The sequence below is a fragment of the Elaeis guineensis genome, chromosome 8 (assembly GCF_000442705.2).
Source record: "Elaeis guineensis isolate ETL-2024a chromosome 8, EG11, whole genome shotgun sequence".
Classification (NCBI taxonomy): domain Eukaryota; kingdom Viridiplantae; phylum Streptophyta; class Magnoliopsida; order Arecales; family Arecaceae; genus Elaeis; species Elaeis guineensis.
In genome coordinates, this window is record NC_026000.2 from 9827134 (window position 1) to 9971312 (window position 144179).

Consider the following 144179-nt stretch of genomic DNA (forward strand, 5'->3'; position numbering starts at 1 on the left):
TGTAAGGTGGGCTCAAACTAGATTCACCCGATCTAACCAACTTGTGTGGGTGAACCTCCTTTAAATAAATCATGATAATGATGCTTTCAAGGTCGTCAGGACCCATTTTGCTTGAAAGGAAAGCTTTATAAGATCTTAATTTAATGCTTGGATATATTGCAAATATGAGTGCATTCATTTCATTCCAAACACATTATGCAATCAACTTGGCATCCTCTTGCCGATAAAATATAGATTTAAGATTTGATCCTAACTTCATCGGCAATAAGTGGCCCATTTGCATGAGATGAGATTTGCCAAAATTACAAAGTTAGTTGGATGTGCTGGAAATTAGATCAGACATGTCAGAAAGAACAAAGATTAGGAGCTCATCTTTCTCCAACTAATTGGTTGGAGATGATTTATAGACCACACGAAGAACCTTGCAACATGATTTGGATAGGACCAATTTTTAGGATGGAGACAACCGGATGAAAAGAATGTTTGAACAGAAAGTAATTAAATTGCTAGAAAAAGTATCAAGAGCCACAATAACTTTGGATGGAATCATCAAGCTAGCAAGAAAATGATGGAAACCAGCAATGGGCTAGCTTCCACAGTTTTTTTTTTTTTTTTTAACTATTAATGTACTACATGACGTATTTAATGGATGCCTCCATATTGTATATATTATACATAACTAAAGAATTTTCTGATGCATATTGATCGCATAATACAGGCAATGTAGAGTGTCATTTTAAATTGTTAGAAGATCACTCAGTCATCTACACCAGATTATCTTTTCTTCTTCACCAATACTGAATGTTGGGTCCCGCCGACCATAACTGGATCAGGATCTAGTGGGAGTATGAATTGGGCTGGGACAGCTCCACCCCAACCTGACCATAACTTTAGTCCATGTACATTTTTCTTTTTCTGGTCATCCTAAACCATGTCAAATGCCTCTTCCTATCTATCATAGGAGATTCTCTGAGCCTATGCCTACCGGAAATGGTGGAAGACAGGTTTTTCTTAATAATGCAGCTTTCTGTAATGTAGCCCAATAAAATTTGAGGCCCTGGAGCCTTGTCGGACCCTGATCCACAGGGATTGGTCACGGCTTGGATCCTTGATACCCATGTGTGGTTGTAAAAAAGGAAATTAAATACCAAGCAATGTACGAAATAATAAATATATAGTTTCCTATCAATTAATGACATGTTGTCTGAGGTACTTAGAGAAATTCCTCGTGCGCAGTGCAGAAAATCTAACGTGAGGTCCGTCCGTCAGATTTTTTTTAATACATATTTAATATTTATAAATTTATAATAAAAAATATTTTTATTTTAAAAAAAATTATAATATTTTATGATGTAATATAGTCCAAAATTAAAGATGACAATCAGATCAGATTAGATCATAAACGAATCGAATTAGAAAGTCATCAACTCAAATCCGATCGGTTTATTAAACCAACCAAAAATTCAAACTTGAATCCGATCTGTTTATTAAACAGGTAATTCGATCCGATCCGTTTAATCTATTTATTAAATAGATTAAATTAGGTTAAACGAATTAAACAGATTAAATAAGTCGAATTAGATGAGTCAGAAACAAGTTAAATAGATTTTAAACAGGTTAAACGGGTCTTAAATGGGTTAAACAGATTAAACAGATCAGATTAAATTGATCAGAAATAAGTTAGATATGTTAAATGGGTTATTTGACTCAACAAGATCTGGATATTAAAAAAGTTAAACGGATCAGATATCTAAAACTTAAATCCAACCTAATTATTAAGTAGATTAAATGGGTTGATCCGTTTATGATCCAAATTCATTTAGCTTAAATCTGAACCGGTTTATGATGGGTCGAATATGAGTCGGATTGACGGGTCGGATCATATTTTGTCAGTTGTATCTAGAATATCATAAAATGACCTAAGATATCATAATATGAGAGGGATATTTTTATCCAATCACTTTTCAATGCATATTTAATGTCTGGAGGTCGATTTTTTTATTTAAAAATTTTAAATAACGAAAATGCTCCTATTCTTTGAAAAAAATTATGACAGTGCAAATTATGAATGCAGGATGTTATAATATAAATATAGAATATCATAATTTTTTAAAAGATCAAAATATTTTTATTATATATAATTTTTAAATAAAAAATTGATTTATAAATATTAAATATATATTAAAAAATAATAATTATATAAATCAATCGGATGAGATGATGGATCTCATGTTAGATTTTTATACCGCTCGTGGTGCACAAAAAAATTTCGCCGGTAGTAAACATGCAACGGTAGTAAATAGCTTTGTTGTTTAGCAGGCGGTATTCTCGGAGCACGATCTTAATTTCATTTGGAGTCAGTGCAGTTCGTGGAAAGAAGTTGCCATGCATGAGAACTTTTATTTATACGTGGGTTTTCTAAAAAGCCTGTGTGACATATTTTGGGTTGGTATGGGCTTAGACGGTAAAGGTAGCAAAATGCTTGTGTTGGTCTACTAGACCTGAGGCCCATATCCAACTTGGTTCCATCAGCCCAGCTCTGGCGGGCACAACCACACAAGGCTTAGTTCAATTTACATTTCGGCTAGTTTAGATTGGACGCATTTGGGTACCTTAATCATCCCACCACCGTTTCCAGCACGTTTTAAGGAATCGGATTAGGGTTTGACCGAATCTGATCAGATATATGGCTTTACGTTTTAGGCTTGGATTTGGTTCATAGGCTACCAATCCAAATTTAAATATAGTCTACTTAGGACACCTACCCTCTATTTATGAAGAGAATATAGGCACGAATTAGGCCTCGGCCAGCAAAAAATTCTTTGTAGATCTAATTAGGCCGGCTTAAGCTTGGTATAGTAGATACTATAATGAGTTGTGTTGTTACTTATTTTTATTGAGGTCGGAAGATAGACAACGGGATCTTGCATAGTAGTGTTGGAGTGACATGCAAAATGAGTCTGGATTTGAGGTTTTCGCTCCAACGAGGATCCTCCGACACTCAAATCAGAGATCAAAAAATAATGGGAGCAGCAACTGATTCTCTGAGAGGGATTACTTACCTGGATCTTCGGAGCTTTAATTATTTGTAGAGGATGTGGTTAACCATGAGAACTTGCAGTTCCGAAGTTGTCGAGTTGCTGCACGTGCTGTTAGTGGGCGAGATATTCTAGTCCTTATTCGCTCCTGTGAGATATGGAGAGTTGATTGTGACTGAACTTATCCACTCGGGGTGGACGGCCGCTACATGTGTCAAAAAACCAACTGGTTGAGGCAACGGAGGAAACTCACATGTTAGATGGGCCACACAACAGACTGTATACAAATGGGTCTGCTCCACATACCTCTGCTCGGTGTTTGGATCGGCAATAACGGCGATAGCTCAGTGATCGGAGGCACCAATGATAGCACAATAGATCACTAATGATAGCACAATAGATTCGAGGTATTCACGATACCACTGTAACACTATCCCCCTACTCTTGAGTCTAAGAATTAGGTAAAAACAATACTCTGAAAGTTGTACCTCGAATCTAGGAATGCACGTTCTCACACCTTCACATGTGTCCCAGCATTTAAAGTTGATGACATCAGCTTAGCACGATTGTCGCAAATGATCATGATTGATGGGACCATACAGCCAGTGGTTTTTTCAAGGATTTAATTTCTCCAGCGGTGGCTTTTTATCTTCACCTTTGTTCTCTTTTAAATCTAATTTTCGAGTGCACGGAGAAGACGATCGCAAAGACTTTCCACTCCAGACTTTCGCTCCAACTCTTGGAGACAAGATGAATCCAGAGCTCGTGAAGAAATTCAAATTGGTGTCGGCCCAAAAAAAGCAGGCCAAAGTTCCGTCTGCTAGTCCTCCAACTCCAGTGAGTGGCAATACCAAGACTTCGATCATTGAATCGACTATCGTGGCCATGAGAGATGAAAATTCCCCTTTAATCATCAAATCCATAGCTCCACCATTGAAGGCCGCGATAGGAGATTTGACAGAGGAGGTCTTGACGAAGGAGACTCCGATGGAGGGCACACAGGCGATGGAGATGGTCGATCATCCGAAAGAGATTCCGATGATGGTGATTGAAGCTGGGGATCCTTTGGAGCAAGTGATGCTTATCCCGTGTCTTTCTCTGACCATTTCCCAAGCAGGTCCTTCACGATCGGTGCCTTTTGCTCCATCCACGGTGGAGAATCTTGAATCTGCAGCGAAGTTTTTGAAAAACTTCCTCTCTCCTACTGAGAAGCAGCTCCTAGGTGAGCAAGGTGCTCAATAGCGGATGATGGGTGCCCTTAAGTCTCTTGCTCAGATGAAGAGTCTTAGTCTTTGGATCTTTCTTTTATCTGTTGTGACTTACGATATTTAATAGTTGTGTGAATTTTGTGCAGGTTGGGCATTATCTGGTAAGCTTTGTTGGCTCCACTTCTGAAGCTTCAGCATTGAAGCTTATTGATGTGTCTTAAATTTACAGCAAGCGCATAGTATGCAATGTAGCATGTCCGACGAGTACGGATCGATCCCACGAGGAATTGGGTTTAAATATGTATTCAAATACTTGCTCAGACGAGCTTAAAAAAAAAAAGAGGAGAGATTGTTTATTGAATTATGAACTATCAAAACAGTAAATTAATCAAATATAAAGATAAATTATTTAAAAGATCTAGAGCTTTTGAATCTACTAGATCAATAAATTAAAGAGCCTTCCTATGGTTTCTCTTATAATGTCCCTTGATTAAGGTGTAAAATATGAGCAAGCATGGATAATGAAAAGATTTAACTCAACTATGATCCATCAAGTATTTCATTTTCATCCTAATTAAAATTTTTTTTTCCTTTTTCTACCAATCATCCCCTCTTGCACCGAATCAAGCATGGACTATGAAAGGATTCTTACCCAACGATAGCCCATCAAGTCTCTTGACTAGAGAGATAAAGGGAGAAGGACTTTAAAAATTAAAAACTCGAAAAGAAAAATTTAAAAAAAAAGGCTTCTATTCATGGTCTAGTTTCATCGTAAATTCCAAAATGATTGCTTAGCCAGACATAGTTGATTTGAAGCCTTAAAAAAATAAAATAAAATTTTATTCTACTCGTTGGAATTTAACTTGCGAAAATTAAAAATTATATAACTAAAAGATGCAGAAATTTAAACTACTCTATTGCAGAAATTAAAATTATAGAAATAGAAAAAAAATTAATTTATTATTGAATAAAAATTCTAATATAAAATTTTTAACTCCTAAGCCATTAATAAGGTTTGAAATTAGAACAAAAAATAAAATAAACCTCTTAAGCCCTTTAGCTAACTCTCCTTCTTACGTATTAGAATGGTGGAAGAAAGTAGGAACAAGATGACTAAAAAAATTTAAAAGATGAGTATGTCTGTCTGTCATAAAGATCTCCTTCAAGAATTATGGTGTCGAGAGAGATGTTCAACAGTAAAGGTATTAGATTTTATTTATAGGTGTTAGAAGAGAGGAAGATTTTATGATTTTTAAATGTAAGATTAAAAAGAAAAGATAGATGAATGGTTAAGATTTTATTTGTGAAAGATGGGTGGATGGATAAATAGTTGGTTAAATTGAAAAGATAGAGAGAAAAAGATCTCGCAGCTTGCTATTTTTACTCCTGCGCTGCACGAAGATTGTCAAAATCCGTGTGCTCGCTTGTTATCTGATCCCGTGCCAAACCTCTCGAAGACCCGCTTGGGCCCACATTAGGTCTCAGCCGCATGCCACTTTAAATCAGTGGACCCCATTTGTTGGTTTGTTTGCATTTGATTTGCTTGACATCACGCGCTCGCATCACTTAAACTGAGCCACTGTTTGCTCTTTTAAATCACAAAGCTGTTTTTACAAAAAAAACCTGTGTACCCAACGTTAAATGCTCCTGTGAGCCACTTAGCTCCTTTTAAATTCTTATTTGCTGTGGGCATCTCACGTGGGCCGGGCCAAGCTTCCTTGCCGGCCTTTATTTGGATCATCATTCAATAGCTATTTTGAGTATGGTTTATTCTCAATTTGAGTTCTTTTAATCTATAAATTGGATTTTTTATATTGACGATCATTTTTTCTATAAAATATAAGTAAAAATATTAATTTTTAAAAAATAAAAATCAATTAGTATATATTTTGATGTTTTTATTATGAAATATATTATACTTATCGTACCTCCCAACTTATTCATTGCTAGTCCTTAGTAATGTAATATATAAGTTTTTTTTTTAAGATTTTTTCTAACAACATTTCATTAAGATCATCATTTACAAAAGTATATCTAGGATTAAAAATCAAAGAGTTTAGAAGCATTACTAACTAAATATTGAGTTTTAAAAGTAAATTTCATAGTTAGTACAATCAGAAACTTTTTTAGGATACATCAAAAGATCTACAGCACTTATGTTTGTGATGACCAACTTAGCATTTGAGTGTTATCTTGTAAAAGATAAATATATTTTCTCTTATCATCTTATTTTAGTTAATTATCTATGCATCTTCAATTTAAATATCATGAACTAAGGTAGTCTTCACACTATTTTTTTTTTTTAGTGCTGAGTATCCTGACCTTCCCTTCATCGTTTAATGCGAACTTCCATATTTGACTTAGGTGCAAAAATTTGATTACTAAGCTTAGGGCAATCCACACATACTCTGTATTTTGCATTTTTATTTTAGATAGGTAGCTCTTTCCTCAAATTCAAATTTTCAATCATTAATTTTAAGTGATAATTTAATCCTTAGTTGGCCTTACAATCAGTATCTATTTTATCTTGTCAGTGTACATATACAGTTAGAAGTGCTAATAGTCTTTAGGTAATCTGAGTAAGCTGCTAACAGTCTGTCCAACTAATCTACTCCTTAACTCACTACAGTCATTAGCAAATATTTTCTAATTCTTATTATTTTTTTCCTAGTCTATTTTGCCGAAGATAAGGTTTATTCAAAGTTTTCTTTTAAAAGATTTTTTTTTTTAATTTCAAAGACTTTTGTGGGATATATTTTAAAAATATTTTTAGAAGATTTTTCCTATCTCCCAACTTAAATATCATTATCTCTAATAAAGGAGGAAAGACAATGCAATATAAAAAAGAAAAAGAAAGATGCATGTCACCTGGTGAATATGTGTTCTTATTTTGAAGATGATCTGGTGTGATGTTGGTTTGAAAGTCCGAAGTCTAAAGAATGAAATTTCTATTTATTCAATAGAAAAGATATTAGTTTAAAAAAATTGGATTACCTCCCAGAAGTGCTAAGTTTAATATCGTCAGCCAGATAAAATATTACAAGCAAATTAATCAAGATAAGTTGGTTCATAGAGAACTATAGCTTCGTCAAAAGAGCCTTGGATTTTTCATTTTTACAGCTCCATGTGGGAAGACTTTTTTAACTAAGAATGGTCCTGTCTATCTAGACCTAAGCTTTTCAGAAAATAAGTGTAATCTAGAATTGTACAAGAGAACTTTTTGTCTAAGAGTAAAAAATTTTCTTATAATTGCTTGATCATGAAATACTTTGGTTCGTTCCTTGTACATCCTAGCATTCTCATAAGCTTCATTCTAAGTTCCTCTAATTCATTAATTTGAAGCTCCTGTGGTTTCCGGCTACATCCAAGTCCATATTCAAATTTTTAATGGCCCACATGGCTTTGTGTTCTAGCTCAACAAGCAAGTGGCAAGGTTTTCCAAATACAATCCTATAGGAAGACATTCCTAGGTTGGTCTTGAAGACGGTTCGATATGCCCATAGTGCATCAATTAGTTTTAAAGACTAGTCCTTTCTATTGGCATTAACAGTTTTCTTCAAGATTTATTTGATCTGTCTGTTGGACACTTCTACTTACCACTAGTTTGAGGGTGATAAAGTATAGACAACTTGTGGGTGGCATTATATTTTTCATTAATGTGGCAAAGGGTCGGTTGCAAAAATGTGTCCTCCGATCACTAATGATTGCTCTAGGAGTGTCAAAATGAGAGAGAATATTTTCTTTCAAAAATTTTATAACTACTTTACTATCAGTAGATCTACAGAAAATAATTTATATTCACTTTGAAACATAATCGACAGCTACTAAAATATATTCATTTTCAAATGAGTTTGAAAATAGATCCATAAAATCGATCCCCCACACATAAAAAATTTCAACCATCAAGATTGGGTAAAGAGGCATCATATTTCTCTTGGTGATTTGTCCTATTTGTTGACATCGAGTATAACTTCTATAGTATCCGTATGTATTCTTAAATAAATTAGACCAATAGAATCCACATTAGAGGACTTTGGCAGCTATTTTTTTGGACGTAGAGTGACCACCACATGCTTGGTCATGATAGAAAGATAAAATACTTCTAATCTTATTGTCCGAGGCACACCTCCTAATGATTTGGTCAGGACACTGCTTAAAGAGGTATGGATCATCTCAAATGAAATACTTCACTTAGGCAAAGAATTTGTGTCTGTCTTGAGTGGTCTAGTCAGAAGAGATTTTACCAATGACTAAATAGTTGACAATATCGGCATACCACAGTTTAGTGGATACGGACACGAGCTGTTCATCAGAAAAAAGTTTATTGATAGGTGCTTCACTAGATGGTGTGACTATAATTCGGGATAAGTAATCAGCTACTGCATTCTCTGTTCTTTTTTTATCTTTGATTTCTAGATCAATTTCTTGAATGAGTAAGATCCATCGTATCAAGCGTGTCTTGTCATCCTTCTTTGCTAGGAGATGTCTAATAGCTGAGTGATCAGTATGCACAATGGTGTGTGACCCAACCAAATAAGACCTAATTTTTTCTAAGGCAAAGATAATAGCCACGAATTCCTTTTCAATAGTAGTATAATTAAGTTACGCATTATTTAAGATTTTGCTCACATAGTAAATAACTCTAGACAATTTATTAATTTTTTAATCTAAAATTACATCCACAGACTGATCGAATGCATCACACATAAGTTCAAAAAGTTCAGACTAGACAGGAGGATAAATGATGGAATCTGAAATGAGTGCCTTTTTAAAAAATTCAAAAGACTCTAGGTACTTAGGAGTGAACTCAAACTTGATTTTTTTTGCTAACAGATTTGCTAATAGGTAAGCCACTTTGCTGAAATTGACAATGAATCTTTCATAGAATCCAGCATGTCCTAAAAATGAATGAATTTCTTTCATAGACTTGGGTGGTGGAAGACTTGCAATCAGGTCTACTTTAGCTTTGTCCACTTCAATTTTTTTTTTGAAACTATATGACCAAGAATTATTCTTTCTCTAACCATGAATTGGTATTTTTTCTAGTTCAGAACTAAGTGCTTCTCCTGATATCTTTCAAAGACTAATCTCAGATGATTTAAGTATTCAGAGAAAGTAGGACCAAAGAAAAAAAGTCATCTATAAAAATTTTCAAAAATTATTCAATCATATCAGAAAAGATACTGATTATATATCTCTGAAAGATTGTTAGTCACTATAAGAAAATAAGTTATGAGCTATAAAAAATTTTTGTCGCTAATAAGTCAATTTCATCGTTCATAATAATTAGCGACAAAAATTTTGTTGCTAAAATTTCATCATAAAAAATACCATCGTTGATAATATTTTACGACAAAAACTTTTTTCGTTGCCAATAAAAGTAATTTACGACAAAATATTTTCATCATAAAAATTAAAAATAAAAAAAATTATTTGTAAAAAAATAATTTGTGATGAAAATAAGTCGCTAATAAATAACACGAAAACATATTCATCACTATTATTTCGAACTTTTTAGCGACGAAAATTTTCTATCGTTAACTAATTTATTTAATTAAAAAATAAAAATTAAAAAACTTTAGTGACTAATATTTATGTCATAAATAAATATTTTTTTGATAGAATTTTACGTCGCTAATAATTATTTGTGATGAAAAATTTTTCATCGATGTTAATTATATATTTTTTGAAAAATTAAATCATTTTTATATTTTTTTAAGACAAATATTTTGTTGGTAATAATTTTATTGCTAATTATTTTTTTTAATTTAGATATATTTTTTTAAGTTATATGTATAATATTTTTTATAAATAAAAAAATTTGAATAAAAAATTTGTACAATAAAATGATAAATAATTTTTTTTATTTTATTATATCAAATTAAAATTACAAGAGTTTTTAAAAAAATACATCAAAGAGCCTATCAGCATGTGGAGAACGAGGTGGGGATAGAGAATGCTCGACGGAGCTTGGACCGGCTTGCTGCTGGCTCAGCATCTAGATCATTTGCTCCATGTGCGCCATTCACTCCATCATCTAGATCTGAAGCTGCTGATACTGGTCGACACATACAGCCAGCTCCTGAGCTCGCTGCTCAGCCTGCTGTCGATCATCGGCAGCCTGCATCTACACCTCCATCAACCGAGTCTAGCACATAGAATGGATCTCAGCCCTAGATGATCATGGAAATGAAAGAGTAGTGATCCCATATCCTAGACCCCTAATATAACAGGATCTCGTATCGAGCACCCGATCACAGATCTCATCATCTGTGGGTGCGGTCGAGCTCTCAGGAGTAAGTTGGGATCTCATGTCGGTCATACGATCCTGAAAATAAAAATTAGAGTTATTTTAATTTTTTAATAAAGATCAAATTATGAATAAAAAATTAATTAAAAAAACTTACAAAGAGCTCCTGGCTCTCCATCATCCACTCTTCCGACCGTAGCTGGTGGGTCTGCTGGTAGATATCGATCCTACCAAGAAGCTCGCTACTCTCAGCATCTCTCTATAATTTAAAAATTATTTAAAAAAAATTTAAATAATTAAAAACATATATCATAATTAAAATTTTAAAAAATACATACCATGTGCTCCATGTGGTAAGCAAATGATCTCGAACCCCCATAATGCGGCACGATCTGTCTCGTTCGGTTCGTCGCATTCTGGGCACATCGTCTCTGTAAAATTAGTAGTAAAATTGGTAGATAACAAATATAATTTAAGAATAAATGATTAAGTCATTAAAATCTAAAAAAAAAGTTTAGATGTATAACCTGATATGTCGGATCTTCGTAATGCCGACATTTGGTAGTCCAATCGTCGATGGTGATGTTGTCGTAGGGCTGCAGCCATGCTGCCTCCTGTCCATGAGCCTGCACCACCCGGTACCAATGCTGATGCATGTAATGGCGATAATCCTTGAAGCGTAAGGATAGATGGGTATCGATCGCTCGTCTCACACGATCATCCTCGAAATCGACGATGTCAAATACACCCTGCCAATAACAAACATTCGAAGAATACTTTATAAATTAAATATTCATAATATAATTTATTTTACCTGTAAGTGGGTGTAGAAAATCTATCTCTGAGCCGGAATAACATGACGCCAATCGAAGAGCGTCATCGAGGCATAGCTGCGGCATATGATTCCCAGCTTGATCTGCCATGGCTCACACCATCCTTTAATGGGTCTGGTGCAGCCGGCCGATATCTCTATCTGGAGATGTTATCCCGAGTGCTCACGTCTCCAATGCTCTAAAGCGAGGTTCTTCGATAGACCTCACACTCACCTGACTACCAATGTAGACTGACCTGAAACAACAATAAATAAATCATTAGTATGATCTAAATAAAAAAATCAAATTTGATTATATATAAAGTATATAAAGTGTAATGATTAATACCACTGGGACCAGCCTCACTAGGACCCGCCTTACAAGAACCCAGCTCACTCGTAGTCGGCTCACTGGGACCTGCCAGTGCAGGACCCTCAGACACTGGAGTCGGTGAGGCAATGGAGATCGATGAAAGTACCTCAACCTCCGAGCTGTCTGCAGATAACTGTGAATACGACCGTCGTCGTCTATCTCCTGATGCCATATCTGTAAGAATTAAGATGTAAATAAATATAATATTATATAATAATAATAATAATCAAATAATATTCTAATGAATATAATTATATCGCATACCATTATTGCAACACAAAATTGAACAAAGAATAAAGATCTACTCATCAATATTCGTATCTTTCTCAATATGTAGATCCTCATCCGAATTACAGTAATCGATATATATATCGTCTTCTATCTCATCATCATTTATGAACTGATCGTCGCCCTCCAACTCATCCAGATTAGATACCAAATCAGCTTCAACTTCATTGGACGGGAGATCAGTCCGATTCAAAGATGCTGTTACAAATTCTTCATCAACCAAAAACTCAGTTGATGTTTGTTCTTCTTACTGAAAAGCTTTCTCTTCATGTAAATTCAAAATTTCATTCATCTCTAATCGAGTTGGTATGTCATATACGCCTCTAGATATTATTTTTTGTACGATATGCCAATTACCTTGATACTTTAGGTCCTTCAAATATATTACTTATTTCGCTTGAGTTGCTAATATGTACGGCTCATTTTGGTACCATATTCGTGCAAGATTTACACTGATAAATTATGAATCGATATGAATCCTGATCTTTTTATTACTGATATCCTATCATTCATACTGAAACAAAAATACAAAATTACTGGACCCATACTTCAGTTCTATAATATCTACCAGTATATCATAATAATCAATCTCTTCTTCTTCTTCATATTCTGTTATAGCAATTTTACTATTCTGGATCCATCATTGCATCTCAAACTCCTTTGTGTGAAATCTCATTCTTCCAATAATACAGGATGTATAGTGATTAACCCTTCGATCGGGACCACAAGCTAAATCATGCAACTTATTGGTTGCACCCACTTCTTTATTGAAATACTTATATTTTCTCTGTATCATAAAATAAAAAATTATGTTGATTGAAATAATATTATTTATAAGTAAATAAATAACGTATCACTAATGTAACTTACAAGATCACTAAACTATTTTATAAATTTTCTCCTATGTCGATCATCGGTATCCGTATTATTCTCTCTACATAGTATACTCTTGTGCTCACTACAAGAAATTATAATTTTTAATTTTACATCGACATGAAAAATTTTTTTGATCATTAAACAGTATCATAAGATGATATTTACTCAATCAAATCTTCAATTTCTTCACAATTATTTAGAACATAAAAGTGTGTCTTGGATAGCTTGTTCATATCTATAAATTTAAATTTTCTTACACCAATAGGTCGAACCATTTGTTTAAATACAGACAACGTCGGCTCATTGTCACCCCATTCACAGTCTGCATTACGATCTACACGATTGAATCTTGTTTCGATATCATCATGATACATTGAGCAGAATGTGACAGATTCGGTAGCTACATATGCTTCCGCTATAGAGCCTTCAGGCCTTGCTTTATTGCGTACATGATTTTTTAAGGTGTACAAAAATCTATAAATAAAAATAAATTTTAATTTTAAAAATATATTTATATTTTATAACTGATATGATAAAATACGTATAACTTTTTTACCTTTCAATAGGATACATCTATCGATAATGTATCACTCCGACTAAAAGAGCTTCTTTTAGAAGATGGACAGTCAGATGCACCATAACATCAAAAAATGATGGTGAAAAAATTTTTTCTAACTTACAAGGAATGAGTACGATATCTTTCTCTGATCTTTCAAGTAAGTTAATCTTCAATTTTCGACAACATAGTTCTCAAAAAAATACTCCCAGCTCAATCAATGCAGTTTGAACATCACCACCCAAATAGCCATATATGACCACAGGAAGCAAACATTGCATCATCACATAGAGTCATGACTTTTCATGCCAGAGATATTGCCGTCATTATTTTCAACACACCGCGATACATTTGAAGCATATGCATCAGAAAACATTACGATTTTGAACCAACCACAGAAATTTTTTTTTTTCTCTCTAAACAGTAAATAACATGCGGGTGGCATAAAAAATCTCTCATCTCGATAAACTAAATGCAACTCCAGTCGGATTTTCATTTTCTGTAGATCAAGATAAGCTTTTGTATCATCTTTTATTTTTTTTTAAAATATTCAAGACAGTACCGATGATATTATCATAAATATTTTTTTTAATATGCATTACATCTAGATTATGATGAAGTAATAGCTGCTTCCAATACGGTAGTTTGAAAAAGATGCTTCGTTTCATCCAATTCAGTTCAGCTTCAGTACGCTTCCGCTTGCGAGTACTCGATATTTTTTCAAATCGAATATTTTCAATGACTTTAAGTTATTCTAAAATTTTTGATCCACTTAACTCTTTGGGTGGCAGACGTCGATCGAACTTACCATCAAAGAATTGATTATAACGGGTCCTCCAAGAATGATTAGCAGGAAGAAACTATCGATGCTCAATGAAATATTTTTTTCATCCATACTTTAAATATAAGGATGATGCATCTCTATTGCATATTGAACATACCAGATATCCTTTGATGCTCCATCCAGATAAGTTTTCATATATCGAAAAATCATTTATAGTCTATAATATCGAAGCATGCAACTTAAAATTATTTTGACTCACAGAATCATATATCTGAACCCCGTTTTCTCATAACTCCTTCAAATCATCAATCAAAGGTCATAGATATACATCAATTTTATTATCTGGTGCTTTCAGATCCGAAATCAACAGAGATATAAAAATAAATGATTCTTTCATGTACTTTCAAGGTGACACATTGTATACAACTAGCATCACAGGCCACATGCTATAAGAGGTACTCATATTGCCAAAGAGATTAAATCCATCTGTCGCTAGACCAAGCCTGATATTGCGTGGGTCACTCGCAAAGTGCGGATACCTTACATCCAAGCCTTTCCACACTAAAGAGTCGGTCGGGTGGCTAAGTATATCCTCCTCCAAAATTTGCTGCTCATAATGCCATCTTATTTCTTCAGCTGTCTTTGTGGACATATACAATCTTTGAAGTCTTGGAATCAATGAAAAATATTTTAAAATCTTTTGAGGTATCTTCTTTTCGTTCCTATTATTGATTTTGTATCTAGGCTCACCGCAATTCAGACATTCAGTTGCTTGTTCGTTATCCTTATAAAATAATATGCAGCCATTTTTGCAGGCATGTATAGGAGTATAGCCAAGTCTAATTTTTTGCATGTATATTTTTGCTTCAGAATATAATTTTGGCAGTCTCTCTCCATCGGGCAGAGCTGCTTTAATCAATGTTAAAATTTAATAAAATGACTTCTGACTCCATCGGTTCACGATTTTGATATGAAGTAATTTTATCAAAAATTCTAACTTTGAAAGTGGCTCTTGTGCATCCCTTACAAACTTTGCAAACTGTTCAGAGGTCCCTTCTACCTCAAGCTGGATATTATGTTCATGATCAGAATTGCTTTCAGATGCAGCAGTATTCATCCATACATTCGAACAAGCATCTTGTTGTAAATCATGTAACAATTCTCCTATATCTGTATGTTCGACAGGTCCATCAGCATCACTATCATCTTCAGTATCATCATCGTCGTGCACCACTTCATTCGGATCATCCTCTCCATGCCATGTCCAACAAGTATACTTCTTATCCATACCATAGTGTAGCAAATGCTCCTCAACAAGTGTTATGTGATGATATACCATATTGACACATCTCTTACATGGACACTTTATTCGACTAGCACTGTCAGCCTTATACCGTGCAAAATCAATGAAATCTCGAACTCCTTTTCAATATTTAGGTAAAAAAATTCTTCTAGTATTCATCCAACTTTTGTTAATATTCATCTAACAATAAACACAAAATCATTAACAATCAAAAAATATTTCATGATATTTAGGATCCCGATCTGAATTTCGAACTGAATCGCATTCTGAATTCCAGCCAAAATTCAGACTCGGATCTAGAACCGGATCACTTCATACAAAATAACACATATTAAAAAAGACAAGCATATTGAACATTAACACAAAATGTATGGCCCTATCCCTTTATGAAATAAAAATGCATGATCCTATCCTTTTCAAATTATTACTAACAGGTGTAGTCCTATCCCTTTCAGAAAAGTAATAATCTCATTATTATTATTAGTAGATATTTCGTCTCATTTTTGTGAAAATTTTGACAGCATCTCTCCATAGTTCTCCAAGTATATGATGTGGATATGGTGCCCACGCACCCTATCCACCACATACCCAGAGAATAATGGATAGATAACTATTGAATACCACATAATGAAATGAAATATCAACTATTAATAATAATAATATTATTATTTTTTTAAAAAATCTGAATACGGGACATCCAAGTTTCGATCTTGATGAAGATCGAAACTTGAATGAGAATCTACGGCTCAATATAATTTAAATACCATCTCTGAACGTGCATTCAAAGATGCATTTCTAATTTATCAAGAAGAAATAACTTCGTATTAAAATTTTTTGATTAGAAATTTTAATAAAGTTTTCTCTAAAATAAAAATATCTTTTTTATTTATCATTTCAGCAGCATACAAAACAGCACATAAAATAATTTAATTATAACAAGTAACAGCAATATGCATTGTGTTAGTGAAAAACTAATCAGTCAAATAATTAACTAACTTCAGCAGTAACATTAAAAAATAATATGTAACAATCATAATAATTTGGGTGCCCTAACCAGGCCTGGCACGGACCGGACCGGACCCGCCCCTGCTCCACCCGACCCGCCCCAGCCCAACCCAACCCGGCTCCACCCGACTTGCCCTAGCCTTTCGGACCCGGCCCAACCTGTCCCATCCCAGCCCGACCCGCCCCACCCCAGCTCCACCGTCACCGGCCCCAGCCCGACCCACCCTGACATAACCCGACCTGGCTCCACCTGACTCGCCGCAGCCCGACCCGACCTGACCCGCGCCAGCTCGACCGGACCCGGCCCGACCAGCCCCACATAGGCCCGACCCACCCCAACTCAGGCCCAACCGGCCCCATCCAAGCCTGACACGCAGGCCCATAGTCCCCACACGGTTGCTTCAAATTTACCATCCCCGACACACAGCCCGCAGGCCCCACGCGGTCGTTCCGACATGCCGGTCGTGGCACGCAAGCCCCACGCAGCCCGGGCCACCGTCCCGACCCAGGCGACCGTCCCGGCACGCCGACTACGGTATGCGCCGGTCCGCAGGCCCCATGCGACCGCGGGCCACCATCCCGGCCAGGCGGCCGTCCCAAAAAATCGATCGCGGCATGTGGCAGCCCGCAGGCCCCACCCAGTCGCGAGTCACCGTCTTGGCCCAGGTTGCCGATCGCGGCACACGGCGGCCTGCAGGCCCCATGTGGTCGCGGGCCACTGTCTCGGCGAGGCAACAGTCCTGGCACGTCGATTGCGGCACACGGCGGCCTTTGATCGCGGCACACCGGCCGCGGCACACCCCAAACAAAAAAAAAGAGACTTACCAACGATGGCGGCAGAGGAGGTCGGGACAAGGACAGGGGACGTCGGAGGGGATGTTGGAGGGGAAGGATCTCGGGACACGCGTGTGAAGAGAAAATGCCTGGGAGAGAAAAGGAAGAAAAATGGGTTTCTGGTGGGACTTGACGGGACACAAAATATTAGCGATGAAAATTTTCATCACTAATAATTTTTTTCATCGCCAATAATTTGAATGAATAATTATTTATGATGAAAACTAAGTTCTATCACTAATAGTTCCCGCCATAAAAAAAATTCCCGCTGAAAAAATTCACGCCCCAAAAATTATTATTTTCGACGAAAATAAAATTTTCATCGTTATTTAGCTTATTAGCGACGATAATTAAAAGATTTCTGTCGCTGATAGTTTCTGCCATAAAAAAAAATTCTCGCTGAAAAATTAACGTCTCAAAAAATTATTATTTATGACGAAAAACATCATTCCATCGCGAATTACATATTAGCGATAAAAATTATTTTTCATTGCTAATAATCAATAAAAAAAAATTCTCATTCAAAAAAAAAAGAATTTAAATGAGAAATTTAAAATATGTCTTGTTCTCCGTATTATTTTCTTCCATTCATTTTTCATTCATCTCTTAATTTGGATAATACAATAATAATATGTATATGTGTGTGTGTATATATATATATATATATATATATATATATATATATATATATATATATATATGTATGTATGTATGTATGTATGTGTGTGTATATATATGTGTATACATTCTTGGTATGAACCAACAATCCCAATCTCACACTCAATGCCTACTCCTGGAATAAGACCAAACCATGTCCACTCCCTAGGGTTTGTCTGCCACTCCACCACTGCTGCCGCCCCTACCTCCCTTCCCCCCAAGCTCCGGCTGCTGGGTTTGGCGAAGATGGAACCGGTGATCGTTGAGTCAGTGAAAACTGGAGCTTCGTGATAGTTTAGGTCATCGAGTTCACTATTGTCGGTGATGTGATCATTTTTTCTATTTTCCTTCGAAAATCTACAAGTATCCGCAGATGAGAGCATTGCGTGGGGATTGGTGAGTTGTTCTTTGATTGCATATATCTTAGATCTGCTCAAAAGTCCAAAACACTTCTAATTTAATCTTATTATGGTTTAGGGTTGTTCTAAATTTGATCCGATTTTGTGATTATTCTTTTAGTTGGGAATCTAAATTAATCCTACCCGTTTGATCAATCATATGGTATCGAAATCAAATCATGTAAATACCTATTATCATTGAAATCAAATCATGTAATTTACTTGGACACTATGTTCCCCAGCTTGCAGAGCTCATATACGAAGAAAATCAAGCAAAAATTCCTATATAAATTTCAAGAGTTTAATGGTAAGATATTTACATAACTGGATGCATGAACATTTCTCGGTTGAAGTTACATTATATATGACTTTTCGTGTGCCCCACCATTTGCACCAAGATTATTTTATTTTGAACATATTATTTTTTAAAATTATCTTATAATTTTTTATAAATATAAAAAAAATTATTATAATATATATCCTTCAATATGAAAACTTAATGAAAGTTTGAAAATTTTTTAAACATTAGCGATAAAATTTTATGTCGCTAAAACTGCTTCTAACGATGGAAACTCCTTCTAAGTCGCTAATATTTTAGTTTTTTCAAAATTAAAATTTTATATTTTTTAACTATTAGTGATGAAAAATTTTCATCATAAATAATCAATAATTTATGATGATATTATGATTTATCATCGTAAATAATTCATTATTCACGATAAATAGTTTCCGTCATAAATTATCTTTATTTTTTATTTTTTTAAAATCAACTATTGATGACGAAAATATAATTTTGCATCGCTAATACTGAAACTATTAGCGACAAAAGTATTTTCGTCACAAATATTTGGTAATTTATTTTAGTTTTTCATCTTTTAATTATTTGTGACTAAAAAATTTATCGTTAAAAATTGATTATTAGCGACAAAACTTGTTCTTAAGTCATAAATATCTAACTTTTTAAAATTTTATATTTTTTAATTTCTTAATTATTAGCAACATAAAAATTCATCGTAATTTCTTAATATTTTTTGATAAAAAATTAGTATTCTATCGTAAATATTCTGATGATCTACGACGTTAATATTTTCATGTTAAATAATTTTTATGTTTTAAAATTTTAATTTATCTAACTTTTTAATGTATTAACGATGAAATTTTCATCGATAATAACTTTTATTTATGACATAAAATCAAATTTCATTGCAAATAGTTGAATTATTTACGACACAAATTTTCATCACAAATATCTAAAAATATGAAAATTTTAATTTTATTGTAGTGTTAGTGATGAAATTTTTTGTTGTAAATAATTGATTATTTGCAACAAAATATGACTTTTCATCATAAATACTCATTATTTGTAATATAATATTTTCATCATAAATAATCAATAATTTTTAAAATTTTTTATTTTTTCTCATGTATTATAGATAAAAAATTATCATCGTAAATAATTTAGTTTTTATCGTCAATACTTCATAATTTATGATGCATAATTTTTATCGTAAATAATTTTTAATTTCTAAATTTTTTTAATTTTTTAATTTTTTATATATTAGAGATAAAAATTTTTTATCATAAATAATTGATATTTGAGATAAAAATTAATTTTCATCGCCAATACTTTATTATTTACGATGTATATATTTCATCATAAATAATCTTTAATTATTGAATTTTTAAAATTTTTTATTTTTTTCAAATATTAATGATAAAAAATTTTCATCTTAAATAACTAGTATTTATGATGAAAATTTAATTTTTATTGTAAATACTTCTATTATTTACGATGAAACTATTTTCATCACTAATATTTAAAAAATTAAAATTAAAATAAATATTTTATTATTTACAATGATTAGTTTTATCGTAAATAATTTGTAATTATGATAATTTTTTTTTTCATCGCAAATATGCATCTATGTACGATGAAAAATAGTTTTTATCATAAATAAATAGTTATTAATGATGAATTTCTATTTTTATCATAAATATCCTTATTTGCGATGAAATATATTTTCATCGCAAATAAATTCATCATAAAAAGTGATATTTCTTGTAGTGGGTGCATTACATAATCCAAAGGATATACATCTATAAGCGAAGATTCCAAATAGACAAGTAAATATAGTCTTTTTCTGATCTTCGAGAGCTATAGATATCGATTATAGTCAGAGTATCCATCAAGAAAATAATAAAATTTTTGTCTGACTAATTTTTTTAATATTTGGTCAATAAACAGCAATGAAAAATGATCTTTTCTTGTTGCAGTTTTTAATTTTCTATAGTATATACAAATCCTCCACCCCATTTGGGTCTTAATTGGGATAAGTTTGTTTGCTTCATTCTGGACCACTGCTATCCCAGACTTTTTAGGTACCACTTGTACAGGACTTACCTATGAGCTATCAGAGATGGAGTAGATAATTTCATTATTAAGTAATTTTAAGATTTTTCTTTTGACTACATCCTTCATGTCTGGGTTAAGTCTTCTCTGAGCATCTCTTGTTGCTTTGGCCTTTTCCTCTAGGTATATCCTGTGTTGAACTATGGAAGGGCTTATTTTCTTAATATCAGCCATGGTCTAGCCTATTGCTTCATGATTTTTTTTAGGATTACTAACAACTCTCTTGTTTAGGATTTAGGTCAGAGGTGATAATTGCAGACAAAGTTTCTGCTGGACCCAAATATGCATACTTAAGATACTCGGAGAGAAATTTCAATTCTAATTTAAGTGCCTCCTCTATTGATGGCTTAGGTGATGGTTTAACCATTTTCATGATTGGTTCAGTAGGAGATTCTTGTCTCTGGCTATTCCTATTGTCTATAAAAATTTCATTGATTTTTTCAGGTTCATTGATTGGCCAGAAACTAGACTCGAGGTTGACTTCCTCATCGTTAATGTCAATGGGTTCATAAATTTCTTCTTAAATTATATTTACATTAGTATACTGGGTAGATTCCTATTCTAGATTGAATATATTCAGTTCTATAGTCATGTTCCCAAAAGATAGCTTCATAAGTCCATTCTGACAGTTGATTTCAGTATTTGCAGTAGCTAAGAATGGTCTTCCTAAAATAACTAGGATATGACCCTTGGAATTCACAACTGGTTCAATTTCTAAAATGATGAAATCAATAGGAAAGATAAAATTATCAATCTTGATTAAAATATCCTCCATCATTCCCCTAGGGATCCTAAGAGATCTATCTACTAATTGTAACGTGATCTTTATTGGTAGAAATTCTCTTAATCCTAGTTACTTATAAACTGAAAATGAAAGAATATTTACACTAGCCCCTAAATCTAGCAATGCCTTCTCAATGTGGGTTTCTCCAGTATCACATAAAATTATCAGAGATTCTGTATCCTTATATTTTATTAGCAAATGACTAGATAAGTATGAGCTTACATTTGCTACTAAAAATACTCTCTTGGGTATATTGGTGGTTCCTTTCTTGGTATAAAGGTCTTTTAAAAATTTAGCATATATCGAAATTTGTTTAATCATGTCTAGAAGAGGGATGTTCACCTGAACTTGCTTAAACACTTCTAATATTTTATCTAAATATTTTAATTTTTTATTGGACCTTAGTCGATTTGAAAAAGGAGCTCTAGAAATTATAGGTTCTGTGCTTGGTACACTATCAGTTTCAGGAACTTGAGTTTGTAAGATGGGTTGTTCATAAGGTGACTCAGCAAATGAGTTCTCTCTATCATCAGATGTACCTACCTTATTGTCCAATTATTTTTTAGATCTTAAGGTATGAATTGCATTCACATGGTTGACATGGTTTTCTTATTAGGATCGTTGATTATTTTGGTTTCTTGAGTATGGTTCAAGTTGGCTAGGTAGCCTACCTCGTTTTTACTCACTCATAGTAGAGGCTAGCTGATCCACTTACATTTCTAAATAGGCAATGGTCTGGGTGTTAGTATTTATGAGTTGGTTCGTGATTTGCATGAAATTGCTCAGTGTGGCATTGGTGTCAGCATTGAATTTGGCCAGAACTTCTAGAATTTTCTCTAAAGAACTAAGTTTCTTCTCATTATTATTGAAGCCTGGTGGGTTGTTTATCATAGAGTTAGACCTTGAATTTTGCTGGTTGAAGCTAGGACTGCCTAAATTTGGATTCTGTGATCATGAGAAGTTTGGATGATTCCTCCATTCTGGATTATATATGGGTGCATAGGGGTTGTTTACTGATCTCTGGTATGTGGCATTTACCTGTGCACATCCATTCTCTATTGGGTTCATCAAGAAAGGATATTTCACAAGGACATGATCTGGTGAACTACATGCATTGCATATAGATACAGAAACTTGGTTCACACTGGCTGGTCTCTGTAGCTCTAGGACCTCTAACCTATGTGCTAAGGTTGCAATTTTGGCCTTTACAGCTAGAGAGGTCTGAATTTGGTGTATTCCTCCTCTTGAAGGTATTGGTCTTTCAAATTTTTTAGTTATTTTTTATTGTAAATTTTTCTCAGCTAGGTCTTTTAAAAATTGCCAAGCTTCCGTTGGTTCCTTATACATGAATTGATCCTAGCACATGGACTCTAGCATGGTTCTAAAATTTGAATCTAGCCCTTCATAAATTATCGGATATAGCCTCCAGATCTCTATTCCATAGTATGGGCATTAGGTCAAAAGGTTCTTAACGTGGTCGAAGTATTTTCAGAATGATTCGCCAGCTAGTTGGTAAAATTAGTTTATCTCATTCCTAATTCTAGTTGTTTTGTGATGAGGAAAGAACTTCTTTAGAAACACTCTTACAAAATCTTTCCAGATCATGACAGATTTATTTGGAAGGCTATAGAGCCACTTTTTAGCATTGTCCTTAAGGATAAAATTGATTAGTCTTAGCTTAACCTCATCCTCTGACAGTTGTTGCAGCCTCATGGTTGCACAAACCTCTTCAAACTCTCTAATGAAGATGTATGCATCCTCTATTCTCGTGAATTTTGAAAATATATTGATAATTTGTGGTTTAATTTCAAAATTATTTGTGGTAGGTTGGGGCAATCTGATGCAAGAAGGTTGGATGAAACTGACTGGATCACATAAATTCTTAAGGATTTGGGGCTGATTGAGTTCTTCCATTGTAGAAGTTGTTGGGTTTGAAACAAGAATCGAATCAATTCTTACTAGTCGATCCGACACTCTTCTCCACGAAGAAAATGAAGAAATCACTTTATCTTCTATTTTTATTGAATTTTTTATTTTTATTTTATATTATTTTCAATCAAATTTTCAATTAAAAGAAGTGAAGAAAAAAGAAGAGGAATCCTAACTAAAGTTCTCCTAACTCTAGACGGCTCTTAACTGCCAAGGCTGCCTTTGAGCACTCCAAGTTTAAAATTGGCTAATCGAATCAGCTAAGTGCAAGATTGGTGGGAGGTTCCCCATGCTTTCACAACAGATCTAATTAGATAACCATTTTTCTTCGAAACGTAGTTCCTAAACTATTTTTCTAGACACCGACAGGCTAACCAACTTGAATCCGATCTAACTCTTGAGTTTTCTTATCCTAATGATCTCGGTTGTCCCTAGGGCTGGCATCTAATCAATTTTATTTAAGGATTAGGTTATGTAAATGCAAGAAGGTGATTTGTGGGCTAAGGAAGGGTGATCAAATTTTTATCTTATCTGATTAATGGGTGATGTCTTTAAGATATATTATGAAAATGCAATGCAAAGAAAGGAATGTGACCAAATAAAGTGAAAAATTTTTAAAGTTTAGGTATTTTTTTATATTAGTTAAATCTTATGTGATTAGTATTTTTTTTCTTTTTATGTTAATCTAATTACAAAAACTAAAGTAAATATTAAGTTTTGAATACATTAGTGAGTTATGAAAGAAATGAAGAGATCCAACTAAAAAAGAATTAAATCAGCTAATAAGAAAAAAAAACTTATGCAATCTAAATATAATGTGAGAATTCTAATCTATATTACAGGCAGAAAATTAACTAAGCAAATAAAGTAGCAATTAAAGGAGAAATCTAAGAATTAAAGGTAACTAATTTTTTTTTGACGCAAATTAAAATCTATCCTAGGATAATCATACAATGTAACTTCTTGTTACGCCAGGACAACCTTATGTCAGGACAGATTTTGATTTGACTAAAATAACTAAAAGAAGATAGAAAAAAATTACTAAAACTAAAATTAAAAGCATGAAGAACAAGAATTTGAAACATAATTTAAATACACTAAATCTCCGATAACGACGTTAAAAACTTAATGTGTCTTAAATTTACAGCAAGCGCACGGTATACAATATAGCACGTCTGATGAGTACAGATCGATTCCATGAAGAATTGAGTTTAAAAGTGTATTCAAATACTTACTCAGATGAGTTTTAAAGAAAAAAGAGGAGAGATTGTTTGTTGAATTATAAATTATCAAAGCAGTAAATTAATCAAATGTAAAGATAAATTATCTAAAAAATCTAAGACTTTTGAATCTACTAGACCAATAAATTAGAGAGTCTTCCTATGGTTTCTCTTATAATATCCCTTGATTAAGGTGTAAAATATGAGCAAGTATGGATAATGAAGAGATTTAACTCAACTATAATCCATCAAGTATTTTATTTTTATCCTAATTAAATTTTTTTTTTCTCTTTTTTCTCTTATGTTACCCAAGTATGGGCTATGAAGAGATCTGACCCAACTATAATCCATCAAGGTTTTCACACGGAAAGAGAAAAATCTGTAGGAGAGAGATCTTGTAGGAGAGGGATCTGCCACCCAATTGGCTTTCACAAATTCTTTCGTGGACCTTCCACAGCACATAATTAGCCTCAGATGGGTGTAAGCAATTTAGTAGAGGTAGGAAGAATGATGCTTATAAAACTTGTTGTCATATAGGACATAGCGAGTGGCCTGCTTTCTTATCTTTCGAGCTTCTTGACAATCAGGTGGCAACTCATCCGATCTTAAATACTTCAGTAGGAGATCAATCCAACAAGGTTCTTCATCAACCTACTGGACAACAAGAGGTTGCTCAAGGCTCGAGGTCTTTAATACCTCGAAGTAGGTCTCTTTTTTCAAGTCAGCGGGCAACAAAGCTGCTCATTTTGATGATACATCTACCTTGATGTTTTCCACTCTAGGGACCTATTGAATGTCAAAACTCAAAAAGGTTAAGGTTAACTCCTTTATCTTTTGAAGATATCTCTTCATATTTTTCCCTCGGGCCTCGTATCCTCCCTTAATCTATCCAACGACTAATTGGAAGTCACTGAAGATCTTCAGGTATTGAGCTCCTACCTCTCTCGCAACCCTAAGACTAGCAATCAGAGCTTCATATTATGCCTCATTATTGGTAGTCGAAAACTCAAAGCACAGAGCATATCCTACCACATCTCCTTCAGGACCGGTTAAGATGAGCTCGGCCCCTGCTCCTGATGTATTTGATGAACCGTCGACATACAGTGTCTATATCTCCTCAGGGTTAGATATTGCATCTGCATCCTTACTTCTCAAACTTTCCCTAGCTTTTGAGCTCTCGCCAGCTTTTAAGCCTTCTCCATCCTGTGAGCTCCGTCCATTCGAAATGATGCATTTCAGGATAAAATCCGTCGGTACTTGGGCTTTGATGGAAGGCCTCGTATGGTACTACACATCCAACTCGACTAGTTCAAGAGCCCACTTTGCAATCCATCTTGAAGTATCTAGATGGTGGAGAACGGCCTTAATCGATCGATTAGTTAGTAGTACTATGGTGTGAGCTTAGAAATAGGACCTAAGTTTCCTCACCGTGATGATCAGTGCAAAAATTAATTTTTCAACTTTGAATATCTAGTCTCAGCATCATGAAGGACTTTGCTGGTATAGTATATGGACTTTTGAATTTATCCTTCTTCACGAATAGAACTGAGCTAATCATCGCTGGAGAAATGATGAGATACAGTAGTAGCTCCTCATCAGGTTTAGGCTTCATGAGCAATGGTGGAGAGCTGAGATATTGCTTTAACTCTTTAAATACCTTTTGACATTCAATAGTCCATTGGAAGTCTTTCGGCTACTTAAGGATTTGAAAAAATAGGAGATACCTCTCGATCGATCTGAAGATGAAGCAGTTGAGTGAAGCAATCCTATCGATGAGATGCTGCACCTCTTCGATAGTTTTTGATGGAGTCATCTTAAGGATTGCTCTGATCTTCTCAGAATTTGTCTTAATGCCTCTTCACGAGATCATGAATCCGAAAAATTTATCAGTGATAACTCCAAAAGTATACTTCGCTGGATTTAGCCTCATCTGGAATCGACGAAGGTTGTTGAAAGTCTCCTAGAGGTCAATAATGTGGTCTGAAACAGCTCGGCTCTTGACTAGCATGTTATCTACATATGCCTCCATATTGCGGTCGAGTTGATCTTTAAAGATCTTGTCTACCAACTGTTGATAGGTAGCCCCTATATTTTTCAGGCCAAAGGACATCACCTTGTAGCAAAAGATTCCATGATCAGTTATAAAGGCTGTTTTCTCTTTATTTTCAAATGCCATCCGAATCTTATTATAACCGGAGAATGCATCCATGAAGCTCAGGAGCTCATGCCTTGCAGTTGCATCCACCAACTGGTTGATTTGAGGCAATGAGTAGCTATCATCGGGACAAACCTTGTTTAGATCGATGAAGTCAATATACATACGCCACTTCTCGTTCACCTTCTTGACTAGGACAACATTCATCAATCAATCTCGATACATTACTTTTCTGATGAAGTCAGCCTAGACTAGCTTGTCCACCTCCTAGGCTATAGTCTTCTGATGGTCTGGGGTGAAACTTCACTTCTTTTGCTTCATTAGGTGGTGAGTTAGATCCACCTTCAAGTGGTGGAACACCACCTCGAAATCTATGCCAGGCATATCCACAGTCGATCAGACAAAGAGATCCACAATGTCCTATAAAAGAGCAATTAGTCAACATTTTATTACCTCATCTAGGTGTGAGCCAATCTTTACTGTCTGCTTGGGATTTTTTTTCCTCAGCGGGATATAGAGGAGGACTTCAGTTGGCTGGGTGCGCTCCTCGAGCAGGTCATCTCGGGCATCCAACCCAATTGAAAGTTTAGGTTGAGCCTCTGTTTGGGATGGTTCGTCTTCTACTTTGAGCTTAGCAGTAAAACACTGTTGAACCATGGCCTGGTTGCCTCTGATTTGTCCTACTCCCTTCTTGGTTGGAAACTTCACCATCAAATGGTAGCTTGACACTACGGCCTTTAAAGTCCACAAGCTTGGACGGCCAAGGATTGCATTGTAGGCTAAAGAGAGTTTAACTACCAAAAAATCAATTTGGATCGTCATTTGTTGCGGTGGAGTACCCACTAGATGGGCAACCTAATCACTCCCTTCAAAATTACTTAGCCTCCAGAGAAACCCTAAATTGGGGTATCGAATCTAGTTAGCTGATCTGAGATAAATTTTATTTGGGAGAAGACAGAGTAACACAAAATGTCAACTGAGTTTTCATTATCAATAAACACATAGTGTACATTGAAATCAGCGATATTCACCGTTACAACCACCACATCATTGTGCGAGGCTAGCACACCCTCTGCATCCTGCTAGGTGAAGACAATAGCATCTTCAAGCCTATCCTCAAGCTTCGGCCTCTGCATTTCCAGAGGCTCTACTGACCCAAACGACCCTCCAGTTATTATATGGATTTCTTCACGTATGGGTTGGTCTTCTACTATTATCTATCCCCCTGCTTCCTGTCTCACATGCTACATCGGTGCTGATTGTGGCTGAGGTAAGGGGAACAATTACTGAGATAAAAGAGACGGCTGTTGAGCTCTCGAAGGTTGATGTTGAAGTGCTCTCCTCCGGATAAAGTGATTCAACCTTTCCTGCCTGATGAGCTTTTCAATTTTATCTTGAAGCTGTATGCAATCTTCAGTGTCGCGATCGTGATCACGATGGTAGAAGCAGTATTTATTCAGATCATGATGGTCATGATCGTGGTCATGATGGTAGATGCAATCTTCAGTGAGCTCTGGCTTCATCCGCATCCTCGAAGGTTGAGGTAGCTCAGCTCGAACCTCCATCAGCACCTCCCTCCTGAAAATATTTAAAGATGTGTAGTTAATATAATGCCTTGGAGGTGAGGGTTGTCGATCCCTTCTCTAAGAACTGTGAGATCAATAATTTCGATCTCTATTTTTTTGCCTCTAGAATAAAAATTGAAAGTGCTGGCGAATTCTCCCCTCCCGCTTTGAAAAGTACTTATTTTGACCTGCCGCAACAGAACTGGCAGGAGAGTCTTTTGTAAAAACCTCCTTTGTGCGAACGTACTTCTCCGCACAGACAGGCATATCTGAAAAGTCTCGGGGATAAGTCTTTATTAATGACTTTTTAAGATCATTCTTCAGTAGGCTGTCCATCATTGTGGCCATTATGGTTGACTAGTCCAGGTCGAGGACTTTCAAGGTCACCGCAATAAAATGATTAACGAAGGTGCGGATCAATTCACCCTCCTGTTTGATGGTGTGAGGTAGTCAGATCGCTTCTGCTATCGCCAACTACTAACAAAGTGACCGATGAAGGACTGGCACAGCTTTTCGAAAGAGTGGATGGAGGTCGGCTTCAAGCTCGAATACCACTGTCGAGCGGGCCCCTTGAGAGTAGTGGAAAAGACTCGATAGAGGATGACATTTGTCGCTCTTTGAAGGAGCATCGTCGCCTCGAAAGTCTTCAAATGATCGACAGGGTCGACAGTACCATCGTAAGTCTTAAATTGGGGCACTTTGAAGTACCGAAGGAGTGGCTCCTGCATTATCCTCGATGCGAAGGGTGGCTCGCTGTTGAACCCTTCAAAGGGCTGCATCAAGAAATTATTATCGAGAGCATTGTCGATCTTTTTGTCGAGCACCTCGAACTGCCTCTCTATGGCTAGATCTCGGATGGTGCAAGCCTCTAAGTGCTGAGGAGAACGACGATCAGGGGTTGAGTCATGCCCCGATCGTGAATTGAAAGATCGTTGTCTTGCTGGTTTTCGGATCCTGAGGCAGCTTTGGTGGGTTTGGCTCCTCTATGGGCTCTGAGGAAGCACCCATGATTGCTCTGACAGTGGTGACAGTTGGAAAAAGCTGGATTTGGTAGGGGCACCACCGCAGGAGGTGCAGATGGTGCTGCTAAGAGTACTAGTTGCATCGTTGGAGGGAATGCAAGAGCAATCTGATCAGGCTGTGGAGCCATTGGTAAAGATGCAAGAATAGTTCGGATAGTCTGGATGGCTGCTATCGGAGTCTGAATCTGCTGGAAGAGCATATTGAACTGATCTATTGTAACTAGCGCTGACTGGATTGGTGGAAGAGTCTTCGTCTCCGACGACCACACCTGGCCATCAGTCTAGCTCTTTGCCTGATAGGAGGTGGCGGCTTTGGAGAGATGAGATGAGACTCACTTTGATGGCATAATATGAAGATTACACCCTTTCTCTATCTGTTGCTACTTGTTTTTATTGAGATCGAAAGATGGATGACTGGATCTTACGCGATGGTGCTGGAGTGACCTACAAAATAAGTCCGAACTAAAGGTTTTCGCTCCAGCAAGGATCTTACGACATTCAAATCAGAAATCAGAGAACAATGAGAGTGGCAACTGGTTCTTTGAGAGGGATTATTTATCTGAATCCTCAGGGCTTTAATTATTTGTAGAGGATGTGGTTAATCGTGGGAACTTGCAGTTTTGAGGTTGTCAAATTGTTGGACGTGCTATTAGTGGACGAGATATTCTAGTCCTTATCTATTCTCGCGAGATATAGAGAGTTTGTTGCGACTGAACTTATCCATTCAGGGTGGACAGTTGCTGCACGTGTCAAAGAATCGGCTACTCGAGGCAACAGAGGAAACTCACATGCCAAATGGGCCGCACAACTGATTGGGTACAAATGGATCTACTCCATATATCTTAGCTTAATGTTTGGATCGGCAATAACATCGATAGCTCAGTGATCGAAGGCACCAATGATAGCACAATAGATCACCAAGGATAGCACAATAAATCCGAGGTATTCATGATACCATTGTAACAGGTTGATTTCTGATTTGCATATTTGATTGAACCACTTGACATCCCTAATCTTGTTGCTCTTTCCTTATTAGAAGGATTTAAATGATCATCTTGGTAAGAGCCAAATAATTGTAGTTTGCAACCTTTTATGACCATTTCATTCCTGGATTTTTGCCCATCATGTTTACTAGAGTTCATTTTCTTAATTATATTTTTGTTCTGCTTGCCTAGCTTTGTCATGTGTCGGGCATTTAAATAGTGATGTTGAAGGATATAGGAAGGAAGATTCTTAAGGAGCTCAGAAAGGTCCATTTGTTTGTTTAAAATGAGTGGTGCATTCATTTTTCTTGAAATGAGTGGATGATCTGAACCCAGCTTCAAAATCCAAAGCCAATTGTTCTCCAACACATGGTGTTCATATTGATGCAAATGATTGGAGCATTCAACTCTCAGGATTTCTCATTGCAAAGCTCTCTTGAAAAGCAAAGCAATGAATGTACAATTTGTTGGACATGTATCACAATAAATTTTTGTTTGATAAGTATTGTAGATCCATACTTCGGTCTCAGCCCAAACAACCTCATCACCACTGATCTAGTCACAGTCAAGCTATTGAAAATGACATTTGCTGAGCTAAAATGCAGATGTGGGATCACCTAATATAATCTATCGAGTCAGCATCAGTTTTTATTTCTCAGTCTAATCCCATTTCACCTCAAAGGATGACTTACTTCATTTCGCCGACCTACTTCGAAAAGCAAGAGGGCAAGTATCTACTCCACAGACTCCGATTTCTCAGCGTAGATGACCTACTAGATCTTTTATGGCCGATCTATTCCTTCTACCAATAGATCCATCCTTCCTCCTAATTGAAAAAATCCAGATAAAGTAGAATTCCTTCAGGATTAAATCTTTCATAAAAGAAAAGTCCTCCTTCGAATCTATCCATACGATAAATTCAGAAACCGCCAGCACTCTGAGACAGATATGTCTCAAACTTCTCTCCTATAAATTAAAGATTCTAGAACCCTCCAAGGTACGCAATCGACTCCTCGCTCTCTCCTCTCCTTGTTCTCCAATCTTCTGACTTGAGCGTCGGAGGGTCTATGCCGAAGAACACCACCCCGATGTAGACTTGTTTTATACATGTTCAGATGAAGGTCCAACGATGGTTCTACCTCGACGTCTAACCTCAAGTAGGGAGATCAGCAGCAACATTTGGCACTAGAGGAAGGGTCCTCTTCGACTAGTTTCGAAGTGCTATTTCAAGGCTAGTCCTGAGATCCTACTTCGAGAGGAGAGGGATTTCAACACCTATCATCATGAGGACACACAGAGGAGCATCAAATGCATCACAATTTTCCAATGGTCGGTGGGTCAATAATATCCAGTTGACCAATGCATCATCACCACCAGCACAGGAGAACCTTCTACTAGTCACACCGACGATACCAGCAGCATCGACAATCTTCCATGATCAATATAACAACCTTGTCCAGCAAGTGCAAGCACTTTCGGCTCCAGTGAGAGAGATACAACAAAATACGAAGCCACCATCCGCTCTAGAAGGTCCACAGCTGGCAAGAGAAAGATCGGCAAATCGGCTCCCTCATAGCCTAAGGACAAGGGCTAGTCGTCATAGCCAACCTCCAAGTCCTCCCTGTTACCGTCCTAAAAGATCTCCTACCTCTATTTCTAAAAAGGATTCAACTCCGGATCATGCTTCTCATCGTCGTTGACAAACCAGGGATAACAAGATGGAAGAAAAGCTCCAAGAAATGCAACAATAGCTAGATGCACTTCGAATGCTGAAGCAGCCAGAGAACGATCTAGGATTCAACGTCGACCGGCCCTTCACTTAGAGGATAATGAATGAGCCCCTTCTACCTCGACTCAAGATGCCTCGATGGACCCTTATGATAGAATTGCCGACCTAATGGACCATTTAGAGAATTTTTGAACTTTGATCTTTTGCAAAGAGCCAGTGATGCAACTCTCTATCGAGCTTTTCCTTCAACTCTGAGGAAGGTAGCTCGTCACTGGTACTCTAATCTACAATCAAGCTCTGTGGATTCATTCTATCAATTGAGTCGGCTCTTCATCACATACTTCATTAGCAGCCAACAACAGCGGCATAATTCAGACTTCCTCGTCAGCATGAAGCAGAGGGAGAACAAATCTTTTAGACTACATAAGCCAATTTAATGCTATGACTTTGGAGGTACGAAATTTGGATCAGTCTGTGGTGATGACTGCGTTTAAGGCAAGGCTTCAGCGGAATGATCTCTTTTACTCGCTCAACTTGAATTATCCAAAAGTCTTCCTTGAAATGTTGGAGCGGACTAAGAATTATGCCCAGGCCGACGAAGCTTGGGACCAATAAGGGGAGAACTTTGGCCAGACGTCACATCAAAGCTCTGGTCAAGAGAAAAAGAAGGACTCCCGATGAGTGCAGCACCGATGTCCAGAACCTAAGCCTTGTCATTCTTGGACCCGACCTCAGAGTGGCCGACCTAGATCTCCTGCATCGCCTCGTCGATTTAAGTCTCCCCTACGGAGCTTTCATTACTTCACTCTACTCAACACTCTTCGAGCTCAAATTCTCATGGAGATAGAGCGGCAAGAAGAGCTACCCCATCCAAAGAAGATGGTCACCTGGCATGCAAGAGAGATTCGAGGAAGTACTGTAGATACCACTATGATCACAAGCATAACATAGAAGAATGCTGGCAGCTCAGAGAGAAAATTGAGGGATTGATCCGATGTGGACGTCTTCATCGATACATTGACAAACGTCAGATCTCGAGGAATCAACGTGATGAGCCTCCTCGATAGAAAAATCCTCATAGAAATCAATCAATAGCAGGGGAGATCCATACGATCTCTGAGGCGCAGCTTGATCGGCGCACCTCAGAACCAAGCTGAGCTAAGAATAAGGAGGCGAAAAAGATAAAGATTGATGATAAGGTCACTTTCTCTGAAGCCAACTTAGATGGAATAAAGTGTCTCCATGATGATCCTGTAGTTGTCTCTTAAATATTGCTAATTATGATGTACATCGAGTCTTGATTGATAATGGAAACTCAGTTGATGCCTTATTTTATGATGTCTTTGTTTGTATGAACTTAGACTCTGAGTTGTTGATGAAGAAGATTATCCCTCTGATTGGATTCTCAGGTACTACGATCCTAGTGGAAGGAACCATCTCTCTGACTACTATAGCTGGACGAGCTCCAAAATAGGTAGTTTTACAAATAAATTACTTCATGGTAAAAAGCCCGTCTGTATACAATGTTATTCTAAGTCAGCCTGGACTCAATACACTTCGAGCTATAATATTGACCTATCATTTGATGGTGATGTTTCCTACCCCACATGGACTCGGCGAGCTCCGAAGAAACCAGCAGCTCGCAAAAGAATGCTATATGATGACTCCGTGAGGAGCAATACCTGTGGAACAGTTAACAGGTGAGCTAGATATGCGGGATGAGAAAACTGAGCAAAGGGAACATTCTGTGGAAGACCTAATATTTGTATCCATTGGCGAAGACCCGAATAAAGTTGTGCAGATTGGCTCAAATTTATGTGAAGATGATCGTTAGCACCTCGTCTCCTTCTTATGGGCCAATACTGATGTATTCGCTTGGACGGCCTCAAATATGCCTAACATAGACCAGAGATAGTGGTGCATCGGCTCAATATGGATCCAAAGCATTATCCGATCAGACAAAACAAACATAGTTTTGCCCCTAATCAGTAGAAGGCTATACAAGAAGAGGTGGACAAACTCTTGAAAGCAGAGTTCGTGCGAGAAGTGTATTATCCAAAATGGTTGGCCAACGTCGTCTTCATTCCTAAAACCAATGAGAAGTGGCGCGTATGCATTGACTACATTGACCTCAACAAGACATGCTCAAAGGACAATTACCCCTTGCCCCGGAAGCATCTCTATATTTCTTTTATTACGAAAAAACCCCTTTCCCTTTGTTGCGTACTAAGGCACGTAGGCTTTTTTCATTGATCAACTGGTGGATGGACTTCAGGACATCAACTCCTATCATTTATGGATGCATTCATCGGATATAATCAAATCTGAATGGCCCCTGAGGATGAAAAGAAAACCTCTTTTGTTACTGACCGAGGTCTTTTTTGCTACAGGATCATGTCATTCGGCCTTAAGAATGTGAGGGCGACTTATCAATGGCTCGTTAACAAGATCTTCAAAGAGCAGATTGTTGCCCAGCTATGCAACCCAAGAGGGGGGGGTGAATTGGATTTCTAAAAATTTTTAAGCCCAACAGATTACTTATGAAGATCAAAACAAAGACTTTAATTCAATATTAATTACCTAAAGCAGGAATGCAAGAATATAATAAAGAAATAAAGTGAAGCGATAAAGCACACCACAAACACAAAGATTTATAGTGGTTCGGTGCTAACCTTGCACCTACATCCACTCCCCAAGATCCTACTTGGAAATTTCAATCCACTATCCTTTGTATTCAACCCGAATACAAAATGTCGGAAACTCCGACACTAGCTATCCCAAGCTAGATCACTTGTTTCCCGGGTACAAGTAAACCCAAAACACTCTGATTTCAGGTTCGGATCAACCTTTCCTTGTTTTGGAAATCCTCCAAAAACAAGAACAAAAACTCACAAAGAGTTAGAAAATTTAGAGCACAAATACAATAACAGCTCCTTAAATGAGCGAATATAACAATAAAAGCTTTACTCAAATGAAGAACCCCTTTTTCAGATTTTCTCAAAGTGGATGAACGCTTGAATGCTTGAGAAGAGGTTGATTGTTGATTGAAGATCTCTTGAAAGCTTTGAATGATCTCTAGATCAAGGTTGAAACAATAGGCGTGAAGAATTCTCTCCTTGAAAGATCTTGCTTTTCTCTTTCACACTCTCTCTGGTATATTGTGGATCTTCTCTCTTTTTCTTTTTGGATTTTTCGTTGATCTCAGACTTTTTCTTGCAAATTTCGGATCCTTTCTTCTGTTCTTCTCTCATTTGATTTCACGTTTGATCCGCTATATAATCTGCAATTTCTTTCACCATTTAAAGCATTTTGTAGCATTAGAAGCAAGAGAAAACAATTTAGGTAGATAAAGAGCCATTAGAAGATTTTTAGAAAGCATAAATGGCAATTAAAATGGGCAAAAAAATAGCCGTTGCTGACATTTCCCGTCGCAGGGGTCGACTCATGAGTCGACTCATGCTTCAGGGGTCGACTCATGAGTCGACCTCTGTTGCAAAAACCAGAGAATGCATTTCTGGAAATTCTTGGCTCAAATTAGCAGGGGTCGACTCATGAGTCGACTCATGCCTTGTGGGTCGACTCATGGGTCGACTCACAGGTCGTGCCAAGCCAGAAAACTAGCGTGCCAAGGAGAATTTTTGCGTGCCAATCAGCTCACAGTGCCATGAGTTGACTCATGAGTCGACTCATGCACTTCAAACCTTCATAACTTCAAAAATATAAGTCCAAACACAATAAAATTTTCACCAATAGATTTCAAATCATTTGTTCTACCAAATGGTACTATCAAATCAGAATTTTAGTGAAATTACGATTTTGCCCTTGAAGAGCATAAGAACTTTTTCATTTTAAAATTATTTGTATCCCTTCAATCTGCTTTGTAATCATCAAAATCAATCTAGGGGCAACAATCTCCCCCTTTTTGATGATGACAAAATATTTGAACAAAAATATTTATGTGAATGCATTAATTTCAAAAGAATCCATTATAGGTGTATATGCTTGAAAAGAGTATGATTCTTTTGGCATGTAATATAAATGCAAAAATAGTTTGTCCATTTTCTTAAAGATTTGAAAAGGGTATTAGATCATTTTGAGTTTAAGATATATCAGAGCAAGAGAAGATGAATAACTTTTGCAATGTATCAGAGCAAGAAAAATAATTTTTTTTTTTTTTTTACAATGATATTAGAAAAGATTTTATAATGTATCAGAGCAAGAAAATTTTATAATATATCAGAGAAAATTTCACACTGTATTATAGCAAATGTCAGAGAAAATTTTACACTGTATCAGAGCAAATATTATAATTTATCAGAGAAACCTTCACACTGTATCAGATTAAATTTTATCATGTATCAGAGCAAGTTAAAAGAAATTGTAGGGTGTATCAGAGTAAAACAAATTTCTTAAGATGTATCAAGGTGAATAAAATTTCAAAAGATGTATCAGAGCAAGTTTGAATTTTGAAATATATCAGAGCAAAAAAAAATACTTATTTGCATTGTACTTATGATTTTGCTTTTGATGGATGGCTTTTTGTTTAAGTTCTGTCTGATACCAAATTTCGATACCAAATTTCTCAAAGTTTTGTTTAATCTTTCAATCCTTGTTTTTGTTTAATTTCTCTAATATTTGTTTTAATCTTCCAATCTTTGTTTTTATTTTAATTTCTCCAATATTTATTTAATTTCTCCAATATTTGTTTTAATCTTTCAATCTTTGTTTTTGTTTTAATTTCTCCAATATTTATTTAATTTCTCCAATATTTATTTTAATCTTTCAATCTTTGTTTTTGTTTAATTTCTCCCCCTTTTTCTCATAATTTAGGGTTTTGCTTTTTGTCTAATTTCAATTTTTATTTTTGTTTAATTTCTCCCCCTTTTTGACATCATCAAACATAGTTAACTCTTCCTTTTCTTTTTCTGAAATATACTTTAATTTCTTCCTCTTTAGAGTTTTTCACAGATGTTTGCTCCTCCTTAATATAGCAATTATCAACAGTAAACAACAACAAGGAGAAGACAATATTTCAACAAGAAGAAAATATATAACCAAAATATGATCATTACAAAGAGGTAGAAATATAGGTAAAAGATGATTCCATTAATATCATAATTGTTTCAATACATAGTTCTTAAAAATAAAATTCAACCAGCTAATTGTCAATACATGGCCCCGAGGTATAGATCCTAGAACAAAATACTAACACTTAGGATCTAGTAAAGATCAAGATAAGTCAATGATCGGAGTCATCAAATATAGGGTGAGGAGATGATGGATCAGAAGTGCGTCCTCTACCTCGTCTGCCTCTGGCACGAGCAGGAGAACGAGATGAACTGGGTGGCTGAGAATGCTGAGATGCTAGGGCTGATACCATGAGTCTGATAGAATCAAGTACGTTCAGTACTCTGAAAACAGATTGAAGTAGAGCAGTGAACTGAGTGGTAGCATGCTCACTCGATCCTCGGATCTCTTTCCTCAGTAATTCATATCCACCTTCTAGTGCTCCTCTGAGCCTACCAGCCTCTGCAGTGAGGTCTGTGACCTCAATGATTGACTCCTGTGGCTGGGGATGGGCCAATGCAAGGACTTGCCCCTGCAAGTCAAGAACTCTGCCAGTCAGTCTTCAGACTGTGTCCTCAAGCTGCTGTATCCTGACGGACTGATCTGAAATCATCTGAAATACAGTGGAGATGTGAGGAGTAATGGTCTGATCAGAAGAGGTAGCTCCAGGTGCAAAAGAAGTACTACTCCACTGGCTAGACAGCAAAGAAGCCACACGCTGAGAAATATGCTCGATCTGATCATCAGCCAGTCTGAACTCTGAATGAGGTGCTCTGCTCTCTGGCTGATACACTGGTGTGGGCATCCTAGTAAACTCAGAAGGGTCAGCCTCAGTATCAGAAATGAACTGGGTATCTGATGAAGCTGCCCTGAAGTCATGTACAGGAGAAGATGGACCTTCTTCTTCTACTCTGCCTTCAGTTCTGTCTTCAGCTCTTGTTTCAGCTCTATCCTCAGTTCTTTCTTCAGAGCCCTTGATCCAACCACCAACAGTCTTTGTAATTCCCATTCGGTGCAGGCTGTGTTGGTTGAAGGTGTCCACATGTGAGAGTTTGGTAGGTGCCTCCCCCTCACAGCTAACTCCAAACCTCCTAAATACTCTAGTAAGGGCCATACCATAAGGCAAGTGTGCCTTGGATCTGTTCAAAGTTTCTCTCATGGCCTCTATCATAAGTGCAGGGAGGTTTAGGGGGGTTTGAGTGATGATATGAAACATGATACATACATCTCTGCCAGATAGTAAGTCATGTCTACCACTCCTAGGAAAGAAGAGTTTTGTTACAATCTGATGCAGGACCCTCATCTCAATGGATAATAGCTTTGCTTCCAATTTGTTTAAATTTCCTGAAAAAGCTTCTCCTAAGATAATTCTGATCCCTTCTTCTTTAATTGGGAGTTCCATATATGAGTATCCTTCACTAGGTAACTGAAGTATTTCTCTCAATATCCTAGAATCCAAGCATATGTCAATCTCCTTGACAGTTGAAGTCACTGACCCGTTTCCATAATTTAGGTTCTGGTAGAACTCTCTAACAAGATCAACATAGGTGACTTTCTTAAGAGAGCAATAGAGTTTCCATCCTTGATTTTTGATCTTGGTTGCAAAAGTAAAGCCTTCTTTCTCAAAGAACCGAAAATCTATGTTTTTCCCGATTTCTACTTTTCTATCAGAAAGAAGATTTACACTGGGGCTTATGGAGGATTGAGAGGGACCTTGAGCAGGTACTGAAACTGGATCGGGAACACTGGAAGACTGAGCATGCCTTTTCTTTCAGACAATTTCCTCAGGCTCACGGATTGATTTTCTTCTTTGGGAAAGTTTCATCTTTGGAGCCATATCCAATAAAGTAGCAGACAAGAAGACTTGAATTGAGAGGAGGAGGGATCACAAGAGAGTAAAGAGGAATTTTAGTGGAGAAAAGAAGTGGATTTTGGAAGTTCGGTGAAGTGCTAGGGCACGTTCCAACCGCGCCAAGCAATGCGAGAAAGCACGAGAAATCTCTTTTCCAAGGAGGCGATTTTTGGTGGAGAGGAGGAGGGAGAATTGCCTCAAAATTGATCCTTGGATTTGGAGCAAGAAGAGTTGGAGAGAACGGCTTTCGGAAGGAAGACGATGGGAAGATGAGTCGTCTCACAAACAGTAACCCTTATAAAAATAATGAACCCGTTGAAAGTTTGTGGGATTTACCAGTTTGCCATTGAGTCGACTCATGGGGGTCGACTCATGAAGTTCAGAAATTCAGAAAAAATGCAAATAAATTTCAAAAAAATTTGAAATTTTGAGTGAAGGAATTTTGCTCAATGATAAGTTTTTAGAATGATAAATCTGAGCTTTTGGGACCAGGATAGATGTTGAAAATTTAGCTCTAAGAGTTTTTGACATCTATTCTTTGGAAATTGAGAAATTTTAGACATATGGATCTAGAATTCCTAGATTTCTCCTAATTTCACAGAATCTATCCTCACTAAGGGCCTTTGTAAAGATATCAGCTAATTGATTTTCAGTGTAAACATATTCAAGAATTACATTTTTGTTTTGAACATGTTCTCTTATAAAATGATGTCTTATTTCAATATGTTTAGATCTTGAGTGTTGAATTGGATTTTTAGATAGATTTATGGCACTTGTATTATCACATTTTATTGGTGTTTCATTAAGTTTGATTCCAAAATCTTCGAGTTGTTGCTTAATCCACAAGATTTGAGCACAACAACTTCCGGCTGCAATGTATTCGGCCTCAGCCGTAGACAGTGCCACCGAATTTTGTTTCTTGCTAAACCATGAGATTAGGTTAACTCCAAGAAATTGGCAAGTTTCACTTGTGCTTTTTCTATCTAATTTACATCCAGCAAAATCAGCATCTGAATATCCTAACAAATTAATTTGTGAGTCCTTAGAGTACCATAACCCTATAGTTTGTGTACCATTTAAGTATCTAAGGATTCTTTTAACAGCATTCAAATGAGATTCCTTAGGATTAGATTGATATCTTGCACATAAGCAAACACTAAACATGATATCAGGCCTACTTGCAGTTAAATATAATAATGAGCCAATCATACCTCTATAGTATTTTAAGTCTACGCTTTTACCTTCATCATCCTTGTCAAGCTTACATGAGGGACTCATTGGTGTGCCAATTGGTTTGCAGTTCTCCATTCCAAATCTTTTGAGTAGTTCCTTGGTGTACTTGCTTTGGGTGATGGAGATTTCCTCTTTTGATTGTTTAATTTGGAGTCCGAGGAAGAAGGTGAGTTCTCCCATCATGCTCATCTCGAACTCTCCCTGCATAAGCTTAGCGAAGTCTTGACAAAGGGATTCATTAGTAGACCCAAAAATTATGTCATCAACATAAATTTGTATAATTAGCATATCATTTTGATTTCTTTTAATAAATAGGGTTGTATCTACGTTGCCTCTTGAGAAACTATTATTTAGTAGAAATTTGCTTAGCCTTTCATACCATGCTCTAGGTGCTTGTTTTAGACCATATAAAGCTTTATTTAATCTAAAGACATGATTAGAAAAAGCATGATTTTCAAATCCAGGGGGTTGTTCTACATATACTTCTTCAGAAATATATCCATTTAAAAATGCACTTTTAACATCCATTTGAAATAGTTTGAATTTCATAAAGCAAGCATAAGCAAGTAGAAGTCTAATGGCTTCTAATCTAGCAACAGGTGCAAAGGTTTCATCAAAATTAATTCCTTCTTCTTGATTATATCCCTTAGCAACCAGTCTTGCCTTATTTCTAATTACATTTCCATGCTCATCTAATTTGTTTCTAAAGACCCATTTTGTGCCAATTATTGAATAATCTTTAGGTCTTGTTACTAAGGTCCAAACATTATTTCTTTCAAATTGATTAAGTTCTTCTTGCATAGCATTAATCCAGTTATGATCATTTTCAGCTTCTTCAAAAGTTTTAGGTTCAAGTTGAGATACAAATGCACAATGATTAAGTACATCTCTAAGTGAAGAATGGGTTTTTACCCCATGCATAGGGTCACCAATAATTAACTCCTTAGGGTGGTTGTGAACATACCTCCATTCCTTGGGTAGGTCATTTGTACCTTGAGGTTGTTCTTGAATTTTTTCACCTCTTTCATTTTGTTCGTCTTCTTGATCCTTATCTTTTGGAGTTGCTGAGTCTTTCAGAGTGATCTCCTTCATACCTTCTATTAGTGGATCTGCATCATCAACACCCTCATTCTTCCTTGAAGGAAGATCGTTAGATTCATCAAAGACAACATGTATGGACTCCTCAACTACTAAAGTTCTTTTGTTGAACATTCTAAATGTTTTACTAGTGGAGGAGTAACCTAGAAAGATTGCTTCATCTAATTTTGCATCAAATTTACCAAGTTTTTCTTTTCCATTATTTAATACAAAACATCGGCAACCAAAAACATGAAAATATGCAATATTTGGTTTTCTTCCTTTCCAAAGTTCATAGGGGGTTTTCTTTAAAAATTGTCTAATTAAAGCACGATTTAAAATGTAACATGCTGTGTTAATTGCTTCCGCCCAAAAATATTTTGGAAGGTTGCTTTCACAAAGCATGGTACGGGCCATTTCTTCTAAGGTTCTGTTTTTCCTTTCAACTACCCCATTCTGTTGGGGTGTCCTTGGAGCAGAGAAGTTATGGCCAATTCCATTTTCATCACAAAAATTTTCAAAATCTTGATTTTCAAATTCAGTTCCATGATCACTTCTAATATTTTGAATTGAAAAACCTTTTTCATTAGAGACTTTTCGATGAAATTTAGTGAAAGTATGAAAAGTTTCATTTTTGTGAGCCAAAAAGAAAATCCAAGTAAAACGAGAGTAATCATCTATTATTACAAACCCATATCGTTTTTCTCCTAGACTAGTGGTTCTAGTTGGTCCAAACAAATCCATATGTAAGAGCTCTAAAGGTCTAGAAGTTGAAACAGTGTTTTTGGATTTAAATGATACTCTAGTTTGTTTACCTAATTGGCATGCATCACAAATTCTATCCTTTTCAAAATTCAGTTTTGGCAAACCGAGAACTAAATCCTTTTTAATTAATTTTGAGAGAGAATGCATGCTAATGTGTGCAAGTCTACGATGCCACAGCCAACTAGTCTCATTGATTTTAGCATTCAAGGATACTAGGCATTGCATGTCTAATTTGGCTAAGTCATTTAAATCTATCATATAAACATTGCCATGCCTATGTCCTATAAATTTAATGTCATCGTTAATAGGACTCGTCACAATGCAAACAGATGATTCAAAACTTACTTTATACCCTTTATCACAGAATTGACTAATGCTAAGTAAGTTATGCTTTAAACCTTTAACTAATAAAATATTCTCAATGTATTTGGAGGGAGTGATACCAATGTTACCTATCCCGATGATCTTTCCTTTGCCATTATCTCCAAAGGTGACCATCCCTCCATCCTTAGCATCAAGCGTGATGAATTGTGATTCATCACCAGTCATGTGTCTCGAGCATCCGCTGTCAAGATACCATTTCCTGTTTCCTTCTTGGGATGCTAGACACACCTGCAAGCAAAGGTCACGTTTCTGTCTTAGGTACCCAAGCTTTCTTGGGTCCTTTCAGGTTAGTCAGAATGGTTCCTTTTGGAACCCATATTTTCTTTGTGTTTGCATATTTGTTAATAAGACATGTGTATGATTTATGTCCTATTCTTCCACATTTAAAACAAGTAATATTTGTAGACTTGTTACTTGAATAATTTACATAAATATCCTTCAAAAATTTTTGTTTCTTCAGGGGTTTATAACCAAGTCCAGCCTTATCATATATAGCTTTCTGATTTTCAAGGATCATATTTAGTTTGTTTGAACTTAAGGTGAACTTATCTACTATAGATTTCAGCTTGTTCATTTCATCCTTTAAGTTTTGATTTTCTTGAATCAAGGTGAATTTTTCAATTGAAAGATTTTCAGCTTGCTTCACTAAGGACTGATTTTCCAATTTCAGCTCTTTATTTTTCTTCCCTAGTTTTTTTAATTCATCAATTGAATCATAGAATGCTTCATGCAATTCTTCAAAAGTAAATTCACTAGTGGATTCAGAAGTTACCTCATTTTCATGTGCCATCAGGCACAGATTGGCTTGTTCTGTTGAGATTTCCTCGTCGGAGCTTGAGTCATCACTCGCACTCCAGGTCGCCATCATTGCCTTCTTTTTGAACTTCTTTGGACCTTTCTTCAATTGTGGACATTCGGATCTGAAATGTCCTGGCTTCTTGCACTCGTAGCATATAGGGGGTTGATCTTTCTCCTTTTCTTTGCTTTGATCCCCTTTTGTGAATTTTTTTCTCATCCCCTGTTTCCTTTTTCTTAGAAACTTCTTAAATTTCCGGGTGATGAGAGCCATCTCTTCATCCTGATCTTCATCTTCAGAGTCATCCGTTTCATAATCAGGCGAAGTTGTGGATTTGAGGGCAATGGTTCTTTTCTTTTTGACTTCATCCTCTTGATGTTGCTTCATGCTAAGTTCATGAGTCATCAAGGATCCAAGAAGCTCTTCTAGAGGTAGAGTGTTCAAGTCCTTTGCTTCTTGGATGGCAGTCACCTTGGCTTCCCAAGTTCTTGGCAGTGACCTGAGAATCTTCCTTACAAGTTCACTGTTAGTATAAGATTTGCTAAGACTCTTTAAACCATTGATTATATCAGTAAAACGAGTAAACATAGCAGTTATGGACTCATCATGCTCTATTTTGAACAATTCATATTTATGTACAAGCATGTTTATTTTAGACTCTTTTACTTGATTTGTTCCCTCATGGGTTACTTCTAACCTATTCCATATTTCTTTAGCAGATGCACAAGTAGAAATGCGATTAAATTCACTTGCATCTAGTGCACAATAAAGGACATTCATGGCTTTGGCATTTAATTGTGCCAATTTCTTGTCAACCTCATCCCATTCTTTTTCGAGTTTGGTTGACTCCTCACCATCTATAATCTTGGTGGGTGTGTGAGGACCGTTCACTATGATACTCCACATATCATAGTCGAGTGCTTGTATGAATATCTTCATCCGAGCTTTCCAATAGGTGTAATTAGACCCATTGAAAAGTGGAGGTCGGTTTGTAGATTGCCCCTCGGCTAGAGAAATACCGACATGGGTTGTCATAGATCTTTGGCTCTTTGATTGTTAGATCAAAGAAGGGCTAGAGCACCGGCTCTGATACCACTTGTTGCCCAGCTATGCAACCCAAGAGGGGGGGTGAATTGGGTTTCTAAAAAATTTTAAGCCCAACAGATTACTTATGAAGATCAAAACAAAGACTTTAATTCAATATTAATTACCTAAAGCAGGAATGCAAGAATATAATAAAAAAATAAAGTGAAGCGATAAAGCACACCACAAACACAAGGATTTATAGTGGTTCGGTGCTAACCTTGCACCTACATCCACTCCCCAAGATCCTACTTGAGAATTTCAATCCACTATCCTTTGTATTCAACCCGAATACAAAACGTCGGAAACTCCGACACTAGCTATCCCAAGCTAGATCACTTGTTTTCCGGGTACAAGTAAACCCAAAATACTCCGATTTCAGGTTCGGATCAACCTTTCCTTGTTTTGGAAATCCTCCAAAAACAAGAACAAAAACTCACAAAGAGTTAGAAAATTTAGAGCACAAATACAATAACAGCTCCTTAAATGAGCGAATATAACAATAAAAGCTTTACTCAAATGAAGAACCCCTTTTTCAGATTTTCTCAAAGTGGATGAACGCTTGAATGCTTGAGAAGAGGTTGATTGAAGATCTCTTGAAAGCTTTGAACGATCTCTAGATCAAGGTTGAAACAATAGGCGTGAAGAATTCTCTCCTTGAAAGATCTTGCTTTTCTCTTTCACACTCTCTCTGGTATATTGTGGATCCTCTCTCTTTTTCTTTTTGGATTTTTCGTTGATCTCAGGCTTTTTCTTGCAAATTTCGGATCCTTTCTTCTGTTCTTCTCTCATTTGATTTCACGTTTGATCCGCTATTTAATCTGCAATTTCTTTCACCATTTAAAGCATTTTGTAGCATTAGAAGCAAGAGAAAACAATTTAGGTAGATAAAGAGCCGTTAGAAGATTTTTAGGAAGCATAAATGACAATTAAAACGGGCAAAAAAATTGCCGTTGCTGACATTTTCCGTCGCAGGGGTCGACTCATGAGTCGACTCATGCTTCAGGGGTCGACTCATGAGTCGACCTCTGTTGCAAAAATCAGAGAATGCGTTTCTGGAAATTCTTGGCTCAAATTAGCAGGGGTCTCATGCCTTGTGGGTCGACTTATGGGTCGACTCACAGGTCGTGCCAAGCCAGAAAACTAGCGTGCCAAGGAGAATTTTTGCGTGCCAATCAGCTCACAGTGCCATGAGTTGACTCATGAGTCGACTCATGCACTTCAAACCTTCATAACTTCAAAAATATAAGTCCAAACACAATGAAATTTTCACCAATAGATTTCAAATCATTTGTTCTACCAAATGGTACTATCAAATCAGGATTTTAGTGAAATTACGATTTTGCCCTTGAAGAGCATAAGGACTTTTTCATTTTAAAATTATTTGTATCCCTTCAATCTGCTTTGTAATCATCAAAATCAATCTAAGGGCAACACAGATCGACAGAAATATGAAAGTATATGTCGATGATATGCTGGTCAAAAGTCATATTGTCGAGTATCATATTGCCGACTTTGAAGAGTCGTTCGCAGCACTACAGTGATTTCGAATGAAGCTCAATCCCAGCAAGTGTGATTTCGATATCACTTCTGGTAAATTTCTCAACTTCATGGTGTCTCGATGGGGAATCGAGGCAAATTCAGAAAAAATTCAAGCTCTTCAAAAAATGAAGTCGCCAAGGATGATTAAAGAAATGCAGCGTCTGATTAAGAGGATTGCCGTCTTGAACAGGTTCCTCTCAAGGTCAGTTGAAAGAAGTCCGTCCTTCTTCAAAACTCTCAAATAGGCAAAGAATTTTCATTGATCGGAGAAGTGTTAAGTTGTATTTGATGACCAAAAAAAAATATCTTGGCATCTGACCTTAGGCAGAGAGATCGACAGCAATCTAATAATACTCAAGTATAAAAGTCTACAACTTTTGTAGATAACTTCAGGAAGGCAGTCTCTCATATCCATGGGATCTCCGGCCAATTGTTCTGTCAACCTTGGATATCTAGCATGCCATTTTTCCTTCATTAATGAACCAAAGTATTTTTTGCAAATAATTTATTTATTTATTATCTTTTTATACATTAGCAATGTTATTCATTATTATTTCGCTTAAGGAGTTAGTTATGTTGATAAATCTAGGAAGCGCTGAGAGGACTGGGATGTTGGGAGCTCCCTCGAAGGTCGCGTGGCTATAAATGAATGTTGGAACCTTTTACACCCATCAAGAGGTCCCCACTATTTGGCCGGTTCCTCGGGGGCTGTTTTAGGGTCCTATCTCCTCACTTCCCGTGTCGGCGGCGAAGTCTCACACAAAACCGCATACGTTAATCATGCTATTAAAAAAAGGTGTAAAACATCGGGAAACTCCCAATATTGACAGCTATGGACAATTAAGGAAAAAAAAGGGGGGGGGGGGGGGGGGGGGGGGGGGGGATTTTCGAGCTCTTTTCTTGAATAATACAAAAAAAAAACTTTTTTACCAAAATATATTCAAACCAAACTTATTTACCAAAATGATGTGAGAGGGAAAAACGCCATTTTGAATGGCGTTTTTTCCTCTGCCACGTCACCCCCCATTTCCACGGTGGCATCGTCCCAAAAAAAAAAAAAAAAAAGAAACGCCATTTGGAATGGCGCTTTTAAAAACGCCATTCCAAATGGCGCTTTTAAAAACGCCATTTGGAATGGCGCTTTTAAAAACGCCATTCCAAATGGCGTTTTCCAATTTTCCCACCCAAAAATAAAAGAAAAAATCGTGGGAAAATGAAAAATTATGTTTTTTAAAATTTGAAATTAGTAAATAAATTAAAAATTTTAATTTTGATTGAATTTTAAAATATAAAGATTTGAATTTGTAATTCATTAAAAAAATTAATTTAGATTTTTTATTTCAAAATTTTTTTAAAAGATGTCCAAAAAAATCTTAAGAAATTAAAAAAAAATTATCATAGAAAATAAAAAAAGAGAAAAAAATATGAAAGAAATAAAAATTTGAAATTAAATTGAAAAACATCATTCGAAATACTTGTCTTCAAAATTTTTAAGAAAATTAAAAATTATAAAATTTTTAAAAAATAAAAAAAAAGAATTATAATGTAAAAATAAAAAAGAATAAAATTTTAAAGATAAATTGAAATTAAAATATTATTTCAAATTACTTTCTCAAATAAAAAATAATAAATTAAAAAAAGATTCAAAAAAATTTTAAAAATAGGCTAAAAAAATTTTATAAAAATAAAATAAGTCTTTAAAAACGCCATTTTGTAAATTGAACTTTAGAAAAAATAATAATTTTTTAATTAAAGAAAAAGAATACGTAATAGAATGCTAAAAAGAAAAAAATGGAAGAGAAATGAAATTATAATTTCAAATGATAACTATTTTAAAATAAATAAAAAAAAGTATCATAGGAAAATAAAAAAATAACAATAAAATAAGAATTATAATTATAAATTTTAAAGAAATTTAATTTTAATTTAAATTAAAAATTATCATTTAAATTATTATTTTCATTATTTCATTTAAATTATCATTTAAATTAATTTAATTTATATTATGTATTTGTAATCTTTTAATAAATAAATTAAATGATATAATGAAAATAATAATTTAAATGATAATTTTTAATTTAAATTAAAATTAAATTTCTTTAAAATTTATAATTATAATTCTTATTTTATTGTTATTTTTTTATTTTCCTATGATACTTTTTTTTATTTATTTTAAAATAGTTATCATTTGAAATTATAATTTCATTTCTCTTCCATTTTTTTCTTTTTAGCATTCTATTACGTATTCTTTTTCTTTAATTAAAAAATTATTATTTTTTTTAAAGTTCAATTTACAAAATGGCATTTTTAAAGACTTATTTTATTTTTATAAAATTTTTTTAGCCTATTTTTAAAATTTTTTTGAATCTTTTTTTAATTTATTATTTTTTATTTGAGAAAGTAATTTGAAATAATATTTTAATTTCAATTTATCTTTAAAATTTTATTCTTTTTTATTTTTACATTATAATTCTTTTTTTTTATTTTTTAAAAATTTTATAATTTTTAATTTTCTTAAAAATTTTGAAGACAAGTATTTCGAATGATGTTTTTCAATTTAATTTCAAATTTTTATTTCTTTCATATTTTTTTCTCTTTTTTTATTTTCTATGATAATTTTTTTTTAATTTCTTAAGATTTTTTTGGACATCTTTTAAAAAAAATTTGAAATAAAAAATCTAAATTAATTTTTTTAATGAATTACAAATTCAAATCTTTATATTTTAAAATTCAATCAAAATTAAAATTTTTAATTTATTTATTAATTTCAAATTTTAAAAAACATAATTTTTCATTTTCCCACGATTTTTTCCTTTATTTTTGGGTGGGAAAATTGGAAAACGCCATTTGGAATGGCGTTTTTAAAAGCGCCATTCCAAATGGCGTTTTTAAAAGCGCTATTTGGAATGGCGTTTCTTCTTTTTTTTTTTTTTTTGGGACGATGCCACCGTGGAAATGGGGGGTGACGTGGCAGGGGAAAAAACGCCATTCAAAATGGCGTTTTTCCCTCTCACATCATTTTGGTAAATAAGTTTGGTTTGAATATATTTTGGTAAAAAAGTTTTTTTTTTGTATTATTCGAGAAAAGAGCTCGGAATTTTCTATATTTTTCTGCGAAGAAATTGATACGGTATAAATAAAATTAATTAAGTAAAAAAATATTTAAAAAATTATTTAATAAAAAATAATATTTTACATTTTTTCAATAACACGAATTAAGTGATGTGATCATCTTATTTGGTATTGTAATATGTATAGTGATACTATCACCATACATATCTCAGATGATAGCATATCATCGAGTACTGATATGTGCTGAAATTATTTTGAGATAAAAATATCTCTAATCAGTAAATTAAAAAAAAAATAAAAATTCTTCATATTTTTTTTATAAATGCTTATCTACTAGATGTGTTTTTTTATTTTTATTGACAGGTTTAGATAAATGATATGGATATCTTTTATTTATTTATTAGATACCTGTTTTATTTTTATAGGTATTGTTGGGTATAAAATACCCCCCGGCCGAAGTTTGTAAAAGATCGATCCTTCGGGGCTCTTCTAGCTCTCGATTTTGTATGTGGTGCCTCTCCGAACTCCCTCGACCGTCCGGACTTCTCCGACAATGGACTTCTGCGTTCACCCACCGGACCGCCCCAAAGGCCCTCTGGGCCTCACTGACAGTCGACCTCCTACAGCAGCCAACCATTCTTCGGATCTCTCCCGGACTTCTTCCGGCCACGGACAACCCTACTCCGAACTTCTTCCGGGCTTCATCAGCATCCGAGCTTCCCCGACAACGAGATTTCTACAGTAACCAGACTCCATCCAAGTTTCTACGACGATTGACCGCCTCCCGGATCCTAATCGAGCTCCCGCGATAGCCGAATTTCTGCTACGAACGGTTTACTCCAAACTCCTACAGCGGGCTGTCTACCCCAGATATCTACTGTAAGTAAATTTCTTCCGAACTTCTGTTACAGGTAGACTCTAGCCGAGCTACTCCATAGCGAGTGGGCTCTGGACGAACTTCTACAGCGGGACACTACACTGAGCTTCCAAGACAACTGGTCCTCGCCCGAGCTCCTACAATAAACGGCCCCCTTTCGACCTCTCGTGAGAACCGAAGCCCGTTCGAACTTCTCCAGCGGATGGATTCCAGACGAGCTTCTATGACAGACGAGCTTCAGCAATTGGGTCCCTGCGATAAACGATCGTCTCCGATGTTTGTCGAGCCTCCCCACTGCTATCTGAAGTCCATCGCCGGCCGACCTCCTACCAGGCTCCCCATAAAATCGGACTTCCCCGACGGACGATCTTCGGATGAGCTTCCACATCAAATAAATTCCAGACGGACTCCCTAGCGATCGGACTTCTCTGGACTTCGTCAACAAAAAAATCTCCATCCGAGCTCCTACAGCAGGTGACTCCCGCCTGAAAGGTCAGCACCCAAAGCATCCGACAACAGTAGATTCGTCAGCGACCTCGGAACATCCGAGTCTCTCTTAGAACGACGATGTAAAGAGCCATTCTGCTCCATCAGGCATCCCAGCCGAGCTTCAGTCGACGGATCCAAACTCTCTGACAAGTCACGACAAGAGCCGCCATCCTGCTCCACTCTCTGCAACGGATTTCATGCAGCTCCACCACTCTCTGATAAGTCACGACAAGAGCCGCCCTCCTACTCCACTCTCTGCAACGGATTCCATGCAGCTCCACCACTCTCTGGCAAGTCCCGACAACAGACACCACTCCACTCTCCGCAACAAGCTCCACGTGGCCCTGAACGACCCCTAACGCCACTACTCTCCATAACAAACTCCACACGGCTCTGAGCGATCCACGACCAGACGGTTACAGACGTCGCTGTCGGTCAGTTACACCCTCTGTCTATAAATAAGGATCCCCAGATACGTTCTTCTCTAAGCTGATAACTCTATCTCGAAACTCTATTAAAATTTTCGCTCGAGCACTCCATTTCTGTTGAAGCAGAGTACTGACTTAAGCGTCGGAGGGTCTTGCCGGAGTACCCCTAACTCCGATTTAGACTTTTTTTGCAGGTCCCGACGGCGGCCGCGGTCATCCCAGCTCCGGCTTCTCCGACTTCGATGGAATTCTGCACCAACAGGTATATATGGTTAATTGGCATGGATGGATCATGCTAAATCCTTCATGCTTTTCTTTTTCTCAATTTATTTTAACGGACTAAATCATTCTTAATGGGCAGCCCTAATATTGATGGTCAAAATTTACTGAGCCTAGTCAGATCTGATTATATATAATATTATCGTAATATCATTTTAATAAGTTCATCAAAATAAATATCTATAATAATAAATAAAAAAATAAATAATATTATTATTACTATTGCTACATATTTGAGGAGTTATAAATGAAAAATATTTTATTAAGTTATAGAATAATTATTATGTACTAATATATAAGGCTATTTATAGTAGTTTATATATTATCGCTATCACTATTTGGTGATATATCAAATACAATGAAGTTTTATTTTCAGTGATATTCTAGTGATATACCAAACATGATGATTACATATCACCTCAATATTTATACATCATCCCAGTGTTTATATCATCTCAGTGATCATATCACTCCAGTAATTACATCATCGATAATATACCAAATAGTACTTAAGTGTTTGTGTTTAATTGGAGAAATAGACAGAAGCGCTGGATTTAATTTGATTACTATTTTCTCTGAACATGCGAGAGTGCAAAACCCAAGTTTGATTACTATTTTTCCTAAACAGAAAATACACCGGTCTATTTTCGCTCCAAGGTGCTTGGTTTCTACTTGCTAGCTCTACACCACATGATTCTCACTTACCTTATGTAATGTTCCAGCCGTTTGTTTGTTTTCTCATATTGTCAAGCAAACTCAGATTTTAATATGGCATGTCATGATTTGTATTTTGCATCATGTCGGGCTGATCCAGATATTTTTGGTTGTAAAATTGAATTTTGCAAAATGTCACCACACCTAAGTTTATTTTGTCATCAATTATCACCTAGTAAAGCCATCTACTCTTACACTACCTACCTATGACCTCCGTCGCATTTAGGTGGTTAAGAAATATAGTGCCATGTAATATGCATGGAGAAGTTTATTTAGTCATATGGTATAGAGGTTAGGTGCCATAGGAGATTGATTATTGGCTTGGTCCCAGCCCAATATTATTTTATGTACACATAACCAGCTCACCAATATCTTTTCGAGTGAGAGTGGATTCATCCATCTGGATAAGAAAAATTATTAGTTAAAACTATTGTATCATGTTAACTTTGATCCATCCGATAAAACATTACCATATTATTCAGTGATTAAGAATTTTAAAATTTTTTATTTGATTGAAAAATATTAATTAAAACAAAACATACAATAAGCTATAGTTAGTTATTTTCAATTCAATATTTATTGATTTTTTTTAAATTTTATAGAATAATATGACAATGTTTTATTGGATGGTATAACATGGCAGGGCAGTTTAACCAATAATTTCTGCTTGCCTGACCGGATTCACTGAGGAATCGGAGGCCCTCCACTGCGGATTTCTGGGGCCGGACGGTCCGTGCGAGCCGAACACGTGCGCACCAACCAAATCCCTGCGGTGACCTGACCAACGTCGTCAGCGTGCCGTCACGTGCGGACCCCCCCCCCCCACCACAACGTGGAGGACTTTTCCAAAATAATATAAAAAAAAAACTTATTTACTAAAATATATCAAAAGGAACTTATTTACCAATCTAATGCAAAAGGGAAAAACGCCATTTTGAATGGCGTTTTTTCCCCTTCCACGTCACCCTCCATTTCCACGCTGGCATCGTCCCAAAAAAAAAAAAAAAAAAAATGAAGAAACGCCATTTGGAATGACGACTTTAAAAACGCCATTTTGAATGGCGTTTTTCAAAACGCCATTCAAAACGGCGTTTTCCAATTTTCCCACCCAAAAAAAAAAAAAGAAAAAAATCGTGGAAAAATAGAAATTTTTGTTTTTTAAAATTTGAAATTAGTAAATAAATTTAAATTTTAATTTGGATTGAAATTTAAAATATAAATATTTTAATTTGTAATTCATTAAAAAAATTAATTTAGAATTTTTATTTCAAAATTTTTTTAAAAGATGTCAAAAAAAATTTTAGGAAAAAAAAATTATCATAGTAAAAAAAAAAAGAGAAAGAAATAAAAATTTGAAATTTAATTGAAAAACATCATTCGAAATATTTGTCTTAAAAAATTTTTTAAAAAAAAATTGAAGTAATCAAAGAAAAAGAATTATAATTGAAAATTAAAAAGAAATAAAATTTTAAAGATTAATTGAAATAAAAATATTATTTCAAATTACTTTCAGAAATTAAAAATAATTTATTTTAAAAAAATTAAAATTTTTTTTAAAAATAGGGTTAAAAAATTTTATAAAAACATAAAGAATTGAAAAAAATAGAAATTATAATTGTAATTGAAGAACAAAGTTTATAATTTTTAATTTTAAGAAATAAGAATTATAATTATAAATAAAATTAAAAATTATATTCTAAATAACTAAATTAATTTAAATATAAAACGTCATTTTGAATGAAAAATTGAAAAATTTTGTTTTTTAAAATTTGAAATTAGTAAATAAATTAAAATTTTAATTTTGATTTAAATTTAAAATATAAAGATTTGAAAAAATATATCATAAAAAAATAAAATTAAATTAAATTAATTATAATTTCTTTGTTAGGGTATTTTATCAATGTGACTTAAAAAAATTAAATTTGAATTAAATTTTGATAAAAAAAGAAATACATTAAAAAGTTAAAGAAATGAGGAAAAGTTAAATAGTGAAAATTTTTAAGAAGTCACCAAAAATAAGAATTATAAATTAAATTTTTTAAAAAAAATTATAAAAATTAATTAAAATAAAAAAATTTTTAAATATATTTTGTAAAATTAAAATTAAATTAATTGAAATATTTTTCAAATAAAATTTAAAAATAGCCTTAAAAAATTTCATAAAAAGATAAAGAATTGAAAAAAAAAAGAAATTGTAATTGTAATTGAAGAACAAAGTTTATAATTTTTAATTTTAAGAAATAAAAATTAAAATTGTAATTGAAATAAAAAATAATATTTTAAATAATTAAATTAAATTAAATATTATTATTTAAAAAACTAATTTAAATGAAGAAAAAAAATGAGAGGAAAATTAAAATTTTAATTTGAATTAAATTTTGATAAAAAAAAATACAGTGTAAAGTTAAAAAATGAGAAAAAATATGAAAAAAAAAATTATAAATTGAACTTTAGGAAAAATAATATTTTTTTAATTAAAAGAAAAGAATACGTAATAGAATGCTAAAAAGATAAAAAAGGAAGAAAACTAAAATTATAATTTCAAAATGATAATTATTTTAAAATAAATAAATAAAAATATCTAAAAAAAAATAATAAAATAAAAATTATAATTATAAATTTTAAAAAAATTTAATTTTAATTTAAATTAAAAATTATCATTTAAATTATTATTTTCATTATTTAATTTAATTTATTTATTAAAAGATTAGAAATAATAATTAAAGAAAAAAAAAAAAGGAGAAAACGCCATAGAGAATGGCGTTTTCCCCTCCCAGGACCTTTTTCCCTTCTTCTTCCTTTTCCCTCTTCTCTTTCTCCTCTTCTCCCTTCTCCCTTCTCCCTTCTTGATCTTCTCCGGCGTCTCTCCGGCGGCACGGCGGCACGGCGGCACGGCGAAGAGGTCTCGGTGGCGGTGAGGTCTTCCCGCCTCTCTCTCCATCTTCCTCTTTCTCTCTTCCTCTTCCCCTCTCTCTCTTTTTCTCATGCCGGCGGTGGGCCGCGCGTCCCGGCGGCGGTCCGCGCATCCCGGCGGCGGGCCGCGCATCCCGGCGGCGGGTCCCGCGTCTCGGCCGTGGCTCCCGGCCCCCTCCTCTCTCTCTCTTCCTCTCTCTCTCTCTTCCTCTCTCTCTCCCTTCTCCGTGGCCGCCGGCCACAGACGGCCGGCGGCGGGGCGCGCGTCCCGGCGGCGGGCCGCGCGTCCCGGCCCCCTCCTCTCTCTCTCTTCCTCTCTCTCTCTCTCTTTCCTCTCTCTCTCTCTTCCTCTCTCTCTCGCTTCTCCATGGCCGCCGGCCACAGACTGCCGGCGGCGGGCCGCGCGCCCCGGCTGTGGGTCCCGCGTCCCGGCGGTGGCCCCGGCCCCCTCCTCTCTCTCTTCCTCTCTCTCTCTCTTCCTCTCTCTCTCTCCCTTCTCCTTGGCCGCCGGCCACAGACGGCCGGCGGCGGGTCCCGCGTCCCGGCGGCGGGTCCCGCGTCCCGGCGGTGGCTCCCGGCCCCCTCCTCTCTCTCTTCTTCTCTCTCTTCCTCTCTCTCTCCCTTCCCCTTGGCCGCCGGCCACAGACGGCCGGCTTCGGGCCGCGCATCCCGGCGGCGGGTCCCGCATCCCGGCGGTGGCCCCCGGCCCCCTCCTCTCTCTCTTCCTCTCTCTCTCTCACTTCTCCTTGGCCGCCGGCCACAGACGGCCGGCGGTGGGCCGCGCGTCCCGGCGGCGGGTCCCGCGTCCCGGCGGTGGCCCCCGGCCCCCTCCTCTCTCTCTTCTTCTCTCTCTCTTCCTCTCTTTCTCCCTTCTCCTTGGCCGCCGGCCATAGACGGCCGACGGCGGGCCGCGCGTCCCGACGGCGGGTCCCACGTCCCGGCGGTGGACCCCGGCCCCCTCCTCTCTCTCTTCCTCTCTCTCTCTTCCTCTCTCTCTCCCTTCTCCTTGGCCGCCGGCCACAGACGGCCGGCGGCGGGGCGCGCCTCCCGACGGCGGGGCCCACATCCTGGCGGCGGGCCCCGCATCCCGACGGTGGACCCCGGCCCCCTCCTCTCTCTCTTCCTCTCTCTCTCCCTTCTCCTTGGCCGGCGGCCGGTGGCGAGCTCCCCCCGGCGGCGGGCCCCGCGCCCTCCTCTCTCTCTTCTTCTCTCTCTCCCTTCTCTTCAGTTGCTGGCCACAGACGGCCGACGGTGGGCCCCGCGTCCCGGTAGCCAAGGCGGGCCCGCACCCCGACGACGGTCCTCGGCCCCGCCTCTTTCGGTGGGGCTGCATGCCCTGACGGCGGGCCCCGCGTCTCGGCGGTGGGCCCAGACGGTCAGTGGGGCCGCATGCCCTGAAGGCGGGCCCCGCATGGTGATGGCTCCGATGCGATGGGTTGCGATGACGGTGGGGTCCATGGATTCCGATGCTCGTTTTTTTTTATCTCATTAATTATTTTTATTTTTATCTTTATTTAATTAGATTCAATTGTATTTTAAATTTTTAAATATATTGTATTTCATGAAAATGTAGACCTGTCAATTGATCAATGTATAATATTCTACATTATCCGTATAAAATATATATAAAATATGTTGAAATGAACTGAATTTTGTGTTTAAGTTATATTGTGTGATAATATTATATTTTAAAAAAAAATTAAATATATTATTTTATTTTTTTTAATATATCTGTGATAATATTGCTTGAGACAGCGTATTATGGCTTACGATCCACGATATCCCGGTCCTCGAGACAGCAGTATTCTTACATGACTTGATTTTTTAGCATTACGGTGCGAGTCATTGGACAGTCTCAGTATGCAGTTTCTGGATACGAGGGCGAGAGTTCTACTGTACATCTTTTGGTAAGATTATGAAAATTACTTCATGTTATTTGTGTTATATTTTTGTTTTATATTGTACACTATACTGATTGTTTTATACTAACTGTTCTATTTTTATTTTATAGACTTATTCTATGTCGGATCTCGTGTTGGACGCTCGTCGTGCTTTATCTACGACTGATGAGGACGAGCGGATTCAGATACTGCGGGAGATGGAGAGAACAGGTTCCGGAACATTGGTGGCGATTGGTGTTGATCCACATACCTGTGCGCTTTGGTATGGAGCAGTTCGGGCGCCAGATATGAGTTATACGCCGTCACCATATGCTTCACATATGCCATCACCGCATATGTCATCATTTGATGCTGCACAGATGCCACCGCCTTTTCATCTACAGATGGCAGCGTCTTCTTCTTCGTACATCCCCCAGATGCCATCACCGGGTACCAGTTGGCCACATGAGTATGATACTTTTTTGAGAGGCGTCCATCCGTGTATCCAGATGAGAGAGTTGAACGGGTCTCTCAGTCCGTAGATGATCCGACAGACGATCATGGGCGCCGCGACGTTCTTGTGGGACTTAGTCTTTGTTGTATTTGTATTTAGTATTTTTTCATATTTGTTGTATTTTTTTTTTTACGTTTGACATTTTTATTCTATTAAATAATATTAAATGTTGATTTTATTTTATATTATTTAATTTTAAATGATTGGATATTATGATTGGTGCATATGGATACACATACTCGAACGTGTCTCAGAATATTAAGAGAGAAAATGTTATGCTGAAAGGATTATAAAAATTATAACGTAAATAATAATATATCAAATGTTGCTCTTTGAATTGAATTTTAGAAAAAATAAGTCTATTTTTAAGTAAAGAAAAAGAATACGTAATAGAATGCTAAAAAGATAAAAATAAAAGAAAACTGAAATTATAATTTGAAATGATAAAATTTTTAAAATAAATTTTTAAAAAAATATCATAAAAAAAAATTAAAATAATAATAAAATAGGAATTATAATTATAAATTTTTAAAAAAATTAATTTTAATTTAAATTAGAAAATATCATTTAAATTATTATTTTTATTATTTAATTAAATTTATTTATTAAAAAATTACAAATAGATAAGTAAAGATATTAAAAAAAATAAAAAATAAAAAAAAAGAGAAAACGCCATTCTCTCCCCTCCCCAAACCCATTTTTCCCCTCCTTCTCTCTTCTCCTTCTCCCTTCTCGATCTTCTCCTTCTTCCTTTACAAATTTAAGTAAAGGAAAAGAATACATAATATATCATAAAAATGAAAGAAAACTAATATTATATTTTTAAATTATAAAAATTACAAATTAAATTAAAAAATATATCATAAAAAAGTAAATAAAAGATAAAAAATGGTAATAAAATAGAAATTATAATTTAAAACAAAAAATTATCTTTAATTTAAATTAAAAATTATCATTCAAATTACTATCCTCATTAAAAAATTTAATAAATTAAAACAAATAATTAAACAAATTATGAAAAAAAATTTAAAAAATTTAGAAAAAAGAAAAAGAATAAAAAAACACCGAAGGAAACGGCGTTTTCTCCTTTCCCCCCTTCTTCTCTCCTTCTCCCTCTTCTTCTTTCTCCCTCTTCTCCCTACTCCGGCGCCTCTCCGACAGCACGACGGTGAGCTGCCTCCTCTCTCCCTCTTCCTCTCTCTTCCTCTATTTATAAAATTTAAAAAATAAAAATTATCAGAAATAAAGTCAAGGGATCGACTCACAGAGTGTCGCAGTCAAAAATTTTGCGTGCCGTTAAACTCTTTTAGCCATGAGTCGATTCATGGGGTCGACTAAAAAATATAAATCTACTTTTCTTACAATTTTTTATATTATGTATTTGTAATCTTTTAATAAATAAATTAAATTAAATAATAAAAATAATAATTTAAATGATAATTTTTAATTTAAATTAAAATTAAATTTCTTTAAAATTTATAATTATAATTCTTATTTTATTGTTATTTTTTTATTTTCCTATGATACTTTTTTTTATTTATTTTAAAATAGTTATCATTTGAAATTATAATTTCATTTCTCTTCCATTTTTTTCTTTTTAGCATTCTATTACGTATTCTTTTTCTTTAATTAAAAAATTATTATTTTTTCTAAAGTTCAATTTACAAAATTTTTTTTCCACATTTTTCCTTATTTTTTAACTTTACACTGGATTTATTTTTTGATCAAAATTTAATTCAAATTAAATTTTCCTCCCTTTTTTTCTTTATTTAAAATATTTTTTAAATAATAATATTTAAATTAATTTAGTTATAAATTAAATTTTCCTCCCTTTTTTTCCTTACAATTACAATTTCTATTTTTTTCAATTCTTTATCTTTTTATAAATTTTTTAAGGTCATTTTTAAATTTTTTTTAAAAATTTTTGTTCTTATTTCTTAAAATTAAAAAATAAAAAATTTGTTATTCAATTACAATTATAATTTCTATTTTTTTTCAATTCTTTGTTTTTTTATAAAATTTTTTTAGCCTATTTTTAAAATTTTTTTGAATCTTTTTTTAATTTATTATTTTTTATTTGAGAAAGTAATTTGAAATAATATTTTAATTTCAATTTATCTTTAAAATTTTATTCTTTTTTATTTTTACATTATAATTCTTTTTTTTATTTTTTAAAAATTTTATAATTTTTAATTTTCTTAAAAATTTTGAAGACAAGTATTTCGAATGATGTTTTTCAATTTAATTTTAAATTTTTATTTCTTTCATATTTTTTTCTCTTTTTTTATTTTCTATGATAATTTTTTTTAATTTCTTAAGATTTTTTTGGACATCTTTTAAAAAAAATTTGAAATAAAAAATCTAAATTAATTTTTTTAATGAATTACAAATTCAAATCTTTATATTTTAAAATTCAATCAAAATTAAAATTTTTAATTTATTTACTAATTTCAAATTTTAAAAAATAAAATTTTCTATTTTCTCACGATTTTTTCCTTTATTTTTGGGTGGGAAAATTGGAAAGCGCCATTTGGAATGGCGTTTTTAAAAGCGCCATTCCAAACGGCGTTTCTTCCTTTTTTTTTTTTTTTTTTTTGGACGATGCCACCGTGGAAATGGGGAGTGACGTGGCAGGGGGAAAAACGCCATTCAAAATGGCGTTTTTCCCTCTTACATCACTTTGGTAAATAAGTTTGGTTTGAATATATTTTGGTAAAAAATTTTTTTTTTTGTATTATTCGGAAAAAGAGCTCCCACAACGTGCCCTTTTTGGAAAAAAAAAACCTGAGGACGTGGGCCCCGCCCCTGAGTTCCTTGGATCGTTCTCCTCCACGTCATCTTATATCATCCCCTGGCGACGCTCCCATGTCGGCCGGGCTTCGGCCTGTCGGTGACTTCTCCTCGCCGATCCTTTTACGACTCCATCGCGATCAACCACCGATCCTGACCGTCCGATGGATCCTTCCTCCTGTTCTCTAAATTAGAGATCAAAGAACACCAGGTCGCGGTCTGGATGTTTCTGATCGTTGAAATCGATTCCAACGCACTAAAAGCCGTCCGATCGAGACACCATATCATGATTGTGTAGGGCTCGCTTACCTGGCCTGTTTTCTCGCGGATCTGTTTGACTTTTACACGTCGGACGAGCACTGTTTTTTTTTTTTTTTTGGTAAGAACGACGAGCACTGGTTGACCAAGCCAAATGTTGCCACCAGTTGATGATGCCGGATATCATGGAGCCGTGGGATATGCTATTCTTCTGTTGAATATCCTTATTCTTAAAACATAAAATTATTGTAGATTAATGTTAAAATAAATCTCGCATAAGCTTGTAGAGAATCTAGCTGAGTATTCTATAGAACTGCTAGATACTTAGGCCGGCCAATGACATCTCATTTACGTGATTGTGTAATTATTGCAATCTTTGTTGTTTAACGTGGAATGCTATTCTTGCTATGATGGCACTTGCATTAGAGTGTTGGGACCGTTCTAGCTAAAAGCCTAAAACTTTTAGGAGCTTATGCTGCTTCTATTTTTAAAAGTACACCATGATATATTAATGTCTAGGCATTTGAGTGGAGACTGTAAGAAGAGAATAGTAAGTCCAAATTACCATTACATCGTTTATCTAGGTGTTGTTTTTGTTAGCATTTATAACAAGAGTTGACTGCATTAATCACATTCCTATCTGACATCTCACTTTAATTAAAACAACAATCAACAAAATAAAACCGAGCATGTGCTATGTTGGGATTCTATTAATCAAAAACCTTTCAATTGAACTGTGAAAATGTTTTTTTTTTTTTTAATTTTAAGAACAAATTGGATTGTCAGAATCATTGACTGTGATCTAATATGATCATTCAATGGTCAAAGAACAACAAAATAAAACCAAGCATGTGCTAGGCTGGGCTTCTATTAATAAAAAATCATGAGATTGAACTGTGAGAATTTTTCTTTTTCAAGTTCAAGAACAAATCAGATTGTCGGAATCATTCACTGTGATTCATCTGATCATTCAATGGTCAAAATCATTGACTTCATTTGCTGGTAGTGTGATGAATAAAGCTCACATATTGATGTAAAGCATTTGTATCCTAAATCAATATTTATGTTAGCATGTTCTGAAGCAATAAAGTAAAGGCAAATTCTTATGCTATAAGAAAATTGATATAGAGGGCTTTAATTTCAAGCTACTACATTTTTGAGCCCTGCATCTGTAGGTCAAATTATCTTTTGCAAAGCTAAAAGTAATTTTTCCTCCAGAAAAACTTGAAAGACTGCAATAAGTAAAACAAATAGTAAATGACAATACATACATATAGATATAGATATACATATATATACATACACCATATATTATAAATTTCACACTATTGCTATACTTGAAATTTTTTTTTATAGATAGAATTATAAAAAATTCTTGTTAATGAAAAAAGTACGAGAAGAACATAGAAGAAGGTAAAGGTGATTCATCTGATCCTTTGCTTGCGAAAGCTAAAAGCCTTCTATCGCGAATCGTCCATCTTCGTTGCATGTTGTAAATTTTTTGTGAGCTTATTATATATATATATATATATAATAAGTACAAAAGGGAGGACTGATCTTTTCAGAAGCCCGGGACTTGCTGATCATGACTTGCATGATGTAAGGTACTGTCTTTCCATATTTACAAAAGTTTAATAAATAAGGGAAAAGGGAAAAGGGAAAAGGGAAAAGGAAAAGAAGACATGTTTAAGTTTCCAAATTTTTGCTAAGATGACTCACTACAGTATACTACTAATCACTTGAAATCTTAATCACGGGTCCATCTACTGGCATGAGTATTCTCTGTCGTCTGATAATTATAAGAAACTGGGAAATATACCAAAAGAAATATAGCACATAGCAAGCTAGTAACTTGTTTTCAGCCACCTTTTCTCCTCTCCCTGCATTTATATGGGCAGGGAAGCGGCTGAAACAGTGGACAGTCTCGTGCAATTGTTTACTCGGATCTAAAGCAGAAAGAGATGACCTCGGTGTGTGCATTTTCCTTGTAAGTTGCCTCCTTTACCCCATCTCTCGTTCGCTTAATTAGCTCAGACTCCTGTTTCTTTATTTGTAGAGTTTCCAGTTCTTGTTTGATCAAAGTCCTGAAGTGGTTTTGATGTAGTTTTTAGCACTTTTTGTCCTCCTTACACATCATTACATGAGGCTTATTTCGATTTTGTTTCTCTTTCATTAGATTTTGGTTCTATACTGTTTGTTTGCTTGCCTTTGGACAGGGGAAAGAATTCGCAATCTACCCAAGATCTGGAAAAATAAAGAAAAAGGGTGGAAGATTTGTTTGCCAAGACGCATTGCCCACATGGTTTGGAGCTTTACAACTGCGGATACCTTTCCCCACATTGCTGTCTTGTAAAACCCTAACCCCAGGTCCTTTTGTTGTCTCCCTCCTCCTTGCTTGCTGCATTGAGCCTGGAGTGCAGGTTTCTGACGGAAAGATCGGATTTGGATGCTGGGATTGAGCAAAGTTGTGATTTTGGGGTCTCTGTTGTGGATGGTTTAAGGGTCCTGTGAGGATTTTAGGAGTTTTCCGCTGCTGAGGTTGGTCGGTGCTTGCTGAAAGAGGGAAAGAATGCCTCCAAGCTTGAATCTTTCTCAATGGTGGGCGAAGGAGGCGTGCAGAGGCACTCCTGTGGTGGTGACGGTGGAGAACCCCAGCTACTCAGTAGTCGAGATTGATGGCCCTGAGGTTGCTGCCTTCCAGTCCATGGACAAGGGCCGGGGGAAGAATGCAAAGCAGTTCACCTGGGTCATGCTCCTCAAGGCCCACCGAGTTGTCGGATGTGTCGCTTGGTTGGCAGCTGGGCTCTGGGCACTCCTTGGAGCCATCAAGAAGCGATTGATCTCTCGCCGGGGAGTTGCGGTGGAAAGCGATAAGCTCGGCAAGGGCAAGCTGCTGTTCAGGTTCCTTAGGGGATTCTTAGTGCTGTCATTGGTGATGCTCGTGTTCGAGATGATTGCCTATTGGAATGGCTGGCACTTTCAGAAGCCTAATTTGCACATACCTGAGAATTTGCACATACCGGAGACCACCGAGATCCGGGGTTGGATACATTCTGCCTATCTCTCATGGCTTTCTTTCAGAGCTGACCACATTACCTACCCAATTCAGGCCTTGTCAAACTTCTGTATCATTCTGTTCATTATACAGTCAGCCGATAGAATGATCTTGTGCCTTGGGTGCTTCTGGATCAAGTTCAAGAAGATCAAACCTAGGATAGAAGGTGATCCCTTCAATTCTGATGAAGAGGAGGGTTCGAAATATGAGTACCCTATGGTTTTAATCCAGATTCCAATGTGCAATGAGAGGGAGGTAAAAAATCATGGCATTCGCTCTCTATTATCCATGCTTTTATTCTTTTCTTTTTTTCTTTTCTTCACCTGAATAAATTTATATGTTGTTCGTTCAACAAAAGATTTTGGATATGATACATTGAAACCAAGAGCTCTTCCATAATTAATAATTTGACATCTTTTTACCATAATTAAACAAGGATGAGATTTGAAATGTGTCTGGTGCTGATTCTGTTCCTGAGTATGTAATTCAGAAGAAATACTTCTTATGTCTTAATTTTGATTTATTCTAGGTGTATGAGCAATCCATTTCAGCTGTCTGCCATATTGATTGGCCCAAAGACCGTTTATTAGTTCAAGTTCTGGATGACTCAGATGATGAGACCATTAAAATCTTAATCAAAGCAGAGGTGTCCAAGTGGAGCCAACGTGGTGTCAACATTGTCTATCGGCATCGCTTGGTCCGAACTGGTTACAAGGCAGGGAATCTCAAGTCTGCCATGAGCTGTGAATATGTTAAGGATTATGAATTTGTTGCTATATTTGATGCCGACTTCCAGCCTAACCCCGACTTTCTTAAACGAACAATTCCACATTTTAAGGTATTTATATTATCCAGTCCATGTATAGAAAATACACTCTGGTTACATAAGCAGCATGAATCTTCTTCAGCACATTAATTATCTGATCTTATTTGATGCAGGGAAATCCCGAACTTGGGTTAGTTCAGGCACGTTGGAGTTTCGTAAATAAGGATGAAAACCTGTTAACCCGTCTCCAAAACATCAACCTCTGCTTTCACTTTGAAGTGGAACAGCAGGTAAATGGTGTTTTCTTAAACTTCTTCGGTTTTAATGGTACTGCTGGTGTTTGGAGAATCAAAGCATTAGAGAACTCCGGGGGTTGGCTTGAGAGAACAACTGTGGAGGATATGGATATTGCAGTTCGTGCCCACCTCAGTGGTTGGAAATTCATCTTTCTTAATGATGTCAAGGTGCTTATATGATCCATATCATACTTTAAATTTTGTCATTTCCTTCAGGAAATATTTTTTGATCCTCTATGCGAATCCTTATTTACCAGGTGCCATGTGAACTTCCTGAGTCTTATGAGGCTTACAGGAAACAACAACACCGATGGCATTCTGGTCCAATGCACCTATTCCGATTGTGTCTTCCAGCAATTATAACTTCCAAGGTTTGCCATCTTTCCATAATTATAAATTTTGTGCTTGTCTGGCCATATAAAATTCTCAGGAACCATTAATGTTGTATTACAGATATCCATATGGAAGAAGGCGAACTTAATACTCCTTTTTTTCCTCCTGAGGAAGCTAATCCTTCCATTCTATTCATTCACATTGTTTTGTGTAATTCTCCCTCTAACAATGTTTGTGCCCGAGGCTGAGTTACCTGTCTGGGTGATCTGTTATGTGCCTGTCCTAATGTCCTTTCTCAACATTCTGCCGGCTCCAAGATCCTTCCCCTTCATTGTTCCATACCTTCTCTTCGAGAACACCATGTCAGTAACCAAGTTTAATGCTATGGTCTCTGGATTATTCAAACTGGGAAGTTCGTATGAGTGGGTTGTTACTAAAAAGGCAGGTAGGTCATCAGAGTCTGATCTATTAGCAGCTGCAGAAATGGAATCAAAGCCTGTGAACGACCCAGAGCTTCTTAGAGGGGTTTCAGAGAGCGAACTCATGGAGCTGAACAAGTTGAAGGAACAAGAAAAAGAACCTCTCCCTCCTGTCAAAAAGGCCAATAAAATCTATAAGAAGGAGTTGGCTCTTGCTCTTTTACTCCTCACAGGTGCAGCCAGAAGTCTTCTATCTGCCCAAGGAATTCACTTCTACTTCCTCCTCTTCCAAGGGTTGTCATTTCTTCTTGTGGGACTCGATCTGATTGGGGAGCAGATGAGCTAATGATTGAAGAGAAGAGATGGCGCATATCCGAATTATCTTTGGTCATCCAAGCTTCCTTTCCATGGAGAACACCTTGGTGAATTTGTTTAATCAAGATATTCCCTATCGAATTCTTGTTCTTCACCGTTGCAAGAGGCGAGGGTGGATAGCAGCTTCTACGCAATAAGAACTTTATCGTTTCAAAATCTGGATAGGATTTTTATTTTCTTTTTCTCCCTTGTGAAGTCTTTCTGTTACACAGACATTCTTCTCTTAAATTTGATGTTGTTATAGATAGAACCTGTCCCTTTTATTCTTGTTTGAGTGCAGCTTGCTGTTGAGATGCAGCACGCATGTACTTGTAAACAATAGAGCGAAAATGTTGGACTCTATTATTTACTTCTGAAAGGTGAGGGAGTTGGGCTCTGGTTTTCCAGTCCAATTATACTTGTGTAATGATCTGTATAGTTGAATGAATTCAGTTTACTCTAAAGCACTTCTTGTGCTTTTACTTTCTCTTATCTCTCTGGCTTTTCCTCCTTTTGTTTTGACGGTGACTGTGCATTATTTTTCTAAGCAAAGAACTTGTCGGTAGAGATGGACAAAGATGTAGGTCTGGGGTAACAATATCTTTGCTAATACTCACCACCATTACTTCATGGTTTAGTAATATTGGGTGGCCTAGCTCTTAAACATGTGGGCCCTGTTAGAGCATCTGTTTACCTGGGCACAACAAGCGAACACTGGCGTGCCACTCAGCATTAACAGCGGAGGCTGAGATTATGTAACATGTTAAGAACTAATTGATCTAGGAGTCAAGCACTATCCATGCAGCTTGTTTTTTCTATCCACTTGCCTTAACAATAGCACTCATCTCACCCTGATGAGCTCTGTTATTTTTTTTTGAATGCACATGAATTTGCCAGGCTGTGGTACCCATATATGGACTTGGATGTGGGTGCCGACAAGGGGTAAGAGATATTGTCTGTGTTTTACTTTTCTGCACTCTGGTGTCTGATACAGCTCACTGATATTTGTAAAGCTAATATATTCATTGTATGAGAGTATTATCTTCTGCAGTATGTTTGCAGATAAACAAATGTCCTGCAATATCTCTGATTCCATTCTTATCTTTGATAAAGTTTGTAATCTATTGCATTTTGTTTTTTAACACAAGTACATCATATCATGCGGTTTTCTGATTTTGAGATGAAAATGCATTTTATGGTAGATGTAGATCATCTAAGTTGACTGCAAGTATTCCCATATGATATGCATATAGAGCCGGTTGTTCAATATTTGTATTTAGACACATTACACCAGCAAGAACTTGTTCTCATGCATCCCAGCATATCATAGGTATTCTGAATCATTTCTCTGATGAATGAGATTAGCCTTTGGTGCTGTCTGATCATGAAAGGAAGGAATACTAATCTATTGTATATTAGTTTCCTATTACCAGCAGAGAGAGAGGGTCACATTCATGTGTTAAACTGCTAACTTGGCTCATCTAATTAGCTTTACAATTAGTTCAACTACATGTAGGGAAAAAGGAAAACTTGTTCGATTTGGTTCAAATTAATTGCATGATAAAATTTTTGGGAGAGTTTGAGCTGAGAGAACGGTGGTCATTGGAAAATGCAGTCCCTCTTATTGTACATACCCTTCTTCATATTTTTTTTTAGGAGATATTGACAACAAGAATCATGGTAATCAACAGATGGAACAGTATAAAAGGAAATGGCAGCTTGGATTGACAAAGTTTGGATAGAGGCCTCTGTTGGAGTTAGCTGACATGTTTCAGTGAACGTGTGAATTAAGATTTCTCGGTTCGAGAAGCTAATGCAGATTGAGCTTTCTCTTGCCCTTTTTTTTTTTTTGGTAAGACAAAAATGTTCATACAACTCTAGCATGAATACATCAAAAAAAAAATTAGAGAAAAGATTCTTTCGAAAGGCCAGAGGAATCTTCTCCACATCAATCCACACAGTCCCTTAGTATGATCTGTCACATAAGAGACCATCTAGTCAGTAGCGTTGTTGGCTTTGCAGTATATATGATGAATATCGATAGAGAGGTAACCCCTCATCACGTACCAAATGTCATGAAGAAGAGGATGTAACATCGTCCCCTCATCACGCACCACATATCATACAGAAGAGGATGTAACATCATCCCTGAAGGTTATTCTCGAAGTCAAGCAATCACAATGATTAAGTCTCCCTCAACTACCGGCCTTTCTATTTCAAAGTCTCAACCTGAGAAATGTGATGCCAGCCCAAACCGTCTACAGTTCAGCTGCCGGAGCCGTATTCAATGTATGTAGGTGGGCAAGGGAAGGTTAGGCTGAGAGGGATGGGCATGGTCTTCCCTACTTAGCAAAGGAGGGGTCCACTGAACACGTGCATGGTCGTAGGTTTGTTATGATTCCAACAACTTGTCAGCTGTACTAGAGCCAATTCTTATGCAGTGATGTGTAAGACTTGCTCCATCTGAATCCCATGCAAGACCTGTGAACTTTCTCTCTCTTCCTAGTGCAGCTTTCCTGTGTTACTGTGTCATAGTTGGCTAGGGGCACACTTTGCACTTACTTTCCATCAAAACAAAAAAAAAAATCTGCTGTAAAATAATTTAAAAAAGATATTATTTGCAAATACTTAGAACACTAGTTAGTAATGTTTTTTTGATATATTTTCGAACAAATAATTACATTTTGGAAATGGTTGGTGTATTCGTATATGATTGTATGTCCAGGATGTAACAGGCCATGATATTCAGAATGGACGACTTCGGGATATAATTGTTGGTGTTCGTGGGATTTTATACTGGAGCAGTCACTATGTTTAGTAAAGAATGACACTATGATATGGTTGATTGGTCTGTGACATAGATCAACCTTAATGTACTAGGAGTTAATGCCCGAGCATGAATTAAAATTTACTTTAAAAAGGATTCGATCTACCATAAAATACTGTATAAGATATATTAAAAGGAGAAACATTTGCTCGAAGCTTGAAATGACATAACATTAAGTGATGCACCTGAATCCAAGAATTTGCTACAGATTCAGCAGCCTATTAGATTTTGGATTAACAAACAATCTCGTGTAACATGGACATATTAATTGCTGGGTCATAGCCAAAGCCTATTTAATGCATGATACTGGAAGTACTTGAGTAGTAAATTTATTGAAGATGATGATTATGGTTATGATTATGATATCCTGATTAGAAGTATATTATGAAAACATTAGAAAGAGGGCCTTAATGAGACAACAATAGAAGGATTCTCAATTGCATCAAAAGAACCGCAGGTCAAGAAATGAATCATATAAAATTTTACTCTGCAGAATGTCAGCTTATATCAGGTGAAGGGGAATAAGCAGTGGCTTATAATAGTCTTGGCTGAATAACTTCAGAGCCCCTAGCCATGCCAAAGCCAATACCGTACAGAGCAATGGGTGATAGATTGAAAAATTAAAACGGCCTGGTAGAGAACTGCAAACCTGTAGTGACAAACTTTTACTGGCCACTTTGATGACATATTCACCAGTTGAAGTGGCAACCTGTCTCTTGAGCACTCAAATTCTTGCATATCATAGAAGATCATTGGTTTGGGAATCCTGGCCCGTGGCTACCAACTCGCATCCCATCGGAGATTTACCATTTTTTCGATGGCAACATTACCTAGATTACACCATCAACCGGATTTCTTTTATATAAGGATGCATTTCACTCATTTGTGATAGAACTTTGTTGAAGAGTGATCAAAAATTGGTCTAAACATATATCAAAGAGAGCAGGCCAATGTAAAACCTTTCAAAAATGTTTTAGTGACTTGAAAATGTCACTCAATTGGTGTGGTGTATCTTAATTGTTCCTTTTAATTGGTACCATGGAATATGTCATCTAATGAAGCAAAGTTATTGGTGCAAGACACCTAGGTGAAGTGATTTTTCGGAGTTACAGTAGCATCGCTATAAAATCATTTATGCTAGAAACATTTTTGATGTTAAAAATCGTTCAGGTTTTACTACAATCACATGAATGTTAAATAATAACTCGATGCTTATTTAAACTCTGTTTTGTTGCATATATCATGTGGTACGTGATGCCACTTCTCCCGTAGAGGCAAACATGTATCCATTCAGCATATTACTTGACATGTAGAATATAATTATTTATGCATTAGCCTCTCTTGAATAACATAACAACTATAATGCATTCAAACGGGTTTTATATTAGAAATTAATGGCTGAATCATGATCATACTTCAATTTGAGAATTAATGGCATGGTAACCATCCAAGATAACATTAGAGTCTTTACTGTAAAACTAATATTGGAGAGGATCCAAATCCTATGATAAAGTTGCTTTTGGAAACTATATATATATGTCTGTGTGTGTGTGTGTGTTGCCGTTCTATGCTGATTTTGTTGTACTGCTTTTCTGCTACTTCTTGGCCTTGTCTGATTCAGGAGCAGTGAAATTGCATTCAACGGGCTTTAGGAAAAATAGAGGGATAAATTGGGTTAAATTTATTTCTCACACTGTTGGCTGAATAACTTTACCCATCTTGTATCCAGGTAACTTTGAAAAAAGAGGGCGTTAATCTCTATTCCATGGACAAACACTATTCCACATAAATTCCGAATAAAGAAGGCCTAATGGTAAAAGCCCAATCGGCTAGGACAACGGTACGGTATCGGTGATATTATCCCGCATAGAAACCTTTATGAGGCCTCCGCAGAATATAGTGCCCCACACGCAGATAAGATTTATATGTCTCTCCAAAACGTTACAATAAAGTTTGAAGAGAGGAGGGGGTGGAGAAAAAAGAGCGAGCAGCTGAAGGCGAGAGCGCACAGCAGCGGCGACACCATGCTCCTTCCCTCGGTTCTTGAACCTCTCTCCTCCTCCTCCTCCTCCTCCTTGGGTCTTCTTCAACTCTCCGATATCTGTCCTTCCGTCCCTCGACCTCTCACCGCCTCCTCGTGGCCTGGCCACCTCGTCCTCAGGGCTTCTTCCTCCTCCTCCGCGGTGGATGGAGCACCAAAGCGAAACCCTAGCTGGAAATCTCTCCTGCAACTCGGCTTCAAGAACGGAACCAGCAAGAGGTCCGCTTCTTCCCTTCCGTTAGGTTTTCGGTTTCTATTCTATGCGGCAGTACTTGTTTTCTTTTTCCGTAATTTGATCTTCTTTCTTGATTACTCCTCTGCGTTAGGGTTTAGGATCTATCTGTTAATTGGTGTGTCTTAGGTGGTGATTTTACTCGACTTCGGTGAAATCGTGAAATTCTGTTCTTTCAGGCTTTTCCACTTTCTTTATATTCTTTAATGTGGTTGCATTTTCCTCTTGGATCTTTTGCTTTCATTTGGATTGTTTCTTGATTTTTAGGGCTCGATATGGATGCTAGTTGAAGTTATTGGATGCTTTAGGTTTCACAGGGATTTAAGTGAAATTTAAAGAGATTTGCAATGTTGGAGCTTTTTATCGATGGATATTATCTCTTTCTTTTCTTTCCTTTTCTTTTTGGTTATTTTATTCATTTATTTTATTTTTTGAAATCTTGCTGTAGAATTTTACTGCTTATCTGAAAGTAATTTTATTTCTGGAAAGAAAGAAGGAAAATATTAAAGTAATTTGAAATCTTGCCTCCTTTACCAAGGTGGTTGAAGGAGGCAGAAAATATGTGATTAAGTTGGTGAAATTTCATTCATTCAAATTAATTTCAATGGTGAAAATATTATATAGCATATGAGATAATAACTGCAAAAGGAATCTGGTTTCAGCAGACTAACAGCGGGTCATGGGATAAAATATTAGCAAAAATCGAATTTAAAACCCAAACTGATCAACATTGTTACATGGTTTGCAATCTCTTACTGCTGCACCATTGAATACGGGCTCTCCCGTTGCTGCCTCTGACTTCACTATAGAACAGTACAACTGAATGCTGCATAACTTGCATCTTTTGGTCAACCTTACGGTAAAAAAATTTGTCATTTCCTCTTTTATGAGCAATCAAGTGAAAATTGTTGATGCTAGCACCATGGGCTGTATGATCTTTTGCCTCAAGTTATTTATTTTATCTGAACTTTCGCTTATTTGTCTTCTGTCAAATTGCCTATTTGCTGAACCATTCATACTGCTTGTGTTTCCCATGTTGGTTGTGTCTGACCTACTTAATCACCATAAGGGGGAATCTAACTTGTATCCTCTTTTCATTATAATCTACTTTTAGTTAGCAAAATTATTCTCTTAATTGCACGGTTACACTATTGCTGTCCCTTTCCAATCAGTTACCGCATTTGGACTCTGATATTTCAATTTCCCATGACTAAAATTTTGTCGTCTGTCCTTTAGCGAAATGATGTTATTTGGCATTTAATTCCAATCTTCTTCTTAATACTGGTTGCTTTTATTTGATGAATAGTGATGTTTAGGGCCCACATACTATACCCTCTCTTTGTGATGCCTGTTTATTTTCAACTATTATGGATGACTTTTGTCATAGCACTTGGATCTATTGATGCAATTCGACACTAATGCTTTCTCTAATTTATAAAGTTTTTTGAATCTAGTCTAACTCTTTGGTGTAATATTGTCTTGATTTCTTTAATCATGACGTTTGTGCATTTCCATTTGTTATAATGTTTCATGCATCAGCCTAGTTTTCCAGACTCTAAGCATGGTTATCTACCCCTATGAAACAGGGTGGCTAAATGGAAGCCCTGACATTTTTCTAAATGTTGCTACTGGTCTTTGCATTTAAGCTAAAAAGTAAAAGATCGCAGGTGGATTTAAGCTAGCAACCCTTGACTTGTTCTGGTGATTGACTGTGTGTGTGCTTACTGATGCTCATATTGTTCATCAACTACCTAACGAGCGCTAAATGTGGCTTTTATTTCCATATTTATTTACCATAGATAAACTATATGATGATATTCCTTCTGTTTTTGTATGCTCGTGTCTTGGTTGAAATATCAGACAGGAAGCACTGCACCCTAGCAGTTTTATTTAGACCATAAACAAGCTTGGGTTCATAAGAGCTATAACCCAACTTGGTTTAAATTTTATTATCAATTCACTACTGCATCTTGTTTTATTCTTTCTAGGTTATGTTTTAAAGTCGCAAACATTTCCTGGACATACTCCACTATTCACCCCCAAGTTTTCCTGTTTTGTATGTATATGAGGTTCCACCAATCTTCTTAGTACTGTCCAGTCAAAATTTTGGCCAAACCTTCCATTTTTTCCTTGGTACTGCCGGTTGTGTGAATTTGTGCAGAGGGGAAACAATTTTAGCTGAGAATTTCTTGGCATCACTTCTACTTAGTTTTCAGGGCTGCTTGCCATTGATGCAGATATTCTTAGAATGACAAGCCTGGGAAGCACCTACACTTCCAATTGAGCATATGGTTTCTAGAGTATAATAATGGAGCATGTCTAGGAAATGTTTCTCCAGAATTTTAATTTCTTTTCTATTCATTCTAAAACTTGCATCTCCAGAATTTTAGCTATCAATGCCAAAGCCCCTAAAAGGCAAATGGGAGTCTTGAAGGATCACAAGAAGACTTGAGAAATTTTTTAATTTCTTTCCTTTATGCCTTTTCTCGCAGGAGGGTAGCCAAAAGTAAACAAAGATAAATTCCTTTTTCTCAAAGCAATCTTGGTAAGAATTTCTACATTTTGTGTAATCAAAATATGTTAATAAAAAGCAACCTTATGGTGCAACAGACCGCACCAAGGAGTTCTTCATATCTTATTTTAGTTTCAAACCAAACCTTATAATCTCAATCATATGAAAATTTCCCACCTTTCAAAGATACTACAGTTGCCATTTTAGTTGAGCATATATTATTACCCCTTCAACACCTGTTGTCACTATTATCACATCCCGTGACAGGACATCTCCATCCCTTCTAATCTTCTCAACCCATTTGATTATCATAGCCAAGCTATATTCCAATCTCTTTTATCCTAAGGCGAGGAACTGAATGCACGTTGCATATGTAATATCAAAGTGCTGCAAAATATAGCAAGATGCTATGGGCATGTGTTACAGAAGAATATATAGGTTCTTTTAAGGAATAGAATCAGGATTAATTGAAAAGATCAAAGAAGAGGAGTTTTTTTTTTTTTTTAAGTTTTGTGGAATGATTCCAAAGATGCTCGACTATATGGGGAATATAGCTGAATTTTGGATGGTTGTGATCTAGTTGATTCGAGGAGGAGCATTTGATCGATGGTTGCGATATGATCAATCAAGATTGCTTTCAGTACTGATGAATATTTAGCTTATATTACTCATTCACCATCATTTAGTAGTGAGTGAATTTGAAGTTGCATATACTAAAAAAAAAAAAAAAAAAGGAGATGCAGATGGCTGGATTAAGAGATGAAATCCATTGGCCGCAGGGAGAAAGGCTGAGAGGATTTTGCGTTATAATACAAAGAATATAGTCCATTGTTTATGTATAACCTTGTAAGGCAGGAAAGCATATAATATTGTCCTTAAACACAAGTCCTCAGGCATCTGAGTACTAAACCATAGAATTCTTGGTAGGAGAAAATTGTATACATTGGCAACAATCTTGAATTCATATTGAATATTATGCTTATTTTATTTATATATTTTTGATGTAATACATATCCATGCCTATGTATGAGTCTTAAACTTTAAGGGCTACCATGATGTATGACATCAGCCCTCTTAATTAGTTTCCTCTCATTTGTAATTTCTTTTGCTCTTCCACATTGTTTTCATTATGGACGATATAAGCATGACAGATGTTACCTTAACAGTCATGAGTTTAGAATATCAGTTCTGTTTTTGTGTAACATTGAAGAGCAATTCTATTTCTTGTATGGATCTTCAAGGCTATCAAAAGCATCTTTTTTATTATTTTTATGACTTTTGTTTGAATTTATTTTGTTGATTATCAAAATTTTCTGCCTTCACCAAATTATTTTTTAAAAATTACTAAGAAAAAGCAATTATCTGTGCATATGACTTTCTTGTTATGTGGTATTTTTGCTAATCTAGCTAATTACATCTTGCAAACGATTCAACTGTCTAAGAATCCCGTGGATTTACACTTGAAATGGTTGAAATCAGATTTTCTGTATTTTAGAATTTCGTGTTGTGACTTGCTGCTGTTGTCTATCCAACTGACTTGTGTTCTTTGTAGGCTTATTCCTCGAACTGATGGCTCAGTGTTTGATCCTTTGGCTTTTAACGTGGACAAACCTTCAGGTTTAAATGTTGCTTGGGACAGTGTTGTGGATTTCGTTTCCCAAACATTTGAAAGCACATTTAGTCCAAGGAAGGAGAAATCTTCTTTAAATCGAGGGGCAGCAGGTTTGTCTATTGTTATCCAGTTAGATATTTGTTCAACTTATAATAAGAGTCGAGAAACAACTTGTAATAAATAGGCTATTGCAGAGAATAGTGTAGCAAAACTTGGTGCTGTTATTCTCTTTCTAGTTCTTTCTAATCAAGTAAAATCTTCAGTTATATAAAGAATTTTGATTAGCTTATGGGAGAAATATATCTCCAACAATATTGGACTTATAAAGATAATTAGCTACTCAGATTTGTTTTTATGACTTATCCATGAAAAAAAATTAATGAGCATGAATGCAAGAACTAAACTTACAGCGAATACATTCATCACTATTCTTCGCAAAAATCTTAAGTGGACTATCATTTTCCAATATCTTAATACTTATGAGTGACATAATAAGGAAAATTTAACAAAGAAGTAAATTTCTGGAATTGGTTAAAGCATGTGTTATATGTTCCGGTCTTAGAAAATGAATCATCATTACTTATTTAATGACAACCGAAGAAGATAGTAACCATAACAGCTGTGAAAGAATTAACGAGAGATCAACTTTGCAACCTTTTTGTGAAAGTATAAGCCTGTCATTCTTTCCTGGATGTGAACCTTCTATAATATAACATCAACCTGACATGCCGCTTGAACTTATTTTCGATATTGAACCAATGGCTTATAAAACTCTGGTTTCAAACCTGATGAATTAATTATATGTTTATCTTGCAGCTGCAATTGAGGATAGCTCCATCGACATTGGTGACTTCTTTAAAGGCCTCTACTGGAAATTCCTGAAGCTTTTAGGATATTTAGCTTTATCTCGACTTGGAGTCTATGTACCTTTAGTGGAGTCAACCGTGAAGCATTTGTTGGTAATTTGGACCAGAACAGTCTTCTAAGCACTTTAGATTCGTTTTCTGGTGTGGATCGGTAGCTGGAATCTGCTCGCTTGGTATCGTTCCCTTTATCAATGCACAAATAGTATTTCAGCTTCTTACTCAGATTTATCCAAAGTTGCAAGATCTTCAGAGAAGAGAGGAGAAGCAGGCAGGAAGAAGGTTCTTCAGTATACACGCTATGCTTCAGTGGGTTTGCGGTGGTCCAGGTAGACAACTCTAGTCTTGTTACTGATGGAATGAATAAAATTTGCAGCTTGCAGAGAGTTGTATCTTTTATATATCATTTTCTTTTATGTAGTCTAGTCTTGTATCTTTTATATATCATTTTCTTTCATGTAGCTTTCTACATTTGGTGAATAAGCGCTGGACAGCAGTAGAGGACCCAGTATTTGTTTTCTACTTACTCTTATAGAATTGTGGTTTCTTTTAATAGAAAATGATTTTATGGTTTTAGAATATTTGCCGCTGATACTCCATCAAAGCATCTACGCCTGAAACCTGAAGAATGAAGCACACAATAAATGAATATCATAGAAACTTGTTCCAGGGTAAAAACTCAACCTTTAATTTATAATGTAGTACAGTACCTACGTCAGTCAAGTCATGCATTACCATATTTATGATGTAACAAACCTTATCCAATGTTAAGGTTTAGATTTGTGAATCCATTCCTTCAGGGGACCACATTTGATGTCACTGCCAGCTTCTCCAAAATCTTTTCTCATTTCCATTCATGTCTTTTTGGCTCCTTCACACCTCAATAGTAACCTGATCCCCCTTGTTCTATTTTATGTTTCTCACATCATTATTGGATATGCCCATGTCATCTCATGAAATCCATCTATGCTTTCCATTCCTTTAGTGATGTAACTTTTGTGTGTCCTCAAATATTCTCATATCTTATCCCCCATACAAAGATGAAATTTTTTGATCTCATGCTGAATTGTAATGCACTCTCTGAAGAATCGGTTAAATTTTGAAAAATGAACTTTGACAAAGCCCGTAATGCTGCACTTGATTCTTGGGTATTGAAGAAAAAGGTAACTAAATTTTAATCACATATGTAACTATACATGGAGCTTCTGCCAGAATTATGTATTACATGAACGTGTTTGCTTCCTTCCACTATGAAGATTCATATTTGGATCCCATATGTGTTGTAAAGTTTGACATCTAGGACAAGGAGAATATTTATGCATGCTACTGTGCTGGAATTTTTTTTTTCACTCAAAAGCTGCTAGTGGTTTTTTACTTAGAAGTAAGATCATTTAAATATTGGACCAGTGTTTTCATAAATAATATCTTCAAATAATAGTGACTTTCTTTTGGCTGCTTGTGTTGTGTCCATGGATTTTTTGACTTACTATATGTGCTAATAATTTTCTTATTCCTATTGCAAGGCCATTGGGCAAGTGCTTTACCTTCGTCCATATGTCAATGACTTCAATACAGAATGGGTACTATCATCAGTTACACTTTTGACACTTGGATCAGTTTTTACTACTTACATTGGGGAAAGGATATCTGACCTGAAACTTGGAAATGGAACTTCTCTATTAATATTCACAAACATCATATCATACTTGCCCTTATCATTTGGACGAACAGTTGCACAAGCATTTCAGGATGGAAATTACATCGGACTTGCTACCATCATTATGTCATTTTTCCTATTAGTCCTTGGTATTGTATACGTCCAGGTAACTCCATTTTCTTTTCACTCAAAAAGGATTTATTTTAAATTTATTGTTTTGTGATAACAAGCATCCCAACAAAGGGTTTCAGGAAGCTGAGAGGAAAATACCCCTCAATTATGCTTCAAGATACAGCAGCAGAAGTGGGGGGCTCCAAAAATCTGCGTATCTTCCTTTCAAGGTTTGTAGTATTTCTCACTTATGAGTTATCTGTTATATTCAGGAGTTGTGTTTGGCACTTTTGGTGTAGTTTTATTTATTCTTGTGATAGTGTGTACATCCATATAGTTTAGTCAAGTATTTGAAGAACCATCTATGATTCAAGGCTTTATATATTGATTTAGGATTATGTTGTGCCTCCTTCTTAGGCCTATGATTTTGGATTTTTCTATGTTTATTAGATGCTTTTACTGAGATGGCCAATGATAGATGATGATATAATGTTCGTCCATAAGCTATAATGATAATATGATTGAAGTATCAATATGTTTAAGATCTTTGAATTACAAACCATAAATGAGTAAAGAAAAAATGATGCAAATCAAATAGTTAATTCTATGAAGAATTGGAATTATGTATAGTAACTATCAAGCTCATCAAATTGTATGAGAAAAGTCATGATTATAGGTTTAATTTTGTGTCTTTTAGCTAGAATCTACTTGGTTTCATCCAAAGCTGTTTTTTTGTTAGGAGATTGGCTCAGATATGTCTGAAACAGACTAAAATGAGGCTGAAATACGTAACTGCTTTGATGCTTGTTACATCTTGGAAGGGTAAGATTTGAACTTTCACTACAGGCAAAAAAACTTTATGCTAAAGTCTAGTTAGAATATGAGTAATGATTTAATTTTGATATCTTCTTCCTCAACATGACTCGAGCTTGTGAAGACAATGAACAAAAGGTAGGTTGCCACACTTAAATACAATGAAGAACTTTGAAGACAACATGAGAATGGTCAAAAATATTCATTTTAAATTTACTTTATTTATTTATTTATTTTTGCAAGGAATGAGAATGTTAAAGTTATCAATATTACAACCACAGTGAAAAATGTTCCAAGTCAAGTTTTAGAGCTACTAATAGAGGATGTTATTAAAAGGATCACAAAAGCACATCTAGCCAACATTTGAATTTGAACTTTTAGTTTATGATTACATGTAGTGACCCAAAATGGACCATTTATTCGTGTGATTGGGCAATTTGCTAACCTAGAATCAGCCAATATACCATGCATAACTGAGTGGCTGCTAATGAAGGTGATTTTCATAAATAGTATTAGACCCCATTTAAAAATATATACTCGACCAGTAATAGTAAGTATGAGGAACCCTATGGGCATGTTTAGCTCAACATTGGGTGTGCATTTGGGTGGTCCTAATTACTTTAGTAGGGCCAAGGACTGCATTTAGTAAATTCTAGCTAGCCCTTTCTGGGTGATGTCCTGGGTTGTTACAAATGGTATCAAAGATGACCCAGCTCATGGCTTATATATGGTAGGGTACATTGTTTGTGATTGGATCCTTCTCATGGTGTAAGGTTCTATGTAGGCATGTGTTTAGTCCCATACCTTGGAAAGGTGGTGGGTATCTAAACAAGATTAAGGACCCTGGTTAGTAACCTTCTAATTAACCTTTTTGGATGAGATCTTATGTTGTTACAATTAGTACATTTCATTTGTGTTCATCTGGTATACTTTTGTCAAAAGCTGATTATGTTGTGATTCATTTTTCGAATTTAACAAAAAAATGGAGATTTATTATCTTACTCATGATAATTGTTTCTAGCTTTACCACCATCTACATCTCATCAAGTTATTATTTTGATTTATTTAAAGTTTTGGTATTGTAAGCCTGCACTTCTTTACAGATAGAAAGTGGTGTTGGAATTTACTGTTGTATATAGTTTACCTCTGGCTGTTCGGTGCAACAAATTCACACAGAGACAAAAAATTTTCCCCCTTCCCTAGAAAGGTCATGATGATCACTGTCCACCTCCCTTGTCCCCCCTACTTACTGACTTCCATCCTTGTATATCCTTGGTGGAACTTGACCTTTTGCAGTTCACCTATTGCCATAAATAATTTATTTGAAAACAGATTATGACAAGCCGAATTGTTTATTTTTGACTGCATGCAACCAAAGACACTCTTTATGTTTATTTATAAAAAATGAACAAAAAAACTTCCCATATATATGATAGCATTATTGTATGCACTTCACTCTTTGTGCTTGGGCCACATTTGGTTACTGGTGCAAATGGTTGCTTTCACATACTTGAACCTCACATGTAACGTTCTTTGTTGTTGGATTCGACATTTGTTCAAGTTGAGTAGTTGACTCATGTCACTGGCTTTTGCATACCAACAGGCAGATTTTCAGTATCTGTCATCTTCTTATTGGATTAGGCTGGGTCCCTTTCATCTGTTGTGGACCCAACCGGATGAGGGATTTGAAGCTAAGCATACCTGGGCAAATTCCGATACGTTGATTTATTGGTTCATTACAAGTTCATGTAAGATTGGAATGGCAAGTCTGGACATTGAAGCTTGTATACTTGTGCATCTTGGTTGGCATTTGAAGATGAACAGAATTTGAGGGGGAGAGGATAGGATGATTGATGTGGATTATACTACTGCTATCAACCATTATTCAAATAAGAAATTTGGCAAGAGGGGAAATAAAAGCCTGTCCAACTTTGCTACTTTGGAACTAGGCCTTTAGTGGATTTGGATCTAGCCTGAGCATGGAAAAACTGAAACCTAACAATATTCAGAACTAGACTACTTTATAAATTCTAGGGTAAATTATAACAACGCCCCTTCAACTTTTCGCGATTTGCATTTACATCCAAAAAAGTTCTAATTTTTTCAATGTGACCCCAAAACTTAGGTTTCTGATGCAATGTGGCCCAACTATCTAGCAGAGGTCTAATGCCGTTAACGACAACCATTAACTTACTAATTTGCGATCTCATTTTAAATTCAGAAAAAAACTGTCCTAAAATTACAGGGATATCCCTTAAAAAACTCACTATTTTCATGTACACCCCCAAAACTTTCAAAAGTTACAATTGGTGTTGTCTATTCATATTAACCATCCAATCCCGCTTTCTAGCACTCCATTTTAGTGCCAACAAACCTCCTGGATACATATTAACCATCCTTTTCCACTTCTCGGCACTCCATCTCTTGCTTGGAATTTTTTTCCCCTGTTCATCCTCAACACCTTTTTCTTCCCCTGTCATCCTCTTCTGGAAGAGATGAATATCAATTAGCATGGAGTTTGGAGGAACCAACTATGAACTTGATAATCTCCCACTTTCCAAAAATTTTACACCTAGGCCCTCCCTTGACTCCCACACTATAGCCAATTTTGGTGTGAAACCCTTCATATTAACCTGTCCCTTCCCACTTTCCAGTGTTCCATTTTGGTGCCAACAGACCCCTTGTGACCACCCATGAAGTAACTAGGCATCATGTCAAATTTTTTTCTCAAATCTGTAGTCCCAGATCTCGTTCTCTAGATTTCTATTTTTCAGTATCAATTTGCAGATCATCTCTCTGGAACATGGTGAGGATGGAGGATCATGCCATTGGAGAAGATCACATGCTCTTCTTACCTGCATTACCATATTCAACAGATTTAGGAGAGATCTTGCTTGGAAAATCAGTTAAAAACCACATCTTGTTCTTACTTCATATGTGGAGCATCCATAGAATCGGTGCTTGAGATTTGTAGTGGTCTATGAGGTCTTCAATGGAGCCCTCAGGCCACAGTCACAGACATGAAAAGGAGCTTACGTGAGCTTTGGCTGGAGTTTGGAAGGGGTTATGGGCAGAACCATTGGAAATCAATAGGTTCCTCTCTTCTGCCTCTACTCTCTGCTCTCTGCTCTTCTTTTCTTCCTTTGCTTTCTCAATGGTCTGTTCTTCTTTCGCTCTCTCCTCTCTCTTAACCGGACTGAAACCAGATTCCTGAAGGCCATATTTACTAACAAAGGAAGAGAAACAGAAGGTTCACATGATTGCCATGTGATCTCCTTCTGTCCCCGTTAAAACACTTGTAATCCAGCCAATAAGAGCATATTTGGTATGTCCTTTCTTAAGTTATATCACGTGACTGTGATGTGTTCACGGATCCAGATGGAAATGGACAGTTGGGCCACATTGTAACAAAAATCTAACTCTTGGGGCCTAATTGGAAAAATTAAAACTTTTGGGGACAAGTACAAATCACGAAAACTTGGGTGTCATTGTATGTATCTTAAGGCATATTTTGAATCATGGATTAAAATTTGCCAATATTCTTACCTAAGCCCAATTCACTCTCATGCTATGTACCTGTATTTACATATATTGGTTTTCCTATGACTTAGACCCAGTTCTGGAACTCAAAAATCTTACAATGAACTTTTACCTGGTCTCAAGCTTCTATGCTTAGAAACAAGACCCAGAAGTGGATCTTCATGGCTCTTGTCACAGTCCAGCCCATTTGCAGCACCTTTTGGAACTCTATAAGCTTGAACTCTTGATTCTCAGAATTTAGCAGAGATTTTGGAATGAATTTTAGACAGCCTTTGTCATTTTAGCCAGCCAACTGTGACATGCCACTTGCCACTCGCCCTTTTTTTGGTGGCCATTGCATATGCCATAATTATGAATGACCTAATGCATTATTAACATCTTTATCTTAGATTGCCAATTATGTATGCCATTAGCAGAACGCAATGCCTTGGATGTCTACACTTTTCATCTTTAGTCCATTTCTTTGCACCTGCGTGGATCAACTTTAGCAATAATAGTTTATACAGAATACCAAAACCCCACCCTGAACCTTCTTCTTGCTTCTTTCTCCCACTTACCTAAAAATACTATTATATGATCTCACAACCACCCTATCTTGAGTTTCGTTGTGAGTTTAAGTACCATCTGGTTTTACATTTTCTATCAAAATCTTCCTTCTAGCATAAAGTATAGCATTGTGTCGTTTACAGAGTGAAATCATGTTCTTGGTCTCACTGATCATTTCGAACAGGTGAACAGCTCAGGGGTGATGCCCATCATATTTTCAACATCATCATTAGCTTTACCTGGTACTCTGGCACGTTTCTCTGGTTTGGCTGCTCTCAAAAAAGCTGCAGTTGCATTGAACCCAGGCGGTGAGCTTGTTTACATTAACCCACTGAAGTTCTTCTAGAGGAACATATGCTTAGTCTAGTTTGAATAGTTTCAATTCATGTGTGTTTTTTTTAACAGTATTATCAGAAATGAAACCTTGTATTTATCAAGCTTCAATATTATACTCAGTAATATTTTCTCAGAATTTCTATTCAGAAAATAAACCAACTGGCACAAGTGATATTTTAAAAGGAAATCAATTAGAAATTCGCTTTTTGACTGATCATGGAACTGCCTCAATTTTTCAGTCTTCTAGCTAGTGTTGTCTTTTAGCACACTTCACAATTTAGTGAATGAAAATCAGAAAAACAAGTCAAGCATCTAGGTGAATTGAGCTTGCTAACAAAGCATATAGTTACATGAATTCTTTGGCATCTCATCATAAGAGAGACCGTTACAATGCAAACAAGAAATGAATTTGATGGGCAATTCCTTGCTGGAACTGATTCCAATGAATTGGCAAATGGGATGGAACTATAGAAGACCTTTCAGAATCATGCATGCTGTGTTTTTTTCTCTACTCAAGAGTGCTCTTTGAAGGAGAGATCTTGTTCAATGTAAAAATCTAGTTCTTTTGATATATATAAGGTATGAGATGATGCAATCAAATAGGCAACCTTGATATCCCTCTTTTGTAGCGATTTAAATGCTCGATCTCTTTTTGAATATTAAGCTATATGTTAGGAGTAATATTTGCTGGATACTATGATTCCAACGACCATTTGTTACAGGTGCATTGTATCTTCCTACTAATATACTGCTGATAGCTTTCTTCAATTATTACTATACATTTCTCCAATTGGATCCTGATGACGTGAGTGAGCAATTGAAGCGACAGGGTGCTTCGATACCACTTGTCCGACCTGGAAAAAGTACAGCTGCTTTTCTTAAAACAGTAAGTAAAATTTATTTAACATCTGGTGAGCATTTTTATGTTGGTATATGAAGTTCCATATATTCCACCATCCTTTACTTTGAAATAAAACGTTCATTTTTTATCTTAATAGGTAATGTGCATATATAGTATAATGACTTGTTTGTTAGGTGTTAAGACAGAACCTGTGCCTGAGGAAACAGAGTTACCCTTCATATAATGTCAGCATTTATTATCATCTTTATCTTCATAAATCATACAAATAAAGATAACCTGTCTGTTCTAGAACTAGTTTTACATTTCTTGGAGTTCTACCTGACATATAATGGTCTGGTATTGACATTTTCTACTCTGAGTTAATTAGTTCTTTTATTTTTATTTTATTTTCATTTTTTTGAGAGAAAGAGAAGGAGATCCACTTGCACTGTAATTACCCAAGTCCAAATACTTTGGGATGCTCTACCCAAGATGCAAACCCAGAACCTCTAGTTGCTAAGCAGAAAGGTGTGACCATTGGGGCAAGCCCTGGTCATACTCTTCGAGTTAATTACTTCAGTGTCTAGTCTTGATTATCATTGATTTGACTAAAAGTGTTTTCAAGGCATTGATTATGCTTAGGTTATTATAATAAAGTTAAAAATTTACTTTGTTTGGGCTTCTATGACACATCCAACATGGTGGAGGTACACAGTAAGGATCTCAAAAGATGATAGTGATCTTTTTTCTTGTCAAGGATATTCTTATCAAATTGAATCACCTAAAATTTTTTATTTAAATTTGAATTAAATAAATGATAGTCAGCCTCAGGCTGCTATCAAGGCATCTAATTTTGTTTAATTCTTTTTTATGTTTAAGGAAATACATACTTTCAATTTATTGTTTTTGCTAGAATTTCTGCATTGAGAATGGGTCAGAGGATTGGTGGGTGTGATTTTTTAAAGTATAATTTTATGCCAAAGATATTTCCTTCTCATTTGACTTGGCAGCTTTTATTGTCCATTTCACCTTTGTCATATATGTATCAGAAAAACTTCATTTTCGATCTCCCAAGATTATATCAACCACTGTCTTTGCAAGTACTGCAGTCAATATGCCTTTTCGTCCTGCTTATCAGTGTGCTCTAAATTTTGAGCATGCTTTGTTTTGTTATTTTAAACCAATACAGGCAAACTGCTACCTGATGTTATGTTAGTGATGCTCATGTACACAGCTCTGATTTCAATCCACCGAGTACACTGCTCTAACTTCAATCCCAGGTTCAAATCTCAATACACTTTTCTATTGTTATATCCCATCTCTGTTGAGGATGCACTCTGGTGTTTCAAATTCAGATAGAGCTTAGCATTACGATGTATCAACTAATTCCCAACAGCCATCAGTTTTTCTTTTGTGCCTGGAGTTAGATATGTTCACACCTTATTCTTTCTTTCAAATTAACCTCTCAATGAATAAAAGTTCAGACTCCTAAGAAGTTGAGCATACACTTCCATTGAAAAAGAGAGAGCAGTGTACCAAAATTTTTTGTTTCAACTTTTTTTTTTTTTGAAATTATTGCTGAAAAATCAAACTTGGCATGTCCCAATATGCCTTCATCTGTGATCCTATATCATTATTCTTTGGCTGATAAAATTTGGTTGATCATCAGGTTCTTAGCCGGATATCAGTTTTAGGTTCTGCCTTCTTGGCAGTGCTGGCTGCTGGCCCAGCTGTGATCGAACAAACCACTCACTTGACTGCATTCCGAGGATTTGCAGGCACTTCCATTCTCATCCTCGTTGGGTGTGCAACTGATACGGCGAGAAAAGTTCAGGCAGAGATAATATCCCAGAAGTACAAGAATATTGAGTTCTATGATATTGACCGGGATGGCCTATGAATGAGTCCAACAAAATCCGTGCAGATATCTTATGGCTCATGAATTTGTCCAACCAAATCCATATGTTTTCTTTCATCCATGCACACCGGAAAGAAGAAAAATTAGATCTGTGAACATATGGTAAGTTGAACACCCACCCCACCGCAAACCACCCCCCCCCCCAACGCCCCACCCCTCCCCTTTCAATGGTTCAATGTATATAGTATTAACATTTGCAAAAACATTGCATTTTTTCTGATTGCCAATTTTGTATGATGATATGTTTTGGATATTAATTGCAAATGCACATGCCCAGGCTTGGCATGTCAATGAAAAACATAATTTTATTGATCTTTTTTGTGTGTGTGTGTGTGTGTGTGTTTGTGTGTCTATTGGTGTATTGATGGCTTGCTACATTGTCCGGAAGCTTCAGCGCTCAAATAGAAGATTTTATTTTTTTTCTTCTGTTTGGTAAACTATGCACCAGATTAGGTCCAATTTTATTGCTTGTACGCTCTAATATCTTGAGAAAATGTTGAAACCCTCCAGTTCGTTGTAGAGGCCTCCGGTGAGTTATTTGTCAGTGTAGTGGCGCATCCAAGTTGATATGACATCTCTTTCAGTGCTTTTTCACCAGAAATTTCTCAATTTTGCTAATCTGAAGGTGTTTTTGGAATTGGAATTACACTGCTTGCAATAGACACATGCACGTGCATAAAAAGGGAAGAAAAACTAGATCTTCTCTTTTTTATGTTTATTGTGAAGCAAATTAGAATGAACATATTAAAGAATGTCTGAACCAGAGAGGAGCTTCTTGCTTGACTGAATTTGAAAAAAATAATTTACATTTGTTGATTTAGTGCCATTGTCAGAAACATAGAGCAAGTAGATTTTGATAAAAATTGATTTCTGAGAAGGAAAGCTTGTTGTAGGCCAAATGAACTACACAAAGGTTCTGTTTTCTAAATTTATAATTGCATTGCAACGATATTTGCCTCAATGTTGCATGAGTACTGTAATCTTACTATGAAATATTTTGTAGCACTTTGCAAGTGATGTATGAGGTAAAGAAGGAAAAAGTAGGGACAGGCTTCAGCTAATTCGTACTCTAGACCTCTTTTGATAAGTTGGTAATCAATGGTCATCATCTTGATGAAGTGAATTTGGATGGGCTTGTTCATATTTTCTCTGAAAAAGAAAAATTACTGTCTGCGAGCCCTCATAGGATAAGCTTGGTTCTGCACCTTCCAAATGGGAAATGGCTGCTGGTGTACGCACAATGTGATGTCGGTTTTGCTTTCGGAGTTTTGAGTGATGATACCATTTTTGGTTGGCATTTGGACTTGATATTTAGTTTAGAGCAACACAAAGGCTAATCTACACCAAAGTTTTCTTGGCAAGTGCTTTTTCAGTTCAACTGATGATATTAGGTGAGGACAATAGTGCCATTGACAGATGATTCCATATTGTACAACAATCAAGCTACATTCTGAAAGATTCCAAGCCTATCAGTCTCCAATGAATCAAACTAAAATACCAAGGCTGTCGACAAGGCTTTCACCTTCCTGTAATTCAGACCATGTGCATCTTACTGGGCGATGGAGGGCTTGGACCCGGAAATCTTGTAGTGCATTGAAAGCAGAATTATCTTTAAGTGGCCATGCATGGTCCCACAGTTTTGAGGAGTTGCAGCTAGGGGTGAGCAAAAATTGAATTTGAACTAATTAAACCGGTGAAACCGAATCAAACTGTAGGTTTGGTTTGGATTAAAATTTTATTCGGTTGGATTTGATTGGTTTTTTACATATAAAAAATAGATTTTGATTAATTCAAATTTATCAGTAAATAAAATCGTTCTTAAACTGAATCTGACTGGTTTTAATAAAATGACGTCATTTTCATTAGGATGTTGTTTATGTTAGAGTATTAATGTATTAGAAAATTATTTTAGATTTATGGTATTATTTATCTATTTGATTTTATGTTGATTAGTCTTAAACTCTAAGTGACTTATTAGATTGTTTATTTTTGTTCTAATATATTAGAAATTTTTATCTTAATCTTTAATGATGATGTTTGTTTAAAAATTTTATTTTATTGAGTGATAATATCTTATATCAATTTAAATCATTATACTTAATAAATTTTCTTAGTGACACTCTTATGTGAAAAAAATTTATAAATTATTAATATATATATAAACTAACAAACTAAACTAAATCAGACCGTTTAAATCATGTTGGTTTGGTTTAATTTAATTTCAATCTTCTATTGGTCCGATTTGATTTTTAGAAATGCCAAACTGTTTTGGGTTGGTTCGGCTTAGGTTTGAGTATGAAACCGGTCCAAATGCTCATCCCTAGTTGCAACAGCTATGAGCATAAATATTTTGTATGTAACGTTTAATATGGTACACTAATCATGGGGATCAGCAGGTAAGTCGGGCTTGTTTGGCTACAGGAACTTGATGGGCATGGAAGTATCCTTCACCTACTTGGATCTTTGGCCATTCTCCCTCTTTTAGGGATGCCATGCTGCCTGGATGAAGCGAGCAGACCATGTCCTCCAATAGTTGGAGTAGAAGCGGGAATTTTGTCGCAGCTTCTTTCTGTGCAGCCTTAAGTTGGTTAGCGATAAACTTAAGGTCCTCTTATCGTAGGACAAAGGTCTACGAAGCAGCGACCATAAGCAGCTCTTCACCACAGATGTCACCATGTCTTGGAACAGAGTAGTTGAAGAAACCTGTTCTGGCCTCATCGGTGGCGGAGCTTTCTAATTGCACGCTGAATAATGACAGGTAGATTTTTCTATACTCGAGGAAGTTGAAATAAAAAAAAAAAAAAAAAAAAAAAAGAAAAGAAATCACGGAGGGCTTTATGATCATGGCAATGAAGTGAGAAACTAGAAAAACACAATAAATTGAGGCAGAAACCACAATCTCAGCCAGCATTGGCACCCAAGCCTAACCCCCTTTTGTAGCACCAGTTGTGAAACAAAGAAATCAACGGGCTCTTCACCCACAAAAAAATAAAAATAAAAATCAACGTGCACCTTCAGGAATGGCACTGACACGTCAATATAACACTAAAGACGAGACTACTTCTCAACCAGTCCTGTCTCAACTAGCTCTTTTTGTGAACGGTCAATAATAATAATAATTAAAAAAAAAAAAAAAGGGGCTCCTTCCGTGGCCGTCTGTCCGGATCAATAAGAAAACAGGCTTGGAGCTTGCACATAGAAATCTTCTTCCGGATTTCAGATTCGAAATCATCCAAGAAATAAAATCGAATATGACGCAATTCATGATAGGATGGATGTTGTGAGAGCAGAAGATGATATCCGTCAGTTTCTGAACAGCCTAGGTGGAATTTCCTGAAACACATTCATATGCATTTCTTCATGCACGTCAAATCCAATCTAAGCTAGGTTCCGGGCATATATCATTGGTGGAACTAAAATTTTAATTTTTAGATCATCATAACCATAGTTTATCAAATTTATCTACTACTTGATATCAAGCTTGCACAACCAAGTATGGATGTACTCCTAAATAGCATATTGGGTAGCATGATTTAAGAAAGCGAAAACAGAAAAAAGGATTACCTCATTCAGAATAACACATTTCTACTCCACAGAAATGCTTTCTGGTCTTGAAAACACCCTTTTCTTCCTTTCATTCTTCTCATCTTCTGAGGTAAACTGAAGTTTCTCTCAATTATAACCTTCCATCTTCTAATTCATTCATATACAGCATCTCTATTTTTGTTTTATCAAGGGTTCTATAAATTTATATATTTTCATAAATAATTTAAATATAACTTCGATATCAAGCTGCACAACCAAATATGCATGTACTCCTAAATTGTATATTGGGTAGCATGATTTAAGAAAACAAAAATGAAAAAAAAAAAATTACCTCATCCGGAACAACATATTCCTGTTCCACATAAATGCTTTCCGGTCTTGGAAACACCCTTTTCTTCTTTTCATTCTTCTCATGTTCTTAGCTAAATAGAAGCTCCTCTTGCTTCTCTCAATTATGACCTCCCATCTTTTGGATGATTATTTAAGAAAACAAAAAAGAAAAAAGAATCACCTCATCCAAAACAATACATTCCTGCACCATAGAAATGCTTTCTAATTTTGGAAACATCATTTTTTTTTCTTTCATTTTTCTCATCTTCTTAGCTAGACAGAAGCTCCTCTTGCTTCTCTCAATTATAACTTTCCCATCTTCTGAACGATTCATGTGCAGCATCTCTAATTTTATTAAAGATTCTATCAATTTATATATTTTTATAAATAATTTAAATTTAATTTCTTCATCTTAAGTTTTTAAAAATTTATGAAATAATCCATAAACCTTTTTTTAGGGTAAAATAGATATATTATATCTCCAAGCTAATGAGGAACAAAGATCCACTTAGGGCTGAGCAAATAACCGAAACATGAAGAAACCCACCCAATTGGACCAAATAAACATCGGTTTCGATCGCTTGAAAGACATAAATCGGGTCGAATCGGATTGAAATTTATAAAAAATCAGTTATTTATGGTCAGATTTGGTTTTTATATTTTTAATCCATATGAAATCAGACCCAACTAATGTAGTATTTCACAAACTTACTTTCATTTTTGGATAACATTATTTAGACTTCAATACTTCATTCTAAAAAATATTCCGTCATCCATTTGAATTTATGAAAATATTAATATTAAATTATTGATAAAAATATATCAATTTGAGACAATTTTAAAGTGAAAGCTTTCAGATGAAATACCTTCAAATGAGTAAATTTTTTATTTTTCTATTTTATTTTGTACGAGTTCAAAAATAAATTCAAAATTTATAATTTTTAAAGTTTAGATTTTTTTTATTAAATTAATAAAAATAAATAAGTTTAATAGGATCAATATTGACCTTAAAATTAATATTGAGTCAATATTGAAGTCCGAACCGCTACAAACTATCCGAACCCGCTACAAATCATTCACTTCAGTTTCAAACAATTTATACATGATAAATGGTCAACAACGGATTGAAGTTTTTTCAATCTGATTAGATTCGGTTGGATAAAATTTTTTTCTCAATCCGATCGAATCTAATCCGTGCTCGGCCCTAGATCCACTGGTTATATTCAGAAAAAAAAAAAAAAAAATGGTCCACTTGATGAACCGCATATAGTATTTAGACCCAACCCCCTGGTGAACCGGGCTATTTCTTCCGAGCTCCTTGCCACGCTGAGATATTCCCTTGTTCTCGTCGATTTCGAGTCTAGGGTTTCGCCTTCCTCTCGTCTCTCTCCCTCCCCTCCTGTCTGAGTTGGAGATGGACGCTTTGGATTCGGCTGTCGATCCCCTGCGGGACTTCGCCAAGGACAGCATCCGCCTCGTCAAGAGGTGCCACAAGCCTGATCGCAAGGGTTAGCGTTCCGATCCCGTCTCTCCCATCGGTCTAGCGCGATCTCGTCCTATGGATCGATGGATCTGTCGGTGATTCTTTGAATTTATAGTGGTTCTTGATGGATCGATGGATCTGTAGATGTTTTTATATTATTTGAATTTATTGTGATTCTTGATTATAGTTTGACTGGATTTCATGGATCCCGCTTGCAGAGTTCACAAAGGTGGCCTTTCGCACGGCGATCGGATTCGTGGTGATGGGGTTCGTGGGATTCTTCGTGAAGCTGATCTTTATCCCGATCAACAACATCATCGTCGGATCTGGCTAGGTAATGAAATTTGGGATATAGGTGGATCTGGATTCAGTGCGAGATTTGTTATGGACATACCGAGGCCCTTAAATTTTGTTAGATATTATGGTAGAAGATATTATATGTAATGGAATTATGGAAGTTCAACGTTATGTCTTGATTGGCTTTGAGTATATTTTCGATTTTTTGCTTATTACGTAGGCTGCATGATATGATTATCTTGTTATATATGTAGAGATGTGGAATTTAATCAGTGTTCTGTTTGTTGTATTGCACCTTTATTAGATTTGGTGAAGTGTTGCAGTCACATAGGTAGCAGTACAACTGATGGAAGAGAACATATTAACCATAAAAGATGATAATTCAGCTTTACAGTAAATAAAGTTGATGGTGGTGGTGGTGGTTTCTTTCTTTCTTTCTTCTTCTTTTTTTTTTTTTTTTTTTTTTTGGGAGGGATGTTGTCTCGTGAGCTGATTTGCTTTCAGATTGTTGTTGGAGGAGGTACTAGAAGATGCTAGCTTGGGAGATGCTTAGCTTATGTATGATTTTATTGATTGGTTATTGAAAGGTTCCATGGATACTCCGAAGCATGATTCTGGATCTATGAGCAGCTTTGGTGTGGGAGGAGGGAACTGTTGTGTTCCAGTGAATTAAGGTGTGGGCTTTCATTCAATTTGGAAAAGCTTGCAATAACATAATAGATTGCCCATAGGAGATCTGATGGACTGTTTGGAAGTATTGCAACATAATCTAGAAAAGCTTATAAGAAGCTGATAAAATCAAATATTTACATAAATAGTCCATTATGAAACCCATCTAGGTTGAACAGGTCAACCTGTTCACCAATCACCCATTAGTAATTATGGTTCAGGTCAGTTCAAGACTCAGTTATCCGTTCTAAACCATTTGCACTATCCGAGTTGAATGATTGAACCAGGTTTATCATTTTAAAAATTACAGAGGGGAGATAAAAGATCAGGATCTCCCAGCTGCCGCTACTAAAGCCATATCAAACACCTCAATCTCTCAGTATGGCAAAGTGAATTGATCACCCATTAGTAATTACGGTTCGGGTTAGTTCAAGACTCAGTTATCTGTTCTAAACCATTTGAACCATTGGAATTGAATGATTGAACCTGGTTTGTCATTTTAAAAATGACAGAGGGGAGATGAAAGATCATGACTTCCCATCTGCTGCTGCTAAAGCCATATCAAACACCTCAATCTCTCAGTATGGCAAGGTAAATTGAAATAGACATCCAAGTCATAACCTTAACATCAGAATAGATGTCAAAGTCTTTTAATTGTGCTTTCCATCTTTGTTATTATGATGTAGATCAATGTAAAGCAAATGTAAATACATTTATTCATTTATTTAAACTAGGGGATGCCCTTGCTTATTTATTGTCATTTTATCTAGCAGTTATGTCAAGGTCTCTGATTCATAAGTTCTCTGATTTTAAAGGGTAATAGCAACTTGATAAGCATGTTGAAAGTCATGGACCTGCCGTATGGAGCCGATTTTGTTGGGTCATATCATAATTTGCATTGTGAATCTCTCTTCTTTTGATGGTCAGATTTCTGAACCCACAATGCAAGCTCAATGGAGATTTAAGGGGAACAGATTGATCAAATGTCATCGATCTCTAATTATATTGGCTTAAGAACTTCCAATGGAGCAGAGGCTCTTGACATTGAATAATATTTATTTGTAATTGAATTACTATAGCAAGGGAATCTAGCAATTCCATTCCTTGGACCATTGAGAAATTCATTGAGGAATCTGCGAGGAACTTGACTTATCATTGATGCCCTAGAGGTGCCACTTTCACGGTAGTCAATCCTTTTGGTTTCTAGCAATGCGAATAATTTTCATAGATTGTGGCATGAATCATGCTAGAGTTACAAGCATGTGTTACAGGGGTTGTATACATGCATATGTGGATTCAGACCACCTCTTCCAGCATGATAGATGGCATGAGAAGGTAACATTTTACATATAGTTTGTGATTTCACACCAAGTACGGATCTTTTGCATATCCGGTGTGTATCAAACATATTTTTACTATACGTGCCAACAAAAAATAAGAAAAAGTCTTTTTTTTTTTTTAATACTTTGGCAAGCTAATATATTGTTAACATACTAGTGTTTCACATGGCATTCATTGTTGTGAATCATTCACTTTTATATTAATTTGCATGATCATCTAATTATCTTCACCCTGTTTTAGCAGTTAACTATTTATATCTCAGTCATTACCCTGAAATTGTAGTTTTATATCATCAGTATATGAAAGCTTTAACACTTTACTGATTGTAGTTCATTGAGATTTATCAAGGTCTTTACAATCATGGTTCTGGATGATGAATGATTTCCGATATCATAGTTTTAACTCATGGTATTTACTGTTTAAGCTTTTTTGGTTGAATTTCTGCATACCTCATGGTATCATCTATCAAAATCAGTTTATATATCAGCATGGTCAGCACTGAATCTTTGCTTATTGATGTTTTTGTTTGCAGGAACAAGAGATTGTGGAGGGAGCAGTGCAAGAAATTATATTTTTCAGTTTATATCTTATGAAGACTTTTTTAAAATTTGACACATAGAAATGCATCTTTGAAAGATGACAGGGTGTTCGTCGTTTTTGTTGTTTTCTTTTCCATTGATGGACAGTCTGTATTTTATCATTAGCTTGTAGTGTAATTCTCTGAAGTTATCTATAGGGAAGCAAATGTTAATGATGGGTTTGTTGGGAAGGGGGTAAACTAATCTACTGCAGATTGCTTGCTTTCAAATGGAGAAAAGAAGAGGAAGATATGCTAGCGATCACCATAATCTCCCCGTTTAAATCATTGGTCCTTTAGTTGGCTGAGCAGTGGTACTGCACTAATCTGACTGCCACAGTGGATTACACCAATCCCCAACTTCCATGTTGGATTAGTGAATGGGAGGTTGATATACTCGCCTCAAATTTCACTCTTTCTGCTTGCCTCAAGGATCTCATTTTGGGATCCAGAGTTACTAGCTTTTGACCGTCTGGAAAGAATAAAAGCAAAAAGGTTTAGACTGTTAAATTATTTTGGAGCCTGTTTCATGTTCAGGACGAATCTTTCCAGGTACCCTTTTGGCATCGAAGGTCTCCAAATACGGGATTCTGTTACTCTGCAATGCATAATAACAAAATATGTAGGTAGTCTATCTGCCACGGTATTTAACTGGCGGTCAAGGTCTAATGGGTGATTACAACCAGCTGTAATGCCTTCCCTTGCACATGCCCGAACTGTTCGGTCAAATTAAACTGCTACCACTGACTCTTCTCGCTGCGGGTCTTTTTAAACAAGTAGATCCTTAAACAAACCATATTCTCTTGACTACCATATTCTCTTGACTGTACTTTTTACGAGGCATTTGAACAAACAAGACCAATCAGCTTCAACCAAATATAGGAGTATTTGTCACAGTATTGAAATAACGTAAAGATCTTATATATAATGGGTGACTACTACCAGCTCGAATACCTTTAATACTGGTCAACCAGATCAAAGTAGGGAAAAATAATATGGAGTTTGACCTTTTCCCTGGTCGATCGATTTGACCAAGCTCTATAGTTGGTTATTCGTCCTTCTACTTCTCCTGTCGTTTGATGTTAGGATCGACAAGATAGGACACAACTGTAGAAACTGTTTCGAATCTATACTAAAAAGAAGAGAAATCTTTTTATTTATCATTAGCTTCTTGATTCCCGGAGCTTGGAATTCTTGGAGCGTTTAGATCGAAAAGCTAATGTGCTTACCATATGATTTAGGGCTGGCTCATACGATCGAGTATGCCAACATCAGTTAAAACAATGTCTCCTCCCACTGCCTCTTCTGCTTCCTTTGAAGCCTTCTTATAGACTGGAACGTTGCCTGTTATGCATCATGCTATCCATCAATAGCACATTACCACCTGCTAAGCAGCTCTAGCTTCTTCCACCTCGGAGCTTAAAGTTGCCCCTACGGCACGGTAAGTTGTGAAGTGGATAGCATGGTGGAGGCCAACAATGGCCGAAAATGTGAAGTGGCAAGGATACACAGATACACATGGCTAGCTTATTGCCATGGTATGTAACTAACCCAGATTCCTTTCTTTGATGACATTGATCAATAATCAAAGCTTGAAGTTTCACTCCACAAATAGTAGTGCACTAACAAATTTCAATATATTAAACAATCCGAATTCCTCATTTAAGGATTTTTCCAGTCTCTTCAAAAGAAAACCATATAAAGGAAAACCAACAACAACAACAACAGGCACAAGCTAGTGCCTACTTGATATACTGAAGGAGCTGACTTTCATTGGGGTTGCGACTACCAATGGAGCCTCTGGAGAATCACTCACAGCAAAATTGTCATGCATGAAGCGGCTGTCCACAATGGATTCATCTTTTGGGACAATCTTGTAGCAGTAACAGCTCTTCAGTCCTTCCTGATTTTGATAGCACTCATGACTGCTGTTCTTCACTTGCTGAAAGTTCCAGATGATGCTGAATTTGCCGACGGTGGCAACAAGATGCCTTTCCTGCTTACCATTTTCAGTAACCTGTAGACAATGTGTGCCATAAGCAACATTTGTCAAGCAATCCACATAAAAAGAAAGGGAAAAAGATGGTAGAAAGTAGCATAGAAGCCTGTCTAGGTATCTGAATACTGAAGGTAAAGCTATCAACAGAACCTACACTTGAGTGTTCGGTACAATGCAAGTGCATGCTGAGGCTCAACCTGCAGCACAGCCAACTTTTTCCCATGTATTGCTCATAATTTATAAAATAAAGATTTCCAGGGTCAGAAAGGATGTGGCTGGAAAGAAGAATCAAAAGGCAATGCAGTTACATGATCATGTAGTATATGGTAAGAAATCTCGGATCAAGGAAAGAACACTGGTCGATTTTATAAAATAAAATTATGAAGGTTGGATATTTGTTCAAAAAGATTACTTGTTATTCGATTTTACTGACAACAGCTGTAACATCAAAGACTTGTTCAAGTAATATGAAACTAATCCATGAAACTGACCATATCTAAGCATATCATATTGCTCAAGACATTTCCAGCAATTATAGTGTGCTTTTCCAATATCGAGGCAGCAAAAGTTCATTTCATCAAAGCATTAGTTTTCTAACCCAGTGTTTAAACTAGCAAACTGATTATACATTCCCAAAAATTCAAAATTACAAGCTTTCCTTAGGACAAAAAATAAAGGCAATAAATTTAAATAATCCAAATGACAAGCATGCAGTAGTGTTTTTTTTTACAGTAGCAAGAGCAGGTTTTTTTAAAAAAAAAAAAAACTTATTTTCCATAGTAGGCAAAGGCAGATCTAGAGAACTCTCAGAAATTGTTTAAAAAAAATGCCTGGTAAACAATTTTTGTGACATGATAGCTGGTTCTTTATTCCAAGAGTAGCACATGAGAAGCCATCTCAGTGAACAGCCCATGAAGAAATCTGCTTTTGTATTTTAACATTTGCCGAGATGTAAAAGACTCAACAGCAATCTCCAGTTATTTTCTAGCTCATATGTTCAGCCAAATCAGTAACACAAGTTACACTCAGTAAAATGAATGCACTGCATCTATGATAATCTAAGTTGCAGCCATGACTTAAAACAACAGCCAACAAGCTGTCGAGGTACCTGCCTTAGGGAAGGGGTTGGTACTCAGGTACCTCATCAAGGCTATATGGCTGATCCCTTGTGCAAGCATGTACAACAGGCCGGCCCCTCTTAATGCTGGGTAAACGGAGGATCAGGTATTGAAGAACTTGGTATATATTGCCACCTAAAATTAAGATGCTTCCCCAACCCACCCCACAACTTCTTGCCATCAAACCCTGGGGTCAGCAGGGAGGAGAGCAGAGACGGCTGCAGCAGGAGGTTGATCTGCCAGCAGTGGACCTGGCAGTGGCTGGTGACAAGCTTGTTGTTTATTTTTTACCCCCTTCAACAACAGCTACCACTGATATTTTTGCTGTGACTATCAGCACCAGTTGCCTGTGTTCAGCCCCCTGACCTCTGGGCTCCTTCCTTGTCCCTAGGCACTGGGCAGTCCCCTTAGCCACCCATCCACCGGCTATAAACTTTTAAAATTTCTTTCATAAAAGCTCAAACCATATCCTCTCGTTGATGCAGTACCAAGTTCCATGCATAATCATGTTTCTACTTTGGATGTAATTGCTCCTATATTATGCCTATCCCCCACTAGCTAAAGAAAAACATTAGAAAAAAGTTCATAGAGAATTGGATATGCATTTAAGCAATTAAAAAAAAAAAAAAAAAAGGTACAAAGTACCAGCATATAATTAATTTTTATCGCCTGTAGGAACTGTGGAAACCATCATTATTTTCAGGTTTTGTCATTCAAAATGTGCCAGCGGATAATGTTCAACTGTAATGGGTACATTATGAGAAGAATTTGTCTGAAAAGTTGGCATTCTTTTGACTAGAAAAGAGGTAAATGCTTTACCAGCTAATCTGACTTACATCATGGTATGCATCCCTCACATTTTCAGAGCTCAATATCTACAATGTGCCCATTAGTATCAGTCTGTATTGTAGAATATTTTGGTCCATGTGTTAGAAGAAGTTAAGATACCAAACAGTTGATGATCATGTGACAAGGACTTTGAGAAAGAAAAGAAATTTAAAAAAAAAAATCCTTGATAGTTTGGTGGTTTGTAGGTGGGACATGTATCTTTTCCTCAAACTTTTAGACCTTCTTTCTGCTAAGAATTTCAGTGGATTGAATCAAAATTAGAATCTCCAAGTATTTATTAATAGACCAAGCCTACTGAAAAAATAGCTTGAACTGTTTAAGAGAACTGAGAATTAACCATGAACATCCAAGACCACAAGATATCAATTTCAATAGATAAAATCACAATCATAAGCATCAAGCCTTGCTCTGATTATCTGGGATTGGCAACAAATAAAATCATAACAAATATTATCAGAACTTTCCAGGATGAGAGCCTTAATAAAAGGCTAAGAACTAATAATTAATAGAGGATTAGCCTTTGCTGCAAAGAATAATATGCTTTGATGCAATACCAAATGTCTGTCAGAAAAGATGTCAAGAAGTACATTACTGTTTGCATAAATGATAAATCAACACCAAGCAAGATGTTAAGTTAATGCCTTTACCTACCATCAATTGGCAAGGGGAGGTTTCATTGTAACCATCTGTCTGGCAGTTGTATGGTTGCAGTGCCTCAGCAGTTCTATTGCATTCCATTCGCTCATCATGTAACATCTACTTATTCACTTTGAGCACCTAGGACTTGATCTATGCTTGCAGTAGTCTGTTGCATGAAGCCTAATCCTCAAATTCACATATTACATGAAGCAAGTTCTCATATAAGGCATTCATAAACTCAATCACAGAGCCCCAACTTCAGATGCCACATACTCTATTTGGGTGCACCCAAGACTTTTCATTAGGCATTACATATGTTGCTATTGGACCCTATTTCTATGTCATCATAATAGAAATCTTAGTTTGCCTTTCTTCTATTATTTTGTCAGCAATGTTTGCAATCCAACAGTCACCTTTGCCCTAGATGAACTGTAGTCAGTTTAGAGTATGATGATCATGAACAAACATGTGATTTGAAGGAATGATCTTTTAGCATTCCTTCTTATATACAACCATATATTGAATGCTTCCACTATCATTCTTTCCCCCACTCCCTTCAAGTAGATATCAGACCAAAAAGGATCCCTAATTGGTCAGTTGCCAAATCCTAAGATCTCTTTACCGATAATCTATTCAGACAGTTGGGTAAGTTCATCTAGTAACTAACATCATGCTAGTTTCATGAGTTTGTATAGTCATTTTCATTGGATAACGTACACATTTCAAAACTAACTAGTAATTAGCACATGTTAATAGTCTAATGGATGGCTTTGGTCATACAGGCTGTCTAAATGGACCAAAAACTTATGTTTGGAAATATACCTTGACATAAATAAGGACCTTCCTACCATATCTGAGCATGCCAGTTGTGTCTATTTGTAGTGCTGCATGTCTCTCCATGCCAACTGCTGTCTTAAGATTGCATGATAAATGTGAAAGAAACACAGACAGAAGCAAGTGCAAAAGCAGCGCAATTATGCATAACAGCAAGAACAAATCCATGGATGAAGCAGACATCTTACAGAATTTTAACCTCTATTTGAATCAAACAATGGATTTCACCAAGCTCTGGCACCACTTCCCATATCCAGATCTGTCTATTCCCCCTACCCCCTACCCCCTGCCTACCTTTTATATTTTTGTTGTTAGCAAAACCTCATGTGATTGTTTAGGCTTGTGAACAATGGTCATCCCATATCTGGTCTTTTTTCCATTTATCTGAGTATATTTACGTAATTGTGGTCATTATCAGTCATTTCATCATTTATTTAAGTAAAAAAAAAAAGGGAACTCATATCCATCAAAAAGTGTTTTATTAATACACCCACAAATAAACATGCACACATGCATATAAGCATGCAAAAACAGAAATGCACACCACATGTAATATGCTTATGAGGGAAAAAAGATAGTATGAGAATGTAAAGCGGGTCACTATTGATAGCTGCAAATATATGAACATTACTCTCTTTAAACCCCATATTTCTCTTGAAGAAACTCAAAACCATAAGTAATTTGCTTATTTTATGCACTACAAATATAACAAGTGACAAGGTCGTTTCAAATTCTACTTAAGTAATATTTAGTGATTTCATGAATTTATACAACACATCAAAAATCTATCCAAATATAAACTTACATCTGCACTTATAGAGATGTTCAAATCAGAAGAACAATGGACTTGAAAGCATGAAAAGTTAAAGCTTATCAAAATTCGACAAAATTGTTCCTCCCCCAAATGCTATGATGATGATGATGATGATGTTTTGAATCCCAGCAAGATAGGAGTATCCTAGCAATCCCGTCCCATTCCTATGAGACAATAGGATCAGGATGAAGCAAACCTATCCACATGGGTAAAGATGAAAGACGAAAAAAAGGAAAGGAAAGAAGAAGAAAAAGGAAAAAATAAAGGAACAAAGGAAGAAGAAAATGAGAAGAGAACGAAAGAAGGAAGAAAATAGAAAGAAAGAAAGGAAGGCAAGAAAGAAGGAAGAAAGGAAAGAAAAGAGAAGAAAAAGGAAAGAAAAAAAAGGAAGGAAGAAAAAAAAAGAAAGGAATGAATAAAAGATGAAAGAAACAAAAGAAAGAAAAAAAAATGTTAAAAAAAAGAAAGAAATAAAAGAAAGAAGAAGGGGAGACACTTGACCGCAATAACCGCCAGAATGATGTTGCGGTGGACTAGCAAGATATCTTGTTTCATAGAGAAATTGAGACATCCCCATGAGATTTAAATACTTGCAATTGAGAACTCATGTTAATATCACTGTCTTCTAAATCACAGTACAGCAGGCAGCTTACACTGAAAACACCATGATATATTATGCCTACAGATGCAAAACAAAATAAGCTAGAGAAAATTCTTAGGAGTTAACATTGCGCCAATTTAGTTTAACCAAGGAGATTGATATCAAAAGATTGGTACCTCATTCAACACATGAACAACCAAATGATTGGATGGATCAATCAGCATATTTTGAAACTAATGGTCACATTGTTCACTAGCTTGTTACATATAATATATTCAGATAACCAATGAGCTATAAACCTAAACTAGGAAGCTCTCCATATGCATTTGATAATTGATACTATGTGGTTCTAAAAATCAAGTTATAATCACTTAAATTTTGAGAATGTATAAACTCTGGTTATTGCCCTTATCTTAATCCAATCAGCTAGGTCAATTCTTAATCAACAGAATAAAAGGCAAAGAAAAGCCTGCCATACAAACCTAAATGGTTTTCTGGTTGGTGGCAGATCTAGTAAACAAGGCTTTCACTAGTATCACCAAATTCCTAAAATCACAAACATCGGTCCAAGAATTTAACAAGGCCTTCACATGTACTAAATATTAAGTTGCTCAGCAACAGCATAGAATTTGACTTTCTTGTTCATTGTGAAATTGTCATTAGAGCAGCAAAAATGAATATAAGCAAGAACTTATACTGAAAAATGTAAATATACTAATTCTAATCCGATAAAAGCAAGTTGAATATTTGTGAGCGATAGGATAATTTTGCATACTTACCCATGAGAACTGACCCCCATGGAACTTTTTGTTTGTCCCAGCTAGGTGTGAATCCAATGGAGTAAGCTTCAACAATCTTGGAGCTGCAATCCGGTTTCCCATCCGCCCACTAAAACCAGTCTTCTCCTTTCCATCCTTGTCCTTAAAGATGGTGCATATGAGGACCAAATACATGTCTGTTGTGCCCAAAATCCACTTCCCATCAAATGTAACATCCACATGGGTGATCGGAGACCCAAGCCCTGGAAAAGCAGTCTTTGCCATCCTCATCGAGTTCTTTGAGTACAGCCGAATCTTCCCATCAAGAGATCCCACCACAATAGACCCATCACCGGTTGCAGCAAAACACTGAAAATTAGTCCCTCTGGAGAATTGATGCCCCTGTGTCCAGTGCAATACAGGTGATTCCATTGAGTTCGCGAGGTGCTGAACCATTCCTCCACGGTCCCTCATGTCCCAACGGCACAACCTATTATCGTCCAACCCCAGAAAGGTGGACTCCGATGGGTCTAGTTGTGATCCTTTGCTATCATTTGTGATGTCTCTCATGGTAATATCAGTCCCATCCTTCTCAAATTTCCATTCTGTCACAACTTTCCCGGTTTCAATATCAAGCTGGTGGACACCAGTGGATTGTGGCCTCTCACCGTTGGAAGGACTCATCAACAACATGTTGGTTTCCGCCCTCATCAAAAGTGCCTTCTTTGGAGTAGAAAACCCACCCCTATTCCCATTACTGGAGAACCTAACTGACACACCCTTTCCATGGATCCCATGGCTAAAGTTCTTGACGACCTGAATGCCCGAATTGCTCACCAAGAAGCTATTTTCCAGCGCCCCCAATGCCAGGCTCTGAATCCCACCCTCACTGGCAGCCTCCTCGAACTCCTCCAAGAGGTCCTGATTCGTCCTGGACGGCGTCCTGGAGGCAGAGCTTGAGCTCTTCTCGAAGCTCTCCCCGGCATCCTCCCAAACGGAGTCATCCGCCTCCTCCGGCCTCGCCCACCCCAAGAAGTCCTTCCCGAAGACCTTCGCCCTGTTCTCCTCCGTCGCCTCGAGGCCGTAGCTATTCTCAAAGAGGCAGTTCTGGTACTCGTCGTAGAACTTCCGGTAGCCGTCAGGGGCAAAGAACTTGAGGGCCCAGACGCCATCGGCCACAAAATCGACGCGGCGCTGGTCTGGAAAGGGCTTGAGCTGCATCTCGGGGCCCACCAGGGCCCGGATCTTGGATCCGATGATCAGGAACCAGGGGCCGGTGGCGTCGTTGTCGGAATCGTCGGACGAGCGGGCGAAGGAAAAGGAGGTGAGCTTCTCGGAGGTGATCCAGCGGGCGGTGGGGGAGCTGCCGCCGATGTGGAGGTAGAGCTTGGCGGCGGTATTGGGGTTGTTAGGGTTTTGGGAGGAGAGAAAGGAGGGCTTGGAGTATTTGAGGTTGAGGGATTGGAGCTTCTCGTCGATGGCGTCGAGGGAGGTCGGAGTTGGGGTTAGGGTTTTGGACCGGCTTCGATCAGCGGGGGATCGTGAGGGTTGCTTTTCTTCTTCTTCTTCGACATTTTCTTCTTCGGTGTCGGAGTCGGAGAGCTCCAGACCCTCGCGACTCTGGGAGCCGCCCATGGCTCTCTACGTGTGTGTTTGCGTGTGAGAGAGAGGAAAGGGTTTGGGAGGGAGGTGAGGGTGGGGGTTGCGGGGTTCGGGACGAGAGATTTCAAATTTTGAACGAAGGGATGGGGTGGGGGTTGCGGGGTTCGGGACGGGAGATTTCAAATTTTGAACGAAGGGATGAGCAAGCGGTCGATGAAAAGGGCGTGACCGGATATAGCCGGTTGGCGTTGATTTGACGTTGCCGGGGAAGCTGGTGTTGGGTCTGGACTTGTCCGGTTGCCGACTTTCGACCAGCTTCGCGTTTGTGACTTGATAACTTCTGACCATCGAGGTTGAGAGTCAAGGATATCAACCACCTATTTGATGGCCCATTCGTAGATCGGGTCCTCACCGATCTAATTTTTATCCATCACAATTATGATGTGAGAGTGTGGAGTCGATCTTGTTGACTAAAAACCTCTTTGAAAGATTTGTTCGAGATCTGCAGACCTGTGACGAGTGCCAGGATTGATACTGCCTACATCTTGAGGATGACTGCTTATCCTAGGATAAAACTGTTTCTCTGAAAGATTGTCGGAATCATCTTCCAACATGCATTTTACTCCGAGATAGAGATATGGAACTCGAAGTATCCTGTCTGATATGTAGATTGTAGGATGAGTCAACAGAGCATGCTCTCTTACGATATCTGAGAATGAGGATGATATGGAGGAGTGTGGGTGGTTAGTCGTGGGAGGCAAGCGATGATCATTGACCGGACCATTTCCTGGATGCAATCCGTTGGAACACAATAGAGAGGTCTATCTATGCCTGAGGGGTAGGATGGTGTATGCCGCCCAGCAGATCTGGCTCTCTAAGAACAATTCGGTGTTTGCTGCTGAGGTGACTCCTGCTCATCGTATATTGGAAAGGGCCTATTGCTTGACTGCTGAGTTTAGCTACTTTGACGCTGTCAGTCCGCGCCTTGATGCATATGACTCCTGAGACTCTCTTGCTGCTCCTGCAGCTATCCGGAGGGTTATTTTCATTTCCTAGATAGCTCATCCTTCGGAATATATTGAGGTAAACTTTGACGGCAGTGTCAGAAGCAGCAAAGGTGGTGCTAGTTTCATTATCCGTAGACCTGACGCTCGATTGATGGCGATAGGAGGATCATTCTTATTGGAACCTTTCGTTTCAAGTGTTGAGCTCCGTACTGCTTGGGCAGGCATTGTCTGTGCTTGGTAGGAGCTGTAGACAAAGAGAACATGAGTGAGAAAGACTCGACTACCATGATAGACTGGATTTGGGGTGACACATCGCAATTCGAGGCCCATCCAGTTCTCCATGATATTCGGCTCTGCCATCGTAACTTCACTGGATTTCTGTTCACCATCTTTCGGGAGGCAAACAGTATCACTAACTGGATTGCTTTCTTTGTGGCTTAGCATGCTGATAAATGAACTTGGCGTCAAGGCCAAGCCTACCCCCAAACTCTGCAAGATATTTTGTTCTTCGACCTTCTGGTATGTACTCATATTAGATCAGTATGAATACTTACTTGTACTAAAAGAAAGAAAAAAAAAAACAACGTCGCTGTAGCTCTGAAATGAACAGCCGATTGCTCGTCCATCAAGATATAAATTGATATATTTTGGTATTTTACTCGATACAATATCAAAAATAGTTTCTATATCTGCCTATTTGGATGCCCGATGGATATTCGTTGAATTAATCTATCCGACATTGGAAGTTAACTGGACCCGAGGTGAAAGAGATCGAGATTGCTTGAATTGGGAAGCCTCTGGAGCACAGCATTCCATAATTTCAGGACAGTAGATTCAAGTTACAATGCGATTTTCTCATGAAAATTTTGTAATTTATAGTTTCCGTTATCAGAATTCCCATCCCCCCCAACCATCTTAACGTATACATGCAGGATTGCCCAGCCACTTCATTTCCTGCCATGTAAGAATTGGAATAGATTCTCTTTAGACTCAAAAATAACCATATGCATTTTATATGGTTTGCAAATAACCCTCGATATATCTAATTGTTATAATGTCAGCCCCTTTTATTTCACGTTATTACAATATGGCCCACCCTCGTCCCGATCGGGGGTAGAGCTCGTTAGCTGTGCATATGCGGCAGATGACAAAGAGTGTGGATTTTTTTTGAAAAAAGGATGGGATCTAATATGGATAAATGTGATCTGAATTTTATTTTCAAAGAGGATGGAACATGATATGGACAAGCCTCTCTACTCTTCTTTCTTAAAAGTTAGGATTTCGCAAACCCTATCGACAGGGGAGCCATGTCTCACCAAAAGTGCCCACCGACGATGATCACTCTTCCAATCCTCTACCAAATAAGTTTTCGTCACCCTCCATCACGACATCATCACCCCCACCTCCTTGTCTTGTCTCCACATCTAATCCTCCTCATCAAACTCTACTCTCTCTCTCTCTCTCTCTCTCTCTCATCTTGATCTATATGTTGCTACACCCAACCACAAACCAATGATGATGATGGCCCCTGATCCAACGGATCCCTCCCCTTCAATGCAATCGGCAAACTCCTTGTGCGAATATCAGTACACTTGCTCCTGTGACAATCCCTCACCCCTCAAGGTCTCTTCATGCCCGTCTCTCTGGTCAATGCCTCAATGTTACTCCCCCATCCTTTCCCCACCATTAGATCAAGATAAAGCAAGAGAGCGAGAATGGGGTAGCCAATCTAGGCCCAAACCTAGATATTTCTTCTATGCGCATTGTGATTTGATGGTCGAGACGACTCTGTCACAACTGTCAAACTCTATGCTGCCTACTATGAGGATTACTGGAGTGACAGCAAAACCTCGACACTAAGGGAGAGGTAAAAAAACTATGCATCCGAGGATGGCAAATTTATAGTTTCGCAATACAACCAACCGTAATAAATCAAGTACCAAGAATCATGATATCATGACGATGGGAATCTCGTTCACATTTCATTTAATTAGAGACAGCAGGTAGGGTTGAAAATCGGATTAGATACCAGCATATCTATATTCATATTTATTTTATCTAATAAATACGTATATGAATATGGATATTATTTGAATGTAAAAATTTATATTAGTATTTGTTTCAAACAAATATGGATACAATTCGAATACTGAAAGTTATTGATATAATTAAAGATATAAGTTGGATTGTTAAATTTTACGATTATAAAACTAAATATATTATTAAATAAATGATAAATCAAATTAATAGTATATTTATATGATTGTATGTTTCTTTTAAAAAATAATAAGTGCAACATAAAATTATATAGGATCCCATGTAGGTTTGGATATTTGGATACGAATCAGATGGTTGTCTATTCATAGCTATATCTATTTTTTTTTATAGATATAAATATAGATATGAATATTATTCGGATCTTCAAATTTTTATCTATATTTAGATTGATTCAAATATAAAAACAAATCCAAATGAATATTATTCATACCACTTTCATCCTTAATAGCAGGTGGCCGACATAATTTGTTGAATGATTATTTTCGACGAATGTTAAGGTAGGAGAGAAAAGACTTTTATCTTTAGTGAGGGTTGTTGGTGGTGACCTTGGCGTTGACGAAGGGAGAAGTGTGGGAGGCACTTATTGGAATTGGGCCAGGGTTGCTCACAATTCATGGGTCACTTACAGTAAAACATAACTCTCTCTCTATTGATCTTTTTTTTAGAAGTTTAATCATTTTAAAAATTATATATATATATTATATATCACATCATTGTTATCTCTATATTATATGCTACATAAGCATCACGAGCGAACTGTAATCTTAATCAAGAAAAGAATAGATCATACGAAAGATATAAGATTGATATTATAATAATTAGATTTGTAGGAAGATATTTATGAATTTATATATATTTTTTTTTATCTTTACATTTAAGGTCGAATGATAAAGGTCGACTGTCCCTATACAACAACATAAACTATACCTTTATTACTTTTTCCTTTTTAAAGAACGAAGATGAGTGGAAATTTGATAAAAAAATCAGGAAAAATGTGGGACTGGCACAGGTCTTCTGCATGCGCATAACTATTAATGATCATAATGCTAGTAAGATTAAAATTTTATTCTAAAGATGCTGTTATCCCTGGTTCTCTGGATGGAGACTCCATGCTTCTAAAGCCAGATCTAGCCAAACAGCAGCCATATGCTTTATTTTCTTTCCTGCACCTGGTGGCATTTGTGTTCGTGATCAGAGAGACCAGCATCCACTGGCTAGTAGACTCCCGCCAGCAAACCCTTTTGTTGACCGGGTTTGCCAACAAAAACTGAGTCGACTCACCTAGACTCGGGCAAAGCAGGCAACTCGGGAAAACTCTCCCCGAGTCAACTCCTCCACCAACGTCTAATCCGCCTTCTCTTTATTAGCCTCCTCTCACCAATTAATTCCCAATCTCTTTCGCTTTCCCTCTTCATCTCTCCTCCCACAATGCCTCTCCTTCCCCATGCCCTCCTTTCTTCCACCCTCCCTTCTTCTCCTCTCCCCACCCCCTCTCTCCCAAAGAACGCCCCTTTCTGCTGTCCCCATCGCTTCTTTACTCTCAAATACCCCTCCTCTCGCCGTCTCCTTCGATGCTCTCTTGTCTCCGTTTCCACCGAGGCGCCCCCCACCATGGGGGAGCCCCGGGGAAGCCGCCTCTCGCCGGCCGAGGTCTCGAGGACCATCATGGAGCTTTCCTCCACGGGCACCCTCTCCACGCTAACCCCCGAAGGGTGCCCGCTCGGCATCGGCGCCCGCTTTGTCGTCGATCCTCGGGGTGCCCCTGCCCTGTGCTTGAACCAGCCCGATAGCTTGTTTGCAATCGGCGGTAGGGCCAGCTTCCACGTACAGGTCATGGCCTCTCTTCTTTGGTCCAAATTTTGAATTTTTATGTGTTTTGGATTGGTTTAAGATGAAATAATTTGGTATGAAAATGAGGACTTGATAAATCATCGGAACTGTAAACCTTTCTCCAACTTTCTGATAGTTTCTCTGTGCATTTTTGGTGATTACAGTTTGAGCAGAGTGGATCGCGGACTCCACAGTGCACGCTGCTTGGAAGCCTGAGCAAATCTGACGATGAATTTCTTCTGAAGGTATCATTTTCTATCCTCACCTATTTTTTATTTGATCCGTGAGCTGTTCAGAATTGCATGCGTGCTTAAGCATGATATCAGTAATTTCTTAGCCGGTTCCTTGATCATTTGTCCTTTCTTGGCATTTGATTGCTATTAAAAGTTTAATTGGATTCTAAACAGTGTATGTCTGTCCTAAATTCTTTTTTGCATGCAATTCGGATAAGAACATGAGCGGGATAAATTTCATTCAATTTCTGAATGCCATTTATTAATGTTATTTTCTGCTTCCGCGCTATCCATTTAATGACACTAATTTCCAACCTTATTGGTGTTGTATTTGCTACTGAGTTTCTCACTGGTCACCATTTGGATAAATTTGCTTTTAAATTGCAATGCTTGATTAGAAATTTGTTTGTAAATCTTCTCAATAAATTAATTTTCAAAACTTGATCACATTTTTTAGAAGCTTGGTATGAAATGGGAGAAGCAGTTTGGAGAACAAGTGAATGAAGAGCTCATATACTTAATGTCGATAGAGCGGGTGCTTCACATGGAAGATTTCAAGGAGGTATGCATGGAACTGTTGGACTTGTTTGTTCTAATCAGCAATGTTCTTTAAGTCTTATATGAATTACTGCCTTGTTTTAACTTTTATTATATGTGAAGTTGTGGAGAAAAGTTTTTAGTGGATTTCAAATTAATAATTCTTCTTACCTTCACATATTAATTCTGCAACCACTTTACCCGTTGCTATATCAAGTTCGTGGAGTTTAAGATATTTGTTAAAACAGCTTGTTTAAGATGGTCTGCATTGTCGACTTGGCTGACCACCACCATTATGAAAACAAAGCATGTGAATTTAATTCCTTATTTCCCATCTATAGGAGCTAAAAGTAGCAAGTCAAATCCTCATTAGAAGAAAAAAAGCAATTCTGGTTTTTTTTTCCTTGGGTTTTATAGCTACCTCTGTGAATTGGCTCATCACTAGAATTCTAGCAATCTTGTAAGTTTTCATCTCTATATACTTCCTCCATTCTAAGCTAATAATCTACCAACCAAAATTTGCTGTTTTGGTATTGGACCTCGTACCAGCACCATCCTATTACAATATTGGTATATAGTTTGGTACGGTACAAGACACTGTACTAGTATGGTCCGGTATGCCCTATACCGCACGATATAGGGCTGTGTGACAAACTATGCTACTGATGATACATGACGTGAATGCATATATTTATGTAGTTTATATGATAATTACACCTATGAGCTGTGGCTTATTTTTGCATCACGTTTAAGAAACCTTTATAGTATGCATTCTTTCTAAAGTAGTGTGACAATATGCAATTGTTGTAACAATCTTCTGTAAATCTTTTTTCACTTCCATCCACCCAACATTAGGTTTTCTTTTCTTCTTAGTCTCTCAATAACTTAAGTCCCTTCTTGAATGTCTATTGTTCACCTTTACATGGGCAAAAATCAAATTCAATTCTCCATCAATTTGCCCTATATTTGCTACACTAGCATTGGATACTAATTTTGTAATTGTGGCATCTTTCGGTTTCATGACTCATCCATGTTGCTTGACATTGATATGTACAACACAACTGATTTTTCAAAAATAAATGTCTTGATTTAGACTACTCTAGTTTAAGATCTACGTGCTGCAAAATGTAGTTCATACTGTTAATTTCTTACTGATTCATGAAATGGATCACAATGTGCTGGACTCTTAAGCTCTTTTGCCCTGTCTAGATTTAAATATGGAACAGATTTGGACTGCCTTGCTGACATCAGAGAAGGGGAATGAAGAATATTAGGTTTTTGGTCTTCGTGAAAGATGGAAACATGGTGACACCAAGGATAAAGATCAAAGGGTTAAGAATTTGGTCTAATTTTCAGTTCTGAGCTGCAAGTTTGATCAAGATATGAAATGCATTTCTGCACTTTAATTTATTGAGAAGAAGGTGGACTTCTCAATCCATTGGGGAAATCTTAACTTTCTCTCTTTTGAAAGAAAATAAAGATGATTTTGGAAGTTTGAGAAATAAGTTTCAATAACTTTCTTTCATCTTAAGATTCCCCCTGCCTGTGAATTCCTGTGTCCATGCATGTGTATGAATGTGCATATGCTTTTGCCTGTTTGTCTGTGCCAGTGGACAGTTGTGTGTTACCAAAATATGACCTAAAACAATTCTGGGTGTCCTAAAGTAGAGTACAAACTAAGAATCATGGAACATCACTCTTATTTTGTTCACTTCTAATTTGATTTGGTTCTTTGTGGATAATCCTAGCAATTCTATGTGGTCACTATGAGTTTTCCTGGGGCCACCTTTTCGGTTAAGGGTGTAAATGGCATGCTAACTTAGGAATACAGTAACCTCTCTATAAACGTAAATCATCTTAGCAAGCTTAACAAAAGGACTCATGATGTGCCCAAAAAAATGTCGACTGTTTCATATATATCCTTTTGTAGTAGCTTATTACCTTTCTGGCTTTGTCATATTGCACTGCTTGCGTATGTGCATCTAGTGACATGAATTTCTTAATGTTATTTAATCCGAAAATTTAAAAATAAATTTCATTTCTTTTGTATCCAGTCTCAGTCTCTTTTTTCTTAGAACTTGCTTGTGTTTTTGCCTGAATGATTTCAAACTCTGAAATTGTGAGTACAAAGTTTTAGTGTACTAAACCCTTTAATCTGTAATTGTTGACTGTTGGATTAGGTAATGGAATGTCTATTGACAACTGCATTGTACTCCATGTTCAGAAGCCCAGACTCTACTAGGAGACATCCAGGATGTTCATGTGATCATGAAAGGGGAATATTGGAAGACGCAGTTACTGAACTAGAATCACACACCTATAGCTCTAAAACTACTACATTGTTTTTCAAATCGTGACAATGTACCTGGATGACAGCTCTTGGATGCTTCCTAATGTTCTCTTATTAATCCCAATGATCAAGCCATTGGCAATGCTTAATCATTCCTCTTTGAAAAAAAAAAACAAAACAAAGACAGCCTCACAGTTCTGCTAAATCATTCTAGCAAAAGCATTTTTGTTTAATAGAAGTTGTAGATTTTGTAGATTTTCAGCACATGGATTGCTGCCTATATTATGTGAATCCATCTACATAGATCTGACTCCATTTATAAAAGATTGTTGGCTCTACAACATGGGCAGTGATATTTTCCTATTGTGTACCAAATACATGTGAGTTCTTTTAATTAACTATATTTTTGTGGCTATTATCATTTCTATGCAAATTGGATGCACATCTTCTGTTGACTGTTAGAATCATTGATGGTCTTCGGTCATTCTTCATTCAGATTGTGCTTTTCTGCATGATAATGGCTAGAATGACTTCTAAACTTGAGTTGCTAAATTTCTTTCCAGAATGGTGTATGGGTGACCTCTTCAGAGTATATGAATGCAGTCCCTGATCCTCTTCGAAACTTTGCTGAAAAAATTGTGGAGGAGATGAATTTCAGACATGCTGAAGATGTTCGGCGATTATGCAATGTTTATGTGGAGTCAGGATTTCAGGTGTGAATCTATTGACAACTTGACAGATTCTTGAAAGTTTTTATGTATGCTTATGCACATCTAGGTTTCTTCTATCATAAGTGCAAAGATTTCATCAACCACTTTGTGGTATGTGCTATATTCAGTTATTTTCCCAACTTAATCATTCTCACTGAGCTGACATCATTTCCTAGATCCAGTGAGGTTTTATGTCAATTTCTCAACATAGTCAGTGAAACAGCTGTTAATTATTTTACATATCTATGAGAAATTGCATCAGTTCCCTATCAATTGTTTATGCTTTTATCATTACTAGCATCACATAACAGAAAAGCAAAAACATAGATCTAGCACCTTCCATGGGAAGTAACCAAACCTTCTTTATTTATTTTTACCGATAGATATACACCAGTTCTTTCTCATATTTCTTTCTAGAGAAATATATATACGTGAGTTTCCTGTCAGCTGCAGAGAACAGACGAAATGAAATACACCTAAAATTTTACCTTCACCAGTAGAACCATACATCGATAAAAGCAAAAAAATCCATGTGGAATCATTTTATACATTTCCAGTTAGGTGCTTTATCATGAACATAGGATGCTCACTTCATCGTTCAATTACATTTAGATAACTGCCGCATAGACTGTGCTAACAAACTCTGTTATCTTCTCTGTTAAGCTAACGGGATCATTCTCTCTCCTTTAGCCTCCTTTGTCTTTACTGCAGCAGGCAAATAATGCGAACTTTCTTGCTTGAATGGTACAAAGCAAGCGAATCACCCTCCCTTCAGAACCTAGGTTTGACCAGCTATAACTTCTTGTGTTTAATAATTTCTCCTATCAATTAATGAGAAAAGAAGCAATATTTTAATTTCAGCAGATAATGCATTCCCTAAAATTCAGATCTTTCAAGTCTTTAGTTTGGTGCCATGTGTAAAGTCTGCATTCTGTTAGATGTAAGGATTATGTATAATTTATCGCTAATCACAATGCTTGCCTTTTCTTCTTCTTACAGCCGTTTTAGCCTTTTAGGATTGCATGATGCGCCAGTTGTAATCTCTCCATATCCAATCAATGCCTGCATCCTCAAACTTGCTTCAACTAATATATGTGATTTCTTCATGATAGCAGGTAACAGGTGCAAAGATGATTTGGGTCGATAGGCTAGGTTTTGACTTGCATATTTATTCTGAGAAAGGGGTATTTGCAGCCCGAATCCCCTTTCCAAGAGAAGTTGCAGATGAGAAGGGTGTGAAATCATCATTTAATTCCATGTCTCATCTTGCATGGGAGGTTGAGAAGAATTATGCTGTTCCAGACTTTGAGAAGGTGACATTCTTGAAGAAGATAATGTAGGAGGTGTGGATTCTTATTGCGGCTTCTATATCCTGTTTTAAGAGCTTGATCATTGCTTGTACGGATACGCACAGAGATTTATGGATTTTTTTTTTCTCACTCCTATATTTTCGTCAGTGGCATTATATCATGGGGTTATTTGGTGAAAGACACTCGATTTGTAATAAATTCAATTTTTTTCGCCAGCAATCTTAAGCACCATCATTGTTTTGCTTTTACTTTGATAATCAAAAAACCTCAAAAAGGATGCCTCACTCACAGATATTTGAAGAACATAAAAAATGACTAAACCCAGGTAGATCACGAGAGAAAATTTAAAATATGCAAACATTTTTTGGTTCCATTATCGGGATGTTAAGTGATTAATTTGTGATGTCAACTAGGATTATACTTTAAAGAAGTGATTTGGCGTCTAGGGGAGAATGAGACCGAGTTTGACTATTTAGTAAAAGATTATGATGATCCAGCCACTAAAAGAGTTAGTTTGACTATTTAGTAAAAGATTATGATGATCCAGCCACTAAAAGAATTAAACGACTTCAAATAAGTTATGATCAATTATGGCTACATTATCTCAGATTAGGCAAAACTACCGTAAGGTGATTGATCTCATAAATAAGAAGAACAGAAATGGTTAATTGTTCGACAATAGCCAAACTGGCAGTTGCTATGACAATAGGCCCTCTAATCCTAAACTCGTGGGAGCGGTCAAAAATACAATGCCGAAAAGTCAGCCATATCAATTTGGGCCCTCTGCTTTTAGATCTGGGAGGCAAAGTGAATCAAAACATACGTCGACTTGCTCGATATGATTTTATATTATTATCTTAAATTTAGATAATACTATTATGGTACAGATGGAAGAACATCATTAATTTTTTATTGATTGTGAGTTAAAAAAAATTTTAATTTATATAAAAAAAAATTATTTATCCTAAACATCTTTTGAAAGAACAAAACCATTAGATCGATAAACTAGAACAGACAATAACAGCTTTTGATACACACTCTGTTTATTGAGAAACTATAGTAAAAATAAAAAGGAGTACACCTCCCATCCATACACACATTCACCTTTGACTAAGGATTGATGTAGAAGGAAGGATATTATTAATCTAACAGGTACCATTTAAATTTGATAAAAAAGGTTAATGAATAAATGACATATTTGAGGAATGTATGCTAAATTTGAGGAAAAAAGAAAGAAGAAAAAATTAAAAAAAAAGAAAAAAGAAAAAAAAGAAAGAAAAACAAAAGCAATAATGCAAGAAAGCAAAAATAAAGAGATAAAGAAAAGAAAAAAGAAAAAAAAAAAGAAAAGAAGGAACAAGAGAGATATAAGAAGAAAACAAGAAGAAGAAAAGGAAGAATAATGTTAAGCTGTAATAATATTGCGAAATAGCTCACGATGCAGCAATAAGATTTCGCCAACACGCACAAAACAAATGGCCGATTCTGAGTCAAAGGACATCACCAATCAAAGAGAATAGCTACCTGCCGTTGTTTTCCAGGACACATAATTGTGCAAGGTTTACAGAGGTGAAGGCCATGCACCTTTTGAGAGCTAAAAAATGTCCTCAGCATTTAAGGGTTAGCCACCATTTTATTAGTTATTTAGCCTGTTGCTGCACTTGGTATGCCTTTGACGGCAGTTAAATTCTCCCTTCAGTTTTTGGTATTATTGATAGTACACACTGATTGATACATCGGTATATACAGCACAGAATTATTGGAGATTGAATCAATGGATATTAGCGCTTCTGTGAACAACATGACAGGAACCATTGCTTTGAACACAATCCACTTCATGCAGCTAATCATCCTGAAACATATTGACACCCAATGTCACCATTACCACATCAGATTCATGAATGTATATCATTCGGACATGTAGTCTTCAAACAATATGGAAGAGATTTAACACAAACATAAGGATACATACAGAAAATCAAAGAGTTCTTGAAGCTAAAAATATTAAGACTAGCTTTACATAACCCATTTGGTCTCAAATTGAGGGAGTGGACACATCTCTCCTCACCTATTTAACCATTTGCCATTTTCTAAGAGCCCAATAATGTTAGGCAAAACTTGCAAATGCATCTATATAGTTTTCACTAGCTGACCTCATTGATCAAGGTTCTGCAAAATCACATGCCCATATATGCAGTCCAAGTCCTTGAACAAGCTGCATTTAAAGGTGCAACAGTAATTTTAAAGAAGGGGGAACCTTAGTGCACCCATGTTAAATGTATCATAGCCAATGGCAAGAAGGAAGAAAACTTTCACACTGAAAGCTGGGAATATGATATGGATAAGGAAATCAATGGTTATCTCAGCACAGAAGACTCATTAGGCCACAAAGAGAATGACAAGGTACAAGTTAAGGTCCTAAAATCAATAAAAACTTAAGAGAATTTGAGTCCTCAGCGTAGCATATCTCAGAAGAGTATTGTGCATGAAACAGATAATGTCTCAGCTAATGTCTCATTGAGCAATACCACAACTGATGTTATTATGTACTGTCCCACCTATTTTTTTTTGGACTTAACAGTTCCAATTTCACCATTTGTTTCTATCACAGAGAGCTGGTAGAAAAGTCTATCAAGTTCATATAAGATACAGCACAAGCATTTGCTATTTTTTTCTTATTTATGAGTCTGCACATGGTTTTATGAGTTACAGGTCATACAAGGAAAACTTGCAATATCAAGTGTGATGTATTGTCTGGCAGACAGTGTTCTTTATCCTTGGTAATTGTTAATATATCACTAAAATGAATAATGAGATATAGCATTTGCTCCTTAAGTTCCATGGTACTAGAGCATGGGATTATTACAGGCTTTAAAACCAACGTCAAAAAGATTACGTTCAATCTGCCAACCATTAGCCATTTGCAATGGAAATCAGTTTTCATCTTCTTTGCAAGCTTGTATGTGCGACAGGTTGTAAATTGCCGCTGGTTCCATTAAAAGAGCTAGAATTGTTGGTCTCATTTCTGATCACCAGACTACTGTTTCACTCTAATGATTAAGCACCTTGCTGAGTTGGTAATATTGCGCTTAGATTTTTTTCCCCTTAACATAAATCTGAGAAAAACATTTGGGCTTCATAGAAGCTAGTGGAATATCATATTTTTTGCCAAGTTCCAAAGCAGTAACAAACCCCTAAAAGTAGTTTACAAAAGTTTGCAACTGGTATATTCAGACTCATAGTACGTCCTAAAACTGAAGAGACTATCCATAGGCAACCTTCATGTTTTTCATGTGAATATTCTTGGTCACATGATGATAAAATTATTGGGTGTACTCAAAGTATAGCAGAACTAGAAACAACAATTAGGTTAGTGAAAGTAAAGCAGTGGGATTTGGTAATCAGAACTAGCAAAAATAATTTTCAAGAACAACTTGTTAATTTAATGGTACTCAAAGTAATTGTCACAATTACTATTGTTGCTTCTATTTTTGTCAGTAAATTATGTGTAAAGATTATATTACCTTCATTGTCAAACTGCAACGATGCACAAAAAGACCATCTTACAACTCAATCTTTAAATGATTATATGACTTGTTTCAGTACAAACTGAGAAAGTTCTCACAATGCCTACCAACGATTCAGACATGCCCATCAAACATAGATGGGACACAAGAATCATAGATTGAGAATAAGGAAAACATTAAAAGAAGCAGTGCAAGGAGGCCTTGTACTGTGTTACTCACTTGAATACTTGAGAAACCCAAACCTATATTATCATTGTTTTGGAAAGAAAACAGCTGCCCGAAGAGTTAAAAAGCATCAAGGAAAGAGCATAGAATATAACTGACCGTTACATCTCTCCTTGGTAGCATATCCAATTCAGTTCTTAAAGATGAGCCCTCACTCTTACTGCTTCTCCCCTGTGACTTCTTTGCAAAAAGCTTCGCAATCTGCAACTGGGTTTTTGCTATAATTTCTGTCCTCTTGAGCTCCATTTCCCCACGCTTAATCTCTGCCTCAGCCCTCATCCTTTCAGAATCCTTGTACATCTCTATCTTTGCCTGCTCAATTTTCAAGATCGATTCAGCGAGCAACCTAATGCTATCCGCCATCTCATTTCCTGATTCCTTCCTCCTCTTGGATGGATTGCCAACCCTCCCTGTCCTCTCCTCAGCATTGACCGCCTTGCTTCTCGGCGCACTCCCATCGCTATCACCCCTACTCTCTTTCTTATCACTGTTGTCATTGTTAACAGCTTTAACATCAACTGGCGATGTGTTCGATGCATCATCTTGGTTGCTATCCTGCAAGTGCCCCACGACTTCGACCTCGTTCTCCATCTTTGGCAAAGCTTGGAGATTGATATTATGATTGGATTTGGGCTGAGCCGCGCAATTTGGTGTACCTTTCAGCAAGCTATCCATACGGGCATAGAACTGCCATGAAGAGCATGAGTTGGGTTCATGAGCAGCGGAAGACTCTGCCCGGTACCTTTTCTTCATCGACTCGATCTTATTCTTGCACTGACTAGGGGACTTGAGCCCCTTCATCCCGGAGCACCGAGCAGACACCTGGCGTGCTATGTCCTCCCAGTCACTCCCCTTCAGCTTCGCCCGGTTCCGAAGCAGCCACTTTGACTCATAGACCTCTAGTAAGCACAGCACACCGCTCTCACTCCACTCATCCCGCTTCCCCTTGTCCGGCACCCTTGTTGCCGCCGGCACGAGAGAATGATCTGGGCCAGCAGGGAGGTGATTGCTGCCTCCCTGGGCGCTATCCATCGGGTGTGAATGCGAGAACTGGCCTCCCGATATAGTAGAAAACCAGGGATCATACTAAAAAAAGCGTCAGCTTTCAGGATTTGAAAGCAAATCGAAACATGGGCTCTCTAAAAGATGGCATTTTGAGTGGAAAAACACCATCTATGAATGATTCTAACGCAAGAAACGGGATTATGGTACCAACAAAACTAATCTACTTCCCCACAAAAATGGTATTTTTACATAAACCGAAGGACTAAAAACATAAGCTCAGCACTGAAAACTGAATCCAAAAGATAGCCAGAAATCAGAATTCGTACTCATCTGGGGAGTAGTTGCCATCTATTACTCTCTTCTCCTCTGAATCTTTCCTTCTCCTTCTCTGAAGTTTGGGGTGGGGGCGAGAGAGAGGCAGGAAGTGAGGGGAAAGGAGGAGGACGGAGGGAGAGACAGGAAGGCATCGGCGAATCGCTGTGAAGCAGCACTGACCTGCTATTGGTGCCACGTGGAGGAATCTGGACCGTCGGAGGTCAGTAGCCGGTGCTGTCAGAGGGCAATACCGCGGGAGTGGAATCTCTCGTCAGCAGGTGAGGATCAACGCCGCTGCAACGAGGATGGGAGCGTTTAAACTAGAGACCAGGGACATAAACGTGTACTTCAAGATTCGGAATGCATTATGTACTACATGTATGGACTTGAAGTCCCGTTGTAGCCGTTGGCGTTCCCGAAGAAGAACCATACCGGATGGTGGAAGATGGTGCCTGGGGCCCGCCACCAAATCAGGGAAATTGTTCAGCTCCTGATTCGGCCATATATTATTTTCTACGTTGGTCGTTCAATCAACGGTCGACGATACCCCGAAAACGCATCTTTTCAACTATTCACGGGAGCTTCATTTGACCAAATTCCACTAACATACGACAAATTTCGTGCAGATAAACCCCTGCGGTCGTAACGTTTCCGGTTCGGTCCGAGTTAGCGTCGACCCTACGCAGAGCCGCAGGCGGCCGCTAGTTTAAATCCCTCACTTCCCGGCCGTTGCTTCCCCCCCCTCCTCTGGTCTTTAAACCCCACTTCCTGGAACTCTACAGGTCTTCTCGACTCTCGTGGTCCAGTGTTGGAAGTAGAGGAGAAGATAATCAATGCAATATAAGATCATTCACATTCCTGCGAGCCTTCATCTTCCATCGAACAATCCAGAGGTATCTCTTCGTTCATCTTCTTCTTCTCCTCCTCCTTTCCTTCTTTCGCTTAATTTTTTAAATAGATTTCCTTAAAGATTTGTTTTACGGATTGTTTTCTTCAAAAGTTTTGATTTTTTTCAATATTTATTTTAGTTGATGTGTTAACGTCTAAGATTGAGCCGAAGTTTGCAATCAAACTTGCGTGCAGTATATGTTCTCAACTATATTAATTGTTTCGCAAAAAAAAAAAAAAAAAAAACTCTTTTTTCTGTTTTTTCAAGAAGAGTAATATTTATTGTACTTTCTAAATTCTTTTTTCGGATTATGAAATGCGGAATTTATGGGCTTTGTTTTTAAGGGTCTTTCTTGATTTCTTTGGATTGGCTAACCAGCTGGATCAGATGTGCCCGCTTGATATTCTTCTCCATGTGAAACGGGTTCGAAGGAGCTCTGTGAAAGGTGCGATTTTTTTATCCAAAAATTATTCTTCAGTTGTCATATCCATTTCCATCGTTGCTTTTTGGGGAAATAACATGACATGCTAGGAGGAAGATGCCAGTGGGTCCGGTCAAGAAATATTGACATTTGTTGAGCACCAAGTTGTAACCTTATACCTTCTGTTAATTCTTTTGTTTGATCTTACCAACTGAATTATTTATTGACTTATATGTACTTTTTCCACTAAGTTGATATTGATACTGAATGCATATATTTTAAAAAAAGAATGAGTCATATTTAAACGTACATTTATCTGTCAAACTTAATCAATTTGAAAATGAGCAGGATGAACATATCTGAAGCTTGGATTGAAACTTGTTGCGGCCAATCGCCTCGTCGCCCGATCGTCGGGGAGCGTGCACCTGCAAAAGGAAGTCCGCACTGACCGGAGGCGGCTCCGGCGGGGACCCTCCGACGGTCAAGTCAGAGAGGTGACTGGGCAACAGTGAAATGCAGACAGAGAGCTCTGAGAAAGAGAGAGAGAGAGGGAGAGAGAGAGAGGAGCGAGCCTGCGTATGTGGGAGAGACGGGCGGATCGATCCTTTGCACTGTTGCCTTCCCCGGTATATATAGTGGAGCTAGGTATGGCGCCGTCATTAATGGCGCGGACAAGTGAGGAACTGTCAACTCACTGTGGACTGTCAGAGCCGCCGTGAAAACGTCATGTCGCCGTGTAGCCGTCTAATCACCAGGGTTGACCCGGCTCTCGGCGGGACAATGCCCCTAGGTAACTGTGCCGCATGTCCGTGTCAGAGCTGAAACGTCTGGCGGCCGTACGGTGGTTGGTGGAGTCGGCCGACCCAAGGTCGGTGGCCAGCAGAGTGGCGTCGGACTCCTCCGTCGGTCGGCGAGCTTCATGTGGGTCGGCTACCGGACCTCTGGGTTTAGTCGGTCGGGAATGGACCGTGGAATGGCCGCAGTTAGCCGCTGATGGCGTCCGTCGGCCTGTCGCCCGACTTACGATCGGCCAGTCAGAGTCGTCCGTCGGGCCGTTGGTTAGTCGGTCGGGCTGCCAGCCGGTCGGGTCCTCCGATAGTCGATCGGTCGGTCGGGCCGCCAGCCGGTCGGGCCCTCCGATAGTCGGTCGGTCGGTCGGGCCGCCAGCCGGTCGGGCCCTCCGATAGTCGGTCGGTCGGTTGGTGGGTATCCCCCAACAGTTGCCCCCCCTCCACTCCTAAGTCGGGTGGAGAGCTGGCCGATGCCTTCATTCGGGTAGCAAGACCGGACGACTGGGAGTGGATTTGTCGCATGTGCAGATCCGACCGTACCGCCGGCTGATCCGTTGTCAGACACCTCACGAATCCCAAGTGATCCGAACGTCTAGTCGATGCCAGAAGTCGCGCCGGCGTCAGGTGTCAGACGCCACGTCTTGTCGTCGTCAGCCGTCACGTCGGTGTCAGAAGATCGGGTGCCGGACGATACGGCGTCAGTCGATCGGATATTCGGCGCCGATCGCGGGTGGAGCGTCCCATCGGGAACGCGGACCGGCGCGGGCGGCCGACTGCGGAGCCAACCCCCGCGCGCCGCGTGTCATGGTGGTTGGCCGGCGCCCGCTCCGGCATTTAATGAGGGCGGTGCGGGCGTCCCGGGACGAAGCACGCCGATTCCTCAGCCAACCGGCGGGCGCCACGCGTCGCGCATCTGGAGGTCTTTGGTCGGCGCGGAAGGATCTCGGCCGTCGGTCGGCCCTATATATAGGACCTCCCGGACCCTGACCCACTTTTGCCACATTTCGCTGGGGAAACTCTGTCCGAGCGATTTTTCAGTCATCGCGGGCAGAGCTCTTCTTCGCCTGCGGAGGGTCCATCCGGATCCGGTTCGTGGTCCTCCTTCCCCTTCTTCCTTTCTTCTCTTTCTCTGCTTTCGGTTCCTGCACAATGACCAGGAAACCGACTCAGGGAGCTCGGTCGGGGAACCCGACCGACGACACCCGATCGGCTCCGGAAGATGAGGCCTCCTCGCTTTCGGGGCCGAACGTCGATCAGCTTCGGGAGCACTATCGCATCCCGGAGCAGTTTCGGCTCTCTGCCCCAGGGGCCGGCGGTCGGGTCAACAACCCTCCGCCTGGCGACCTGGCGCTATACGTCGAAGACCTTCGCGCGGGTCTTCGGCTCCCGATTCCGGAGTTCGTCCGGAATCTGCTTGATTACTACGGACTCTGTCCGGCGCAGCTGGCGCTGAACTCTGTTCGTCTGATAATCTCCTTCGCGCTGTTGTGTCAGCTTTTGCCGACCAACCCTCGCGTTTCCCTCTTCCGGGCATTTTTTGTGCTCCGACCCCACCCTAAAGCCCGAGGGTGGTGGCTCTTCAACCCCCGGAAGGGTCTTGCTTTCATAACTGGTCTTCCATCGTCCATTCATGGGTGGAAGAACCAGTTCTTTTTCATTTCTTCTTCTTCTTCTTGGGGCTTTCCTTCCCGCTGGGGTGTACCCCGAACTGAGGCCAACGACAACAGTCGGGTCGACGTGGACGACCGGGAGGACTTCCACCGACTCAAAGACATGTCGGTCCCGAAGCAGAGGGAGCTTGTTACCGAGCAAGCTCTCTATGATGCCGGCCTGAGTCTGGTCCCCCGAATAGGTATCGCCCGATCCCCCAGCTTTTCTTTTTGTTCGGCTTTAGGGTAGTTCTGGTCCGGCCTTTGACACTGGTCGGTTTTGCAGGGACACCGCCGAGGATGAGGCCGACCGATGCCGAAATTCGTCAATTTGCCGCCGCGAGGAAGAGGCCAGCGTCGGGGACTGGCCCTTCGCGCCCTTCCAAGAGACCAGCCCCATAATTCTGACGAAGCTTTTTTCCGTCGGCAGCTGATCTTCACCATGTCCGAGTTGGAGGCCGGATACCGAAGGTTCGGCGACGTTCGGGCAGCCTTTAAGGAAAGGTCGGCGGCAGCCGAGGCCGAAAGAGCGAGGCTGGTCGACCAACTGCAGGAGTCGGTCGACCGGGAGGCCAAGTTGACGGACGAGGTCTCCCGGCTTATGGCCGAACTGAAGTCGGTCAAGAAGGAGGCCAAGCACAAAGGTCGGGTCGTGCGTCGTCTTCGACGCGAACGGGACGGTGCCACCTCCGAACTCCAAGGGGAACGCGAGCAACTTCGGGCCAGCCTGGGGAAGCTCGCGGAAGCCGAAGAGGATTTGTCCATCGCCCAGATCGACGCCGAAATTGCTAGGGCCGAGGCGGAGTTGGCGAGGGAGGAGCTGGCCCACACTGAGGACGAGGCACGGTCGGCGAGGGAGTCGGCCGATCGTGCGGTTGAGGACTTCCGGGCCTCCGACCGGTACAAGGAGGAGATGCTCGAGTCGGGCTTCGCCTCCTACCGGGTCGGGTTCGAGGACGGTCGGGACGCCGTCCATGCCTTGTACCCGGAGGTGGACGTCAGCCGCGTCGTCCCGCCGTTCGCCGAGGAAGGAGCCGAAGAAGAAGGAACGGAAGAGATGGCCGACCAGCCGTCGGGAGGCGTCATCGTGGTGGAGGAAGCCGTCCCGGAGCAGGTGCCGACCGAAGTTCCTTTGTCGACCGAAGCCCATCCCTCGGCGGCCGATCAATCGTTGCTTATGGCCGAGACGCCGATCATCCCCGATCCTCCGTCGGTCGAAGAGATCGATCAGGACGGGTGATCGGCCCTGCCGACCATCTTTATTTTTGTCTTTTTTGAAAATACATGTAATCGGGCTTCGTCCCGACTCTGTAATTTCTTTTATCAACGAATGAAATTTTCTTCTTTTCCTTCTTGTTTGTAATGCCGACCATTGCTGCGATGTCGAACTTTAGTTGCTAACTTAAGTAAGCCACTAACTCACGTGAGTCGGTAGGACTCCGACAACTTGCATAGCCCTGAAAGTGGAATGGGTCCCGACTTTAGGTCGGCTTCGGGTAGTCGAAGTTGCCAGTCGGGTCCATCTGTTGAAACGGAAGCCGACCGAACCTTCCAAGGTTCGGCAGCCGGACCTCCGTAGATGCACTTAGTCGATCATCGTCTGGCGTAGTGCCGGGGGCACGATAGTAAGTCGGGTCCCCATGCTCTTGCGTCGGGTTTCATGTCCTTTGACAGACGGTGGCAAGCCGAGTGTCGTTCAGCCGGCCGTAGGTCGGTCGGCGAGTAGTGGGTGCGACTAAGGTCGCGTCATGTGATAGACGGTGGTAAGCCGAATATCCCTCGACCGGCCGTAGCCTGGTCGGAAGTCGCGGCAATAGCCGCGTGGGCTTTTAGCCTTTCTTCGGTCGGGGCCCGATCGGCCAGTCGGCCGATGGATTCTGCCCGAAAATTCGACCGTAGAAGGAGTATAAACTCCCGTCATCGTAGATGCATCGGTCCGTGTAAGGGGCCGATGTGTCGTCGGTGCCAGGTCCGCGTCGATGCGTCGGGGCTGAGCGCCGATCAGTAGTCGAAGAGTTAGAACTCCGATTTTTCAAACTGAACTTGTATTCCGATGATTGAATTACAGAATTCACTGGTAATACAGCTTCAAGTTGTCGGCGTTCCAAGTCCGGGGAATGGGCTTCCCCTCAAGGGTCTCCAGCTGGTAGGCCCTCGGCCCGAAGGTGTCAGCAACCTTGTAGGGTCCTTCCCAGTTGGGAGTCAGCTTCCCTTGGTCCAAGGGCTTTGACACTTCTGCCTTCCTCAAGACTAGGTCGCCAGGCTTAAAGAGCTTTGGTCTGACCTTGGCGTTGTAATACCGGGCGACCCTCTGTCGGTATGAGGCCATTCGGATTTGAGCCTCATCTCGCAGTTCGGGGAGAAGGTCTAGGTCGGCCCTCCGGCTTTCGGAGTTGTCCGGCTCGCGGTACTGCTCGACCCTTGAAGATGGCAGGCCAATCTCGAGCGGGATCATAGCTTCTGTCCCGTAGGCCAAACTGAACGGCGACTCTCCGGTCGGGACGCGGGGGGTCGTTCGGTAAGCCCACAGGACGGAGCCCAGCTCGTCGACCCAGAGACCTTTGGCTTCGTTCAGTCGGGTCTTGAGCCCATGGAGCAGGGTTCGGTTCGTCACCTCAACCTCACCGTTGGACTGTGGGTGCCCGACTGAAGTTAGTCGATGACGGATGTGGAACCTGGCGCAGAAGTCCTTGAAGTCTCGGTTGTCGAATTGCCGTCCGTTGTCGGTGATGAGGGTGTGCGGCAATCCGAACCTGAAGATGATGGACTTTTGGATGAAGTCCTCCATCTTCCGCTCGGTGATCTGCGCCAAGGGCTCGGCCTCGACCCACTTTGTGAAGTAGTCGATGGAGACAACGATGAACTTCCTCTGGCCTGACGCCGGTGGGAAGGGGTCGAGAATATCGACTCCCCACTGAGCGAAGGGCCATGGAGCGACAATGGGAGTGATTTGACTGGCCGGTTGGTGCTGAATATTGGCATACTTCTGGCATGGCTCGCACCTTCGGACCAACTCTGCCGCATCCTTCCTCATGGTCGGCCAGTAGTAGCCCTGTCGTAAGACCTTGAAGGCTAAGGACTTGCCCCCCAAGTGATTCCCACAAATTCCCTCGTGAACCTCTCGGAGGGCGTAGTCAGCGTCGGTCGGTCCCAAGCACCTGAGCAGAGGGAGGGAGAACGACCTCTTGTAGAGTCGGCCGTCCATGATCACATATTGCGACGCCGACCATCGGAGTCGCTTGGCCTCCGCGGGGTCTTCGGGACTGGTCCCGTCGGACAAGTACCGGACGATCGGGTCCATCCAACTTGGTTCGGACGTTAGCTGCTGCACTTCTTCGACCCGATCGATGCTCGGCCGCTGGAGGTTTTCGACAAACGTCCGACCCAAAGAATCATAGGCCGATGTTGCCAATCTGGAGAGAGCGTCGGCACGGGCGTTCTCCGTCCTGGGGATGTGGGAGATCTCGAAATGCTCGAGGCGGGCCACGAGATCCTTTACCTTCTGAAGATACTTGATCATGGTCGGATCTCGCGCCTCGAAGTCGCCCTTGACCTGCCCCACGATCAGCTGAGAGTCGGAGAATGCCCGGAGGCTGTCGACGCCCAGTTCCTTCGCCATCCTCAAGCCCGCGAGGAGTGCCTCGTATTCGGCTTGATTGTTGGAGGCCTTGAAGTCGAACCGGAGGGCGTATTCGGTGACTACCCCATCTGAATTCGTGAGCAGGAGCCCGGCCCCGCTTCCCTGAGCGTTGGAGGCTCCGTCGATGTGAAGTACCCAGGTGGAGATCGGGTCTGGCTCAGAGATCGAATCTCGTCCCGGGCCTTCAGCTCCCGACCTTCGGTCGGTCGTCGGGCATTCAGCGATGAAGTCGGCCAAGACCTGAGCCTTCAAGGCAGGCCTCGGTCGGTACTGAATGTCGAACTCGCTAAGCTTCATCGCCCACTTAGCGAGTCGTCCGGATGTGTCGGGTCGGCGCAGTACGGCCCTCAGGGGTTGGTTGGTGAGTACCACGATGGCGTGGGCCTGGAAGTATGGTCGGAGCCGTTGCGCGGAGACGGTCAGGGCGAAAACCATCTTTTCCGTCTCCGAGTATCTGGCTTCGGCGCCGTGGAGCACTTTGCTGGTGTAGTAGATGGGCTGATGGGTTCGGCACTCGTTTTCCCGAACGAGCACCGAACTGATCGCCTCAGAAGATGTGGCCAAGTAGAGATACAAGGTCTCCCCGACCTGCGGCTTTACGAGCAGCGGCGGGGAAGCCAGGTACCTTTTCAGGTCTTCAAAGGTCTGTTCGCACTCATCCGACCAAGAGAAACCGTTCGCCTGGCGCAGGGTCTTGAAGAACGGGAGGCACCTTTCAGCTGATCGGAAAATGAATCGGCTAAGAGCGACGATTCTTCCGTTCAGCTGTTGGACCTCCTTCTTGGTGTTCGGATGACGCATGTCGAGGATCGCCTTTATCTTCTCAGGGTTGGCCTCGATCCCTCTCTGAGAAACGAGGAATCCGAGGAACTTCCCCGAGGTCACCCCGAAGGCGCATTTGGTCGGGTTGAGCTTCATTCGGTGTCGTCGAAGGGTGCGGAAGGTCTCCTCGAGATCCTGAACATGGTCCGGGATCTGTGTGCTCTTTACCAGCATGTCGTCCACGTACACCTCCATGTTACGCCCGATCTAGTCTTTGAAGACCTTATTGACGAGTCGCTGGTAGGTGGCGCCGGCATTCTTCAATCCAAAGGGCATCACCCGATAACAGTAGAGGCCCTTGGGGGTCACGAACGCGGTGTGCTCCTCGTCTTCAGGCGCCATCCGGATCTGATTGTACCCGGCGAAGGCGTCCATGAAGCTGAGCAGTCGAAATCCGGACGTCGCATCCACCAGCTGGTCGATCTTCGGGAGTGGAAAGCTATCCTTCGGGCATGCTCGGTTGAGGTCGGTGTAGTCGATGCAGATCCTCCACTTCCCGTTGGCTTTCTTGACCATGACGACATTGGCGAGCCAATCGGGATACGTGGATTCCCGAATGAAGCCTGCTTCGAGCAGCTTGTCCACTTCTTCGTCAATGGCCTTCTGCCTTTCTGGGGCGAAGGACCTTTTCTTCTGCCTCACCGGCTTCATTGTCGGGTCGATGTTGAGTCGGTGAGTAATTGTTTCTGGAGGGATGCCCGACATATCTGCTGCCGACCATGCGAATATGTCGGCGTTGGCCGTCAGCAGCTCCGCCAGTCGGTGGCGTTCGGTGTCGGGCAATTGAGACCCGACCCAAACTTTTCTGTCGGGATTTTCTCCTACCGGGATCGCCTCGAGCTGCTCGGCCGGCGAACCCCGCTCTTCCTCCTCCCGTTGATCCAGTTTGTCGATTGTCAGGGGATCCTTTGTCTCGTCGCTTTGGACGGAGATTTGGAAGCATCGTCGGGCGAGCTGTTGATCTCCGCGCATCTCCCCGACTCCGTTTTTGGTCGGGAATCGAACAAGGAGATGGTACGTCGAGACGATCGCCCTGAGGGCGTTCAATCCGGGTCGCCCGAGTATGGCGTTGTAGGCCGAAGGAACTTGGACGACCGCGAAAATGAGGGAGACCGTTCTTTGCCGTGGTTCGGTACCGACCGTCACGGGCAGGGTGATTTCTCCTTCTGTCGTGACGGTGTCTCCGGCAAAGCCGATCAAGGGCGTGGAGACCCTACTAAGTCGATCAGTCGGTAGTCGCATTCGGGAGAAGGTCGAGTAAAACAAAACATTTGTCGAACTTCCATTATCAACAAAAATTCGTTTTACATCATAATTGGCTATTGTCGCCGACACAACAACAGCGTCGTCGTGGGGAGTCTGGATGCCCCGAACGTCGTCTTCTGAGAAGGTAATCACGTCGTCCGGGCGCGGCTTTTTCGTCGGCTCCCCCCCTGTAGACGTCCCCGATCCCAGCCGCTTGGAGATCATGTTGATGACTCCAGCCGTCGGCTGGTTAGTCGGCGCCTCTTCAGTCGGCTGGGGGCGTCGATCGGCAGTCGGTCGGGTCGGCGAACCCTTTCGAAATTTGCCGAGATACCCCCGGCGGATGAGATTTTCGATCTCATCCTTCAACTGGATGCATCGCTCGGTGTCGTGGCCGTGGCTCCGATGGAACCGGCAGTACTTCCGGTGGTCGAGGCCCTTTGCCTTCAGAGGCAGAGGCCGTCGCAGGTATTCTTCCCCTTCGATCTCCATCAAGATCTGCGCACGGGGAGCGGAGAGAGGAGTGTAGGAGTCATACCTGGGACGCACCGGCCTCGGAGTCTGTCGGCGAGGTGATTTTTGGATCTGTCGGGGTGGAGAAAGCCGACTATTGGCCGGGGGCCTGCTCGGTTCGGCAGGCTCCCGACCTTTTCTTCGCTTCTCCTTCGGACCCCTGGGCTCGACCAAGCGTCGGTCGGACGCTCCTTCGTCTGCGCGCATATACTTGTATGCGCGCTCCAGTAGCTCGGCGTATGTTCGGGGGAGGGTCTTGTCCAGAGAATAAGTAAATCGGGACGACCTCAGGCCCCGCTTCATGGCTGAAACCGCCATGTCTTCGTTGAGGTCCCGGACCTCGAGCGTGGCCGCGTTGAATCGCGCCACGAAGTGTCGGAGCGTCTCGTTTTCCCCCTGCTTGAGGGAGAAAAGGCTGTCCGACGTTCGCGGCGGCTTTCGGCTGGTGCTGAAATGGGCCACGAACGAGTGCTCGAGCTATCCGAAGGAGTGGATACTTCCCGATCGGAGGTCGGAGTACCAGGCCCTGGCAGCCTTGCGGAGTGTGGCGGGGAAGCCGATGCAAAGGAGAGCGTCGGTTGCCCCTTGAATCGTCATGAGAGCTTTGTAGCTTTCCAGATGGTCGATTGGGTCGGTGGAGCCGTCGTAAGACTCCGCGTGCGGCATCTTGAACCGACTGGGGATCGGTTCGTCGAGGATGAGTCGGGAGAGAGGTTGGGCGGTTTGGAAGTCGACGTCGTTTGAAGACTTCTGGCCGTCCATCTGCAACTGAGCGAGTTGGCGGTCGATCTCCTCGAACCGTCGCTCGTAGTCGTCCGCTCGTCGATGCTGGGAGACCCCGGGGGTGGAGCCTCCGGAGGATTCTGAAAGAGAGGCCGACGGTGTGCGCGGCCGTTTTTCCTTCCTCGCCCGTTCCAACGGGGAAGGAGAGGGCCGCTGGGACCGTCGGTCGTCGCGCCGTGGTCGCCCCTCCTCCTCTCCGTGGGAGCGCTGTTGGGAGCGCTCGCATGGAGGCGACAGGGGTCGGCGCGACCGTCGGCGGCTGCTCCTGGAAGGCATAGGTCGGGCCGCCGGTTGTTGCTGGAGGCTTTTGACTGCGTCGGTCAGTACGGTCATTTGCCGTACGATGGCCGCAATCTGGGCCTCCGTAGTCACTGCAGGGCGCGGAGAGCTAGGCTCCGCCGCCGGTGGGGGCGGGGAGGCTTCTTCCCGGCGGGAAGAGCGCCTTGCCGACCCAGTGATTCTCGATCGTTGAGCTCTTGTCTTTGTCATGCTGATCCCCTTCCTGGCGCGCCAATCTGTTGCGGCCAATCGCCTCGTCGCCCGATCGTCGGGGAGCGTGCACCTGCAAAAGGAAGTCCGCACTGACCGGAGGCGGCTCCGGCGGGGACCCTCCGACGGTCAAGTCAGAGAGGTGACTGGGCAACAGTGAAATGCAGACAGAGAGCTCTGAGAAAGAGAGAGAGAGAGGGAGAGAGAGAGAGGAGCGAGCCTGCGTATGTGGGAGAGACGGGCGGATCGATCCTTTGCACTGTTGCCTTCCCCGGTATATATAGTGGAGCTAGGTATGGCGCCGTCATTAATGGCGCGGACAAGTGAGGAACTGTCAACTCACTGTGGACTGTCAGAGCCGCCGTGAAAACGTCATGTCGCCGTGTAGCCGTCTAATCACCAGGGTTGACCCGGCTCTCGGCGGGACAATGCCCCTAGGTAACTGTGCCGCATGTCCGTGTCAGAGCTGACAACGTCTGGCGGCCGTACGGTGGTTGGTGGAGTCGGCCGACCCAAGGTCGGTGGCCAGCAGAGTGGCGTCGGACTCCTCCGTCGGTCGGCGAGCTTCATGTGGGTCGGCTACCGGACCTCTGGGTTTAGTCGGTCGGGAATGGACCGTGGAATGGCCGCAGTTAGCCGCTGATGGCGTCCGTCGGCCTGTCGCCCGACTTACGATCGGCCAGTCAGAGTCGTCCGTCGGGCCGTTGGTTAGTCGGTCGGGCTGCCAGCCGGTCGGGTCCTCCGATAGTCGATCGGTCGGTCGGGCCGCCAGCCGGTCGGGCCCTCCGATAGTCGGTCGGTCGGTCGGGCCGCCAGCCGGTCGGGCCCTCCGATAGTCGGTCGGTCGGTCGGTGGGTATCCCCCAACAAAACTATTGTGAGTTCAGTTCCGAGGCTTAAGATCGGCTCCTATGGTTACAAATGGCTTTCTTAGTTGACAGCTATACATTGCCCTTTTGACAAAAGTTAGACATAAGTATATTATCCTTCACCAAGTTGTGATGTGTAAAGCTGTCTCATTTCTCAGCTTCTTTCAGATTTAGCGAAAGGTAATCAATGTATTTGCTATTTGTATAGGTTTTGTTCGGCTGTTTTTAGAAACTTGATTGCTTGTAATGAAGGAAACGTGTTTTCCTATTTCAACCAAATTTTGTCATTTTTCCTTTTTCGTGATGAAATTTGCTTAATGAAATTTGCTTGAACTTGTAACTTATGCTTTCCAGCTTCTTGGCTTACAACTCTTTGTGACATAATATACCTTTAAAAGGGGAAATTATTACGACAGCATTGTGCTTATGTCTTCTATAACAAGAAATTTGCTTTATGAAGATTAAAGGTAATGAAGTCCTCCCAAGCTATATTATTGCATTTTTCTCTTGTCAGGGAAAACTGAATTGCCAGTGATTTTATGCAATGAAAATGAAAAACACACGGACGGCATACCAAATAATGTACTTCAGCTTATAAGCACCCACCATTTGAGTCCCTTCAATGCAAAAGTGAGCTATCCTTCTAATCCTACTTTTTATATTAGAATTAGTAGCTAATGGCAAATCTCTCTTGCAAATTCCAAAGATCCAAAGTGGATACTGCATAAAAAGAAGCCAATGATTAAAATTATGAGTTTTTTTTTTTTTTTGAGAAGGATTATCATTATGAGACTAAGGGCTTGCAGATTCAGGTTTCAGATTTGTCAGTATTGAACCATTTCATATTGAAAAACCTTTTTGAAAAAGCAGTTAGAATGAAATGCAAAGTTTATTTAGGTGTAAAAAGATATTCGCGATTGAGTGGTAGAAAGTGAAACCAGAGAAGCTTTTCCTAAGTTGGTTTTATGAAGTTACTCATAATCCATGGAAAGCTGGTTTTATGGTATCTCTGCTGCAGAGTTTTCTTTTAATTATTACAGATGCAATTAACATTATGCAACAAAAAACTAATTACTAAGCAGTTGCTTTTAAGTTTATGGATGGTGTTTTGTAAGTATCACTTTTATGATACTTGAATGTTGAATCAACTCTGTAAGAAGAAGAGCCACATGCATTAATGTTGGAAGTGCTTCCTGGTTGCGGAATATGCTACCATGTCAAAAGAAGGATGGGAAGAAAAAAAATGCAAGCTTTGGCCAACATTCTACCATCCAACAACCAAGTTTGCTTCCTTTCTTTCTACACTTGTGCATTATGAATATTAGTTTTGTTTAATTCTAGTGCAGTCATTGCTTCATAGGTTCTGCTTACATGGTTTTTGTGTTATATAGATAAATACATGGTGTTCCTGTTTTATCAAGCTACATTTTTTCCCTTGTCATTTTCATTTTAAATTAAAGAGCTGTTGAAGAAAAGGTGCTGAAAGTTTTTACATTTCTCAGCCTAAAACAGCTGTGGGAAGAAAATGTTCATCATGCACCATATAGGCTGCTTGAATATGATATGCTATATTTCTCAACAACTGTATTGAACTATGAAGGGTAAAAAGCAACGTATTATTTCCTATTCCAGTGAAGAAGGAGGGTATCAAGCTATCAAAAACACATGTGGTTTATCATGGTTAAAGTCTCTTCTTATTGAGATGAATGTTCAATTCCTGTAATCAAGTTAAATTATGAAGCGATAACCAAGATACATTGAAATTCAATGGGGGAGACTGAATCTGCGAAGAAAAATACGTGGATCGTAATTAAGTCTTCTGAATAACTTGCGAAAACTTGTTTATTAAAATTCTTAGATGGGCCGAATTAATTGACTTCCTCTCAAATTTTTGTTGTCTTAATATCTATACTGCAACCTGTGGGATGATTTAAAAGAGAAGATTGTGCCATTAACAATCATTATTTGTCATTTATTGAGACTTCATTGGGTCTACCTTTCATGCAATTCTGTTTTATTGAGCTCAAGTTGGCCTCATATGTTTGAGCCAGTGTAAACCAGAAGATATAAGTAGTAGGCCACCATGCTTGGCATGCTGTTCATTTGATCACCCGATGCTCACCTAACTATATAAGATATGATGATTTCTACTGCAGATAGGTTTCTCTGACTACAATATCCTTTTCCTCTGATTAGTGACATTGTAGTTGATATATCTTTTATTTGTTTCTTTTCACTTTAAGAGGCTGATAGATATTATCCCAACAACTTATCCAGGAAATTGAAATCTCAACAATTTTATCTCAGATGTAATGAGATTACTAGTCTTCAGCAAATTTGGGGAAAAAAAGAAAGGAAAAAGGAAAGCATGGGAATTTGATGGTGGAGAAATTGAGAGGTACAATGAGGAATCACCCGAGAGGGGAAAAAAAGCTATGCAACTTCATGCACATGTCTTCTAGTTTCTGATGGAAGCAGATGCTAACTTTTATGCTCTAAAAGAAGCCATAAATGCCACTTATTGTTGTTTGCTAATTATTTTTGAAGAACTTAGTTTATTGTATAATGAAAAACTGTAATATCTACGTCTGGGATTTATTTTTACCTTTGCAAATATGGCAGTTTCGATGGCATCACTGGGTTTAGTGAAGAGGAATCACGATCTATCTTTAAATACATGAAAGTTGTGATCCAATTAACTAAATCACACCATCATGATGAAAAGGTATGCTGATTTAATGCTTCTTATTTCTACTGCATTTGGTCCATTTTGGTTCCTTGCTCCAAGACTTGCATTGTTTTCAACTTTCAGATAAAATATGAGAAGGTGCATGACATTTAAGCAGATAGTACTAGAATTTGAACAGTTAATGCTGTGCTTTCATTTTTTGTTTTCTTTAAATGTGATTTTGTTGAGCATGGTTTGGTGCATGCTTTCCTTGACAGATCTTTTGAGCTTTTTGAAGTTGTTTTTGCTCTCCCTCTAGGACCATTCATGGAGAAGCTTATGCAATTAAACTAAACCCTTTTTAGAAATTTGAGACTTCATCTACATACAAGCATGGTACCTTGTCAAATGAAGCTTATGAGGTTGTGTTTCATATGTCATGCTTTTCCAGGGAACTTGTATGTTTCTTTCTTCATGTTTTAACATCCTTTTTCATTATTCTATCCAGTTTAACTGTGCTTATCTTAGTCCATTTACCTTTCTTTTTTTCTTGGTTTCCATTTCATGTTCAAAAAATTGTTAAGTGGATGCATTTTTTATAACCATAATAAACAAACAGGGTTTATTTAATTCTTTAGTGCTTCCTATTTAAATCTCTTTTTGCATCTCATTCTTTTGTCAAGGTCATGTTCCTCTGTTAGTGCATTTGTAATTTTTTCTCACTTCTCTCACTAAACAAGTCCTTGGACAAAGCCTAGTATCTCTTCTAATAATGACCTCATCAAATATTTGTCCCACCTACTGTCCCATTATCTCAGTTACCAAATCATGATTTTTTTTCCTCAATTCATTGGTCCCTTTTCTTCTTAAATGCACCAAGTTCTGACCTTATGCTTCCTAGTTTTCTTATGCATCCATTTTAGAATTCTCATTGTGGTAACTTATCCCATATGTAGTGACTGACGTCATATGTCCATATCTAGCTCCATTTTTTCGCACGTCACTTGTGCAGGTGCTTTATTTTCAGCTGACCATCGAAGAAACACTGCCTATGTAAACACTACAGAAGAAAATTCTGTGCCCATGTTTCTTCTCATCACCACATCCTACCATTTTTTTAAAGTTAATATAGAAGATATTAAAGTGATGCTCTATTAATTAATAAAGTTACAATTTGTTTGCGAAGCTGGTAGAATTCTAGGAGTGTCATCTTGCAACCAAACTTTATAAATGTTCAATCTCAATATTTGTGTTTTTTCACTAGAACTAGTGTATTTGAACCTAAGAAGTGCATCTTCCTGTTTATATTGTGTTCAATTTGTTGATGCTAATCCTGCATCTCATGGAACTTGTATTCTTCAGTGTATCAGGTTGTAAATGCTGCTGCATAGTTGATCCTTTGAGTAGGCAAATTATTGCATGTTTTTACGACCAAACATGCCCAAGGTCTAGTTCGACATGTGGAACTGGCTCAAAAGATGTCAGCTGCATGGAACAGGAAGGAGATACTGCCTCCTCTCAATCTGATGCAGATGGAGGAGCGAACAGTGTGGAACATTTATTTCCAAAGTTCTTGCCTGATGAATGCAGTGACCTGTAATCTGGAGTTTCTTGTCAAAAACCTTGGGGATGGATAGAACAGAGACCATACCATCAACACCCGGAAATAAAATATGGGAACAACCATCTCTGGCATCCTTTTGAGGCATTCTACTCTTGTTGCTATTGGAATAGCTGTTGCAGGGACAGGCAGCTATTCCCCAGAGCATAAGATCTTCAGAGAATCCATCTAATTCAAATGATGATTTAAATTGTGCTTCCAATAACAGCCCAGCAAAGTGGCAGAAGACCCAAATTTCAAAAGTGAGCTTTAATCTTCTCACATGATCTTATGTATGACATGTAATAATCTCATGATATGGACTATGTAACATGATTAGAATTCACATCGCACAATAGTTTATGCATGTAAAACTTTGAAATCTCTGACAGTGCTTTTTGTTATACTTCTGCATTCGGAGTAAAGCCTAGGATGTTTTTTATTTGCATGGTACTTTCTTGTTGATTCCCAGAATTTGTGTTGACTCAGTTTTATTTGATTCTATTTCAGAATGAGGACAGCTTAATCAACAAAGTTGGTACAAATTGTTTGTCTTCTGAAGTAATGCAACCTTATCTATGCAATGGTTTTGATATCCACCTTGTAGGGGTGCCATGTAAATTTTAAGTTCCCAATCTGGCTTTTGAAGCTTACACAGTGATCCTATGTATGACACATTTTGGCAGTTGACTGGTTAAGTAATATAGTCTTCAATTGCCTGTGGTTGACTTCTGTTAGTTTCAGTCAAAACTGCTCTTTTTTCATCAAGATCAGTATGTGTCAGACAAAATATACTGAACCGCTATTTAAATTGTAACAACGCCATTGTCATTCCATTGCACAATTGCTTCTCAGTTTCTGAATCATATGGTCCCCTTTGTTAAGTTCTGGATGAAGATTGGAAAGATGCTTAAAATCTTCCATATCTTGGTTTTACTCCCAGGCTTTAAGTATGAAAATTGGATGATTGAGTTCCTAGCTAAGCTATTTGTATTTTTAAAAATTAAATTACGTCTCTAGTCATGTCATGCATGTCCAAGCCATTATTTGTTTTCAAAATTTATTCTGGTACCCTATTTTAGCTCCTCGCATTTATCTGAGTTTGTCTTTGAGCAGTTATGCCTTGTATATGTTCTGATATGTATGTCCTATATTTCAGCATTCAAACTTAGGATCTGTTCTGATCTCTATTGATGTGTTCTATAGGTGAAGGTGTCTATGGCACTTGTTTATCAAAGAATTCGGCTTATTTTCTCTCTTTCACAATTCAAATGCTGATGCACTCTGTAGTGAATTCAAGGAGAGAAAAGCTTGGACCATCATTACTCCGTCTTCAGTATTTTGATCCCTGAGAAAGCCCTTCACCTGGTAAAATCAAATGGTTCAGATGACTGTCCATTACAAACTCGATGACCGGCAAATCATTTTTGAGAGGAGGGAAGAGCCACCAAAAGTGAATTAGCCAGGTCCAAACACTTGGGAACGCCCCACCTGAGACACAACCGTCTAGAATGACAGATGTGTGACCATTAAGTATATTGCCAGTTCATAATTGGTGACAAATCATGGGAACCTTGTAGTCTTTTCAGGTGTTATACTCTCCTATTAATCGGCAATTATGTATATCCAGTCTTCATCTCAACAGATTTTCCCAAGATGAGATGATATGTTAGAATTGTATGGTATTTACATTTAATGCAAACAATACCTTTTGCATATTACAATAGCTAGAAGCTTTCAAAACCCAACTACTTTAATAGCACGACCAAATCATGTACTTATTTTATGGCCCTTTTATAGGATACATTGGAAGGAAACTGGTGAGTGGATTTGGTAGCTAATGTGGGGACTGGACAACCTCGACTTGAATTATCATGAAGTAAAGACCATCTAATGATGTAAAAATTCTCAGTTCTTTATTGTTTTGTTGTCATATAATACTCATGTTGGTTTATCAGCAATCTCATGCCCTATGATTTACATCAGTTTTTTGGTTTAACTGATGTCTAAGATTGGTTGATTTTCTGCTTACCTAAACATACTGAAACAGGTCAAAAATGGAGATTTCAAGGCATAATAATCAATTAAATAAAAAGAAATACTGCTTCTTATATATTCACCTAATCATTAACTTAATGCTTATGTTGTCCTTGTAACTTAGCACAACTACTCAGATTTATGTGTGTACTGACTTGATGAGGTATCCAATAGCTCAAAGGGCAACAAAGGTGGTTGCAACCACTAAATACAGAGTTCAACCCACAACAGGCACAACTGTGATCTCCCTTCCATCCTTGCCGAAGTTGCACTTTTAGTTTGGGGCAGGATAAGTCATTACAAAGACCATTATGGAATAAGGTGATGGAGGAAATGGACTTCACATTAATGTGAGCGGTCCTTCACACCTTTTGGATCATTTAGGGAGATGATCGTGTAACACCTACCCCAATCCCTTTCATGACAGTTCCTGCCCCATGAGGCTGGTGAGCAAGATGGTCCACCTTAGAAATGACTACAAGGTGTCTTATCTCATACTATTATTATATCCAATGCAAGCAAGAGTTTGTAGAAACCATTCAAAATCAGTTTTGGGATCTGCTTTGACAATTGGTGGATGGGCCTTGGCTCCAATGCACAAGAATCGAAGGAGTTTGTTAACAGGAGTACCATTCCAATGAATTCAAGTGAACCAATCCTCTGCTCAAAACTACTGACTTCAAGGGCCTAAACAATAGACTCATTTGTTTATTTAAGCTGAGTCACGGTTGAACCAAGATAAACTTAGCCAGCTTGACAAGTATTTTGACTCAGCGGGCATTAAGTTGGCAGCTGAGGGTAGTAATTTGTTTGATCCTTTGATGGTAGTTATGCGATCAAGGACTGTGCTCCCTTCCTGACCATAAGTTTATAGGAGAATGTATACATGATGCTGATGATTCAAGCTGTTCAATCCATTCTCAGCTGACCTGATCCAATATGTGGACTCATTTACACTCAAAATAAATGAAATTTGAAAGCTAAAAGCCTAAAAGGGATAGTTGATAACTGTAACTAGTTTCTATTGCTTTGCTTGGTTATTTGACTTGAAAAATGATTATACTGAAAGAGTGACAGCAGAAGCAACCAAATCTTGCATCTGAATTGGCATGAGAAATAAGTGAGTTCTAACCTAACTTTCAACTCGGACTCATGTGAGTTCCCACCAGTTTCTAATCCATCGTGACGGTCTAAGAAGAACTCAAGAGTCCTTGCATTCATGAACCGACAGAATTTCCATATATTGGGCCCCAGTGACATGAGATCCATGTGGTTTTTATCCAAGTGGTGGTCAAATGAGAAAAGAGATGGTGTTCCAAGGTCTGTTAAGCAAAACAAAATTGCTTAGGTGTTGGGATCTCCCAAAAGAAAAAAATAAAGCTCATGCACCAAAAAAAAAAAAACAAGACAATTATAAAGCTTAAGTAGAGCAATAAAGCTGGCAAAATTTGGACATTGTCATCAGGAGACCATACACAAGAATAACAAAACGAGGATGGCGAAGATTTGCTTCTGAGAGCACCACCATGGCCACCAAGACCTGCTGTTATCACATGGTGCTGTTTTAATCGAATCGGACCATAAGGTGAATGCTTCAATGCTGGGTACTTTTCAACAAACCATAAGGTGAAGGCTTGTATGCTGGGTAATTTGACCATCAGGTGAAAGGGAGGCATAAAGACCACCCATTTTATTCATAAATCAGAAAGAGTCAAAGCATAGTCTTCTAAAACATGTAACAAGTTCCTTTTCTTTTCTTTCAGCTAGGGAGGAAGGACAGAAGAGCGCTGTAGCAATTTAATCATCATTCATGAGGTGGACAAAACTTATAACTATTAAAAATAGATATAATCATTACAAATATTGCTTTGCGTATTAATTCTCCACGTCTCTGCCTTATGAAAGGAAAACACTTTTTTTAAAAAAATTTATTTGCGAAACAGACAGATTAATTTTTGTTTCATCATTTGCTTGCTTCACTCATCCACTTGTCTATTTAGACTGTTTGGCACATAACCAGTCCTACCAAACAAAATTCCTACTAAAGTGCAACGAGAGATATATATACAAGTTCGCATTGGAATTCAAGAGCGTCATAGCTTGGATAAAACAAGCAAGATATTGGAGTGAAAACGAGAAAAATCTATGGCAAGACAAATAGAATGAAGCAAGCAACCCTTTTCATCCCACTTTTTTTTTGTCAAATAAAGATTTCCCGGTACAAAAACATTAAAAAAAAGCCAAAAAAAAAAAAAAAAACCCTGGCCAAACAAACTAAGCGAGCATGATTTTGAAATGATAAATATGAAATTCTAAATTAATCTAAAATTTATAGCTGTTTTTCAGTTTTTGAGGAATATACCTGCTGTTCATTCATCAACTAATAAAACGAAAAAATATTTAAATATTCTGTAAGGAATTAATATCTTTCTTATCTTCTTGACTTCTTCCTTTTCAAGTTCTAGGACTTCAAAAGAGTGAGCAGTCTTAAATCAGATGGAAAAACCAATCCAATTCAAACATGGTTCACCACTTTGCTTCGCCTCCCCATCCTCCATGAAAAGGATGGTGGCTCCTCCGCCCAAGACTCTATACTGTTATTGCAGCTGCCAACTTCCATCCAAACCCATCTCACTTTCACTCTTTTCCCCCACTGCAATATCAAATCCCGACACTGTCCTTGAGCTGTCATCACACCATAGCTTTGACTCAGCGCTTGCTTGATACCACCAGAATGAAGTTGCCCACTTGAACAATCCTCTGCAATCAGTTTCTCTTTCTTTGGTGGGAGCCATATGTTTCTAAAAGAGAAGCTTTCCTTATTGTGTGCATTAGCACTGGCGGTAGCCCTTCCAACATAACATCTGGATTCTGACTTTCTTGGTGGATCAAATTCTTTAGATCTTTTACTTATCGAATGGCAATCACACTTGACATCGAAAGCCAATACAGGCTTTGGAAATACATGTTTGTTGCTTCGGCAATCTAATGGCTACTCCAAGCACAGAATTCTCATCCACTACTTATGTGATCCCATAGAAAGACACCTCCTTTCATTCAAATTATTAATGCAACTAACTTCTCCCCCGCCAACAACAACATCCATATTTTTTTAACTTTCCAAGCTTTAGAGGAATCACATTGTCCTTTGAAGCCTTTGGAATAGCTGAGCTCATGTCTTGAGAAAATTCATGACTAGGAGTCCCAAGAACGTCTTCTCCAGGAAAATCCACGCGCGCTTGTAGCCCCGACTTCACTCTATCAGAAGCAACCTCTCTCGATCTCTCACCCCCAGACAAAGAACAGAAAAACCAGGACTGAAGCCCTTGCTTGGAGAGAAGCCAAGCAACAGGTTTCTTCTGCACAAAGTGCAGGCGGAGTGGGCCGGACAAAAGCCGAGTATCGATACACTCCAAATGGAGGGCATGGCTACAGTTTGGGAGCAGCCTCAGCTTGTCGTCTGCCTCACATTCGCATTGGCACTTGACACAGAAGAGTCAAATGGGTCCCTGAGGTCCATGATGACTTTGTAGAGGGAGACTGGCGAGCTTTCTATGAAACACTGGTCCACCCGAGTCATGGAGGTGGAAGAGCTGTCGGAGCTGGCCTTGCAAATCTGTGGCATTGTGCCTGTCATCTGGATTCCCATCAGCTGGACTCAAAAGGTATCTTACAAGTCTGGCGAGGAGATGGAAAAGCCTGGCAAGGGAGAAGAGGACGGCTAATATCACAATTATGAGAAAGATGTAACTGGTGTTTTTTAAATGCAAAGGAGGAGCGGGAGCTGGTGGTCGCGAATCGCGCTGGGTGTAGACGTGGAGATAGTATGGCTTTTTAGGAAAAAGGAGGAGGAGGACCTCTCCCGAATTTTATTAAAAATAAAAAGTACGACAAGATGGCAAAAAAAAAAGTTCTCTTTGATATTTCCAAGCACAGCAATGCCTTTTTTTTTTTAATTGTTATTAAAGAGAGAGAGAGAGAGAGATTCACTACTGGTCACGAGATCTCATCTTTCTTGGAGAACCCAACAAGAGAACCCAGACGCTTTTGGGCTCTTATACCACGTTATGGAATCCAAGGAGGTGGTTCTTCTCGATGGACTGCAAGAAAAACGGGGGAAAAAAAAAGGGCCAATAAGGCAGATGGATGGGACCCTTAAAGTGTGGACCTTGAAGGGTCGACCAACGAATGGCATGCCAGCGCAGTGAAATAAATGAGTAAGTTCATTTCAGTTGAGGACGAAATTTAGGAAGATAGAAAGGAAAACAGCAGAAATGATGGCCTGTGCGACGATCTATGTGCAAGATTTTAATACTGTAACTCCACCAATGATGAGATCCAGATCATTGGTGATACAGAGAGGTGCAGTACGAAGGAAGCTGAATTTTAGGCAGTGTTTATAGAATACAGTCGTTTGGATTTATACGCCTGTTCCTGGCCATCACTTCTCTTTAAGTTGATATCTTTATCCTCGATTACCATGTAAAAGTTTTTGATTTAATGTTCAGAAACATTGTTAATGTGTGATTGTTCTATGATTAATATTTTCTACCAATTCAAAATTAGAAATTTGACTTATATATGGTTTGCTCAAAATACGCAGCGCATCTAATCATAATCTTTGTGATTCACTATATCATTACTGTACTAATTGATAAATTTATAATTGAAGGGAAATATTTGATTTTGGTTAACAGTATATTCGACCACCTTACCTTCTGTAACAACCTCTACATTATTTATATAACCTATTCAAAAAAGAAAAAAAAAGATCAAGAAAATAGAGAAAATTAATTTAGTAATAATGATAGATTTCTTGACTTTGTTAAAAGAACAATTGAATTTAGTGTGATTAATTTACAAAAATGGTAGATTTTGTGTTATTATGATGGATTACTTTAGATCAATTGTTGTTTGGACATATGCACATGTGACATTTATTTTCTTTGTTTTCTTGTGGCACTTATCTCGAACAAGTTGACTTTATGAACTCTAGGGATAACTTGGTCTTGATCAACAGGGTGTCAAATAGTACAGTCATATGGTCCTTAAGGGTTGGTATCAGGAAGTTGGCCTCAAGTTATGCCCCACCTGTATTTTGGCCAGAATTTTTCTCCCATATCAGTTATGGCTTTTATGCAGACTCGTTGCCAGCTCCTTTTTAAGATGAGTTTGGGGAAGGGGAGGTGGAAGAGAAAAGGTGTGATCAAGAGAAAAATGGAGAAAAACTTTACATTTGGTTAGGGTTTTCAAAAAGGAGATGTGAGGAAGTAGTATTCCCACATATTGAAAATTGAGATAACTTTTTTTAACTACGTTCTTAAATTTTTAAATAGAATCGGATAAGGTCTATTTTTTAATAAAAGATATAGTATGTATTTTATACAATTTGTTTAAGGATGTAAATGCTCAACTAAATATAAGCACTGTGATGCGGTATATTTTTCAAAGTCAACCAAATATATAAAATTATTATTTTACGCATTGTGTTATCCAAGCATCAATTTTTTAGAAGAAATATTTCAATGAAAGATTCTTCCTATAAATCAAATAAATTTTTATATCCAAAATTACCCCCTCGCCCCAAATTCTCTAAAAGCATCGATGATCTATATAGAAGATGTTTGATTCACAATTGGAATCAGAATCGAACTAAAAATCGAAATAGATTAGAATCAGAATCAGAATGATCAAATCTTCCAAAATATTTGGATCGTGACTGAAATCAGAATAAAAATTTGAAGAGAGAGTAAGAATTGAGTATTAAGTATATTGGGCTATTATTATTTTGTTCTAAAATCAGGATCGGAATGAAATTCTTTTTAACCAAACGATTGGAATGGAAGTCACCTATTCTCATTCTCCAACTCCTTTCAACCAAATACCTCCATAATTTCTTGCTTGTCCTTATAATTATGCACTTATGCTTCATTAATCATGCTCATGCTTGTCTTGCACATCGAAACCAAGGATTGAGAAAGAAAATGCGAAGTCATTATGGCTAAAATATTAAATGATAGGAACTTCAAAATGGTAATTCATGTGGATCAAGGTAGAACAATCTTGGTAATGATCAAAGTAGAACAATCTTGGCAAGTCTGATCTTGTCACTTCAAATATGAATGAATTGAAAGCACAACCATACGCTTAAGACGACCATAACTACGAGACCATATGAATAATGGTTATTAAGAACTTAATCATAAATGTAGTTGTTCCGGTTACTGCACGTCCCGTTTGTCTTGTAACGGCTCTGCCAAACTCCCACTTTAAATAGAGAAAGTAGGGGACTCTCAATCAGTCTTTCAGTAAATTCATTCTTCCTCTCATCTTTCTCTCTCTTCCATCATTGGTTGAGTTCTGATAGGATCTCCGTTGGAAAACTCGAATAAAAGGAGTTTGTTTCAGGTCCAACCATCAACCGAGGAGTAGTGACAGCCTTACAAATCTCAGTCTAATCTTGGAGTTCAGCAGCAACAATAATCTCAATATTCCCAAGGGCATATTTAATACTTCTTAAAAATTCTTTTATGGCCTTTAAAGAAAAGAATAAATATTTAGTAACATCATGCTTGGAGAAGAAGCCACGAAAATTAATATTTTTTCCTTCTCCTTTCTAAAGTAAAAGCAATATCAAACAAACAAGGCAGATACATCAGAAAATTACGTGCAAATATTTTTTTTAAAATTTTCCTTGCATTATACATAAGCTTTTCAACATCATTTCCAAGCTGTCACATATGAGAGACTTTACCACAGTACTTCTCTAAACTATTGGATACTTCCTTTTTTTTAAAAAAAAAACTGTTGCGAACTTGTTAGGAAAGGGAGTGGCGCGACAAATCCTATTCCTCAAATGGCGATTTTAATTTGGACGAACTGTAGATTTCTTCTGTACATAAAAAAAAGGAAACCTAAATGAACAGGTGATGTATTGTACTGCATAGATCTACATCCTGTAAATCCTTTAACCATTTGACATTATTGTAACAAATAGAACCATTATTCCCTCGGTAATCTCTCCAAGTAACAAAAGTGAAAGAAAAAAACAAAAAGGGTAGTCTTTTGGTCTTCCCTTGGGCCTGTGGGCTGCATCCTGTTTTGACGAAAACTAACCTTGTGAAGAATGGAATCTACCGACTGGGAATGGAGGTTGCTCGTATAAATGATATTGTGGAAGACTCCAATGATCGCAGGAAGTGGTAAAGAGGCCAGGATCTATCGACACCATTCCAGATCCACGACTCCATGATAGGTGTTCTCTCTCCTCCTCCCCATCGTGCTGACATACTGACACGCTTTACTTGTGGGCTTTCAATTAAAAAAAAAAAAAAAAAAGGAAGCAAAACAAAGTAAAGAAAAAAAATATATAAAAAAGGACTCCCCCCTGTCCCAGCGTACCTTTTGTTTTGCCGTACCATAGTATCTTCTTTTTAATACCATGTTTACCACTTAATTAAACTTTATTTACCTTCTTTTGGCTGTTAATATAATTCCTACCAGTGAGATTTTATTATACTGCTCTCTCTCTCTGTGTTCCGCTGGGTGGGCTTTGTCACTTTGTTCATGTATTTATTAGTCGCTTGTTGGCTTCATGGTCCGTTGCCATAAACATCAAGCTAGATGTCCCCATACAGCTAAATCTGATCTGGGTGCGGATTAAACAGCTCAAGATGGCAGTTTGGGAGATGAGCATCTCATACGTCGATGATCGATGGGTAATTTCATATGGGTTCTACTCGTTTTCTAATGGAAAATAAGGAGTTCTGTAAGAAAAATGGGATTTTTATTGCTCCCCTCTATGGATTTATCCGTTTGCTTTGCCTGGTTTTATTGACTTTTGTTCTAATTCTGTTGGATATTGGTATCGGTAGCTGTGTTCCATTCTTTGCAGAATTAATGGGCTTATTCTGAAAGCGATGGATGGACAAAGACTTGTTTCTATCTCTAATTCTGTCATTTGTTATTTCAAAGTCTCTCTTTTTTGGGCTTTGCAG

The 144179-nt window shown here is 38.2% G+C and overlaps 7 protein-coding genes, 1 long non-coding RNA gene and 1 pseudogene across 13 annotated transcripts in view; 6 read left to right on the forward strand and 3 right to left on the reverse strand.

Moving 5' to 3' along the window:
* Positions 1–62024: 62024 nt before the first annotated feature.
* Positions 62025–65887, forward strand: LOC105050345 (probable xyloglucan glycosyltransferase 5). 2 transcript variants are annotated; one of them, XM_010930317.3, is made up of 7 exons: positions 62025–62178; positions 62408–62493; positions 62612–63501; positions 63776–64084; positions 64186–64476; positions 64566–64679; positions 64762–65887. In XM_010930317.3, exons 3-7 carry the CDS (start codon positions 62761–62763, stop codon positions 65404–65406), a joined length of 2100 nt encoding a protein of 699 aa, XP_010928619.1. In that variant the 5' UTR covers positions 62025–62178; positions 62408–62493; positions 62612–62760; the 3' UTR covers positions 65407–65887. The 2 variants fall into 2 exon arrangements, with proteins under 2 accessions (XP_010928619.1, XP_019707688.1); XM_019852129.3 differs by lacking the exon at positions 62025–62178 and having other exon boundaries at positions 62187–63501.
* Positions 65888–70183: 4296 nt separating this feature from the next.
* Positions 70184–85577, forward strand: LOC105050344 (preprotein translocase subunit SCY1, chloroplastic). The gene is given in 12 exon segments (XM_010930316.4): positions 70184–70501; positions 74579–74748; positions 75455–75568; positions 75571–75647; positions 75650–75758; positions 75761–75808; positions 75811–75830; positions 77025–77324; positions 77410–77499; positions 82353–82476; positions 83227–83390; positions 85015–85577. Coding segments are annotated over 12 exon segments (1683 nt in total). The 5' UTR covers positions 70184–70265; the 3' UTR covers positions 85246–85577.
* A 4855-nt stretch (positions 85578–90432) lies between these two features.
* Positions 90433–93664, forward strand: LOC105050343 (protein transport protein Sec61 subunit gamma). Its single transcript, XR_833023.4, has 3 exons — positions 90433–90647; positions 90841–90956; positions 93462–93664. It is a non-coding gene; the product is annotated as a protein transport protein Sec61 subunit gamma (long non-coding RNA).
* A 1480-nt stretch (positions 93665–95144) lies between these two features.
* Positions 95145–102882, reverse strand: LOC105050342 (protein CYPRO4). The gene is made up of 2 exons (XM_010930315.4): positions 101140–102882; positions 95145–95523 (listed from the first exon to the last, which is right to left on the reverse strand). Exons 1-2 carry the CDS (start codon positions 102751–102753, stop codon positions 95242–95244), a joined length of 1896 nt encoding a protein of 631 aa, XP_010928617.1. The 5' UTR covers positions 102754–102882; the 3' UTR covers positions 95145–95241.
* A 4288-nt stretch (positions 102883–107170) lies between these two features.
* Positions 107171–112914, forward strand: LOC105050341 (glutamyl-tRNA reductase-binding protein, chloroplastic). 2 transcript variants are annotated; one of them, XM_019852367.3, is made up of 5 exons: positions 107171–107615; positions 107780–107860; positions 108306–108410; positions 111239–111388; positions 112498–112914. In XM_019852367.3, exons 1-5 carry the CDS (start codon positions 107214–107216, stop codon positions 112723–112725), a joined length of 966 nt encoding a protein of 321 aa, XP_019707926.1. In that variant the 5' UTR covers positions 107171–107213; the 3' UTR covers positions 112726–112914. The 2 variants fall into 2 exon arrangements, with proteins under 2 accessions (XP_019707926.1, XP_010928616.1); XM_010930314.4 differs by having other exon boundaries at positions 107174–107615; positions 112501–112914.
* A 1264-nt stretch (positions 112915–114178) lies between these two features.
* LOC105050340 (uncharacterized) lies at positions 114179–117907 on the reverse strand. The gene is made up of 2 exons (XM_010930313.3): positions 116547–117907; positions 114179–114547 (listed from the first exon to the last, which is right to left on the reverse strand). The coding sequence occupies exons 1-2, from the start codon at positions 117477–117479 to the stop codon at positions 114539–114541; spliced, it is 942 nt and encodes a 313-aa protein (XP_010928615.1). The 5' UTR covers positions 117480–117907; the 3' UTR covers positions 114179–114538.
* A 581-nt stretch (positions 117908–118488) lies between these two features.
* Positions 118489–136086, forward strand: LOC105050580 (uncharacterized). Of its 3 annotated transcripts, none has more exons than XM_073242872.1 (6): positions 118490–118660; positions 119035–119101; positions 132185–132275; positions 132500–132602; positions 133908–134408; positions 135352–136086. In XM_073242872.1, exons 1-5 carry the CDS (start codon positions 118601–118603, stop codon positions 133920–133922), a joined length of 336 nt encoding a protein of 111 aa, XP_073098973.1. In that variant the 5' UTR covers positions 118490–118600; the 3' UTR covers positions 133923–134408; positions 135352–136086. The 3 variants fall into 3 exon arrangements, with proteins under 3 accessions (XP_073098975.1, XP_073098973.1, XP_073098974.1); XM_073242873.1 differs by lacking the exon at positions 135352–136086 and adding an exon at positions 134656–135295; XM_073242874.1 differs by lacking the exons at positions 133908–134408; positions 135352–136086 and adding an exon at positions 130392–130507 and having other exon boundaries at positions 118489–118660; positions 132500–132546.
* Positions 136087–138779: 2693 nt separating this feature from the next.
* On the reverse strand, positions 138780–140664 carry LOC109506176 (RING-H2 finger protein ATL13-like; annotated as a pseudogene).
* Positions 140665–143688: 3024 nt separating this feature from the next.
* LOC105050339 (probable E3 ubiquitin-protein ligase XBOS32) overlaps positions 143689–144179 on the forward strand; it is a 6528-nt gene continuing 6037 nt past the window's right edge. Inside the window, exon 1 of one of the 2 annotated variants that reach the window (XM_010930312.4) lies at positions 143689–143900. In XM_010930312.4, the coding sequence (XP_010928614.1) occupies positions 143890–143900 (11 nt within the window). In that variant the 5' untranslated portion in view covers positions 143689–143889. The other variant, XM_019852081.3, reaches the window with a different exon arrangement.

Bases quoted from the DNA above. Each gene is read 5' to 3' on its own strand.
- LOC105050345 (XM_010930317.3), top strand. From the start codon at position 62,761: ATGCCTCCAAGCTTGAATCTTTCTCAATGGTGGGCGAAGGAGGCGTGC. The intron at 63,502-63,775 runs GTAAAAAATCAT...GATTTATTCTAG, and splicing joins CAATGTGCAATGAGAGGGAG to GTGTATGAGCAATCCATTTC. The intron at 64,680-64,761 runs GTTTGCCATCTT...GTTGTATTACAG, and splicing joins CAGCAATTATAACTTCCAAG to ATATCCATATGGAAGAAGGC.
- LOC105050342 (XM_010930315.4), bottom strand. From the start codon at position 102,753: ATGGGCGGCTCCCAGAGTCGCGAGGGTCTGGAGCTCTCCGACTCCGAC. The intron at 95,524-101,139 runs GTAAGTATGCAA...CATTGTCTACAG, and splicing joins ATGGGGGTCAGTTCTCATGG to GTTACTGAAAATGGTAAGCA.
- LOC105050341 (XM_019852367.3), top strand. From the start codon at position 107,214: ATGCCTCTCCTTCCCCATGCCCTCCTTTCTTCCACCCTCCCTTCTTCT. The intron at 107,616-107,779 runs GTCATGGCCTCT...TGGTGATTACAG, and splicing joins GGGCCAGCTTCCACGTACAG to TTTGAGCAGAGTGGATCGCG. The intron at 108,411-111,238 runs GTATGCATGGAA...ATTTCTTTCCAG, and splicing joins ACATGGAAGATTTCAAGGAG to AATGGTGTATGGGTGACCTC.
- LOC105050340 (XM_010930313.3), bottom strand. From the start codon at position 117,479: ATGGATAGCGCCCAGGGAGGCAGCAATCACCTCCCTGCTGGCCCAGAT.
- LOC105050580 (XM_073242872.1), top strand. From the start codon at position 118,601: ATGCAATATAAGATCATTCACATTCCTGCGAGCCTTCATCTTCCATCG. The intron at 118,661-119,034 runs GTATCTCTTCGT...TTGGCTAACCAG, and splicing joins TTCCATCGAACAATCCAGAG to CTGGATCAGATGTGCCCGCT. The intron at 132,276-132,499 runs GTACAATGAGGA...CAAATATGGCAG, and splicing joins GATGGTGGAGAAATTGAGAG to TTTCGATGGCATCACTGGGT.